Source organism: Pseudochaenichthys georgianus, chromosome 5 (assembly GCF_902827115.2).
Source record: "Pseudochaenichthys georgianus chromosome 5, fPseGeo1.2, whole genome shotgun sequence".
Lineage (NCBI taxonomy): Eukaryota > Metazoa > Chordata > Actinopteri > Perciformes > Channichthyidae > Pseudochaenichthys > Pseudochaenichthys georgianus.
In genome coordinates, this window is record NC_047507.1 from 25,472,304 (window position 1) to 25,610,845 (window position 138,542).

Here is a 138,542-nt window from a genome sequence, read left to right on the forward strand (position 1 = left end):
TGATGTTTATAAAAAACCAAACCGTTTGAAAATTGGTTGAAAATTGAGCAAGCTATGGTTATTTAAATAGTAAACCATAATGTTATGAATGAGAGAACTCCCTGTAGCAAGATGGCGGCCAAGTGGCAACGTTGGTCTCCATTGGCCAGCAGCGCGGGTGAGTCATCTAGTGTTTATATATATCTATGGTGACAACGGAAGTCCAAAAACGGTTATCGTCACGTGGTTCATGTAGACGAGGATCGTTCCCCGGAAGTTCATGGCGGGCAATGTGAATGCATTGATAACAGGAGATAGAACTACTATTTTTGCTAATTATTAGTGAATAAAGGTTTTGATTTGCAATATTTATACAACAAATCGATATATGTATGTATTTACATCAATATGTTTTAAAAAATAAAATCGAATTTGCTAATATTAAGTGATAATATTAGGATTAGTGTGAACAACTAGTTTACATGTTAGGCTAACAGTGCCTTGGTTAAAGAGCCTGTTGCTGTTTATTTATAGCTTTTAATTATTTCAAACCAATATTATCTTCTTAAACTTGTATGGTAGTCAGGAGCATCTCTTTTTTCACCATATGTGTGTTTGCATCCCTGAATATAAGTAGGCCTATAATGTTAAACAGAACATGCTGTGATGTCGCTCTGTTCAGAGTGACACCAGTCTTTCCAAACAACTCCATCTCTGTTGGTCTCTGCACGCTTACATTAACCTGCAGTGTCAGATTTTTTTTAAAAAACAGGGAGAGCAGATTCTCCAAACTGTTCCATTTAAAGGCTGCTGAGACATGAGGATGCCAGGCTAAAACTTGGCAATATTGATGCGTTATAAATTAGAAACGGGGCAATGTCGATATAGCGTTAAATCCACATTGTGGATCGTCTTATCAGTTATCATTATTAAACATGATTGGATAAAAGTAGAGCTGATTGCCCAAACCTAACTTCTGTATTTAAAGGTACACACCCCAAACACAATAACTAACATGTAAACATTACTTTGAGCAAAGCTACACAACTAGTAATACCTTTACACTACACCAATTCATTACACAATTTTGTATGTAAGGATTACACTACCACTATATAACACTAGTACAACAATATTATCAATAAATAAACCCATATCCAAACTGATTTCTGCACTACAGACATCATTAGGATAGGCAACAACAAAGTACTGTTGTTAAATAGTTAAATATTTGTCTTTTTTTCTGTTTCAGTCCTGACCCCAGAAGACGCTACAAGCGTGTTCTTGAGGCGGTAAACAAGGGGAATAACAAAACGGCGGCTTACAGAGCGGTAGGCGTGGACCGCAAAACCATTGCCGACACTGCAGGAATTGCAGAACTGCATGCCGTGAACCCGGGCATCTACCAAGATATCCGTGGAACACTGAAGAAGGGGGAAACCCTTCTCCGTTTCTCGGAGATGTGTAAAGCTGCCATAAAGGACCAACATTTAGAGGGGAAGGTCCAGGACTTGAAGACCAATGGAGGACTATTATCCATTAATCCAAAGGGGAAGTGAGGAAGGAATGGATGTTTTTTTGGTTTGCAGTTGTTTTTAGTTTTTTTTTTATAAAAAGTATTTTTTATTTCCATTTTTTTATGTTCATCGTTGTTGTTTGAATACAAATGTAAAACTTCAGTGGCTGTAGATCCGTCATTGTCATCAACAGTGTTTGTTTGTTTGTTTGTTTGTTAAACTGCTTAACTAATGGTAAGATAATGGTGAGGTAATCATTAGTTAATGGGTAACTACTGTTTTTGATGCATTACTTTACTTGAGGGGACACACAATGCTTAACGAATGGTTAAGTAAGCATTAGGTAATGGGTAACTACTGTTTTTCATGCATTACTTTACTTGAGGGGACACACACTGTTTAACGAATGGTAAGGTAAGCATTACTTAATGGGTAACTACTGTTTTAGTAACGGTAAGGTAATCATTAGGTAATGGGTAACTACAGTTTTTGTTTGCGTTCCTTGAGTTTACCGTACCAAAACGGCCTAAGTAATGGTAAGGTAAATCGGATCCACCTCCACCAGTTGATCCAGAGTGGGACCCAAGCCAGCCGAAGATGGCAGGTTTAAAAGTGCCCTGCTGCAGCGGACCATTGCTTCAATCAAAGTCTCCCAGGAACTCCTCGTTAAGTAACCATTAACGAATGATTCATTAATACAGTACCCCCCCAGTCTGTTTACCAGTAACTAACCATTAGTTCACTCAGGAACTTCTCATAAAGTAACCATTAACGAATGATTCATTAATACAGTACCCCAGTCTGTTTACCAGTAACTAACCATTAGTTCACTCAGGAACTCCTCATTAAGTAACCATTAACGAATGATTCATTAATTCAGTACCCCCCAGTCTGTTTACCAGTAACTAACTAACCATCCATCGCAGTCACTGAGGAACTACTCATTAAGTAACCATTAACGAATGATTCGTTAATACAGTACCCCCCCCAGTCTGTTTACCAGTAACTAACCATAAGTTCACTGAGGAACTACTCATTAACTAACCATTAACGAATGATTCATTAATACAGTACCCCAGTCTGTTTACCAGTAACTAACCATCAGAAAAAGGCACTTCAGTGATAGTCAACTCATAGTTCATTTGAATATTATAAGCACCAAAATAATGCAATATTACTGCCACTACACATTTTCCCTCACATATTTGCATTTAGTTTTAGCATGACCATACTGACTGTATTGATGGTCTCAGGACAAAACTTAGTTGCACCCCTCCAATAAACCCCTATCCTCCCACTCTCTGAAATGTGTTTTGCCAAACTAAAACACCGTAATAATGAGAATATAAGAGGACCCTAATTATATAAAGACTGTTCCTTTGCAAAAAGACACATGTTTTTTTGGTCATATTTTTGGGGTTATATCAGATTCAAGTGTGAACTGATCACAGTCCTGAACTGACCCACACACACAAAGGAACATCATGTACTGGAAGCCATGAAATGTGCCATGTAACTGACTGTGATGCTCTGCTTTGCTTGATTAAAATGATGAATTACTCAAAGAAAGCCCTGTAGCTTCATCATCAGAAAGGTAGACGCAACTAGCCCACAGGCTCTCCTTCCTATCGCACACTTCAATCCCAGGCAGCATGGTCTGTAGGGACTTCAGGGGACGCTACCTCTGGATGAGGAGGGTCTTTGAATGGGTGGCCTTGTGTGGTGTGGTTGTTGGAGGAGAGAGAGGCAAAGTGAAAGTAAAAAAAGGGAGAGAAAGAGGGAGACTGTGACTGTGCCTGTGTGTGAAGACAGAAAGGCTATTGATGGACTTCAGTACATTCAGATGTTCAGATGAAGTTCTAGTAATATATTCATGAATTCACTCTTTGAACTTTTTGCAAGTTCCAGGGACAAAGACACTTGCTTTTGTTTCATCTGCGGTCTCTCAGCGCTGTGGAATCTAAGAATGAAAATATTTTTTAGGATTGTTTTTCTCCCCCTATAAAGCCTTGTTTTCTATGTAGTATGTTTTTTCAGTGAGCACAGTGATGAGTAGACCCACTGACACTATGTCATTAAAGAAGAAATCTGAAGAATTCTCAATGCCTTACCTGCGTACAGAATTAAAAGCGTGCAGTCCTCACAGTGTCATTTAAAATACCTTTAAATGAACACTGAGGATTATTTTTTTTGCCATTTTCAACGGCAGATTCACTCTCTTTATGTGTGTGTTTAACGTTTAACCTTAGCTGCAGGTACAATACAGTTTTTGGCTACGGATCATTGTTTTCCACTCTCAAATGTGACATGTGCAAACCTCTGGGGTAGGCAAGGCAAGGCAAGGCAAGTTTATTTATATAGCTCCTTTCAACACAAGGCAATTCAAAGTGCTTTACAAAAAATGAAAGACATTAAGAAAATGGCATTTAAAATCAGTCATTAAAAAGAAAAGATAATAAAATAAACATTAAAAGAAAAAATACATGGATAAAAGTTACAGTGCAGTTTACGATGTGAATAGTTCAATTAAAAGCAGCGACAAAAAGAAAAGTCTTCAGTCTGGATTTAAAAGTAGTAAGAGTTGCAGCGGACCTGCAGGTTTCTGGGAGCTTGTTCCAGATATTTGGAGCATAATAACTGAACGCTGCTTCTCCATGTTTAGTTCTGACTATGTGGACAAAAAGCTGACCGGTCCCTGAAGACCTGAGAGATCTGGATGGTTCATAATTTAGCAGGAGGTCAGAAATGTATTTTGGGCCTAAACCATTCAAAGCTTTATAAACCAGCAGCAGTATTTTGAAATCTATTCTTTGACACACAGGAAGCCAGTGTAAAGACTTCAGAACAGGAGTGATGTGATGTGGGGTAGCACTTAACACAGGCATTTTCTCAGTAATTTGCATGAGATGGTAACAGTAGTCACTTTTAAATATTAAAAAAAGAAGGATCTCTTAAGGGAGGATAATTATGTATTCAAACCTTTGTTTTTATGTCTGTTAAGGTAATGATATTGTGTTTCTTGCAAACTTTATCTCAAGCTTTATTTCTCAACTGCTCATTATCAACAAAAAAGTAGTGTGAACAGATATTTTGCACATGTGAGACCTGTTAAGCTCAAATAAAAACGTCAAGCAAATAGTTTTAAGCTATATCATAAATCATCCAAATATGCACGGATAAGACAACATGTAATATTTGCAGGGCATTTAGGAATTAAGGTATAATCAATCACTGTTTATCATGTATTTAAATCTTACACAGCAATTGGTATAATTTCTGTAGTTCATCATCATATTTCCGTGAGCATGGCTAAAGCACCAGCTGAGATTTTAAGTTGTTTTTCATCTGGCTGTCCTGCACCTGGGGTCACTGCATGCTGATTGGATGAAAGCCACATTTTATGAATTACAGCCCCCTTAGAGACCAACTCCACAGCAGTACTGAACCTGATACAGACTCCATATGCTGCCATTTATGTGAGTCGTTTCTCATTCTGACGCGAGCATTTAAATAAGATGTCTACAATAACATCTTTTTATCTAGAAGAAAGCAATTATTTCATAGTTATTTTGTTTTGTTCATCCTCTTATCCTTCATGTTTTTCTTTGTCATGAGCAAAACATTTTTCTCAGCACTTGAGTTGTGGCATTCAGTCCACAGGGAAAACACTCTGCAAAGACTTTAGAACATAAAGAGATGAATATACATGAATAAGATCACCTTGAATTCACAAAATGACACCTTTATTCCAATTCAGATTCAGAATAAACCTCAAGTGAATATTTATAAAGATATCCACTTGGACTCAAATATTGCCTTTAGTGTATTCGTGTGAGTAGCTGACACTGACAATGTTATTAACAACATATATATATATATATTTATTACATCTGCTAAATTGCTTAAATTTAGAGATAGAAAAAGGATTGAATTACTAGAGGAACGTTTAATGTCACTTGAGTCAGCATCGGTGGGGGCTGAAGACTATTGGATAATGAAACAAAAACATGTCAAAAAGGTTTTGAGGTTTTTGTGACCTAAGATTTTCATCGTCATAACTACACTGTGGCTATGTTCGTAGGACCAATACAAGCCCTGAACCTTAGAATGCTTAGAATAAAAAAACAATATACTGGTTCATTCTTTTTTAACCACACTTTTGTGCTTGCAACCAATGATGCATGAACACAATGCTAACTGAAGGTTGTGCTCTCATAAAGCCTTGGATCTTCTCTCTTGCAGTTGTGAAGCTAATTTTAACATAACAGAGTACGTCATTGAACGTTTAATAGCAGCCTAATTGTAGCCTGAGCAGTAGTGAGTGTGCTTGAGAGATTCAAAATGTAGTTGCAAAATCAGGGGCAATAACATACCCATTCCCTTAGGAATTACTGCCTGAGTAGATCAGGAGAGCCACATCTTTGTCCTATATTAAATCTTTCAAAAAAAGTAGAGTAATATATTATAGCAGTAAAACCCTATGTTCTTCAATAAAGTGTTGCATCTTGGGTTATTTCATTCCCCATTTTAGGTTGAGAACCCAACGTTCTTTCTGAAATACCTTGCACTCGCATAACTTGTAAATGTAGAACAGCCCTCACTATATGACCCATGATGATTGCAAATGCTTTCGTATCCTGTAATCTTTCTGCCAAGCTCTGGTTCATTGAACATTTATCATGTGTAGGAATGTTTTTAATGAAAAGGGTATGAAGTCCTTATCTGTGAAGAATCAGTATACAGGCATTATCCATTTCCCCATTCATCATTGAATCATGCTTTACTGAAATTCAAGATAGTTACAGGGGATATTTTACTGGGAATGAAAGCAGCTGTCACTTATGTAAATCATAGAGTGGCATGCATCACATTTTAACAACCACAATGAAGACTTGGTGGTCAAAAAAGGAAGTGAAGGTAATAAGGGGGACATGACCAACAGGTGTCCTCTGACAATTACACAGCATGGGCAGCTTGAGAAGCAGTGGGCCGGAAAGGATACAAGAAGAACAAGAAAGAAAATTGATAGAAATATAGAAAGACGGTAGTGTCTGAATCGTTGTATGAAAGTATGAAAAATCCCAAATCTGAAAAAGGGACTCAGCCCATCAGTCTGACAGTATAGATCCAGAGAGATAGTGTGGGTGTGGATGAATGCGTTCAGATAAAAGCCGGTAGCATCGATTGTGTTTGAGCAGTCATCTTATGAGTCACTTACAGAAAGCCCGGGCTTCATTATACAAACCACAACACGGCCCAACATGCATGAATCCTGTTCTGTTGTGGCAATGCAGGGAAAATGCGAAAATAAAAAAGAAATGTGGGTTGGCTTCAGTGTTGACCAGCACCATCAGGGTGGTTGTGTTAAGCAGCTGCTAAAAGAGGCCCGCCGCTTAGAGATAATTCACTTTGACTCTGGGAAGTTCTAAAGCTTTGAACTGTAGAGCAAATAAACACCATGCAAAATCGTATGTGAAATTCACAAGATAACAGTCAAGTCAGTTGGGAGTGAATTGAGAAATTAGCATATATACATGGCCATAAGTCTCACTGAGATGATGAATAGAAAGCTTTGTGGCAGCGTTTGAACTCATTTGTCAACAGAAAATGGATTCACAAAATGCAGGTGTGATATGCTAACCAATTATACATTAAAGCTATGATGTGAATGCACTTTCATGTACATTAATCTTCCTGAAAGTAGTTTTTAAGGCATTCTTTGTACATGTGCTGGTGCATTACAACTTGCTTTAAGATTAATATGCCTTTGAAGTACATAGGCACAGAAATGTAAATGAATGATCTAAATGTTCACCACAGTGTCTGAATAAAAATACATTTAATGTGAGACCAAGGCTCTAAATGATTCATTTACATCAAGGACAAAGTCAAAATAGCAATCTGAAAAATGGAGGTTTAAATGTCTGAGGATGTACACAACAGAGTGATGTGAACATGATGATTTAGACCTTACATGTTGATTTCACTTTGTTGTCAACAATTTTTAAAAGACGTATAACCTTTCCCGTTATCTTCCATTGCCCTTCAGAAAATAGCACCGTTATCGTAGCTTAGTGTTTTAATTAAAACTCTAATGAGTGCAGTGAATGGTCCAAGGCTGATATATGACAAAGTAATAAATTACATACAGTAATGAATATTTTTCAATTATAGAGGTCCTGGCTGACAAAACCGTCCACCTCAATGAGTTAAAATATGACAAGCATCCCGCAACAGCTAAGATTGGATCTGATGCGGGAGACGGAAGTATCTACTTTTTTTTCCTTTTTTGTAATACTTACATTATTTACAGTTGCATGTATGCCATTACAAATGAATGACAGACGCCTCCATGCACATTAAAACAATGCCTATAAATGTCAATGTAGCAACAGAAGGATATAGAAGCCCATGTGGGTCTCTCCTGTCTTGGACTAGTTAATGTATAATTGTTTGCATGATTATCTGCAACAGTTATTTAGAGACATCAAAGCAGTAAACAGATGGTTGACAGTCGCTAGATTGTGGGAGGGAGGGAGGCAGGATGAACACATTTGAGAAAATCAACAATATCATCTTAATCAATTCTACTGTGCTGAAATGGGTTTATTAATTGATTAGACAAATGACAGGAATGGGATTTTAAACTATTCTAAAAATCAAAAATGCTATGAGAAACAAGACTGAGAACCTACAGCAGGCTAGCAGCTCTGTGAGTTGTACTGAGAGAAATTGATGCTAACATCAACATGCTAACATACTCCAAAATGCTGATCAGATATAAGGTTTATGATGTTCACAATCTAAATGTAGCTTCTGCTAAGAGTTGCTAATTACCACAAAACACTAGCACTAAAGTTCAACTGTGGCTGATGGGAATGTCATTAGTTTTTATTTGCTCATAAACCAAAGTAGCAGAAAAATTAAATGTTGACCCGATTGTGGCGCTAGAGGAAAAGTCAGGGGATCACCAAAGTAATTAGTATTCCACCTCTGGGCACCATACATATCATAATAATATAATATCATTTCATGACAATCCATCCATAACGGCTATACCTCCAGTTATATCTTGTGTTTCCCTGTCCCCTGAGTATCCTCCTGGGCTTTGTCTCTGCATGTGTGTGTGTGTGTGTGTGTGTGTGTGTGTGTGTGTGTGTGTGTGTGTGTGTGTGTGTGTGTGTGTGTGTGTGTGTGTGTGTGTGTGTGTGTGTGTGTGTGTGTATCACACCTTCAATACACCTACCCATCTACTCTGCAGTATACCTACCTCAATTCCTCATCACCAGATCATTATTTCAGCCATGGTGGGTATACCGTCTCAAGCCCCTTGAGTTCTGTGTTTAACTTTATATATTGCATCGTATTTTTGGCTTGTCTCTAACTTTGTCTCCCTTGCCGCAGGGTTAATTTCATGCCTGCCTGTTAATCTCCCTGCCTTCCATTCAGCAATCCTACCTGCAGCCTGGTCAGTAGCTTCCGAGCTAGCTTCATCAGCTACGCTCACATCCAGCTCTGTTCTGCCATGCTTCACCGGCCAACAATTTCTCTTTTCCCGTCTGCCTTTGCCCGCTGGACTTTCTTCCTCATATGAACTCGTTGCCTAGGAACTCTGACAATACAGTATCCATTCTCATTCTCAAAGTCTATGTTTTCATTTGGGCCTCCCCAAGTTGATTGAAACAGCCTGCTGAACAAAATTGAAATGTACAAATAGGATGTTAAGGAAAGTTTCCAAAGGATTTGTTTTACCCCTCTGTTTTCAGACATATCATTGACTAGGCAATTTATTTATTCATTAAATAAACAACTTATATTACTCTGTGTGTGTGGAGGGGAATGAAGGGATACAAAAAAGTGAGTGAAAATACAAATCAAAGCAAGCGGTACAGTAGGTACCTGGGTGTGAACGCTGAGGCAGATCAGCCACAGGTCAGTGACCATGTGGAGTTTTAAGGTGCAATGTTGTGATGACATTTAGATGATATTTTCATGGGCAAAGGTAATTTGAACTTGAAAGCTACATACATGCTCTGAACCTGGTAGTCACAAAAACAATTTCAATCTTCTACTTTGATTAAGACAGCATGGGTTTTTGCTTCCTCCATGTAGCTTCAGTTACATTTTGGTCATGAATTTATTCAATGTATTATGAAAACGTCAACTAAAGACTCACAGTGTAAACGATAAAGAAGGCAGTCTGACATTTCTATGCAGTTATTCTTTAAAGGACTACATTTTTTCAAATATGGAGGGAATGTATATGCACATATGGATCTCACACACTGAGTTGTTATAGTGCAGCTGTTATATGATTGACATTTTTCCACAAAAACAATTACACACACTTTTCATTCCTCGGTCCATGGGTATTTTACCTTCCATACAACTTGGTAATCCTAAAATTGACTTGATATCATTACATCCAATTTTCTTTGGCTATTATTATACCTCATTTATAAAAGCTCTGTCCCCAACCCTTTTCTGAGGATTTAATTTCCAACCCAATTAGATTAGAGTGAAGTATGACTGAGTACTTTTTTTTTGGACAGCAGAATTCAGACATTTTTGTCCGTGTCCAATTTCCTCCTTGGCGTTGTATGTGTGATGGGGGAAATACTACCTACATCCGTTTGGCATTTTTGCTTACGATATAGTTTTTTTCAAGCCTCAGCTTATTCCTTCTCCGCCATGATGCTTGAATTCTTTAAACTCAGTTCAAATCCGTCCCAAAACGTTTTGCTACTCTTTTAGGTTTCTCTTGCACATTGCAATTTGTCTAGGTTTCCAATGTTCATCCTTTAAGTGATGTGAATTGCAGAATTTAGGCTTTATTCTCAGGTTCTTTGCCACAGTGAGAAATGGTGGCCTTTCTTCTTTAAACCCAAAGAGTGCATTGCACGAAGAATGGTCATAGAGCAAGAGAGAGGGAGCCAGCGAGACGTAAACAAACAATCCACTTCAACTGGTCTGATTGGGCCTTTGAATCAATCTGTCTGGCGAGAGATGATGGCAAAGCTGGAGGTAAACACTGCACTATATGAGCAGTCACAGCCTGTGATTTCACATCGCAGAGAGAATTACTTTACTCACCTGAAAAGTCAAATGGTGTTTATCCGGGGCCAGCTGCAGATCAGCTTGATTGTGTCTAACACATGGACTTTGATGAGTTCTAAAGAAGAGTAACACATTTACTTTATCTGGACATGAAGACATTGTTCTATCTCAGTAAACCCTTTTTTTCTATTCAGGGAGTGTTTGCTATACGTCTGCTGCTTGTCTTTCTCTAAACAGCGACTGACAGAAATGGTTTCACATCAGTCATTGATATTTTGGGATTACTTGCTCAGATTTTTGTTTTCTTTCAGGAAACAGCCGCAAATCCCCTCACACAGTTCTTTGATACGGAGGGGGAAGAGCTACGCTTTGAAAGCCCTCAGCGTGCGTGTCTTCTGAATCGATATTGTCACCATTTCAACATAAAAGCGAAAAGTGGCTGGCTTTCAGCTGAGAAACACCCTACCACGCTCCGTACTGTGGGACATCTCCACCAGCGCAAAAAGCAATCTTTTCTTTGACTATTGATTAGTCACAGACAAAATTGGTGAATGGGAAACCAAAAATAAATGTTCTTGTTCACTGGGGTGATATACATACGGAAGAGAACATCTTATTTAAAAAGTGACTGATCAAAAACCTCACGAAACAGTCTGTGAAAATCAATACTTCCTAATATAAACAAGATAAAACACACTAACTATAATATAGAAAGAGCTTAGGAATAAGGCATACTAAACGTTTATTTCCTAAGCAGGAAAGTATATTTCAGTAAACCCCGACGCTGCACAATTAATCAGATGTTAATCATAATCATCATTTGGGCTACCCACATTAAATAAAGATGATCAACTTTTAAACATGCATGCTCGCTTATACAGAACAACTGCATTTCAAATGTGAGCTAACTAAACTAATGGCCAGCTACCAGGAGAGGATTGAGATGCTTACAGTCAAAAGCTGTTATGCCGTCGCGTGGCAAAAGCAGTGTCTGTGAAAAATGTTGTTGAACGTTGTGGATGGAGTTCAACAGGAGGAATAGGGAGGTCACATGAACCAATACTTTGGTAACAAATAGAGGCCAACATTCTGAAAATGTGACAGTACTTATTTTACAGCACCTCAGGTACCGGGGTCTCGAGACAAAGGGCGTCCATCATCCACGGGACGATAGAATGTGTTTGGGACGATCATAGTTCCCCCCGACCAACACATGTTGCAGGTTTGGATTTTATTAAAAAACTAAATAAATCACAATTACCACATGGACTGTGTTGTTTCTTCCCACTCTGTAGAAGGTCAACCCTTTAACCTCCTAAGACCCGAGCTGTTTTTTTATATGCATTTTTTATTTCTCTTTGCTATTTGGGCTTATTGGAACCTGATAAGTATAAAAACTAAGTATCATCTTTTGACATGATGTACTTTTAGAGAAAAATTATGTCCACATATGTGGACACTCGTTCTGAATTTCCAAAAAAGTCATTAAAGTCACCTTTTTGTAATAGAGTGAAAAACTCTTTTATTTCCACCTTGAACACAGCAGTTTTTCCTGGCTGCTTTTGCTTGTATTAATAACTTATACACACATCATTTTGCATGTTTTGCAACATGTTTTGAACATCTGAGAGTAAAAACAACATGAAAACACTGCATTTTTGCTCCTTTTGGACTGTCACAACTACAGTACGGCTCATTTAAAATGCTACAAACAGTTGCAGGAAGACATCATATGCCTGTAACAAAATATGAAACATTAAAAGCATTTTGCATTGTCGCTGTTGCATCTAATAATACCACAGGCTACTATTGTATGTGTTATGAACATCATTGTGAAAAAACAAAATGAAAAAAAACTAACATTTTTGCCCCCTTTGGACAGTCATAGTTACAGTATGGCTTATGTGAAATGTTGCATTGGTCATGTAAAAAAATAAATAGGACATGTACACACCTATGTGTGAAAGGCTGTGTAACAGTTGCGATCGCCTTGCAAGCACAAGAACACTTTGCAGGTCACACAACGCACTCGGGTTCTTCCAGTGCAGCCTGCTACCCTGCAGCACGCCGCGTTCTTTAGGCTGATCATCTCTGGGAGATGGGCATTCGCCCTCCTGCGGACCGAGACATGGGGCACTGCCGTCACAGGACGTTTCTTCCCTTGATTTGAGTTGTCTTCTTCCTCTGACTGTTCAGAGAGGTCTGCATCGCTTCCTTGACCGTGATGCTGGGCCAAGAGGGTCGTAGCTATTTCCGTACAGAACTCAAGGAACTGCATGATGCTCTTCTTTGGTGCAGCACATATTGCGAGGTCTTTGCGGTATAGTAGCCAGCTGTTGGCTAAAGCCAGATCCGTGAAGTGCATTAGCATCCGCATCGTTCACTTCTTAGTACGGGCGCTCATGCGATAGTTGCTAATCATTCTATCGATCAAATCAACTACACCCATCTTGAGGTTGTACTCACGGACAATGCTTGGTCGCGAGACAGTCACATATTGTTTCAATTTCTTGTCCCAGCACTGGCAGGTGTCTTCAGGCTCTGTGCCATGAACAACAGACATCATCAATACTGGTTTGTTGTCGTACCACTTCACTACACACAACTTTCCGTCTTCAGTGGAAAGTTCTGATGAGGTACCTCTTCCTGTGTTTTTCATGGTTTTGTCAGAGGGTAGCTTCTCCTTCGCGCCAGCGAGTCGGTTCTTCATTATTGTACCAGTAATGTACATCTCCTTCTTCATCATTTGTTCCACACATCGGATGCTTGTGAAGAACCGGTCACAATATACTTTCGTGCCACGATGCAGAGTTTGACACCGACGAGCCAAGACTAAGCCTCCCAACCCCAGGCCCACCTCTTCTTCTTCAACCTGCTCAAGCAGTGCACCTTTACCTTGATACAGATCAAAGTCCAGCACAGTGCCATCTGCTGTAGCACAAACGAAGTTCTTGATGCCAACTGGGTTTGGCTTCATTGGCAGATATTGTCAGTATGGACAGGCTCCTGCGAAAGGAATCATCTGCTTATCAATAGATGCGCATTCAGGTCGATTCTGAGACTTGCAGCCTTGCAGAATCCGATCCAGAAAAGGCCTCACCTTCCAGAATTTGTCCCTCTTCCTCAGATCTTCTGGCACATCATCATCAATTAGCACTTTTATTGATCCCCTCAGTCTGAAGAATCTGTCGTGCGTGAATCTGTCAGTGATGGCAGTGATTCTCAAGGCTTTGGACCAGTACATCCTGATTGTTGGGTATCGGATGCAGGACATCAAAATACAGGCACCAAAAAAGTGGTAAACCTCATCTACAGAGGTGTTGAGTGGGTCCCCACTCCTAGACAGTGACATAGCATTAGAGCAATCTGAAATCATTTTCATCAAATCTCTATCTATATACTGTTCAAAATAGTTTAGTGGGGTCCAGCCATTTCTGTCAAGCTCAGTTTCGTCCTCATGCTCAAACTGGGCAAGGTCTGGCATCAATGAAGTAGCCCTCCAGCGCAACCCACGTCCTGCACAACCAGAATCAGAATAAAAATAGTACTTATTGCAAAGTAAGTTACATATTTTTACCCATGCAAGCAATTCACTGAGGTTTATTGGTGCATAACGTAGTTGAATCTGAGTGGACGTTTATATAAGATTTGAAAATGTACCCTCAAGGCATGCTAAAATAATAACAATTACCTTTATTGGGCTGTCCCTGAGTGCTTGGTCCTGGTGTTGGCTCTTCCGAGTCATCATCGGAGAGATCAGCCTCGATCTGCTGAGTTTGACGGCGCCGTCTGGGAGTGCGGGATGAACCTGTATCTGTCCCTGTCCCTGAACCTGTCAACAAGTGTTGTAAATAAGCATTTTGCTTCCTATCCTTCACCTAGCCCTGAGGCCCTGCCTAAAATAAACAAATATCCACTGGGTCTTGGCTAACCATTATTTTCACCACGGAGACGTTTACGTCCTCTGCTGTGCTCAGTGGGCTGAGGAATGGGGTCCTCATCATCACTACTGTCATCCTCATCCTCACTGCTGCTTTGCTCCTGTGGTGGGGGTTGATAATTGGCATCCAGGATGGGATCATCGTTGTCAGACAAGTCTTCCAAATCTGAGTTGTCTCCATCAATTAACCCAAGTAGCTCCAATGCTCTTTGCACAGAAAAACGCTCTGGAAATAAAAACATGAAAAAATCAAATACAAACCAATGTCATTTATATATGTATGTATTTATGTATTTCTTTGTTATTTATTTCACTGGGACAATGTACAGCTTTTCAACTGCACCAGAGTTAGCTATAAACAACTCTAGCTATTAGCTATAGCAAGGCACATTTGTACTAGCATATTAACATTTTCAGCCTAACTAATTTATGTATGTATGTATGTATTTAGTTATTTAATTGTTATTTATTTCATCGGGACAATGTACAGCTTTTTAGCTGCACCAGAGTTAGCTATAAGCTATTTTACTTATGCACATTTTTACTAACATATTAGCATTTTCGACCAACCTAAGTCACGATGTACACATACATGTACATCATGTTTAGCAGCATACCAAATTGTTATTTTTACACATTTTTTGTCAAATGTGCATGTCATGACAAACGTACAATGCTTTGATAAATATCTAAATCAGAAAAAGCCTTGAAATAGGATAGGACTTCTTACCTTGTCGAGGTTTGTATTTGGAGCTGCCACTTGAATTATCCCTTGTGTTTGCCGCCATTTTGAATTTTTACGGTAGTGTGTTGTACTCTTCTGACACCACCAGATGGCAGTGTAAGTGCCCACATACGTGGCCACGAGGCCCCAGTTCAGCAGAATAGGCTACATGCACAGTCACTTCCGCATTCTACTCAGAGCTGCTGATGCATTTCCTGTTGATGAAAAATGACGACCTTCTACACCCGCTGCCTACAAGAGCTTCCGAAATTAAAAATGTCGGATGTTCATCGGATTTGCCGGACGACTAAAGCCCCAGCCAGCAAACTCGATAAAGGCTTCAAATTATATGCTGCGTCATATATACACAACTATGAAGGTAAGAAGGTAACAGGTACTAACCAGCTAGCTTATGCTCCGGGTTATGCTAACGTTAGCTGTCAAAAGCTAGGTAACGCCAGAGCCCTATAGTATAACTACTATTATTATTATTATACTATTACTATAGTAGACTACTATAGGGCTCTGGGTAACGCTATGTACTGTTTCTGGTGTTAATTCTTTAAAACATTAGCCATTTTGCTAACAAATACTATCGTTTAATAGCCTTATAGCCTAGCCAAGGTTGTCTTGTTGTTAGCCACACTGCATAATGGTATCGGCTTTTGTAAAGCAATGTTGCCATAGATGTTTTGACGTGAGTATAGATCTAACGCTGTTGCTCTGTTTTTTTTTCATTCAGTGTCCAATAAAGACAGGCTGACAGGGCAGGTCAGCGTGAGAGCCTTGTGCTACAGGTCAATGAGGAAGAGCGAGACAGCACACAGTTTGAGTGTAGGCAGGCAACATTGCCACTGTGTTCCCCCCTGTTTATTGAGTTTCAGTTCAGTTAAACATTAGTTTACCTTAAGGGAATCTCAACAGTGTCCTACTTGTCCTACAGTGTCCTACTGCTTTATCACAGCTGATTGGTCAGATATTATTACATTGATTATGGATGTGTAAGTATGGGGGTTCAAATATATAGTCAAAACTGCTTTAATACAATTTTCAAGGCATCTTAGTTTCCAAAGAAAGTTCATTGTGGTATTGTAGGGTAAGAGGGTAACACTAAGCATTCAGGAATACATGCTTCTTCTAGGATAATGGGTCAGTAAAAATAACCAATAATTCTACTCATAACCTCCTGGCTCATTTACCACAAGTGAGGTTACTAATCACTAGTATTTCTTCTCTCTTTTTTAGATAACGCTTCGTGACTCATCACCAGTGGTGCTCACGCACAACCAGTGCTCCTGTGTTGCAGGAACTGTTTTGTGCAATCACACAGTAGCATTGCTGTTCCAAACAGCACATTACACTGAACTGAACATGTCAGTTGTGCCACCTGTGCATAGCTGTACTGAATCGGAACAGCAATGGCACAAGCCGCGAACAATGGTAATTTCAATGAGGTTCAAATACTTGTAATCTTTCACAGAGTTTTTGTTTTAAAGTGACTCAACGAACAGTACTTGTCTTTTCCTTAAGGGTGTGAAGCCAGGGCCCATCAACTCCATGGTCTTCACCAAGCCTGTACCAAATAGGATGGTGCAGACTGGAGTAAGGTCAGTTTAGCTGGAAAATTGTGTTTCCTGTGTTTTTTAAATTCATAATTCTGGTGCTGTATTTCTAACCTTTGTCACATTAATGTGCTATATTGTCTTTGCCATTCTTTGTAGGAGTGGATTCTACAGAGGCATGGTGGGGCCATTACCAGATCCCTGCCTGTTCAGAGTTACGGAGGCATACTCAGCGTTCAGCATTGAAGACAGACCGCTTGTGACCACAATGAACATGAGACCTGACAAGCCCCTTGTGGAAAGTGCCTTCGGGATTGTGCAGGAGGGCAGTGTTCGGTCCTATCAGATGCCTGCTTTGACGTCTCGGTACACCACACTTCACACCACCAACACCCCACTTGCCCATAGAGGGGTATGTGATCTTGCCATGTGATTTACCGCTGGTGTGCTCAGAAGAGGAGCAACTGCATATTAACAGCTTATCTGTTGATTTAGAAATGTCTCACAAAATTGAGGAGGCTACCCGTGAGCAAAGCTCTAGCTCAGAGTGGCATCTGCTCCGCAAACCCAGGGTTACTGCGTCTAGGTTTAGAGAGATTTGTCACGTCAGAGGTGAGAGCTCTGCTAACTCTCTTGCAGAGCGAATACTCAAAGGTACAAGGCAGACTGCAGAAATGAGAGGTGCAGAGATGGAGCCCACAGTAGCAGCTGAATACAGTAGACTGGCAAACGTGAACTACTCCCCTTGTGGCCTTGTCATTCACCCCTCTACGCCCTGGCTTGGTGCCTCCCCTGATGTTGTTGAATTCAAATGTCCCAAATTATGTCGACTGGAATGGAATGGAATGTGGCTCCCCTAAGCTCAAGAAAAGCCATGCCTATTACTGGCAAGTACAGGGTCAACTTCTTGTGTCTGGGATGCAGTGGTGTGACTTTGTAGTGTGGGCACAGGAGGACTACCTGGTGCAAAGAATATACACAGATCCAGAAGTGCAAAGAGCAATCAGAGAAAAAGTAGACTTATTTTTTTTTTACACATACATGCCGAAGTACCTGTCATTACAAAAGTAGTGGGCACTGCAGCCATTGATAACTCTGAGCAGTTAGCTGCTAGACCCTGGCTCAGCCGCCATTGTTTTTAGGAGGCAATCCCTCAATCATGTGTTCTGAATGACAACAAAATGTGAATTTAATATTTTGTTTTTGATATATATTGTTTATATTGTTTATATTGTTTGTTCACATTTCATATATGTAAATAAATATACAATTGTATTTAAAAAGACAATAAAGTGAAGTGATTTTTTTGTAATGAATAGTAAATCATTGCATTTGTAAGAAATCATCAACGCATTGTAATTTGCTATTTACCATTTATTCAAACAAAACACTAGCGTGTGTCAGGCAAAACGGTGTGCTCACCCAGCTTAATCACAGCTACCTGCACAGGTGTCATCATCTTGTCTTATTTCACCCATTTCTTGACCAGTGCTTTGTTCTGATAGTTTGACAGCATACATGCTACTGCAAACAGCTGGGTGATGTTGTAGGCATGGGACAGGAGGATGACGCCATCAAAAAGTTTGTTCTCTTTTATCCTCCTGATGACACGCTCCACATGAACCCTCAGTCTGGCAATGGCCTGTGTCTCCCTCACCTGATAGGCCGGCATTTGCTTCTGCTTCGACAGAAAAGGTGGGCAGTACACTTTGCATTTGCAGCAATCGCTGATCAGTAGGGTTGGGTACCGAGAACCGGTTCCGGTTCGGAACCGGTTCCAACATTTCGATTCCAACGGTATCATTTAGAAATGTGAATTTCGGTTCCGCTTTTCGATTCCTGAGGAAATGTTTCTCGCCGCTCTCCGTAGCCTACTGCATGACTGCAGCGGGGCGGGAAATGTAGCGTTGTATCTACATTTCCTACAGTGTAACCTGAAACCAGGGCCGGCCCGTCGCACTGGCATTATAAATGTTCGCCTCGGGCGCCAGATCTGTGGAGGCGCTGCGCTGACAGCTCTGGGAGAAAAAAATAAATGTTTTGACTGTTGGTGCTCATCCTAATTTTCGGCCTTGATGTAACAACATTCATAATTAAGTAAATGTAACACCCTTTTCACCCCGGTTACACTTTTCATTTGCCCTGTACGATGGGCGCTGCAAGTGATGAAAATGGGGGATGTTGGCTTATCTGGCAACCGCAGCTCACAGCCAAAGTGCGCGTGAGCGAGGGAGAAAGGGAGGGTGCACTGGAACCGGCGCTGTTGTTATTAGCATCTGGTGCTAGCTGCTCTAGAAAGAAGAAGATGTTTCTACAATGATGTGGAGGGAGAGTCCTAATAACTTCAGCTCAGTGAGGTAAAGGACTCTGAGTGTTTAGATAGTTCACTTTAGTCTAAGTTATCTCAGTGGGTCTCAAACGGTTTGGTCACAATTTATGTAAACACATATTTCCAAGGCACTCTTTTATAATTGGGATAAAACAGGTTTGAAATCATTCCAATGTATACTATAGGACAGTAAACCAGACATATCGTTTTAAACTGGAGATAAAAAAATATGCATAAATAAAATAGTAAAATAAGATATGAATGAACAACAAAAATAAAATGCATTACATGTAGGCTATTTGTTATTTAATTATTAAAATGTAAACCGATCTTTTTCATATGGGTGTTTAGAGTTGTACCCCCTAGATCTAGTCTCGTAATTCTGCTTAAAGTGCACCAGATTGAAGCATTTTACTTCAAAATGTTCAAACATTTCTTCCCGGTATGCCTGAGAGGCAGATATGCTTGTTTTTCTCAACAAGAACTGTTTTTAAAAGTTGGACTGTTGCACTGTTGTAGCTTCAGTGGTTCTCAGGTTAAAGTTACATAGCAGTGAATATAAACAGACTGATTAATGTGAATATTACTTTAAACTAACCTGTGTAAAAGTTTCTCGAATAAATGTAATTTTTTTGGTGGAAGAAGCATGTATCATTTTTTTACCCTGCCCCTCTAAGAATCGGAATCGAGAACCGTTAAGAACCGGAATCGAAAAGTTGAATCGGAATCGGAATCGGAATCGTGGAAATTCAAACGATACCCAACCCTACTGATCAGGAAGCCCTTATCTACCATCACTGCCATGTTTTCAGTCAACAACGCAGCTATTCCAGACTGTTTGAAAATCTCCTTGTCGCTGACAGAACCACCATACAGACTGGAAACAAATGTCACTGCGCCATGTGGGGCTATGCCAACCAGGGCTTTCATGGTGCAGTGAGATTTGTATGTAGAATACATTTCACTTTGGAGGAGGAGTGAGGATGGTGTTTGACACCTCAGCTCTGTGCAATCCAGGATCACCTGTGTGTCTGGGAAATCTTTGAAGGCCTCTGGGAGGTGGGCTTGAACTTCTGCAGGTGTAAGCCAGATGCACTGTGACCCCAATAAAGTTGTAAGAAAACTTGTCCATGTTGCAATGATGCGGCTCACAGTGGACTGGTGTATGTTGAAGCGGTTTGCAAGGTCCCTTTCTTTCAAACCCACCGACAGGAAGCAGAGAAAAAGGAAGAACTCGTCAATTGGCTGAAGCAGCTGTCTCTGGAAGATAAAAACAAAAAAAGGGTACTATATTAATGTTATGAGAGTAGCACACGATGGGAAAAACATTAAGTTGTTTTAGTTCTCTGATGTATTCAAAAATGATTGAGTACTATAGCCTTTTAGCCTACACGAAAGCAATGAAATGTCAGAGAAACATTTCCCCTTCAGTTTGTGTTTAGAGTGTGTGTTAAAAGAAACGTAGTTTACCGTTGATGGACGTGCGTGTGTAACCACTTCTTCATTCCTCTTGGCAGCTGATATCGCTCTTGTGACATGAACCATTTTATAAATGGAAGGCTCAGAAGGCCATCAGGTGGTTATAGCTCGGGAATCTGTACACAAAAGACACATGTCAGTCATTAATGACTCGTTAACTGACACACATGGGCTAATGCTTTCCTCTTGTTTGCTGTAATCCATTACAATTCAAATAGACTGATTAAGAAGGCACTTGGTGCAGGTATAGTAATATACAGCAGTAACATGTAACAACTACATTAAAGCAGCAGTAATAATCTAAAACATAAAGGGAACATTTTACACAGAATGACTACTTTTACTCTTCATTCTTAAGTGTGCAACTGGGAGAAACGCAGTGGATATTGACATGTACTTTTACTTTGGTAAGGTTTTGAAGATTTCCACTTGTAGTAAAGTATTATCAGTATGTTGTTAGTATTAGTATGTTTTACTCCACCACATTTAGTTAACCTTCATAGTTTCTAGTTACTTATAAAAACACATGATTTATGATTCTACATGTTCAGTTCAGGAGTATTTTCAAACCATAGTATTTGTACTTATACTTCAGTTAAGTTGAGTAGCCTACTTATTCCAACACTGCATGCATATAGTCAGCAGTCAAACGGCAGGTAAACAGGATTCTTTATAAGCTAACCCATCTCAAAAACTTGGATAGAATTTAGCCAAAACATTACCTGGTATAGAATCGGATGTTGTCGTCGGAGCCAGCAAACCGCTGTAAGCAAAACTCTCGCTGGACTCTTAACTCCTGCAGTTGCTTCTGCAGATCCTCCACTGTTTTGGAGTTGTCTTCTGTAGCTTGAGAGGACATGTCCAGTGAAGCTGGTTCAGGGGCTGAGCAGTAATCATGGTCACGGACATCCATGTGCTCTTCCTGCTCCTCCCGAGAGACTGGTTCAGTGGGCCGCTCCCTTCTCTCCCAAACACTACCCCGCGGTGTTTGAGCAGTGAAGTGATTCCACTCAAACAAAGTTGGTACAGCACCTTTCACAAGCCTCCTACGGCCATCAAGGGTTTTTGGCTCTATTAGTTGATCCGTAGCGAAGTGACGACTGCAGACCTTGGAGTGAGAGGAGATTGTGAAGTTATCGCGTCGTATTTTAACCAGCCACTGTCTTCGCAGCTCGAGTTCGGTCGGAAAGCCATGGAAACTTAGGACCCCGTTAAATTTAGCTGATGCCGTACAAAGTGGGACACAGCAGTGCTCGGAGTAGTTCTTTACTTGTCTTTGCAAATGCTCCGTTTTGAAAATCTTCCGTCGACTCATATTTAAACCATAGATTTAAACAGTAAAACATTTGTGGACGCTCAGCTACGCAGACCGGAAGCAAACCGGAAGCTCCCAAGCAGTATTACGGCTAAGGCGGAAGTACGTCTCAGACCCTAGTGCATGTAGCCTATTGACTGTGGTGAAGTCATGTGACCAAAAATGTGATGTCCACGCATGTGTACGCCAGGCCCTAGGAGCTATTAAGGATGCATTAGCAGCTCAACCCCTTATTTGATGATTTGGCTTTTTACTCCAGAAAACGCAGTCAGTGTAACCAGATATTTGCCAGACACATCTGTTTTTCCTTCTTCTAAAAGCCTTGACTCTGTTAAGATAAAAATAAGAACGTACAAGTATGTAAACTGAGTAGCAAATAAGGGATAATGTTTGAACAGACTAACAGTTTGATCTCACATTAGTATTTATCATGCTAGCGCTACTGCAATACAAGAACATTGCCGTTTCTTTATTCAAATGAGCTCCATGTTGATTATCAAATATCTGTCTTCAAGCACAAAACCATGCATGTAACCCCTAACTAACAGCCTTTTCAAACAGCTCATTAATTAGATAACTATCTAGCTTTGACATTTCGGCCAAAATGCTTCAGTATTGAAGTAATGATAGTCACAAGCAAGAAATGGCAATCGGAACAGTCAAGTACTGTGCCCAGAGGCTAGGCTGAGAAGGTTGGAGGTATGGGTGTGGAGGTCTTTGTGAGAGAAAGGAATGAAACACGACAGACATTATGCAGGGGACCAGACCTCCTGTCATAGACGTGAAGTTAACATTGTTTATTTTTAATAATATGTAACAAATGTTTTTCTGTACCCTTAACCACTTGGTAGTTGCTATTCGCACATATTCATTAGAATTTAAAAAGACTGACATTAGACTTTCTCGTTATTGTATGTGTACACCAGTATGTTGAATAATTGTCCAATAATATTATTTCTCATCTGAATAAAGGGTTAAATATGAAAGTTATTTGCAGTTATGTGCAGACAGCTGCTGAATGAGGAGTGACACATGGACTGAATTTACAATGAAAACTGAATGGTGTCATCTAACCCCCACCTCTAATAACATCATTTATCAAAACACATCATACAATCTTATCAACTGTCTCTTTGAATACTCTCTTGCACCTTAGATCAATATGTAAGTGTATATTGTAAAGCAGGAGAATAAATGACAAAGGCACTCTTAACGTTTTTTATAGCTTTGATATTTCTTATGAAGTAGATAATCTAATTCAGTTTTACAAAGTTTATATCAGGTATGCAAAGCAATGCGCTCCCCTTCCAGTTACTTTATAAAATCAGTTGGAGATCATTTCCCATCAGTCACGACTAGAGTTGTCTAAAATGGAATAAAACAATCGTCCTCCATACCCGTCATTACAATTCACACTGCATACTTGCTACTGAGGAGCAGACACAAGGAATTAGACTTTTGGTGTATCCATTATGTGATTAAATTACCATTCATAATTTTGCTATCTGGTGCTTTAAGCTTGGATGGTTGCCTGGTTAAACAGGCCGCCTCTTCCCACAGAGATATCCATGTTATGTATTGTGCCATTATTTATTCAAATAGCTGTTTTTAGACAGTACTTTGAGTATCATTTGGAAGCAGGAGAGAGACATGATATCTCATTGCCCTTTTATTTTAATAACTTTGAGGATTTTGCTAGTTGTCTGCATCTGTGGTATGGATCATGTTATATTGCAGCTACAGAGAATAAACCTTCAAACCTTTCTTTGAGTCGGGCAGATTGGGTCAAGTATTAAAGGGAAATATTGAGTCCAGTAAACTTGTTTTAGCTTGATTGTTTTTATGAGAGAAAGCAATGATCCTTTTCATTTCTTCGTCGACATCATAAAGGACTCAATAAGTCACCTTTCAAGGTTTTGGCATTTGAGTTTTAGATGTCAATTTTTCTCGCAGTAAATGACATATTAAATCAAACGGTACCTCTGCGCCATCAAACTCAGCTGATGTATTTCTCACTGCATGGTTTACAAAAACAAGTCACCTTCAGGGAAATGAGCTGAGGTGTATTCATCTCCGACACGGTCATTAAACTCTCCCAGCCCCATGCTGATCAACAAACTCTTGCTTTATAACTCACAAGTCTTGGAACAGAATTGCTATAGACACCCAAATTGGGTGGAGTTAGTTTTCTAGTTTGAGAGAAAATAACTTTGTCAAAAAAGTTGATTTAAATATCACCCAGGGGGCCATAAATCACTTATACCCCAAACCTCCATTTGTCTCGATTCTCTTGTAAGCCAGTGAGTTGTAGTGGGCTCCGTTTTTGTCAGCTCTTGAGGGCTATAGTTTGTCTAAGCTCGGAGACTTCATGTTGTCGCAATTATAAATTAGATTGGTTCTATTTTATTATTTTATTTAATCCATACAGAGATCATCTTTATCTTTTGGTGATTGAGGTGAAACCACACTTGAATAAGTGGGGTAACAGGGGGCACAGTTTATTTGTTCACAGTTTCTAGGGTTCCATCTATGCTCTCCATTAAAGCATTGTAAGTAAGCAACGTGCAGAGAATACTCAAATGAGTTGTACGATATTAAATTCCACCTACAGCTGCTGCCATCTGATTAGAAAACAAATATATTGGGAACAGTGACACCATCTGCTTGATGACACATTTCATCTCTGGAGATATGCAAATAACTAATCAGGACTGCTTCAAGGTCAAGCACTCTGGCAATTTACGTTTAACATGGCAACTGGCAAAACAAATCCATTTCTCAACCTTAACCTTTCTCACAGCCTCCCATGCAATGGGAGTGGAGTAGCCATGTGTGTTTTACTGACAGACTGACTCACTGGGGGGTATTGAGAGGTTACATCCTCCCACACTCTTGAATGCATCCTCTGTACAGGGAATCAGATGCAAATAAAGAAGTGACAGATATGGAGCACTTGATGCATAACTAAAACCCGCACAGAACCGGGTGCCAGGCAACAGATGCTGATAACTGCCTCAGATTACGTCCTAGATTGTTGTCAGCTCAAGCCAAGACTGGGATGCTATATTTACCGCTCTCTCCATCCCTCCTCTGATCGTGTCTGTGCCACTGCGGTGTGTCAATTCCACATTATGTCTGGCCGGGAGATCCAGGTGTGAAACTGAGATAAAATATTCATTCTGAATGCCAAAATACTTTAACTGAAGCAGAAAATGATTCGGCACAAGAGGGAGAGATTGAAGTTTTGTAGTATTAATTATATTATTGATGCCCCAGATGTTTGGGGGTTGGTGTTTACAGTTTTTAAGGGAACTTTTGAAACATTTTATTTTAGTGGAACCTGAAACATTTTTAAGACAGCTGAGGGGACCCAATCTGAGGTGAACATTATACTTAAGGGTATACTTAATCTTAATCGTTTCAAGCAGCTATTTTAAAATCAAAGCCTTTGATGAGGCTCCATTACTGTGAGCTAAATGGGATTCTTCTGTTTGGACATGGATTTAGAAACTCATTGAAAGCCAGGACACCTTTGGCAAAATCTAGCTATGGACTTCTCAAAAACAGCCCAGTCAGCGATTATGTCAGCAGAGATGAGAAGAGAGCGTGGGGGAAGATTGGTGTGAAAAATTACAAAAGAACAAAAATTAAGTTTTGCTGACACAACATTTTGACTTGAGAGTCGTTCTTTCAAACAGGATTTTTAGGACTGCAGGGTTTCAGCATCACATCTTTTTTTAACAATATTAGCAATGGCAATTGTTATACAAAATATACAAAACTGTGTTGGAGAAAGTATTATTAAAAAAATAAAAAACACGTTTGGCAAAGGAAGGACACAGGACAAAGACTGTGAGGACAGAGATCTCCACAGCAGTCAGTCTGAGCAGAGCAGCTTAATGAAGAGCCTGAAATAGAGACTCTCTATTAGGGCTAAGGAGGCTCCCTGCACCATCAGCCTATCAGGAGCGACAATTGCCTGACTTGGCTCTTTGTATACCCTCAAGATAGATAGGAGGCTCTAGTGCCGAAACAGAAGTAACTTCAAGTAATATTGCAGTCCAACAGATAACATGTACCCATCTTTTTTGCTCTTAAATTGCAGTATTACGATCTAAATCACTGTATGAGTATTTGGCTGCCGATTACATGCATATCTGACAGGACATGGAGCACATTGCCAACATTACATGCAACCAGTAACAGTAAAAGTACTGGACTGTCCATTATGCTTATCCATGGTGAAAAGACTGGATCTTATGAACTAATCTCTGCATGTTTATTTGGTGCCAACAATACCACTTTGGTTACTTTAATTTGAGTTGTGGAAGCATTGCACTCTACTGGTGGCTCTAATGTATTACAATCCTTAACAGACTTTTATATTCAGATCCATTCAAGATGAATGCCTCTTATGAGTTTTGTCACATGGCATCTGGAGCTCTTTGTCGAACAGCTGACAAAACCACAGAAACAACAACATAGCTTTGATCCCCCTCCCCCCACCCACTATAAAGTTAGATCTCCAAAGCCAACTTTATGTTTTCTGTGCTACTAATAAGAGACAGGAGTTGTGGGAAGTTTGTTTCTGTGATTTATAAATAAATGTAACCGTAAAACATGTTGGTCTGAGAGTTGTCAGTACCTTTTGTTTGAGCTGGCTGCTATATTAGCTCTTAGCGTCTACTGTCTGTAAAGCTTGTGATTTCCCAGGTGAACTCAGAAACCCATTGACTTTTATCCAACAGCACACAGCCTTCCTGTAGCTCTGCAGACTATAGGCTTCTCTATTTCTTGCTGTGAATATGCCACCAGATGGCAGTCAATAATACTGTAATCCCACAAATCCAAAATTCAATTCAAGGGATGCTTCCAATTGAATAATTAATAATGTTGGGATAGTTCTAACACATGGTCAATATAGTTTATATGGTGACATTTTCTCTGCAAGATGAAATGAACTGTGGATTTAGTTTTTATGATGTCATGATTATTTTCTCTGCCTACCATCTGGTTTTTTGTTACATGCTGCTGTATTTATAATATATTTGTTCTTGTCTGTGCATGGCCTTCATACCTGTATTAAACATGGATTGAAATGCTGCTTACAATGTGTATCAATAACTTTCCTATAATTCACAAAATAGTTAATTACTGTTCAAATAATGTTAATCCTTTAAGAATATATAACTACAAATATTTAGTTTAAAACATTAAAAGGTATCCTTCCACCACTGCTTATGCTTCATTTAGAAAATATATTATAGAAGTTTGTGTTCAATCCTAAAACATATTAATGTATCAAGTTATAAATAAGTTTTACAGAGATATGGAAATCATCATAACAAATGACAACAACACCAGTAACGTGTATACACGTGACAGTCACTAGACACCATCAAATATAATTGTGTCCGGAGAAATTACATGCTGACAACTTCTTAAGAAGATGCAGGCACTCGACAAATACTAAACAAAGAAATCCAACCAAAATCCAAGAGGTAGGACGTCATTGGCCCTGCCCCTTTTCCCAGAAGCTCGCCTCTCATTGATCAGGGGCCCGAGCTCCGCCTCGCCTATTGGTTAGCTGAGCTTTCAGTTAGAACAGTGTTTGGCCGCTAACTGTTCCGTTGCATCGGGATCAGAGGACGCAAATCAAGTGAAACAAATCTCCTGACAGGAGAAAAGTTCATGCTGGAGTTTTTAAAGACCTCAGAGGGCCTCATGAAGGTAAGAATATCCGCAGAAAACGTTTTTGTGTCGGCGGTTTTAAACCGGAGACGATAATATGTAGTGTTTCACCGTCTTGTAGTCACTTTCTGCTCCTAAAGAAAAGAAAAACAGAAAAGTAGTCAACGCTACAGGCCGAACCTTTTGCACCGCATCTTCTTAAGATTACATGTCACAGGTGTGTTTTGTTTGTGCTATAAACTACAGTTCAAATACATTAAAGATGTATCATTACAAACATATTTTCAGCGAAGAAGAAAGGCGGTAGCGGCATGTCAACACACCAGTAAGGTTGCTGAGGATCACTGATCTTAAAGAAAGTGCTGGTTATATTCATGTACTGTAGTTGAAGTTGTTAAATAACATGTATTTACTCAGTAGTGGCAACATACTAGTTTAATGCATTCGTTTTAATACGTGTTTAAAGGCTGCATTAAAAGCCAATTGGCAGCAAACTGTGAGTAGCCTAAGTAACTTACAAAAGAAATAGGTTTGTTGCCAAATCCAATTTAGCTGGCAGACATGCTGAATCTGGTCAGCCATCCTGATGACCAGAACATGGAAACTGAGAGACCTCTGCTGCTGTACTTCCCCTCAGTTGACCCTCATCTTGTGGCCAAGTCTGTGACCGGAATTCATGCACACAGTGTATCCCCCCCCCCCCCTCCCTGACCAGTGGGCTACAGCCAGCTGAAAGATGACTGGAAAAGTCTTCCACAGATTTAAAGACAAGGGAATGTGTGGCACTGTATGTTTGTATTCAAGATCATTCTGTTTCAATGCTATATGACATATTGTGCCTATTGCTAACTTTAGATTCAAATTGAGCAACATGAGCAGACTAAGAGAAGTTGATTTTTAATGACAAGGACTTTGATATGATTTGAGTGAAGGAGGTTCATTTTCCACTTATACTGTTCACAGAAGACTCTCAAGCAGCTACTTACAAACCTCTTTGTACCAGGGCAAAGCACATGTTTTTGCAACAGGAGCCTCTATGTGTTTTTAATGAGTTTACAGTGTTGCAGACTAGGCACATGGCTGACCAGGCTTAAAACAAACACGGATCAAAAGGATTATGGACACAAGGCTTTCGTCATCGGAACTAGAGCCACTGTGTGGGAAAATGTGTATTTCCCATCATCGCTTAGTGTTTGTGTACCCTCATGATTACTAACTCTAACCCTAGGGGATTAGGTGAAATAATATTAAATAATGATAAGGATCTAAACAAGCGTGAAGACACATGAAGGCTCCAACTGGGCCAGACATTTCTCATAACAGCACACACACTTTCGCACAGTGATTACAGCAGACTGTGAAATTAGCGAGCAAGCCAGTAAAAGCAAAACCAAGGGAGGTGTGTATGCTGTAGTTTAATTAGCATTTTATCCCTGTGGTTAAGCCAGAGAGCGTGAGTGCTGGTGAAGGCAGAGCTGAAACACTGTATGCCTTCTTTGTGAGATGACGCCGCTGTAGGGATTAGGCTGTAGGTGCAGTTCACCAGGGTCACCGCTCAATCACCCTCTTTCTACATGCTCCTCTAAATAAGTGGCACAGTATGTTTAAGAAATATGCTCTCCAGGTTTGTCTATTTTGTTAAAGATGTAGGGAAATATTGTAGCTACTAGCTGATATTTGAAAAGGGTACTGTCTGTCATTATGCAACCAGTGCCCAAAGAGATGAGACCACCCGCTCTTCATGATGCGGAAAGTTGTGGTGACCACAGAGTGCTCTGAGAGAAGCTCGGACATACTGTTGAATGAATACTAGGTGTGGATCAATGTCTAGTAAAAGCAATGAGATCTTTTCTGCCTTTTTTCTAATTAGGCTGAGAGCATACTTCTTTTAGTAAGTAGTCAGCCAGTGCAGCGAATATCAATCTACACATCAAGCATAATGATCTGAAAAGGATGCTTAGTGTAATAACGCCAGCTTTGATCTCATTTCAAAGAGGGGCCCGCATACGTTCTTCTGGCCAGAGTGCGGTTGCATGTTTGGGGTGAGGACACCACAGGGCTTGTCAGCAGTAGCAACACAGCTGTGAGATTACAGCGCAGAGACACTACAAAGAGACCACATCATGTTTCCAACACAAAACAACCAACTGTCACGAGAGCCATTATGAATGAACGTGCAATGGGAAAAACAAAACAAAGTGATATTAGTTTCAACCATGAACTTAAAAGTCAAGTTCCTCTACCTTTAACTCATTAAAAAGGTCTGTTATGTAGCGCGCACCTCTTGCCCTACACCCTAAATCAGCTACCTGGTTTCTTTTCATTCCTGAGAAAATGTTTTACAACATATGTATTACAATGGTTGTGTCCTGCAAAATGACCCCCTCCTAAAAGATAATATCCACATTAAGCTCATAAATCAGGGGGCCAGATCATATAGATTAGATGTCTGTCTGGATGTCTGATTTTGCAAAATTGGAAAATGCATGGCTTTGTTTAAGATGTAATAACTGAGAATCTTTGGTGGTAAAACTGTTTGTTTTCCTAGTAAAGCATTTGGTTTCTCAGTGTTTCCTTTCAGAGTGTGTTTCTTTTACTTTTTGGAGTGTGTAAGGAAATCTAAATTAGTAAATCCGTTATGTTGTATCTTTTGCCCTCACAGTCCAAGCTGAACATGGAGAGCTTGACCAAGCCAGAGTTGCTAATGCTTTTCAGCATCCTGGAGGGAGAGCTGGAGGCCCGGGACCTGGTCATTGATGCCCTCAAGGTACCTTTCATAGAGCTGGTAACAATAGAACATAACATATCAGTGAATCTCTGCACACAATCTTTCTTCTCAAAGTACACCCATATAGAATTGAAAAGTGCCTTTTTTCACAGCAGGAAAAAAACCATGAAAGTGTCGGAGAAACTTCTCAAACCATTGCAGTAGAATGTTGCCATAATGCTGCATGTGCTTTTTTAAATTAGCAAGGAAACAATTTGCAAAGGGCATCATGGGTTGCGGTCGGATAATCCAAAAATCAGCTCCTAAGTGCTAACCCTATCGTCTATTCCTTGACCTCTGAGTGAAACGTCACGGGGTTAAGGGATAGTGGATAGGAGAATTCAAAAGGACTTAGGAGAAGAGACTGCGGTACTTTAGAGAATCCGAATGCACTTTCACTATCCGACGTGTTTATGATGCGCCAGCGGACGTCATTTTGTACGTCTGCTGCTGTGGGGAAACTATGGAAACTACAGTTTTCTATACAGCGGACTACAACATGGATGTTTAATAAGAACGAGGGACTCATCTAGAGACTCTGCACCGTGCTCTGATGCTGTTGCTTTATGAACGTGGACAACAGAGAAACATATTCTTCATGACCAAAGTTGGAAGTAAAATAAAAAAGGAAAGTGAAACCTTTGCTCGTCACCCTCTCCCTCCGGTCCACATTAATACAAATGATCCCTATACGTATGATTTTATGAAAAGATCTTAAAATCAATACAAATGTATTTATTATAAACGTTAGTCCTTAACATCTATCACTGTGTATATCACCATTCAAACATCTTTTTAAAAGTTGAACAAACCCCACACAGCTCAGTAAAGACTGTGAGATGTTGACTTTATTTGATAATTTCAGGAAAAACTAACGTTTATATTTCTCTTTTTGATTATAATACTGATGAACGCTCTTTGATGAACGTTCAAAACAAAGCACTTTGGCAACTTACCACATACGTTTTAAAATGCTTAATAAGCACCGTAACTTTCATGATATAATTTCTCGGTCATAATCGTTTGTTTCCGTGAACTATTATGTGACGGCAAATGCTGCGGCTGCAAGGCATTGTGGGGCAGCATTTTCTCCTCTCCTTTCGGTGAGGGATGTCCAGTGGTTCCTAAGCTAAAGGAAGTTTGAAACCTCCTTTCCTATCATGTAGAGAATTCGAATGGCACTTATCATGGCTGCCACTAAGGGACTTCCGGGTCATTTCACTCGGTTAGGAAGGTTCCTAAGCTAAATGGACTATTCGACTGCAGCCCTGGTATATGTGATTTACAAAAATGGTGGACAGCAGTGTAACAGATTATACTGCTGCCTCGCAGCCACTTTTTAAGCCTACAGACAGAGGTCTTGCACAAACCTACATGGGAAAGGTTATTGATACCTGATAATATACAGTGGGGCAAAAAAGTATTTAGTCAGCCACCAATTGTGCAAGTTCTCCCACTTAAAAAGATGAGAGAGGCCTGTATTTTTAATCCTAGGTATACCTCAACTATTAGAGACAAAATAAGAAAAAGAATCCAGAAAATCACATTGTCTGATTTTTAAAGAATGTATTTGCAAATTATGGTGGAAAATAAGTATTTGGTCAATAACAAAAGTTAATCTCAATACTTTGTTATATACCCTTTGTTGGCAATGACAGAGGTCAAACGTTTTCTTTAAGTCTTCACAAGGTTTTCACACACTGTTGCTGGTATTTTGGCCCATTCCTCCATGCAGATCTCCTCTAGAGCAGTGATGTTTTGAGGCTGTCGCTGGGCAACACGGACTTTCAACTCCCTCCAAAGATTTTCTATGGGGTTGAAATCTGGAGACTGGCTAGGCCACTCCAGGACCTTGAAATGCTTCTTACGAAGCCACTCCTTCATTGCCCGGGCGGTGTGTTTGGGATCATTGTCATGCTGAAAGACCCAGCCACGTTTCATCTTCAATGCCCTTGCTGATGGAAGGAGGTTGTCACTCAAAATCTAACGATACATGGCCCCATTCATTCTTTCCTTTACACGGATCAGTCGTCCTGGTCCCTTTGCAGGAAAACAGCCCCAAAGCATGATGTTTACACCCCCATGTTTCACAGTAGGTATGGTGTTCTTTGGATGCAACTCAGCATTCTTTCTCCTCCAAACACGTCTAGTTGAGTTTTGACCAAAAAGTTCTATTTTGGTTTCATCTGACCATATGACATTCTCCCAATCCTCTTCTGGATCATCTAAATGCTCTCTAGCAAACTTCAGACGGGCCTGGACATGTACTGGCTTAAGCAGGGGGACACGTCTGGCACTGCAGGATTTGAGTCCCTGGCGGCGTAGTGTGTTACTGATGGTAGCCTTTGTTACTTTGGTCCCAGCTCTCTGCAGGTCATTGACTAGGTCCCCCCGTGTGGTTCTGGGATTTTTGCTCACCGTTCTTGTGATCATTTTGACCCCACGGGGTGAGATCTTGCGTGGAGCCCCAGATCGAGGGAGATTATCAGTGGTCTTGTATGTCTTCCATTTTCTAATAATTGCTCCCTCAGTTGATTTCTTCACACCAAGCTGCTTACCTATTGCAGATTCAGCCTTCCCAGCCTGGTGCAGGTCTACAATTTTGTTTCTGGTGTCCTTTGACAGCTCTTTGGTCTTGGCCATAGTGGAGTTTGGAGTGTGACTGTTTGAGGTTGTGGACAGGTGTCTTTTATACTGATAACGAGTTCAAACGGGTGCCATTAATACAGTTAACGAGTGGAGGACAGAGGAGGCTCTTAAAGAAGAAGTTACAGGTCTGTGAGAGCCTGAAATCTTGTTTGTTTGTAGGTGACCAAATACTTATTTTACCGAGGAATTGACCAATTAATTCATTAAAAATCCTACAATGTGATTTCCTGGATTCTTTCCCCCCATTCTGTCTCTGATAGTTGAAGTGTACCTAGGATGAAAATTACAGGCCTCTCTCATATTTTTAAGTGGGAGAACTTGCACAATTGGTGGCTGACTAAATACTTTTTTGCCCCACTGTATATATGTTAGGTCAATTTAGAGTTATGAAAAACAGTAAAACACATCAGTCATGCATGTGGTTTTGGTGTTACGGGACCCAAAGTAAATAGAGATTTGGCAACACAACGAGGAGGAAAAACCCAGCTAAAACAATTCAGATTTTACTCAAGTAATGCTGTTAATGGCAGTCATTTCCTGCGAAAAAGCTAAGTGTATGGAAACGACAAAGCCATGCGTCTGTGACGCTAATATTCCTATGCCCAATTTGCTTGCAGCAAACTAGAGTCTATGCCTCTAGAGAATTGAGTCTTTTGGGGCAATGTCTAACGTTTAAATGAATAGACGTACCCCAGGGAGATTGAATATGTACACACACACACACACACACACACACACACACACACACACACACACACACACACACACACACACACACACACACACACACAGCTCAGGTTGTTTTACTTTTGCAGGATTAATGCTGCATTTTCAATTAAAGCTATTTTCTGCTTCTGTGTCCTTTGACGTGCTGTGCTCTGCAGGCCCACATACTCAGGCTTTCAGTGACTATCTGCATGGCGTTAGGATGTGTTGTCAATACAAACAGTTGTAAACTTGCTTCAGTGTCATGCTGCTGCTAAGGCCCTATTTTCTGAGACATTTATATGACACTCCAGAGTAACTATTAACTATTAATATTTGAGCTATACGCCAGTTGCACTCTTGGAATTCCATTAATTTTCCTGTAGTAAAACACAGCATTAAAAGCAACAAATGAAAAGCTAGCAAAGTGGAGAGAGCAGCCGTCCAAAGAGCGCTCTGCTAAATGTTCATGTGTTGTGTCTAGACCGCATTCCTCCATTTCTCCTGGGATCTGGCCATCTAAGGCAAGAAGAGATGCAGCCCACTGGGTGCCTGATGACTCAATGTGCGCAAGAGTAGGAGTGAACAAATAAACATTGACCTTAACTGGAGCTTGGGGGGAATATGGCTTTCATGGCTCCACAGGCACAAACTGTTAACCCATTCAGGTCTGGGATTGGATCACTGATGCAGTGTTAACCGTTACAGAGCTTTGATTAAGGGTGTAATCTCTGAACTGGAGGAAATGCAGGGTGTAAGTGAAAAAGGATATCTTGAGGTAAACTGATGTATTTTCTGCAGCACAGCGTTTTCCATATGAAAAGCTGAACTGCATACCGTTCTGGTGTTCTATTGTTAAGGGATTGGAGATGGGGAATCCTGGGTCTTGCCCTCAAAACAGATTGGTATCAGTAAAACATCACCCGATAATGTTTTTGTTTTTAGCCACTCTACAGGCATTGGTTTTATGGATGGCAGTGTTTGTCTGTATTCCCACCATTCTCCAGACTGAAATGTCTTAACAACTATCAGATAGATTGACATGCACTTTTGTACAGCCATTCATGGTCCCCAGAGGATGCTATCCTGTGGTTTTCATTTAATTTCAAACCTTTATTTAATCAGATTGGTCCCATTGAGATCATAGATCTCTTTTCAAGGGAGACCTACAACCGGTTATCCCTTGATTTTGCATATAGCACTAACGGCAACTAATACCTATCCTGTGGAGTATCTCAGCAACCACTGTCTAGATTGGCACAATAGTTTGTACAAAAAGTCATAGTCCCCAGAGGAAGAACCCAAATGACTTAAGTCAAAATACCACTATCAGGTAACACTTGTTGTTTTGAGTGAATGAATGGATTGCCAGAAACATTAATGTTGCCCTTTGGATAAAGACATTTAGTGATCTTTTACATTTTTAGATAGTCGTCTTCAGGTAAACTTTTTAATGTAAGCAAAAGTTCATTCCCAAATATCTGAAAAGAAGAATGACATTACCATCAGCATGGATAGCATTTCCTGCATGTTAGCATGCTGATGTTTAGCATTTTGCAGGAGGTAATGCCCCGTCTACATGCAGGTGCACCACTAGAGTCCGAGTCTTGTTCCAACAATAAGATTGCACATGGGCCTGCAGTAATAAGAGAAGTACATGTAGTCATGTTGCTCATGACTGACGTGTCACTGCCACACCAAATGTCATGTGAGAAATGTTTGGCTCAATGACAAATCACCACGGTCATACCAACCCTCTTAAACTCTTTGCTTTTTTATGCCATTGCTTTATAGTTAAAAGAAAGGGAACTGGACAGTTTGTCATTTCCATTCTCTGTGTTTTAAAAATCTACTATTCTTATCAGTGTTTTCTACAGAATGTAGTATAAGTACAGGATGTGTGGTTAATGATGTTGTTTTTCTGAGGTCCTCTATATTAAATGATGCAGAGCTATCAATGGTATTCTAGCTATCCACTACATTTTTCAATTTGTGACTCACTTCAGCAGCTGCTCAAGCTGCGGCTTTCAAAAGGAAGTTAAGTCTCTGGCAATGCTCATATTTGGCATACAAAGCTCTGCAGTGATCCAGTCTTCCCTTTGCTTAGGGACAGGAATATGAGTCTTTACTTACTTAAGTTCAAAGGTAACTAAAATATGGAAATTAGCCTTTTAATTAACCGTCAAGTTCAGATGGTGTGGTTGACAAGAGCTTCCAAATGGACGTACTTTAAACAGTTAACTATGCGTGTTATGTGGTAATGCGGCACACATAAGGAAGAATAGCCTTTTTGTAGCTTCTAGATGCATCAGCTGATTGGATTAGTGTAAGTTACTGTACCATCCAAAATCATGTGCTTATGAATAGTATTCTCCAGACATCCATTTCCATTCACACGCCTGAGCATTTCAGGGTATTTAGAAATCTGCCTTATCAGCTCTGAAATATATAGGACTCGTGGGTGAGAATTTCATATATCACCGTCTCTTAGTATTATACAAATCTTGTCACCAACCTCGTTCAACTTAAAACAAATCCAGGCATGTGTCAGCAAAAGATAAGCTGGATTGGAACCAGTGCAGCCATGGCACATCCCAAAGCACACTAGTTGCAAAGAACTGTAGCCAACAAGAAAAAGCATGAATAATGGAGGTAGATTGTATGTGTAGCAGCCATGCAGTGAATGTTTATGGGCATTGAGCACTGAGCAATGGAAGAGTTGGGTGTTAGGTATTAAATAATGTTTGGAATGTCTTTCCCGTTATCCCTCTTTTCCCTTCTTCCAGCCTCTCTGCAGAAGTGGAGGATTGAATCAGAGGAAAACAGCCTCCCTTTGTGGAAGTCTGTGCATTGATGGGCTGGGAAGTGAGCAGAGGGACACTGAGTCTGTGTTCATGGGTGAACCTTTGTGTAAAGAGGACTTTTGAATAAGAAGAGAATAGTACTTAAAGGTAAACTATCCAGCTTTCGTTATGTGTGCAGACTGAACAGAAAACAAGAAAAACCAATGAACTGATCTGAAAAAAATCTACGTTAGACATGTTTGTTTCACAAAGGTTTCATCTTGTTTCTGAAGTGGATTGCAAAGTGTTTTTCTCACTCTTATTATTGCTTACAACTGCAGCAATGAAAGTCAGACCAAGTGTTTATCCTGAGGCAACGTAGGTGTCTCGAATGTAAACCTGATCCAAGCAGCTCCAATCTTTGACCGGAAAATGACACATCAGAGCAGACAGTCATTGACGGGAATAGGGTCGGGCTGTCGGCCAAATCTGTCGTCAGATTCCTCTTTGAAGATTTCTCTTCAAAACTAGATACCTTTTTGAGGAAGAGAGAAAAAATACCCATCAAAGAAATGGTACTGTTTATATAAATCACAAGTATGCCTTCAAAAGAGATCTTTGGCAGGCAAATGTCATGTTTTCTAAGTCAGTTGGATGTGAAACCTGTATTGTATGAACATAGTGAGGCCACTTTCATAACATAATCTACATTGCATTAGATTAAGGGCTTCAGATAGCTTTAAACGTGCATGTTTTAATCCTCCGGGGCATCCTGTGTTTTCCTTGTTTGATCCACCTTCACACAGTCCTCAGTGGACTGGATCAAATAACAGCAGCAAAGCCCGGCAGCCTTGCCCTCCTCTCTTATGTCAGATGAGCTAATATTGTTGAAGATGACGATCTCAAAGCCTCGGATCTCTTGGGGAATATTGCTTGAACTTTTCTGTCTGCAGCCATCAAATGGCACTCCCTGTATTTTTAACACTTTGTTAACTAACTCCAGGTGCTGAACTCTCTTTGTACGTAAACATATCAGTCATATGACAATGTCTGGACTTAAGAATCAATCAATTATATATGCAATCTGATGAAATAAGTTATATATCAGCCATTAAGTGTCCAATCCACATTACATCCAGTTTCTTGGTCAATGTCTTTCTGGAGTCCAGTGTTTGCTGTATCACATGCATCGAGTCACAGTGGGTCCACACATGAAGCTACAAAAAATGTTTATGGGAAAAATAAATTGCTGCTATCAGATCATAAGCAATCAACATTGTTGTTGAAAAGATATGGATATCCCTAGTTATAAAAGTTGTTGTTTTACTCCAATATAGTGTCGTTTGTAATGTGCTCAGCTGTACTATCTTCAAACAATCTGCAGCTCAATGCTCTGTAAGAAAAGTGAATAGGACTGAGTGTTGTCTTCAGGCACAACCAGGCTCTCGGCTACACACTAAACTTCTCAAGTAATCTCTGTATCAGTCATCAGGAGCTATGTCCTCACCTTGCTGAAGAGGATACTGTTCTCTCTAATCTTTTGATCCTCTTTTGTTGAAACCTCACAAAGACAACCTAGAGCTTTCTCCCCCTCTTTCCCTTTATCTCCCCCTCTCTCTTACTTTACCCTCTTTTCCTGGTATGGCCCAAAGGCATCTGCTGAACCTGAACTGTCTTGCTTCTATTATTCCTCCTTTGTCTCAAGTTAAACATAGACCAGGTCTGCTTTGGCCCAGGTCCAGCACAGAGCAGCTGTCCTGCTAAAGATAGACACACACCATATGTTGCTTCTTCCTTCTGCTTGCACTCTTTCTCTGGCATTTTTCTGCACTTCCTCTCCCTCTCTTCCCCTTCCTTCCCATCTACACATAATTTCCATTCAAGTATTAGAGAAGCTGATAATGTGTGTGGAACAAAGTATTTCCTTTTAAATATAAGTGAAGTGACAGCAGTGTGTGTTAACTTAAATTACAACTGTCAGGGATTATAATCTTCAAATCATTTCATAACACCAAAGTTCAGTAATGTGGATGTCAGTTGTTGGAGTAAAATATAGTGACTGCTATGAATGATTACAGCTAGGGTACAATTGGCACTTAACACACAGTTCAACTGAGGCGGGTAGGAATGTCATTAGTTTTGCAGGTATTTAGGTAAGTGTTGGACAAAAGTCAAACTTGCACTGGTGCCAGACCCGGTGTCATGGGCGGGCCCGGGCCCCATGGGGCCCGGGCCCGCCCATCCAGGATTTGGGCCCGCTGTTTTAATCAGGGCTGAATACAACATTTTAATTGTTGTTATTTGTAGGGCTTTGTCCTAATATTTATTTTTGTTTGAAACTATGTTGAAAGATTAGTTTAATATCATTTTCTTTATTTTTGCTATGAAGTTCTGACTGACTGGTTTTTCGCTGGGTTGAGTCGTGTGGGTTTTTGAGTGAGATGCGGCACAGCAGCATGTCAGTTTACTCTTGCTAGGTTAGTTTGGCTATTATCATTTATTTTTATCAGGAAGTGGTTCATGAAAGGAATATGGCAACTCAGCGCCAGATGCAGGCACATTAGAAGACATCAGTTACGTTACCAACGAGCTAGCAAGCCAGCCAGGGACAAGGGAGGCTGGCAATCAATTATATTTTGAAGAGAAATTGACTCTCAAGCCGGCTCTCTCACAAACTCCGGCTCTGTGCGCAAGCAGACCGCTGCACACGCTCACTGCCTCGCTCAATCTCTGCACACGCTCACTGCCTCGCTCAATCTCTCTCCACCCTGTGTGCGCTCCTCAAGTGTGCCTGCGTGCTTGGCACAGCGTTACAAATGTGCCACAAAACCAACCAATGGATGTAGCCTTTAATAAGACCGTCAACAGCCTTATGGCAACCCCCCCCCCTGTTGGTGGGCCCGCCCTGGTAAATCAAATGCCCGCCCAGAGACGTATGTCTGCCGCCGGATCTGACTGGTGCTAGATGAAAAGTTAGATCAACAGAAATGTATTCTGATAAGTTTATTAATGTATGTGTTGCAATGCTCATGGAAATCCGTCGACATCATACATATTTAATTGAATGAAAACTTTAGAAAACTTTAGAAAGAGCAACGGTCAGGGATCACTAGATTCATTATGGCATTGCATCCAATAGTTACGATATGTCTGGATCAAAGCGCTGAACAACCTACCAACTGTTTTTTTTTTTATCCGTAAAATCCTGCCTCTTGAAATGTATAACACAAGATGCTTTATCCAGTAACATCTGAGATTCAAACAAGCCTGAGGAGCAAGAAAAGTGATTCAAGAGAAAATGCACATGCTAAAACCAAGTAGCCTTCTTTCTGTAAACAAGGCCATTTATACCAAAGCAATTCCACTCGTGAATATTTCCTACCACGTAACCTTCAGACCACAAACATACTGTAACTAAATTACTGTCACTCTCCCCCTCCTCTCCTCCCTTCAGAGCCAGGGTAAAGAGCTGTTCATCCAGGAGCGCTATGGAAAGTACAACCTGAGCGACCCCTTCCAGGCCCTGCAGAGAGACAGTGAGGCAGTCGGGGACCAACTCAAAGAGCCAGGCTGTCCCTCCACTACCTCCAACCCTCTGGTGGTTCTCAAGCTGGTGGTGGGCCACTGCAGGAGGATGCAGGAGAAGATGCTGGCCCAGCTGGCTGCAGCAGAGAGCAGGCACAGAAGGGTGGGTGTGGAGGTGTGGTTCTAATTACGGGGGGCAGGAATGAGCTGGTTTCTCATGAAGATGTAAACAAATTAAAATAATTAGGAAACATGAAAGATAAAAGCTGCTAGCCTTCAGTGGTGGAAAATAGTTTAAATGGAGATTGCAATCAGCAATTTGCATTACGGATTCTTTTTCTGAAAGTATACTCTGGAATGAACAAAGGGAAAAAAAGAGAAATATCTGCATCTGATTTCATGTTTTCTTTTGTTTAATGTAACACTGGAGGCGTGTCTAATATTAAAGCCATGTCATGGCCAATGGTCATTTCTACAGATCATAATTCCATTGTTGAGGTCTACTAAAATAGATTTATACTGTGCAATTTTCCAAACTCACATTGGTTTCTCATACAGCATCTCTGTAAAGTACGTGTATTCACCAGGTATTCACTCTCTGTCCTAAACGGCTGGTTGGAGCTCCTGCCCCCCTCCATTTGAGCCGCCCAGTGTGCTCTGATTGGTCGCGAAGCTGACAGGTTCGTTGCTGCTCGCAGCTGTGTGAGCTGCTGCAGGAGCAGAAAGGCTTTCCGTGTTGGCGATACAGGAGAACAAGCGAAACTCATCCTGAGCACACAAACACTCACAGCCGAAGTAAAAACAATAAGTGTGTCTTGATATTGAGTAAGAAAAATGTTTATAACGCTGTGAGCATGGGTCTGCAGAGAGCATTTCTCCGCGATCCCAACGTAGTAGCCCGAAAAACGTTTACCCATTTAAACAGTCGTGGTAGATACCTTGTTTTATTTTTAAACATCATAAATACACAAACAACAATGAATACTTAAAGGTTGTGTACCCGAATCTCCCGCTGGTCCAAACAAAGTAGGAACAGCATCGTCCTTCAGTGCCGAAAGGTTTGAGAAGCTTTGTTTCGTAAAAGGCTGGCAGAGGGTGCGGCCATAGCTCTGGGCGTGGCTACTGGGTATCCCTACGTAGCGATACCCAGGAAGAAAACAATGGAAAATGAGAAATCTCCAACGAGGCGTTTTGGGGAGGTATTTTGTGTGTACAGGGTGTATTTTGAGGGTTTTTGACTGCAGACCGTTTACATGTAGAAAAACGTTCATAACACACAAGGGGACGGGTAATAACCGGAAAAGCATGACATGGGACCTTTAAGACAGTGATTGAACAATTTTTTTATTTAGTGTTAAATCATATAGACAAAGGCTATTATGTGTTATGGAAATCTAGGACCCAACACGGCTGGAGAGTACAAGTCAAAGTGATCAAAACAAGTAAATGGTGAATCAGACCATATCTGTGTTTTTTGTTTTGGTGTATACTTAAATGACTGTTGTAAATAATGATTCCAATGGCATGTTTTGGAACTGTACAAAACAACTCAATCATCTTAGGCTTTGTTAAACCGCAGAGTGATGACTATACTTTTCTCTGCAGGCAGGCTGAACATTTAAATAAGCTTAACTATGCAACTATTTACCTTGACTGTCAACAGCGTTTTCACTCACAAATGTAGTAATCATTTTTGCTTCAAAATAACTATTATTGACGTCATTTTAAGCAGACCATGCAGGATGGTTTCCCTCCTGACTCTCTGTCTCCCCGCTGTGTTTGCTTCAGGTCATTGCAGACCTGGAGGAGGAGAAGAGGAGGCATGCTGAGGACACAGCCGAGGGAGATGATGTCACCTACATCCTGGAGAAGGAGAGGGAGCGCCTACAACAACAGGTGCCCTCTAATTAAAAGTGACATGGGTTGCACTGTAAATATTTGTACTGTGGGAAAGCTTTATAAGAACTGTCAAGGGTTGAGTAGTGCAGGTGGGTTGTTTTGTAAAGCACAAGTCAACACTTCCCTGCTTATGTTGAGACATCTTATTCTCCAAATGTATCTTTTTTTTTTGTTAAAATGTTCTGAAATGTATACATACAGTTGTTGTGTTGCACATATACTAATAGACTTTGAGACTGACAATAAAATGGATGATGGCTAAAGCAAAACAATGTTTCCCTCCTCTGACAGCTTTGTTCTTTGTTGGTCTCGCCTCTTTCTCTGTAGCTGGAGTTTGAGCGGAGCCAGGTCCGGAGGTTAGAGAAGGAGCAGCGGCGGATGACTGAGCAGATCGAAGAAGAACGGGCTCAACACAAACAGCTCTCCTGCGCTCTGGCCAAAGAGTGCAAGTGGGCAAGTTCCCGGGCTCTGGAGGAGGGACACCGGCTTAGCGAGGTGAACCGCAAGCTCGACAAGGTATTAACATTTTGTAAAAAATCGGAAAAAAATCTGCTCAAAGATTGTTGGTCAACCCCGTCAGAGACTTTATGAATCTGCATCTCCAACAACATCATCTCGGACCCAAACCACGTTCTGAGCAGAGTATATGAACTGCTACCATTTAATCGGAGATACAGGGTCCCACGATTCAATCAAATCAGACTGAAGCAATCAGTCAATCCTCACATTAAATACAGAGCTAAATCCCAGATCAAATGTCTCTGAGCATGTTTTCTCTCTGTGATTGTGCGGTTGTGTTAAATGTTTGTTTTTCATGTATTGTATCTTGATATTTGTCTATGTTGATGTTACACATGGAGCTGCTGTGATGCAAGTCAAATTTGAGACTTGATCTGACCATTAAAGTATTATCGTATCGTTTCGTATACAAATGTTGGGCTGTGTTATATTTTATATATACTTTTTTTTTTACTTTCGCAGGAGAAGGAGTCTTGTCAGGCCCTGAGAAACGAGCTGGAGGATGAGAGGTGGCGAGCTCTGAGGATGGAGGCGAGGGTGGAGGAGCAGCTGGCCGAGTTCGACACAGAGCGAGAGCAGCTCCGCTCACGTTTGAAGAAGGAGGAAGCTCACTGCTGTCAGCTGCAACAACAGGTGTGAACACTTGAAAGCATTCATCATGCAGGTGGCAGTAGATAGCACATTTTGCATACTATATTCGCCTCATGCGAGAAGAACATTTGCTTGCATTGTTCAGCCAAATTTGTACTTGAAATTAATCTCTTTCACCATTTTTGTGATCAGGTACAGGAGCTGAAGAGGAAGCTGGAGGAGAGAGGTGTTGCTGAGGAAGTTGGAGCTCCAGTACAGGTAGAAAGAAAGGAGTGGGCCACAAGACCCCCTGCTAGACAGATAGCAGTGGACATGGTTACATTCGAGGACCTTGAAGAAGACACACAGCAACATGAGCAGCCAAACGTTCCCGACTGTACTGAGCAGACCGACGGGCACCCCGACCCAGACAGCGCCCTCTCAGACGACATCTGTCTACACAACGGGGATGAAGATTCTCCAGTTCATCAGAGCCAGGCTTCCTCCTCCAATCTCCCTCCCTCCTCCCCCTGCTCCTCACCCGTCCTTGCCAAGCGCCCCCCAGGCAGCCCGAGCCCTGGCAGCTACCAGTCTCCCTACCAGGCCGGGATCAACCAGCGCTTCCACGCTGCTCGACATAAGTTCCAAGGAACCATAGACCCAGAGCCTCAGACCCAGGCCGCACAACCGGCCCTTCCCCCCTCGCCAAAGGACGCCCCCCCAGTTACAAGCAGTCCCCCCCTAGAAGCCAGCCCGGTGAAGCAGATGGCTCGGAGCACCGTCACACAGGTCCTGTCTCGCTTCACCACCGGACAGCAGAACGCCGCACCGAAGAGCGTGTCGCCCAACAACTCACCCTTTGGGACGGACTACCGGAGCCTGGCTGCGCCCCTGTCTCCGGTCATCGCGAGGGCCGCAGGAGCCCTGCAGCAGGGGATCAGATCACCCACCATCCCCAGGGCCGACAGGGGCAACCCTCCACCCATCCCCCCCAAGAAGCCCAGTCTGGCTCAGGCCCCCCCCTCCCCGGCCGCAGTGCCCCGGTCTGCCGGACACTTCCCTGACTCCGCCCTCTCAGGCAGCTGCGGCCTCACTTCCAGCCAGGAGGGAGTCAAAGAACTGGACATGGTGGTGTCTTCCAACTAACGGATCATTTGATTCGTCAGTAAACCAGTCCGCTGCTGCTTTGCTCGTGACATGATGGTTTGATCCACATCTCATCATTATGAAAGTTGATATATTGTTTTGTACATGACAGGATTTACATCCTATGCTTATTGAACAGAGGTCCCTTCAAACACTGTTGTCTTTGTATTTATTAGATTCTTTATGCGCTCTACTTTAGGTAGTGGTTAAGGGGTAGTACTAATGAAGAGTTACAACTCCTAGTTTTAGTTTAAATTGTGCCAATACTTTATGTCGGGCACACCGTACTATGAAAGTATTTAATATTTGTATCAGGGTTTCCGTTAGCCGGTAATTACCGGTTTTTAGCTGGTAAAATGTAATAAAAACCGGTAAATTCAAAACCTGGCGGTCAAAGTGTCCGATGCTCCGATCGATTGGCCGCCGATCATTATCGGCCGATATTCACTCTTAATAGTTTGATCTGTGCTCTCTATAAAGGCCGATCAGAAGAGCTGTATCTGATCGATATGGACATAAACGGACAGGAGAGAGAGAGAGAGATCAGATCAGCTGCTGCATAATCACCTGAAGCCCCGCCCACTGTTTAGTGCGCTGCATGAGAAACTGACGGGCTGTCAGGAGAGAGAGGGAGGGAGAGAGGATCCGTTAATTTTTTACTGATTTTGAATAATGTACTTCATCTACTACAAGTAGTTGCTTTGAATGTAATAATTACGTTGTTTGTTGTTTGTGGAATCATTTATTGAAAAATGAATCTGAATTTTTCGATCTGTTATGATTATAAACTGTAGCAATATAAAAATGACTCATTAACTGAGTTTTAAACATCAGCATATCCGGTCATAGTCCGGTAATTACCTGCTAACGGAAACTGCCACACAATTCTTATTATTATTATTGAAACATGACCGGAAAGTTTCAAATTTGTCCGGTAAAATAAATTCTGTCCGGACATATGACCAGCGAGAAAAAATCTTAGCGGAAACCCTGATTTGTATGTGTCATATTTCCAAAGAATGCTAATCAGTGTACCATCTAAAGAGGCATTATTTTCCATCGTGTGTTGCTTGTTCATACAACAAATACTCCAATCTTCAGACCAAATGTAAGAAATAGTCCTTGGACCAATTTTGTTACAATATATGCCTATTTTCTGTGTGCACTCTTTTGTACTTAGCTGCCGTTTTTATAAAATGTATTTTATAAATGTTCCTTAGTTATTACTGTATGATGTTTCAGCACAAAAGATAATCTATTCAGTGTCATACCAAGCTTAATTCATGTATTACTTTATGTTTCAGTTATCTCAGATTATAAACATACACCAGAGAACAATGAGATCAGTGTTGCTGATATGTCGTGTTTTTGTCATCTATAAGAAATCATGATAAAGGTTTTAGCAGTCAATCATGGCTCTGATTATTATCATATCGTCACCTTCTTAAACTAATGGCCTAAGTCATATTTTGGAGAAAATGTTTTTTTGCCTAAATCATCTCTTCTTGATGCTGGCCACCTCTGGTACAATTGCCTACATCCTTATTGAAAAGAAAGTGCTGTTCCTACCCTGATAGTATAATGGCCGATGTCAAGAGTGTGACTTAGGCAATATATTTAAAAAATGTTGCTTAAGTCACATTGTCTTGTGACTTAGGCCATTTGACAAGCTTTACAAAATGGCTGCTTCAAGAAGAAAGAAAAACTAACTAAATTAAGTTATTTTCATGGGTCAGGGCTTGTCCCCTGTTGGTAAGTGATGTTTACTATACTATAGGCTAGGCTATAAATGTTGTGTAGTTATTTAGTCTTTTAATTTCACAATTACTGTAGCTAATGTAGCTACTGTAGGTACTATAGTTACTGAAGCTAATGTAGCTACTGTAGCTCCATGAAGCTTGCACACATTTCCCTCTGGGACAATAAAGACTCATCTAAAAATGAATCTAATCTTTAAAAACTAACGGTTACAATTACAGCATAATTATAAATAAGGAAAACTACATTTAGCCTTTGTCTGTTTTAATTCTTAATATTGTCCTTTTTCCACATTACATTTCCATCTTATTAGGAAAGATTAAATGTTTTTTTAACTGAATTTGGCCAAATAATATTCATTAAATAGCTTTAATGTATTAATGCATAGGACCACAGTGCAATTACAAAAATGTTTTTCACAATGATCACACAGTTGTGACCGTACGCCTACTCCTTTTTGGTAGGAGATGCACTTGACTTTTCAGACACCGATCAGGAATCATCCAATGAAAATGAGACTGTCGTTAAAGAGGTGGAGCAGCATGTACCAGGCCAAGACACTGTGGGTGTTTCTCAATGTCGAGGACGCTTCCTTGTCCTCCGAGTCAGGTCCATCAGAGGCTAGGCAAGAATCATTCCTGGCTTTCGGAGAGCGAAGAATGGAACAGGCTAGCAAGTGTGCAGGTGTGCGTCATATGAGTGGCCCCGCCTTACATTTTCCGACAAAGATTTGGGGAATTGGTCCGTGCGCAAAGCATTGTGCGGATTTTAAGACCGCGGAGGATACACATGTGCAGCCTCGAAATTTCCAGCAACGAATTACGCCGGCCTCGGTAGAATTCCAACGATCCTGGACATTGGAACAGTCCTTCGGCGGGACTCGATGAAGTAGTATCCTTGAAATAGTGGCTCTGGGGCAGCGTTACTCGACATTGAGAAACACCCTGAGTCAGATGGAGCAGACAATAAACTAAACACTTTCATTGAAGAAGAGAGTGTTGCTGAAGATGCCTTAGCAGACCCATCCACACCATGAAGAAGACATAGATGATGATGATGTTATCATTGACCCAAACTACAATCCATCCTCTGATGAGTCCTCTGTCCCTGAAAATGAAGACAGTCTGGCAGCAACCTCAGAACATTATGGTCCTCATCTAAAGGATGTGTATGAAAACAATACGATCAAAAGGAAACAACATAAATACCTCAGCCCAGAAACATGGAAGCAAAATTAATCCAAGAAGAAACATCTCAAAGGATACAAGGCCAAAGGTGGCAAAGAAATAGCTGCAAAGGCTATGGGCCTTCCCTGCAATTCGAAGTTCTGTCAGCGAGTCACAACTCGAGACTGTCAATCCATTACAGAAGAGTAGAGGCAGTGGATATTTGAGAAAGTGTGGTCAATGGACAACTGGGAAGAACATCGGTTTTACGTCACCACTTTGGTCACAAAGGTTGCAATGAAGCAAAAGAAAGTTGGTGAGTGATCCAGGCGCAGTTCATCATTTTCCTACCAACTGAAACAACTTCAGGATAGAACAAATCTTAAAGTGTGCAAAGCTTTTTTTCTTCTACACTTGGTATCCCTGAAAGAACCATTACACTGGCTGAACAAAGACACCATCGACCATGACGAACAAGTGGCAGACCCGTCAACTACATCTGGCCCTAAGAGTGGCAAAAATGCAAAGCTGGAAACTGCTGTGACAGATTTCCTTCAAGAAGTTCCTTCACCCAGGCACAACCATCTCCCAACTACATCGGGAATCTCAACAGGCAGCTGTAACTGCTGAAGTTGACGCTCTGCCAATCAAGGCGAGGAGGTTTCAGGACCTTCCGTCCATGAAACATGTCATGCCCTTCGAGTGTCATCAGCTTTTTGACAATTTGCCACATAATTAGACACACACACACACACACACACACACACACACACACACACACACACACACACACACACACACACACACACACCAAGATGACGGAGAAAGATTCAGAGGAGAAACTGATTTAAATGGAAAAGGGTTAGCTACAATTAAAAACACAGCAAAGAAGAGCTGGAGGGAGTAGTGAGGAGAGGCACATGCCTCCTCAGGGTTTGATTTACTTGCCTTTTGTTTTATTTAGCTAAGAGTGATTTAAGTTGTACCTTTTGAGTTTGCTATATTGAATTAAAGGGCCAAACTGCCCTCTGTTTCCTGAGTCTCTGTATGCTCTTCTAGCATTTTAAACTGTTAGTGGCTGACCCAGCCCCATGGTCTGTCACAGTAATGCGGGAAAGAGAAGTGCACTGTTTTGCCTAAGTCACTTACTCCAGAAGTAATAAGGCCTAAGTCAGGTTTCAAATTGCCTAAGTCACAACAACATGTTCGTAAATTGGCCTAAGTCATCTAAATCTCTTATTTTACACAATTGACAGACAGTGTTATATGTATGTCAATAGTCATATATTGTCATAACCTTTTTGTGTGAAATAATTAATATATATCATATATTCTATATTTGGTTAAGTTTTTTCTGTTTTTTGAAAAACCTTCAAATATGACTTAGGCCATTAGTTTAAGAAGGTGACGATATCACAACTGATGTGTTGGTTATCTCTACTCTCATCAGATCCTTTACAGTACTTTAAATTCTGGAAAGTGACAGATTGAATCAATTTATCCCAGATATCGTCACCTACCTGTATTTATGTCTTATTTTCTTTGATCTCATAAGAGTTATATGTTGCTTATTTTACAAGTGTTAATCCCATAAAGGAAAGCTTGCTTCCATAATTGTTATCAATTAATCTGAAAATTGATTTCCAGATTCATTAATGAAAGTGTATTCTTTAGAATGTTTAATACTATAATTTCTATTTCCAAAAATAAAACATACCATATAGATATTGTTGATGATAGTATCAGAAAAAAGCATCAACTCCCCCCATTGCATTTCACACTTATACTTAACCACTTCACATAAGATTAATAGCATAAATAAATGTTATTGATAACCTTAAGTAGTATCATATTTTACCTTGCCTTATAACATCTGATATGTATATTCAATGAGAAAGTTAATTAATTATATCATTTAATTAACTAGAAACTAGTATCTAGCATCCTCAGATAATGATGTACATATTAAGGACACCAATTTGCAATTTTCTGACTTCCCATGAATATAATTCTGCTCATGTTCTGTATTCTGAGGATATACAGTTGTATACTGTACAGTCAGGGCGAGTCCTCTAGAGGTCAGTATTTGATAAATCCCCCACAGCTTGCAGGAAACGCATGAATAATTGCTCCGCTGATATTTGGCATGTACTAATACCCATTCTACCTTCTGTGATTTCATATTTAGTATATAATATCAATATGCACTGAATCTGTGAGCACTATGATATAAAGTAATATTGCAGCATTATTAAACCATGCCTATACTATACTATATTATGGCAGATTTGTGTCAGAAAAATACAGATATCTTATTTTTATGCAGAATTTACATTATTATCTTGTTAAATAGTAACAGTTACAATAGAAAGAAAAACTGATTTCAGTGGAGGTGCTAAGAAGATTGCAAAGACTGCATATACTGTAGGTACGGAGTTAGTACTGCATTGGTGGCTTTATTCACACTCATATACACTGTGTACTATATTTCGGTATGTTTTATATTTCTTTTTTGTGTGAATGTGGTCTCTGACTAGATTTTGATGCTGAAAGAAATATATCAATCTTGCTGGTGCTTGGTTGTGAAGATAAGTTGTGAAACCCTTAAGTGTACTGAACTGTTTGTTATGTTGCACCCTGGTTTACTTCAACTATAAACAGTGTTCTAGTGGTATGTTGTTAAAGTGATGCAACTTAGGAGAGAAATTGGGCAGTGGTGTTACAGTAAGTTTGGAATTGGGAAAGTGCATAAAAGAAAAACAGAAATACATGTCTTACTCGAGAAATATATTTTCTGTGTTCTATAATGTCCCCGATATAGTGACTTTGTCCCCCTCTCTCACACACAGATGTTCAATCAGTCAAGGTGGCCTGACATCATGCTATACCAGATACATGCAGGGCACACAGTGACTGGGACTTCCGACACACTAAATCCCCTCTTGGTTGTTGGGGAAGGGTTGGCTGGTTAGCGGGACGGGTCACCTCTTCTCAGCTCGGCTCACCTAATTAACATTCCAGTGTAGGACAGCAGGGCCGCATCCCAAATCCAGCACAGGCACGCCTGGTTCTCCAGCTGAGCCCCATCCTTCCCGGTCACCATAAACACAGCTCAGGTCGCTGAGCTGTGAGGGCCACATCCTCGCTGCTGTCACTGCCAGCATAGATGTTCACTGTACTCTCTCGGGAGACAATCCACAACGCTGAGCAGACAACATGATGGTCTGGATTTTGAAAAGCTTGTATGATTGTTGTGTTGAGAAAACCTAATAGTAAATGGGAGCTTGTACAGTACACATTCTGGTTTTTGCTCTCCTTTTTTTCCTTTGTTTGAGTAGTGTTTATGCCTCGTTCAAAATGTGGATCCCTTAATTCCAACACTGGCTTCATTCAAGCTCTTGATTTTAGAGGATTAAGGTTGCATGACTACAAAATGTTGCCTTTTTCAAACAAGCTACGGTTTTGACCCAAACTGAAACTTGCCTCTCCTTCTGTTAGGATTCCACATGACGAGCGGTAATAATTAACTTTTCCCCTAAGATAAATCTCAGAACAGTGGATTACAAATCTTTTTAAGTGGCCGACCTCAGAACGTTGGATCTGTTTTTTCCTTTTCCTGGAAAGGAAAATTCAGATTTTTTTTATGTTATTGCAATTTGTTCTGATGTGGATTTGTTAGATATTTTCTCTGTAAGGTTGCGTGAGACATGCTTGTGATAAAGCACTATACGTATAAATAAACTTGAACTTGAGAATGATAGCTGCAGCCGCCATATGTCCTTCCTGGGCAGATCTGGTAAGTGTTGTACTTTATGACTGTGGTGCGCAAAAGCAGACACATAATAAGACACATGGTGACATAGCTGCAGTGTCATGTTGTGAGAATGAGATGACAAAACCGAGGTCAAGGAGGGAGCACGTAGCCTGTCATGAGTTTAACCACACATTTACGACCTTCTCGTTTCAGACATGTTGAACAAAAGCAAACTGCAGCACGTCAACTCGTCAATTTTCTTGTCAGAATAAGTGACGGCTGCCGTCTCTGCACTGGTCCCACATCACTGTCATCTGAGCGCTCCTCTGTGTGTGTGCCTCGTAATGGTTCGATCTCTTTCTTATCCTCTTGCGCTCCTGTTGTCCCCTCTTTTCCATCCAAAATTAGCCCAGGCCATGAGACGGGTCTAGAATAGGATCTCGGGCCCCCACACTGAGCCTCTTAAAGACCACAGCTGGAGCTGGCTCAAAGCGAGACAGAAGGAGAGGGAGGGCCGGATGACGAGTGTTATCGCTACCATCACCTGCTCCATGTAAAGCAATTTGTTATAGAGTTGTCACTGTAAAATCCATAGCTTGTCCTGCGGTAAAGAAAGACAGGGTCACACGTAATGAGGATCTGAGTGTTGCTCCAAATCCAGATATGACATAACTGAAGGACAAACAGCTGGGCTGTGTGTGTGTGTGTGTGTGTGTGTGTGTGTGTGTGTGTGTGTGTGTGTGTGTGTGTGTGTGTGTGTGTGTGTGTGTGTGTGTGTGTGTGTGTGTGTGTGTGTGTGTGTGTGTGTGTGTGTGTGTGTGTGTGTGTGTGTGTGTGTGTGTGTGTGTGTGTGTGTGTGTGTGTGTGTGTGTGTGTGTGTGTGTGTGTGTGTGTGTGGAATAAAAAGGGGAGAAGTTCCAGTAACAGAAATGACACAGGTATGAAGCTTATGTTGATTGCAAACTACACAGATGTATATGTTATTATTTATTTTCAAATAAAAAACCTATTCTTTGTAAGAAAATGTGTGATTGGGCAATCCTAAAAATGACTATTACATTCTTTGTCTGTGCCACGGTATTTTTAGCCAGCTACATTGTTAATGACCTTTACATTAGGTCTAACACCCCTGAATGTCACTGATTAAATGACCTTACTTACACACACACACACACACACACACACACACACACACACACACACACACACACACACACACACACACACACACACACACACACACACACACACACACACACACACACACACACACACACACACACACACACACACACACACACACACACACACACACACACACACACACACACACGCTGTATGCACATAGTGTCTTGTCAGCGTCTCCCTGTACCTGCTGGAAAGCCAAAGCACCAAGTGTCTCACTGAAGTCGCAGGGATGAAAGCCAGACGTGTCCTTGAGGTGGGTCAAATGTTTCCACATTGGCTGAATGAGACAAACCTGTTTCTGGATCGGGACTGTTGATGTGAGCTGAACTACAAACATGCACTCCGCTGGCATTACATGAGAGGTTCAAGTGCTTGGAGATGGGGGTGGGGGGAGATATTTACTCTCCTAACCTCAGTCGTATGGCATGAAGGCATCATTTTAGAACATATAAATCATTTTCAGAAAAGGACTATATCGGGCCCCATACCAAACTTGGAAAAACCAAAGAGTAAAACACATGCTGTGAACTGTAAGCCATTTCAAAAGACCCCTATGCAAAGGTAGGGGGCCACTTATGTGGTGTGGTCTCCTCAATAAAGTGACCAAAGCACGGGATAGGACACAAATGCATTACAAGGCCAAAATATGTTCTCATTCCTTGACTACCCTCAATAATAACATGAGGATATTTAAATGACATACTATGTTGTCTCCATTTTGACATCTTCTGTATGTGCCTCTCAGCTTTCAGGACTTGGGGCCTCAGTCCAGACATGTTTGATCTGGACTTTGCTTCAGCCTAAACTCTTGTATCTTATCTTCTGTGTGAATGGGATCTTTGAGATGTTTTCCTCTTGTGTGTTTGTGCTTTTTTCAGGCCTTTGTTTTAGAAAGGTGGTTTTGTGGTTCCTGGAAGTTGCTTGAAGTTTTCCTAGATACACATTTTTCATCCTGCAAAGGGCTCATTGCATCGGTGGAATGTGGTTTAGAAGACATGTAAAATGTAAGTCTCATTCAACAATTATGCAATAGGGTCTGTGCACAATTAAAATGTCCTTTTTGTTGTATGGCAATAAGTACTTCAAAAATACAAATATGTCACTCATGACTGACGCATGTCTCCATCGTCAGCAGTAACTTTTTCCCTATGTTTCCAGTTTCCTTGGCAGTTTTTCTGTCCTAAACAAAAGGGTCTAAGGATGGGTGCTGTCAAATTTCATGAAACAAATTGAATTCTCTGATCGAAACCTCTCCACATTTGCAATTAAATTGTCGAAGTGCCTTGAATGTGTTTCTTGAACCAGTCCAAATCTTAGACATCTCTGGTTAAGAGATTCCAAACAACAGTAAAGATCCTTTCATGCGTTCAAATCTGCAAGAGCATTGCATTACACTGAACCAGCAGGCATATGAAACAATGTCTAAAATGCCCCCTGGGAAGGATTACCCATCTCTATGGAGACACCAAGTTCCTGTTTAATGATGTGTCAAAGTAGGAAAGCTTGACCCCTCATAGCTGCGGGTTCCCAAGCAAAACCTTCTCCTCTGAGCCAAACGCATCAGGAAAGACTTCCCTTATTATTATTATTATTATTATTATTATTATTATTATTATTATTATTATTATTAATTGAAAACACAATCATTTGGTTCCAATACGTAAATCAAAACCAATAATAAGAATCTCTGCAAATATGTTACTTAACATGGCATGTCATAGGAGGCTTTTTGGTTGAGTTGCACAGCATTGTGTTTGGTGTTACAACACTTTTCTTTATGATACTGAAAAATAAAATAAGGTTGACTTTGTAGAAAACAGCCAGTGAACTGTACAAAATGCCAAGGTTTAATCCATGGAAAACAAGTCCCTAGGGAAATATTGCATCATTTAATAAAATAATAGGTGTGTGCTGGCATACTGTATATTATGGTCCATCGTGCTGTTGTTCTAAAGTGGCAACAAGTTGGATGTCTTGGTTTTTAACCCTCGACATTACAGTCAGGGATATTTTTCCATCAAACTAAATATAAACATCTCCCATACTGCTGTCTGTTGGTCTACATACCGCTACTTGTAATTTTCAGACAAAGGGGTGGGGGTGGGGGTTGGGGGGAGGTAGCGGGTCGCAGACAGCTTACGCACTGGAGCGGAGCGCTGCGTGTTTCGGTGCGCATCTTCATTCCGGACTACAGGAGGGAAGGTGCGCACAATGTTTGTGGCATCCTCAGAAATTGGTCTTTCAATCGACTTGTATCTAATTTTAAGCGACTTTTACGGATTTTGCTTCTGTGTTACAGCATCGGATTCTGTACTTGTCTGAAGATTTGGGGCATTAAATTCGGTACGACTGAGGCAAAAAGATGAATGTATGACTTTTAGAGACATGTGAAACGAAGGATTATTCTGCTCGTTTATTAATTAGAATTCCCAACGCCAATGAAGATTATGGATGTACTGACAGAAAATATATTTGGCATTATTAAATAGTAATTGGTGGAGTATAAAACACTGTCCCTCCTTGTGACGGGTTTTTTATTTTCCCGATGATGGACGGCAAACAATCAAGGACTTTCACACCTGGTTGTGCAGCGATTGCCAACAAATGAAAGGAAGAAACATGTTTTGTCTGACGAATTCTCGGAGTTTATCAGACAGCAGCAGGACTATGAGGATCAGACATGGGACAAAAGTCCAACATCACTCCAAACCTATTTCTAAAATACACTTCATATTTATTTTCCTGCTGCTCATATTCACACCGAGGGTGGATTCATCGTGGTGGTGAGTGCGATTTCTGACTTTTATATTGCTGATACTGAGATGAGTTTAATAACAACCATGTGTTAGATTACATACACTTATCTGATAAAAGTATGTAAAACTAATAACCTGAGAAACGTTATAGATACAAAAAGGTCATAATGTCCAACCAAATTCATAAATATAGGCTACTTTCAAGTTTATCCATTATTTTTTTTGTCAGTTAAATGAAAAAAAACATTGAAAGACAAAAAGGGGGTGTGTACCTAACTTTTTTAGATTATTTTAAAACAGTGTTTTTATTTCTGTCATTAAAAAGGATTCAGTTGTTTTTTTCTTGCAAACAAAAAATACTTGTGTAGTCCAATAAAAGGATAAAATGCAACGCTTTCATCTGCAAGGGGATTTTTTTGTTGCTGATGTCATTTAATTATTTCTTTTAAATATCATGCAAAGTGAAATCTTCAGTGCAGCAAAGTGTGTGTGTGTGTGTGTGTGTGTGTGTGTGTTTATGAAGATTAATGGTATTGGGGGGAATCTCCCCTATCCATCAATCTTGCCCAGAGCAAGTGGCAGGTGCAGGCGCTGGCGCATAAATAAATGCCCCTTGATGATTGCTCTTGAGGTTTTAAAGTCTCAGAGGAGGAAAAAAAAAAGTAGCCCCCCCCCCCCCCCCCCCTTATCCCACCCACCTGAAATAGTTGTTCTCACGTCTCAGGACACACTTTTCAAATTATATTTGATGTGTACTTTATATCAAACCAACCACATTGAAGCAGTACACATTTGTACATGTTCTTCCTTTATGTTTGAATTATGGCCCTGCACCACATACCAATCAGCTTCTGATTTACAGACAGATTTAGATTAAACATGCACCCTTTGTAAATAGAGTTATTAAATGGTAATTTCCCAAGAGAGCGGAAAGCATATGTTATCTTATTTTCCATTGTGTAATTCTGTCTTATGCAAATACATTGTGAAAACAACTACGATTAAATAACTTCATTCCAGAGAGAGAGAAAGACGAAGAAACGCTTTGAACGAAAATAAACTTTGTCTTTAATACTTATTTAATCCAGCTTCTCATTGTTGGGTCCTATTTTTAACCATTGAGATAATTTAGATGAGAACCATGTGTCTTGCTGTACAGGACCCACTTCCCTCTTCCCTTCTATGTGTGTGTCCTCTTGGAGACATTCAGGGGTCTTTTGGCACAGCCGATGTGTACAACACACAATAAACACAAGTAGTGCTTCTGCTCTGCTTTACTGCTCAGGCAGATAGTCGTAGTGAAACGGGCCTGGGACAGCCATAACAGGAGTGGAAACTGCCTGCTACGTCCGTTTCTGTCTCGGTGGCCAGGCGACACAAATGTGGCTGCGATTAAGGACTATAATGATATCCGGATGGAGAGTGGAGCGTGCAGGCTTAGAGAGGGAGGTTGGGGGCGGGTGGGGGCGTCTGCATATGGTTCATCTGTGTGGTTGGGAGGGAAAGGCCTGAGCGGTCACTTGCACTGTTGATGACTGTCCTCATGTCCTGTTGATAAGAGTCCCCCCCCCAGTGTCACAGTATCACCAGCATGTGATCCAACCTTTTAAGAGTTGCTACAAAAGTAAGGGATTATGTCTGAATAGAGCAGGAAGCTAAAGCCTGTCACAGGGAGAGAGGTTTTCATTGAACGGGAGGAATTTAATAATCTCTTCTGTCTTGAATATCTGAGTCTCAAGTATAGAGAGGGGTATGTGAAAAAATACGCATGCTAGTAGGAGTTCAATGCTAATGCTAATCTCGTTTGAAAGAGTTGGACATTTTGAGAGATACCGTTATTCGCTTCTTGCTAAGAGTTTGATTTGAAGATTGATATGGCTCTCTTTTCTGTACACTAAATATAAACCTATAAACAGCTGAAGGCTAAACTAGCTTAGCATAAAGATTGGGAACAATTTACAATCTCTGTTCAAAAATAACAAAATCCGCCTACCATGACTGCCGATCTCCCCAACACATTGTATTTTCCTTGGTAACTACAGAAACCAAAGTTAGAAAAGTCAGCAAGTGCCACTTAGTGCAACTAGTCCCAACCAAGAAGTTGTAGATATCAGGAATATCTAGCAGATTCAAATGGTCTAAAGATCTACAGAAAAGTCAACAAACCGTTGAGAAATGGCTGAAATAACATAATCTCTGACTGTAACACTTACATTAAATCATATTATTATTCAAATAAATGACATTTATTTAGCTATTTAAAATGAGGAAAACTATTTGTATTTGGATTTACTTAACGTTAATGTACCACTTCAACACATACATGTAGCTTATTAAGACTATCTATAGAGTGGTGCAGTGACGAGTCCTAAAACCCAGAAGTGAGTTAGCATTTTACCACTACCGGTTCCCTCGTCTCAGAGTCAATGGGATTTCTCCATAGGATTTCTGAAAATAGCTGGAAATAAGGTCTATGATTGACACACATTTAAGAGACAGATCACGTTTTGTTCTACGACATTAAATACATCAGCAGTGACCCGCACTGGGATTTTTTAAGAGTTTACATGTCTGAAAAACGATAGTTGTTAACAAGTGGCTGAATAGGACTACAGAAGTTGTCGAGGACATTGTACGTCATTATGCCGAACAGTCAGTGGCGACTGGTCATTAGGGGCAGGTGGCACAGCCCCACCTAGTGTCAGCAGAAAGTATTAAAAAAAATTATTACAAAAAAATGCAAAAAAAAAATTAAAAAATATATTAAATATATTTTAAGATCATGTTTAATCATCTGATTCGTCTGTACATTGCTGTTTTAGTCTGTGTTCTTCTAATTAGTGTCTACAGTGTGTGCCTATTGAGCTGTTTAGAGCCATGTGGGACAAAACCCAATCCTGCCCCTCCCTCTTACTGTCTAAGTCAGTGGTGCTCAAAATGGGGGGCGCGCCCCCCCCAGGGGGGCACAGAGGCATGACAGGAGGGGCGCGAGAGACCAGGAGGAAAAATGCTTATTAAAAAATATATATATTAAAAGAAAACGTTTTGGTCACCATTAATGTAAACAAATATTTCCGAGGCACACGTTTATATGATCATTATAGTTATAAAAAAATAAGAGAATAAATTAAAACAGGTATGAAATTATATGACAGTAAAAAAAGAATAAAGTTTAAAAGGGTGATTTGTAAAATATCCATAAAGAAATAGTAAATCTGTTTACAGTTCTTTTTCAAATGGATGTGTTGAGAGATGTATCCATAGATCTCTTCATTTTGCTCTCAAAGTGCACCAGATTGATGCTTTTAACTTCCATATTTAAAAATCTTCCCGGGGGAGCTTGCCCCTGGACCCCCCTATGTGAGGTCCACACACCACCTATAAAAATAGCACTTTACCCCTGCTTACACCTATATGCCGTGAGCTGATTATTGAGCTGATTATCGAGCCTTCATTGTAACAGTTCCGGGTACGTTGTGTGGAGGAGTGTTGCAGTAGAAAATTCCACTGTAGCGCCCGGTACATTAATGGGAAACCCTAAATGTTTGAGCACCCTCTATGAAACGTCAAGCTACCCCACAGCACCCCCAAAATAAATCTCTGGCGCCGCCACTGAGCCTGACTATTTGTGTTGGGGGGGGCCCGACTTTTTTTTTTTCAAAGGGGGAGCCTGACAGAAAAAGTTTGAGAACCACTGGTCTAAGTCAATGGTGACTGTAAAAACTACTGCGCATGCTCAGAATATTTTCCTATTTAATGTGTGTGGCAAAAAAATAATGACCATAGGGGCATAGTGCTGCCATCCCCACCATACGTCATCTCACATAATTCAGAGCTGATTGGCTGTAAGTATGTGTGCCACGAAAAGTGTGGTGTGTGAAGAGGAGACGAGAGACGAGTCCTAAAACCCGGAAGTAAGCTGCGCATGGGTTCCCTCGACAAAAAAGCAATGAGATTTCTCCATAGGATTTTAGAAAATAGCTCCAAATAAGATAAAAAAACAAAACAAAAAAAGCTTTGAAAATAATATTATATTTTGATTTAGGTCAAAATATAATATTTGTAAACCTGAAGAGTCAGTGCCAGTTGCTCACCAGCCATGACCTCATGCAGAAGCTTATAGACATCTAAGTTTTTTGTGCCCCACCACTTTTGTACATATAAAAACGCCACTGCGAACAGTAAACACTCCCGCTAAGTTTTCCCTGTTCTGCTTGAAAGCAGGCACCTGCGCTCTTGCAAACTGTTAAAACAAACACTTCAACTTGTACCATTTTGAGTCTGTATTTTTGAATATCGATCTTAAGTTGGCGTGACGTTGAAGTCGTGCTACCCTGCTGTACTCGGCTGTAGTTCGTTTATAGCATAACGTTAGCTTTTTGCTGTTGGCGATTAGATTTATGATTCGAAAATTATAAAAGTAGCGTAGACATGTGGAGATGATCCGGCTGAACAAAACGTGCATTTATCGAACAGGTTTGTTTTCCACAGACCTTGTTTCGAGCTATTTTTAAAAATCCTATGGAGAAATCCCATTGCTTTTTTGTCGAGGGAACCCATCAAGCCCCCAGAAAGTGCGCCGGATTCTGAGGAAAATATTCGTTGTGGCCAAACGGCGGTATTACACTTCCGTATCGTCGCTGGGCCGAAAAGAGTTTTTCCCCCACTTGACTACATTGCGAAAGAGACGTACTGTAAATCGTTTAGATTTTTTTTAAACTACCCAGTATGACACTTGTATTAGCCCTTATTAAAAAACTGTGGTCCTCAAGTTGTACCATGTGGCTAATAACGTTAGTCTGAGTTATTTTTCCTCTGTATTATGAACGCGGATCTAACCCACAGGGACCGCGCCGCCCGCCCCGCAGGCGGTTCATGTGACGTGTGCAATACTACATGAGTTCCTACCTTTACCCATGGATGCACCATAAGAACGGATATATGATTACTTCGTTGACCTTTCGCTCTCTCAAAATTCTGGGCCATTTTGTCTTGCATAGCCAATGAGTCAACTCTCATAGGAATGAACAAGGCCCCGCCTTCCACGCTGTATCCAGTTCTTATTATATATCCATGGGAACCCATGCGCAGTTTATTTCCGGGTAAATACGTCATCCCTGCACCACTCTATTGACAGCAGGGGTATACGTCATAAAACCCATCTGAGAAAACAATGAAAACATTATTTTTATGTCTTAATGTATTTTTCTAAAACTTGAGACAGAAGATAAGACTATACCATTAGTACAGGCTAATATGACAAACAAACATTTTGTGTGACTCTAACCCTACCCCTTGAACTCATTGTGAACTATATGTGTCTGCAGGTACATTGGGGCGCTAGGTGCTCGAGTGATCTGCGACAACATTCCCGGCCTGGTGAACAAGCAGCGGCAGCTCTGCCAGCGGCACCCAGACCTGATGCAGTCCATCGGAGAGGGAGCCAAAGAGTGGATCAAAGAGTGCCAGCACCAGTTCAGGAATCACCGCTGGAACTGCAGCACGCTAGACCGAGACCACACGGTGTTTGGCAGGGTGATGCTGCGAAGTGAGTCTGCAAATGTTTGAATGGGATTTCTATCTGTGTGGTTCTTTGTACGTGCGTGACAGTGTTTGTTTATGTCAGTGACACTACAGTTAATCATCCTCGTAAATGTGTCCGCTGTTACAAGATAAGCAGAGAATTAATAGGGATCTTATTAATTCAACTTTTCCCTATAATACAAACAGAAATAGAAATTGCTGTGCGTGTTTTACCTTCCCTGGAATGAGAGAAGATTGGGAAAGTGAACGGTTTCCCGAAAAACAAGTAGCAGATCGAGAGATCCACATGGGGATGTATAAACAGTAATAGGAGATGTAAATATTTGGGTAGATGTTTCTGGCAGCCAGACAAAGCTTTACTCCCTGACATATCGCCTGTGTTCTGCTTCATTGCGTGAGTAGGAATGAGAGCAGGAGGTGGGTGGGAAAGCCAGACCAAATAACCCCCAAAAATCTCCTCTTGTCTGAAATGAAAACACAGCCCAGTGACTGAGAAAGATGCCATCTGTGCAAAATAAAAGGTGAAAGTAGAGTCGACTGGACTGTGATGTTATAGTTGACATGCTGCTGATCCATCCACCATAAATGGACTAGTTTCTGAGCTCCTGCTGTCTGGAATATATTAGACCAAGGCTAATGTACTCATCAGTACCACCTTGAACCTGGGCACAAAAAGAATAGCTTGAATCTTACCAAAGAGAGAGAGACGAAACCAGTCATGGCGTTTCCGAGAAGTTTTGAACACACATCAAATAGAGAGTATAGCATTACAAAAATCTGCAAACAATCTTCCATTAAACATATTAAACTATTTTCTAAAGCTTTTAACTTCACGATGTCTCTTTTTTGCTCACCCAGGCAGCCGTGAGGCAGCGTTTGTGTACGCAATCTCTTCGGCGGGAGTGGTCTACGCCATTACCAGGGCCTGCAGCCAGGGGGAGCTAAAGATCTGCAACTGCGACGGCCAGAAGCGGGGGCAAGCCAGCGATGACAGGGGCAACTTCGACTGGGGTGGATGCAGCGACAACATCAACTACGGCATCAAATTTGCCAAGGCTTTCGTAGATGCTCGAGAGAGGATGGTGAAAGACGCTCGTGCGCTGATGAACCTGCACAACAACCGCTGCGGTCGTATGGTGAGCAGCAGCTTTAATACTTGAGCTTAGCCACTGTTTTGAAGTTGAGAGATGTATTTCTAGACTTTAAACATGTGTTTGACTATAAGTTACAATAGGCACTTTCACACCGCAGTACTTTTCCCACAAAGGTTCATCAGAACTTAGTTCATGAGAAGTCTTTAGTTCTCATTAACTAAGTACAGATCGCGTTCACACCGGAATAAGTCCCTAGGGGAGGATTATGCAAATGAAGCCGCTGTCACGTCACTTCTTCATCTGCTTTGAGTTTACTGGCAGGCCGCAAACAACTTCACGGCATATACTGCCACCCGAAGTCCCCGGCCGGAAGTCCCCGGAGTTGGGGACTGGCCTTCCGAGTAAATTGGCAGAACGCCGACACCTCCTCATCTCCACCGCTCCCATGTTTTCTTTTGTGTTGCCACAAGTCTCTCTGCGTTTCTGCGCTGGGCTAATGCTATTGCTAATAATGCGAGGATAATAAAATGGCGGCTTCACAACACTTTTTGGGAGTTTTACGGGGCGTGGTTTGCATTCCGCCCAGCCAATCAGACATAGGAACCTTTTTCTCCCACGAAAGTACCTGCAGGAAAACGCTCAAATAGGCATGGGTAATGTAAGTGGTTTAAATTGTATCTATCAAGTATCCCATTAGACATCCCTTTAATACTTAAGTTAGGTAAACCATTGTAATCAGTCTTGCAAATCAAACTTCAGCATGAAAATCCATTTTTGATATCTTCAATATTCTATTATTTTCTTAGCTTATTCAAGAGTTTCCAGAAGAGTTACATATGAAAGCTATATGTTCTTGATTTTTGCATTAATATGATAACACATTTATTTGCCAGACATTTATTTAACTGGATAGGGAAAAGATAGGCTTTCCCAACAGGTGATTTTACATAAAGTCAATCAATCAATCAATGTTTATTTATATAGCCCAATATCACAAATGTTACATTTGTCTCAGTGGTCTTCACAGTGTGTACAGAATATCAGTATGACAATACGACACACTCTGTCCTTAGACCCTCACATCGTACAAGGAAAAACTTCTGGAGAAACCCACAGTTTAAAGGGAAAATGGGAGAAACCTCAGGGAGAGCAACAGAGGAGGGATCCCTCTCCCAGGACGGACAGACGTGCAATAGATGCCGTGTGTAAATCGAAGAGATAATTCATTTTACAGCATCGGTAGACCAAATGTTTGGAAATGCATGTGTCTATAATAATTACTGCCATTTATTTCATTATTCATTCATCATTTCATTGATTTATCTTTGTCTCTAAAACCATGATGTACATATTGTCTCTTTATTTGTTTTTGTCCAATAAGCCTTAAAGAAAGAAAGCTTTATCTGTATTGCAAATGCCGAAGGATATCATTTAATTTAGCTTGAATATGGGCAGTAACGTTAATTAAAAATATTGCTGCTTAGATTTCTGTTGAATGAGCATTTCAGCTAGAAGATCCAATCTTAAACACATTTCTAGTAAATTCCCTTTCACAACATATATTACAATCATGAATATCGCACTATAAACAAATAAACACCATTAGGGAACTTTTAATTTACGTAGTCCTACAAAGATTTTGAGTGTAATCTTAAAGTTAAAGATCTGACATTTAATAGAACAAGAGTATAATGATCTGGGGTTTTGTACAGGCAATGGCAAGGGCAACAAAGTGAGATCAAATATCCCAACAGCATAAAGTGTGAATAGCTTTATCAGAAGTTTTAGTTAAACCCAGACAAGACAGGTATTTCATCAGATCTCTGAAGGAACTTCATTTAAATTAAACTCCAGTCACAGTGACGCAGGACTGATCACACCTTCATCAGGCCACCGGCAGCATTTTAGGATTAACACCCTGTCACCTCTGACCTCTGCTCCAGGCAGTGAAGCGCTTTATGAAGCTGGAGTGCAAGTGTCACGGGGTCAGTGGCTCCTGTTCTCTGAGGACCTGCTGGCTGGCCATGGCTGACTTCAGGCGAACTGGGGACTACCTGCGCAAGAAGTACAACACAGCCATCGAGGTGACCATGAACCAGGACGGGACGGGCTTCATGGTGGCTGACAAGGACTTCAAGGGAAGCACCAAGAATGAGTTGGTTTACGTCGAGAACTCACCAGATTACTGTCTCACGGACCGCCCCGCAGGTGAGTGAAGAAGTGAATGAAGAAGTAGGTTGAGACTATGGTTGTTTAGGTGAAAAGGGGGGACTAATGAGGAGCTCTTTGCAAAGTGATACTTGCAGATAGAGGGTCAAAAATAATATATGATGTAGTCTGTAAATGTATATAGACACATTTATAGCTCAGTCTCACTTTTTAAATCAACATTACTTTTAAAGAGTCAGACATATCTTCCCCTGCATTCCTTCATTTGTAACCATGCTTAAAGGTGGGGTAGGTAAGTTTGAGAAACCGGCTCGAGATACACTTTTTGTTATATTCCATGGAATGCTCTTAACATCCCGATAGCAATGAATATCTTAAGTGCTTTGACAAAAAATCCATAAAACATGTCATCTGTGGAAGCCGTAGCACTGTAAAAAGCACAACCAATCATCTGAGCCGGCCCGGCTAAAATAACTGGATGGCCTACCTGCCTGTCAGCCTTCCATCTGTGCACAAACTTATCTCGTGCCCTCATTGGTCATGTGTGTGTTCCTGTGTGTTGGAGGAGGGGCTCTGTAAAGAAGTGGCAGATTTTTTCCGGCTGTGTATTTTCAAATTCTATCGCACTCGAGCTGGTTTCTCCAAAATTACCTACCCCACTTTTAAGTAAAAAAAAAAAACTTGTCAGTGCTCTCTGGAGGAAAAACTGTTATTTCACCATTTCTAAAATGATTGATTTTTCCCTTTTTCCGCAAATATATACATGCCAATACGAATGTGCAATAAGCCAATATCACCAAATTCCACCTAAGGATCATACCTAAGGGGGATCCTGGCATATTTAAATGAATCGGTATCAGCTAAAACAAACTTCTCAGCTTAACGTTCAATGATTTGACCTTTAACATCTCCTTTAATTCTCAGAGTTTGCTTTACCTTGTTAAGCACTGTGTCTCTCCTCCACTCCCCTTCAACAGAGCGTGAAGGAGTTCACTAGCTTACTGTTAATAGGTTAGGTAAGATAGCGTTGTGCATATGGTACTTCCAGATTCTCCCGCTCCTCCCTGCTGTTGGTTTGTTTGCAGCTTGACAACCAAAGAGTAATGTAGGTGTGTTCACTCAAAGGAAGTGCCCTCTTTCCTTGTTAAAAGGTGATCTTAAAAGAAGCTTATGACCCTCCTTCTTACTAATCTCCATTGTATAGGAATTCATAGCCTTAGGATACATGCAGGGTTATTTTTCAAATCCTTCTTTTGGTCAGTATTAGGCTCCACTCCCCAGAGCCTGAGGGGAATATCTCCTCTTATCTTTTTTCCTTTACTTCAGGGAGACTCTGTTATTAGATTTGGCATCTGATCCTAGGCTTACATTTTACACCCGAGTACATGGACACCTTTGTGTTTGTGAGACTATTCTGTCAGCGTGTCTGCCTGTAAGCCAATACTTTGCAGAACAGTGTGGGAATCATAATGTTTTGTTTAGGACAAATAGAGTGTTGAGAGGTGGTCACCTGCCAACATTAGCAACTCAAAGTTGATCTGATAATAACCCATGAAAGAGAAGAAGAGTGACTAGAATTACTGTATGTGCAATATAAAAGATACATATTGTTTACACTTCAAAAAGAGGTTTCTAATGCCTTTAAAGCTGCACACATTTGTATCATTGGCTCAAATTGTAATTGTAACTAAAGATTATTTTCCTTATTGATGAATCTGCATAATATTTTACACACATCAATTAATAGTTTGGTCTATAAAATGAAAGATGAGCATATATTTGTATAAAATAGAAATGCGTGTGATTTTAAACTGACTGAATTCAGGCTGATATGTTAACCTCAAAACCTGCAACACTTGAAAGTGTTATTTAAAATCTTCAATGTTCAAGGTTCTTTATTTGTCAAACGAACATAGCGTAGTTATGTCGATGAAAATCTTGTGACAAGGCTTCTCCAACAGTGCAACACAAAACACAGATAAACAGAAAAATATAGTGCAAGTAATAAATAGTAAATACAAGAAGAAACATAGTTTCACTGTTGGATCAAAGTGTTGTCTCATGACTACAATACTAAAGATATACAATTATATAAAGGATAACCACACATTCATAAACCTTATTTCCAACTTTATTATGGCAGTGCCATCAATCAGTATTCAGCAAAAAGCTCACATAATCAAACTGTTAAGAATGTCACGAGGCTCAGGACCCAAACGCACAACACCAGAAACAGATCAGAATTAACAAGGTCTTTTAATTAAGGTCAAACACAAAACGCTCACTTGGAGGATCAAAAACTCTAAACCAAAAAACATCTACATGGACTATCAAAAATATACTTCACACGATCAAGGGATGACTGGCAGGCTTGACGAGACAAGACGAACTGACACAAGACAAAGGGAGACGCAGACTATATATACACACTAGGTAATGGGACACAGGTGGCAACAATTAAGGGAGGGGCTGACAATCACACTGGCGGGAAAAACACACCAGGGCAGGAATGTTCTGAAACGAGAGGGAAAGGTTACTACAAAATAAAACAGGAAATCACAAGACAAGGCAAAAGACAAAAAGGACTGAACTAAATAAATTAACTTAACACAACTGTCTAGACACCACAGTACCCCCTCCTTTACGGACGGCTCCGGACGGCCCAGCGAGTTCAGGATGGCTTTTGTAAAAATCCTTTATCAGGTTTTGGTCCACTATGAAGCTAGATGGGATCCATTCCCGCTCTTCCGGTCCATAACCCTCCCAGTCCACTAAAAACTGCTGACCCCTTCCTCGTTTTCTGACCTTCAGCAGACGCTTGACAGTGTAGACCAGACCTCCATCAATGATCCTGGGAGGAGGGGGGGGCTTGGAAGCGAGAACCATTTTGCTTTCCTTGACCGGCTTGAGTTTGCTTACGTGGAATGTTGGATGGACTCTGAGTGATCTAGGCAGGCGCAAACGAACAGACACAGGGTTAATACACTTTGCCACAGTGAATGGGCCTACAAATCTTGGTGCCAGCTTCCTAGAGACTACGTTCAGGGGCAAGTCTCTGGTGGATAGCCACACTTTCTGACCCGGTCTGTACACAGGTGCAGGACGGCGATGCCGATCTGCCGCTTTTTTCATGCGGGCCGAAGTCCTAAGGAGGACCCGACGTGCTGAAGCCCAAATGCCATGACAGCGCCTGACCAATGCGTGTGCCGAGGGAACCATGATTTCTTTCTCTGTCTCGGAGAACATGGGAGGTTGGTAACCGTAGACGCACTGGAACGGGGTCAATCCGGTGGCAGAGGTAGGCAATGAGTTGTGGGCGTATTCTACCCACGTGAGGTGTTTACTCCAAGAAGCTGGGTTTTGGGACACCAGGCACCGGAGGCAGGTTTCCAGTTCTTGATTCAGTCTCTCCGTTTGTCCATTTGATTGGGGATGGTAGCCGGAAGAGAGGCTGACAGAGGCCCCGATGAGGCTGCAAAACTCCCTCCAGAAACGGGAGACAAACTGAGGACCCCGGTCCGACACAATGTCCCTGGGAAAACCGTGGAGACGACAAACATGGTGCAACAACACTTCAGCCGTTTCTTTGGCTGATGGCAGTTTAGGCAAAGCAATAAAATGTGTCATTTTAGAGAATCTATCCACCACCGTGAGGACGGTGGTGTTACCTTTGGATTCTGGCAGTCCGGTGACAAAATCCACTGAGATGTCGGACCAGGGCCGACTGGGGATAGGCAACGGCCTGAGCAGACCCATCTGGGGCCTGGAAGAGGTCTTATTCCTGGCGCAGATGGTGCAGGCGGCCACATACTCCTTGACATCCTTCTCCATAGATGTCCACCAGAACCGTTGCTTGATGACGTACATGTTTTTTTTTTACCCCAGGATGGCAGGTGAGCAGCGAGGTGTGAGCCCATTGAATGACCTTAGGATGCACAGTTTGAGGAACAAACAACCTATTTGGGGGGCAACCCCTAGGTGTCGGGCTCTCACCGTTGGCTCGTTTCACCTCTGTTTCTATTGGCCAAGTTACCGCTCCAACCACACAGTTTAGTGGAAGGATGAGCTTTGGTTCCTTTGCCGAGGGTTCAGGATCAAAAACACGAGAAAGTGCATCTGGCTTGACATTTTGTGAACCGGGTCTAAATGACAAGGAAAAGTTAAAACGAGTGAAGAACAAAGCCCATCTTGCCTGACGTGAGTTCAGTCTCTTAGCTTTTCGGAGGTACTCAAGATTTTTATGATCCGTCCAGACTATGAATGGTTGCTCTGACCCCTCCAGAAAGTGTCTCCATTCCTCAAGCGCTGTTTTGACTGCCAAAAGTTCTCTGTTGCCTACATCATAGTTGCGTTCAGCAGGTGTTAACTTACGTGACAGAAATGCACATGGGTGAAGTTTGCTGTCCTTGGCTGAACGTTGTGACAACACAGCCCCAACTCCATCATTGGAAGCATCCACCTCTACCACAAACTGCCGTAGTGAATCAGGAGTGATGAGAACAGGAGCAGAGGTAAACCGTCTTTTCAATTCCTGGAAAGCTTTGTCGGCCTGTAGAGTCCACAACAACTGAACATGGGTTGAGGTGAGTGAGTGGAGAGGTGCAGCTATGGAGCTAAAATGTCTTATGAAACGTCTGTAGAAGTTAGCAAAACCGAGAAATTGCTGTACCTTCTTCCTGTTGGTGGGTGTGGGCCAATTTGCGACAGCACTGACCTTGCTTGGATCCATCTTGACCTGGTCCGGAGCAATGATGAAGCCCAGGAATGAGACAGAGGTCTTGTGAAATTCACATTTCTCAGCCCTCACGAATAGTTGGTTTTCCAGAAGGCCTTGGAGGACCTGGCGGACATGCTGAACATGGGACTCTTCATCAGGAGAGAATATCAATATATCATCCAGGTAGACAAACACAAAATGATTCAAATATTGTCTGAGCACGTCATTCACAAGAGCCTGAAATACAGCAGGAGCATTAGTTGGCCCAAATGGCATTACTAAGTATTCATAGTGGCCACTGGGGGTATTGAATCCAGTCTTCCATTCGTCCCCCTACCTTATCCTGACCAAGTGATAGGCATTCCTCAAGTCAAGTTTAGTGAAGATCTTAGCTCCTTTTAACAGTTCAAAAGCAGTGGAAATGAGGGGGAGAGGGTACCTGTTTTTTACCGTTATATCATTCAGGGGAGAGTAGTCTATGCAGGGTCGGAGGGATCCGTCTTTTTTACCCACGAAGAAAAATCCGGCGCCAGCAGGAGATGGCGATGGACGAATGAGGCCCGCCTTCAGAGATGAGTCAATGTAATCCGTCATAGATTGTCTTTCAGGACCAGAAATTGAGTATAGACGTCCCTTGGGAATGGGGGCACCCGGTAGTAAGTCAATTGCACAGTCATAAGGTCGATGAGGAGGCAACGTAGAGGCCCGAGTCTTACTGAAAACCTCCCTCAGGTTGTGGTAACAGGAGGGAACATTGGGCAGGTCTGGTAAGTCAGAGGCATGGTCATGAGTTACTTCCTTCGTCTCCACCTCACTACCTGAAGTAACCCTTACTACAGACAACTCTTCAACTTCTCCTGGTGAATCCAAACATGTATGATTACATTCTCTTCCCCACCCTTTCACCCTACCAGAACGCCAGTCAATGTGAGGGTTATGTCTTTTCAACCATGGGAAGCCTAAAATCATAGGGTGTTGTGCGGAGTCGAATAAATGGAATGTCATGAATTCTGTGTGGTTGTGATTTATGATAACCTGGACGGGTTCTGTGTGGTGAGTGACTTGAAACAATAATCTTCCATCAAGGGCGCTGGCATTTAAAGGTTGAGCTAAGGGCATGGTGACAATGTTCAAGCTTTTGGCAAAATTCCAGTCCATAAAACTTTCGTCTGCTCCTGAATCAATGAGAACATTCTGTGTTAAGGTTTGCTTACCTAATTTTACTTGGATAGGAGTCAGCGTACGAGGAGAGTAGTCAGAAGTTAGTCGGCTCACCAGCGCCCTCCTCTTGCCTGGGGAGCCCCGTCTTTTAGTGAGCAAGCGGCCATCAGATGTCCACGATGCCCGCAGTAGAAACACAGGCCCTGGCGGAGGCGCCGTTCCCGCTCCTCCAGTGAAAGTCTTGCTCGGCCAAGTTACATGGGTTCCTCTAATGTGGTGGATGGCGTTGTCAAAGGAGGCTTGATCCAGACCCCTGGAAACGAATCCTCCCCCATCCGGATGCCACGAGGAGGCCCCCTGGAGCTTGGTGAACGAACTGCAGGATGTTCTCTTTCTTTTTGTCTATCCCAGAGCCTATTATCTATTCGTATAGCCAGAGCAATCACAGAGTCTAAATCTTCTGGAAGATCTAATGGAACTAAGTGATCTTTGACAAGGCCTGAAAGTCCATTTACAAAGGCGTCCAGCAAGGCCAGATCATTCCAGCCACTGTCTGCTGCTATTGTCCTAAACTCTATGGCATAATCAGACACTCTTTAATTTCTTTGCTTGAGTTGAACTAGAGCTTTAGCCGCTTCTCTCCCTGGTGCTGTACGATCAAAAATCTTTTTAATGGAATCAGTAAACAGTCCAAGTGATCTGCAAAGGGGAGAGTCTCTAGCCCATTCTGCTGTAGCCCACGCTGCTGCTCTACCAGTCAAGTGTGTTATCATGAAAGCTATCATAGACTGGTCTGTTGGAAAAGCAGAAGGCTGATGTTGATAATGCAGGTCGCATTGGACTAAAAAAGGACGACAGTCACCGGAGAATTTCTCTGGAGATGCGAGACGAGAGCATGAAGAAGGAGTAGGTCCTTGGATCACAGGATTCACAGCCTCAGGCAGGGGTGCAGCTGCGGAAACAGTTTGAGATCCAGCTTCCAGGTGGGCAAGGACACGTACAAGCTGATCTGCCAGGTGGTTTACTTGGCTGTTCACAGATGTTTGGAAGCTTTCTTGACGACCACTCAATTCTCTCACTCCCTGGTCAATTGATTTCAGCTGATCGTCATGCTGAGACAAAAGCGTGCCTTGTGAGCGCAGAGCTGCTCTGAACCTGTCTGGGTCGGCTGGGTCCATTCTTTGGTCAGTTCGTACTGTTAAGAATGTCACGAGGCTCAGAATCCAAACGCACAACACCAGAAACAGATCAGAATTAACAAGGTATTTTAATTAAGGTCAAACACAAAACGCTCATTTGGAGGATCAAAAACTCTAAACCAAAAAACATCTACATGGACTATCAAAAATATACTTCACACGATCAAGGGATGACTGGCAGGCTTGACAAGACAAACTGACACAAGACAAAGGGAGACGCAGACTATATATACACACTAGGTAAGGGGACACAGGTGGAAACAATTAAGGGAAGGGCTGACAATCACACTGGCGGGAAAAACACACCAGGGCAGGAATGCTCTGAAACGAGAGGGAAAGGTTACTACAAAATAAAACAGGAAATCACAAGACAAGGCAAAAGACAAAAAGGACTGAACTAAATAAATTAACTTAACACAACTGTCTAGACACCACACAAACCGTAGTACTGAACCTAGCAGCACACGGTTATTAACGGTAGGGTAGGTAATTCACTTCAGAAACACTTTTTGTTATATCCCATGGAATGCTCTTAACATCCCGATAGCATTAAATGCTTTGACAATAAATACATTAAAAAAATTCATCCGGTCCGGCTAAAATAACTGGATGGCCTACCTGCCTGTCAGCCTTCCATCTGTGCACAAACTTATCTCGTGCCCTCATTGGTCATGTGCGCGTTCGTGTGTGTTGGAGGAGGGGCAGATTTGTTCCGGTTGTGTATTTTCAAATTCTAGCGCGCTCGAGCTGGTTTCTCCAAAATTACCTACCCTACTTTTAAGCAGTTTTTTAAGCACTAAATAAGCATGTCTTTTTTAAAAACATTTTTTTTTTAAATGTACTCATTTTTAAATTGATATATGCAACCTGATCTCACCAGAATGCGTGACTCCACCACGACTCCTTAACACCACAATGCGTGGTGGAGTCACGAACTTTGTTACATTTGCGTGTCGGCACCACGCAAACAACCCCAATGTAAAGTGAATGAGGCTCCTTTGTCGTGGTGCACACACGCATTTCTACAACGTCCCGCAGTGAGCTTTTATTCTATACAACGTTTTTTAAATCTACTTTATAGCGTGTAGTAACTCACGGGAGGCTTCTTTTATTTTATTTGTATTCATAATTATTTTTATTTTTCGTCAGAATGTAAAAATTACATTAGTTACAAATTTGTGTTCTCAAAAAACAGTGCATTGTGTGTAATGCAACTGTGATTTTTATTAAATTAGTTTGTTTTTAAGGAAGGCCAAAGCTTCAGCTGTGTCAAATAGATTGTTCCCTTTAGTTAACGTTATTTAAAAGATAATTATCATGTCTTGTATTACGAGCGTCCATTCCCATTGGATAACGGAGAATTTTACACCCGGAAGTAAGTATTCTCCTTACTGTCGATTGATTTTACAGTGATATCTGCACTACTCATCGACTAAAAAACACCAAATTGTCCTTGTTAATTACACAACATTGATTGGTTTGAATTGTGTACAATGCTTTTGTATTTTCCCCCTTCGATTCGGAGAAACAAATATTTTTTCGGAGTTTTTGGACGGCAGAAGACACTACACTACCCAGAATCCTCAGCTATCGTTTGGGACTACACCATGAACCCCGTGATCAGCCCTCAAGCTCTTTGATTGGTTGACCTCCAACTGCATTCCATATGAAAAAAAACGTTTCGTAAAAGAGAAAATCATACTTTATTCAGCAGTGCTTGCTTTACTCTTTGATAGTCATCACATGAATGCATTGTAATAAATGGTTTGGTTGCATTAAATATTACACATCTGTCTTAGTTCTTTATTTATCTACAGAGATCGGGCATCAGCATAGACCGGAAACTATTCTTTTACCGTTCCGTTTTAATTTCACAATAAAGTTAGTAGTAATATTTTGTTTTGATATTATTGTTTTTTATTAACTACTAGACGACTGGGTCATGTTAAGACCATCTTTTTTTGGTTGCTATGGATTTTTTCCATCGCTTTTGTGTTACAAATATCAAAACAATAACAAAATAATATTCGTCGTAAACTAAACCGGAAACAGCAGTATATTTTATTTTGTTAACACTGTAAACTTGACAGCCTTTTAACCTATGCTTTTAACCCAAACCACCTACTGGTTAAAGCACGTTATTACACGTTTAGAGTAATTGCAATGCAGGAAGATTGTGTTGCTTTTTAATGACTGTTTAAAATGCCTTTTTCTTAATGTCTTTCATTTTTGTAACGCACTTTTGAATGTGTTATATTTTATGAAAACATTCAAATATTAAGAGTACATACAAAATAGTGGGAAAGTAGAAGGTCAATTATATAAATATAGAATAGAAAATATCAAGAAGATACTCAAATGATATCTAGAGTAAAACAGTTTAGTGCCTGATAGGAGGATGTGCAAACTAATAAGGCTTTATTTAAAGAAATGTGCAGAATACGACAGTGTAATGGTGGAGGTACACACATTGATAGATGTCTTGTAATGCACTGTTGATGAACCTGTGACCTAAGTTTGTCATTCATTGCATAATTACGCTATTGTGTATATGATATGTCAATAAACCTTAGAAAATCTTTAAATCTTGAAAGGGATGTGCAAAATAGCAATTATATACAGTCTTTAATGAACTATTAGAGAATAACGAGTAATGAATATGCTTTAAACGGATCTGCAGATAAATATTTAGTCTTCTCAAGCACCAACTATCAAATATCTCTCCTGATTGTTGGCACTTGACAATCACCTTCACTGAATTTCATTCAGGTGTAACTAAAGTCTGATTTAAGGCTTGTTTATATTTCACATCATTAATCCAAATCTGTAAAGTAACTAAAATAAATGTAGTGGAGTAAAAATACCAGGTTAACCTTAAAGAAAGCCCTCAGGATTATAAAAGACCACCATCACCCCAGCCACAAACGGTTCTGTCTGCTGCAGTCTGGCAGGCGGTACCACAGCATCCGGACTAAAACCACCAGACACAGAGACAGCTTCATCCCACAGGCCAGAAGACTATTAAACACCTGAACTTAGAAATAACATTCATCTGGCTGCTACTTAGAAATTATTTATCTAATATATCATATTCCAATCACTTTATAGACTCTTATTGCACTATTTTTTCTGTGTATCTGTTTTATTGCTTAGCACTGTTGGAGGAGCCTGTGACCTAAGGGGGGGGGGGGGGGGGGGGGGTAGGACACGTTCGATTCCTGTTTTGAATAGTGTGCCGTCGATGGGTTTCATTCCATTTCAAAGTCCTTTTGGACGCTCTGTGTGTAAGAGTCGCGCATCCAATCACAGAGGTTGAGGACTGATCACGGGGTTTGTCAAGCTAAGCACATGGTGTAGTTCCAAACGATAGCTGAGGATTCTGGGTAGTGTAGTGTCTTCGGCTATCCTAAAACGCCGCAAAAATATTTGTTTCTCCGAATCGAAGGGGGAAAATACAAAAGCATTGCACACAATTCAAACCAATCAATGTTGTATAATTAACAAGGACAATTTGGTGTTTTTTAGTCGATGAGTAGTGCAGATATCACTGTAAAATCAATCGACAGTAAGGAGAATAGGCTACTTACTTCCGGGTGTAAAATTCTCCGTTATCCAATGGGAATGGACGCTCGTAATACAATACAGAGGACATGATCATTATCTTTTAAATAACGTTAACTGAAGGGAACAATCTATTTGACACAGCTGAAGCTCTGGCCTTCCTTAAAAACAACTAATGTAATAAAAATCACAGTTGCATTACACACAATGCACTGTTTTTTGAGAACACAAATTCGTAACTAATGTAATTTTACATTCTGACGAAAAATAAAAATTATTATGAATACAAATAAAATAAAAGAAGCCTCCCGTGAGTTACTACACGCTATAAAGTAGATTTAAAAAACGTTGTATAGAATAAAAGCTCACTGCAGGATGTGGTAGAAATGCATGTGTGCACCACGACAAAGGAGCCTCATTCACTTTACATTGGGGTTGTTTGCGTGGTGCCGACACGCAAATGTAACAAAGTTCGTGACTCCACCACGCATTGTGGTGTTAAGGAGTCGTGGTGGAGTCACGCATTCTGGTGAGATCAGGTTGGATATATGATATGGTATAAAATAAAATAAAAATGTCAGCCCCGAAAAAGGTTTTTACAATGTATGGTGGGCTAATAAGGGGCATAATCTATACTGACCAACATTGTTCTGAACCACATTTGTGGTTTGCAAGCATTTAAAAAAGTATATGCATTTTCTTACAGGGTCCTTGGGCACAGCAGGCAGAGTGTGTAACAAGTCCTCGAGAGGCACAGACGGCTGTGAGGTCATGTGCTGTGGGCGGGGCTACGACACCATGCGAGTCAAACGGGTCACCAAGTGCGAGTGTAAGTTCAAGTGGTGCTGCGCTGTGGAGTGCCAAGACTGCGAGGACTTGGTGGACGTTCACACCTGCAAACCCCACAAGCGACCCGATTGGCTGGACATAACCTAACGAGTAGGCTTGGCCAATCACAAGCCGCCACTGACTCAACCTGCGCGCTAATGACTGCAATTTATTATAGGATATATAATTGGGATTTCCTGACTGTAATTCCTCCTGCTTTTGATCTTCTGACACTCCCTAGAACAGAGACTTCACAGACCTTGATGCTAAACTGGAAATTAGGCCCAGTTCCTGATTGTCTGCTGCTTTAATAGTGTTTCTGAGAATTTGTTGAGCTTTTTTAACACAAACTTTGAATCTTTGATACAAAATGGCAGAACATCATATTATTCTGTTGTAAATGCACCCTAGTTTAAAGAAGTGATATGAACAATACTGTCTGCTTGTTTTACAATGTGTAAAATGTGTGAGAACTTGACATACTGCTATACTGATGATCATAACAACTATTTCACCTGAAGAGAAAAATATACAGAACGAAAGATGGGGGAATGTTTTAAGATATTGTAAAAACACTGTCTTTGTATCATTTAAATGATATTGGAATGGTTCTGCTACAAATCATTTAAAATACAAAAGACAGTTGCTGCTAATGAGTGGAGAGGGCGCTGGTGAAGAAGTTAACTAAAGGAACAAGATCAGACAATCACACTGTGAACCGAAAGGAACGACAAACAAGAGACAACTTCAGTCCATCAGTTAAAGTGGTCGTATAGTTGCTGCAGAGATGTATTTAGCTCGTTTTGGGGAGAAAAAGGACAGGAAAAATTAAGCTTCATTTGGACTGTTTTCTAAAAGGGTTCAATGTTTGCATGTTTGACAGTCTGAAATTGGTCTAACACATTCTGGCTGTTTTGCCTTAATGTGAACTTTATTATTTCTACCTCTGGTTCTTTGTCTTTGTTTTCAGGTTTTGTTTCATTGTTCCATTTAATTAGGTCAATCCGGCAAAAAATGTATTCTCTGTCTGTAAAGACATTACTACAACACAAGGGCCTATGTAGATCATATACTGTAGGTGCAAGTTCACATTGGATTTTACCGGAAATTCAACTGTTTACCTGATCATCAGAGAACAAAAAAACAAAACGAATTTGACCTGATTACTTCCAAAAGGTGTGAAATGCAGTTCCACACAAACTGCTGTGTATTGATTTTGTCTCTGGTCAGTCTTAAAACTCGGATTTATTATTAAGAAACGGCCCCTCCTGGATCTTATATAATGTAAACCTTAAACAACATGCATGCAGCTGTTTTCAATCTGAACCCCCAGTCAGGCATACCCTCAGTCCTCTTTACCGACTTACATTTTCTCTTGGTCAATTTTTGTATTCAACCCTCATGCCTCTTGTTTGACGACAGTAATCTCCAGAAAGCTGTGGAAATGTTCTTTGGCATCTTCCTTAATGCTTGATGAGATGCAGCTTCTTTATTTTGTTTCTGTATAAAAATAACCTCTTTACATTTTGTATTGATGCTGTCCTAAGTTCAAGACGGCTTTTAAAGCAATGGATTATGGTGACACATGTCAGATTTAAAGATGATGAACTTATTCATGATGTCAGTTAATTATGGTGGTATAGAGCTCATTTTGTATTAGCATCACTGTGATTACCATCTTCCACAGACACCGCCGCTGTTTATGCTGCCGATAACATTATGCCCTCAAATAAGAAGGCCTTACAAAATACATTTAAAGTTCATTTATATGCTGCTAAATTGTAATAGATCCTTAATAAAACTGAACAGCAAGATACATACTGTAAAGCTGAATATCCTAATTATAAAGCATCAAAACACAACGTTTCTGTTTATGCTTATATCTGTATGAGGTCTTGTTTCAAACCGATTCAGCTTTTCTCATCATCACTTGCTCTTCGTTGCAGTTGCAAGCAGACAGTAGCATGTTTTTTTCTGTCAACCACTTTTGTTGTGACAGAAAAAGTTCACAATGCAAAACGTATGCAACAGTGCCTTCAATCCTTTGTGAACACATTCACTGGCTCAGGCTAGTTTGTGAGAAGTGAAGTATTTAATGAAAGCGGGCCAAGAAGTTGCAGAAAGAGAGGAGAGGTAGCGGCAGGCCCCAAATTTGACTTTTCAACATCTGGTAACGCAGCCAGACATCATGCTAGGCCATTGGAGACACAACCCTCAGAGGGGTTTATAGATCTAAATGAATCTGACAACAAGCTGTGGATTCTGAGAGTCAACAAATGTTTTCAAGTCCACGTAATGAGGAGGGGAGCCAAAGCTAAGTGCTTTGAACAAGGCCAAATGACACACTGTGTCAAACGTTCACAAGTCAAAAGTTAATTGCAAACAAAGGAGTCTGTTTTGAATGTAAATGAAGAGCCTGTTGGCTGTGTTTTTCTTGAAGATTAGAAAGGTGAGAGCTGTTCACATACAGTGGGGGCCAACCTCCAAAGTTCATATTTCTATTCCCCAGTTCTTCTGACTGTGATAGAGCACAACACTGACGATATCAGTATATTTCACATTTGATTCCTATAAAACACATGGGGAAACCCCTGGGCCTTCACTGATCCGTTTATAGATTTGGATTGTAGAACTGATAAGTCAAGAAATTCCCAATGGCCAATCATTTGGATAATGGATTCATTATTTTTTTTCAGTATTTTTTAAATGCCAATTTCAGTCCGTTAAATAGATATTTCCTGTATGTATTCAACTAAATATCTTTTGTTTTCTTACTGAAAAAAGACATCAGAAACTGGATTTTAAGAAAAACTGAGAAACTTGGATGGATATTTTTCAATATTTTATGACATTTCAAAACCAAACAATTAATTGATTAAAAAAAAGAAAATCTGCCGATAATAAAATAATTCCTTTTGAGAGGTCTATTCCTAATGGCATTGCTTTGATGGATTTAAGTATTCAGAGGTTTATTTGTTACATTTCAAAAATTATTATTTTACTGATCATCCTATGAATGTTTAACTGTCAATTTCAACCGGATGCTACATTTTTAACTCCATGTCTTTTCTTAAATCATTGTTTTAGAGCAATGGTGTCCTAGTTTATAATAGTGTCTAGGGAGGTATTTTTACCTTTGAAATGCAGGTCCCAAAATAGCTTACTGGCTCTATAGTAAACCTTGTTGATCCTCCCTCTGCAACTCCTATTAGAGGTCTTCCGTTCTCTCACAGCTTTCATTTTCCTTTTTGTTTTAGCCCTGATTCAGTGTATGGCAGGGAGAGGAGAAAAATTATTAAACCAACCATGTTGGTGTTTGAAAGTTCAGTCAATTTTCCAGAAATGTAAAAGGGACTGGCAGATGGTGGGCTTAGATAGCAACATAATTATCATAACAAACACCTCTACAGTTGAAATATTAGACAGCTTAAAATCAGGGGACTTAATATTGAAAAGAAATGTCAAGCAATTAGCTAAACTGTATACAGAGAGTAGATTAATAATACTTTACCACCGTTTAAAAATCTGACAAAATATCTGTGCTGCTTTGTTCCCCACAATGTGTGATCCAGTTGAACTCTGTAAAAATAACAGGAGTGGCATTGCAAGCATTCCTTGTCATCATAGTGATATCAAATGGGCATCTCAATTTGACAACATTGCAGAGCTAAAATTGGCCCGAGGGAGAGACTTACCGTGTGGTCCACACGGATGTTTCACATTCAGGCCAGAAGAGAGAAATGTTGTAATCCCACATTACAATTCGTAACACGTCAAAAACTATTCAGAGTTGTGTCAGTGTTACACTAAACAAGTTGAATATTATCATTAAACTTGTCTGACTGGTTCAAAACACTGTAATCCTATGATTAATATCTATGATGTACAGCAAGATGGGAAACATGTTGATATGTATATATTGGGAAATTATTGCTCTGGACTATTTAGGAAAAGTTTTGAAAATCTGTCCATAGTTTCAATGTTTTTCTTGGAAGAGAGGATGCCCCTTATGACCCTATCAGCAGTAATTAAGAGCTCCTTGTGGACAGGGAATAGACCTGACTAAAGCTGCTAAACGTATAGTGGATTTATTATACTTGCCAAGTGACATCATTACCATTTGTTACTTGGAGACTCCAGCTATAAATCTCACATACAGTATGTTTCAATATGGCTTAGACAAAGGAAAAGACTCCCATAAACTAAAGACTATACAATGTAAATTATCTTTTTCACAGCAATACCCAAGACCATTACAGTCTGGGCATCAAGCTGACACTTTAGTCCCCAGTGAAATAAAATAAATTAGCATATCAGTGTCTGTTTTTCAGCATATCACACAGCTATTGTATAGAGTTATAAGATACTAGGAAAATATGCGATAACATTGTTGAATATTGCAGCATGAGATGATAATAAATAAACAGATATTGAAGTGTCAGTTCTACCTTTTTGACCACACACAGGCCTTAAAAAAACAAGACATTGCGCAACCCTTGCGCAATTAATGACACAAATGTTTAAGGAAATGCGAATTCATTCAGCAAACACACGTTCAGCAAATGGATCATGTTCAAACTAAGTTTTACAGAACTGCTATTTGGCATCTTGATGCTGCTTTACTTCACAACCATAGACCAGCAGAGCAGAGACAAATATTTCCCTAACACCTGCCATTATGTGAAGTTTATTTAAATGTAGCCACAAGCACCTGCTGCTCTGTGCTAATTTCCCAATGGGCACAATAGACCATGAAGGGAAAGTACTTTCTAGTGAACCAAAATGAGTTAATCTACTAACAATCCTGATGTACAGCAGCAGCAGCGGCAGCAGCAGCAGCAGCAGCAGCAGCAGCAGCAGATTAAGACAGGCAGTGCATTATAAATTTGCAAAAAAAATGAATGGCATGATTATAGAATGTCAGTTTATGAAATAAAAACAATACATGGATAAGAGGGAGTGATGCATAAACCACAGCACAGGAGGTTAGCCGTAATAGTATGAAACCCTAAAGAAAGCGGTCATTTTAACCTATTGACTAGAAGTACTGCAGTTTACTATGGAGAAAATGTAGACGAGATTACCTTTTAAGTGAGATTACCATGAGGATTTAGTAAGAATAAACATGTTTGACTTTCTTGAGCCAATACACAATATCATGCTCAACTAAAGATCTAAAAAGCATTGTAATTGACTGTGCCAAACAAAAAGAAAAACTACAACCCGAGCATCAAATGTAGGCCCAGAGGTATATCAAAGTAGCATGCTGCTCACACACTTGCAGGGTAACAACACAAAACCCAGCAGTTTCATAACTCATAAATCAACCAAGCAGAGAAACAGCAGCAAAGACTTCACTGAGCATGTTAACAAAGGCAGGGCTTACTTTGGTAACGTGAAGCAGCAGTACAACATCTTTGGGAGTAGTTTCCATTGTCCCACAGGCAGCTGACGGAAAACTGCTTCCGGTGTTAAATGGCGTTTAGGACCACAGCTAAAGAAGGACATTGCAGTGGAGATGTTCATTTCAGGCAGCAAACAGCACAAATGATGGAATTATTGTCTAATGACTGCTGCACCAAAGTCAAACAGGACGTCAGTGTATACATGTAGCATCTAGTTGAAACCCAACATTAGCAACAAGTTGATTTAGAAGTGTTGTTAGCAATCGAGCAATGTTAGCAGCATCAAGCCAGTGGGCACTGGGCAGGGCACTGGCATTTTAAATAGCCCGCCCTGACACAAAGGGTGTGTTCCATTTGTATTCCAGCCGTAACAACATGTCACATGTAAAATAACAAGGACAATATATATTTACTGTCTATTTTTTGTTTCTTTGCAAAAGGCAGACAGTAGTCTTTAGTTGCATGTATAACATCTGCAATTAAAAAGGCTAAATAACCATCATTAGATATTTATACAAGACTGATATATTAAAAAAAACGATAAAAGTACATTTCATTCACCTCATTCTCAGAAGGATCATATAATGGAAAGACATAAACCTCAGGGACACATTTGGCAAAGATCTCAAACCACAACTAGTTCATTAATTCATCGTGCTGGTAAACTTACCCCTAATTTCCAACAGGTCCGTCTGCAGCGCAGCACAGCAGGGCATTTACACATAAAAACTCTTTTAGTGAGACTTTTTTTTGTGAGTCAACTGTCAGGGCCAGAGCCGGCCCGATCCATTAAGTGACATATGCGGCCGCTTAGGGCCCCGCAGCCACTAAGGGGCCCCTAGCAAAAAAAAAATGGAAAAGCTCCAACGATCCATCACACACACATCGTTGGAGCTATGTGCAACTCAAGGCATATGCTCGAACGGGAGCTGCCTGGACGCTGTGATCATGTTGCGCGCACTACCCGTGCTGAGTGTGCTGACTTTTCGTACAATGTCCCATTGTCTGGGTACCTACATAAAGTCAAGTGCTTGGCGCAGTTGTCGGCGAAATGTCGCTCCTCTGTTTTCATTGAAACAGCTCCTTATATCCGTTAGTGCAGCTAGCTAGCAGCAGATGCTAACAACAACAATACACATAAGGTCTCTCGTTCGCTCGCGCCACACATACACACACCCTCCCGGTCCTCCCTATGGCCAGTCGGTGCCTGCCGGTGAGCGTGGAAGTGTGGTCTACCGCAAGCGGACGGCAGGAGCGGGGCTGTCACCATCAGCACGTGTATTTTAAACTCGATGCACTCTGAAACTACGGGGCGGCCGAGGACAAAAAATACACGTGCGTTAATCGCGTTAAAATAATTAGTGGCGTTATTTTTTTTTTAACTTGACAGCCCTAATAAATAACCATGTAAACACCGTGGACCTAACCTCCTCTAGGGGGGTCCGGGGGCATGTTCCCCCGGGAAGATTTTTTTTTTTTAAATATTGAAGTTAAAAGCATCAATCTGGTGCACTTTGAGAGCAAAATGAAGAGATCTATGGATACATCTCTCAACACCCATATGAAACAGAACTGTGAACAGATTTTTCTTTATGGATATTTTACAAATCACTTAAACTGTATTCTTGTTTTCTATCCATCCATCTTCTCCCGCTTATCCGTGGTCGGGTCGCGGGGGTAGCAGTTCCAGCAGAGAGCCCCAAACTTTCTTTTCCCTGGCCACATCAACCAGATCCCAAGGCGCTCCCAACCAGCGAAGAGATATAATCCCTCCAACTGGTCCTAGGTCTACCCCTTGGTCTCTTCCCAGCTGGACATGCCTGGAACACCTCCCTCGGGAGGCGCCCAGGTGGCATCCTTACTAGGTGCCCGAACCACCTCAACTGGCTTCTTTCGACGCGAAGGAGGAGCGGCTCAACTCCGAGTCCCTCCCTGATGACCGAACTTCTCACCTTATCTCTAAGGGAGACACCAGCCACCCTGCGGAGAAAACCCATCTCGGCCGCTTATATCCGCAATCTTGTTATTTCGGTCATGACCCATCCTTCATGACCATAGGTGAGGGTAGGAACGAAAATGGCCCGGTAGACAGAGAGCTTTGCCTTCTGGCTCAGCTCTCTTTTCGTCACAACAGTGTGGTAAAGCGACTGCAGTACCGCTCCCGCTGCTCCGATTCTCCGGCCCATCTCACGCTCCATTGTTCCCTCACTTGAGAACAAGACCCCAAGATACTTGAACTCCTTCACTTGGGATAAGGACTAATTCCCTACTTGGAGTGGACAGTCCATCGGTTTCCTGCTGAGAACCATGGCCTCAGATTTGGAGGTGCTGATCCTCATCCCAGCCACTTCACACTCAGTTGCAAACCGATCCAGTGAGTGCTGAAGGTCGCAGACCGATGAAGCCATTAAAACCACATCATCTGCAAAAAGCAGTGGTGCAATCCTTAGTCCACCGAACTGCAGACCCCCTCCCCCACGACTACGCCTCGAAATTCGATCCATGTATATTACAAACAGGATTGGTGACAAAGCGCAGCCCTGGCGGAGGCCAACACTCACCGGAAATGGGTCCGACTTACTGCCGAGGACCCGGACACAGCTCTCGCTTTGGGAGTACAGAGATTGGATGGCCCTGAGTAGAGACCCCCTCACCCCATACTCCCGCAGCACCTCCCACAGTAACTCCCTGGGAACTCGGTCATACGCCTTCTCCAAGTCTACAAAACACATGTAGACCGGATAAGCGTACTCCCAGGCCCCCTCCAGGATCCTTGCGAGAGTAAAAAGCTGATCCGTCGTTCCACGACCAGGACGGAATCCGCATTGTTTCTCCTCAATCTGAGGTTCAACAATCGGCCTGACCCTCCTTTCGAGTACCTTAGAGTAAACTTTCCCGGGGAGGCTGAGTAGAGTGATGCCTCTGTAATTGGCACACACCCTCTAATCCCCCTTTTTGAAAAGGGGAACCACCACCCCGGTCTGCCTATCCTTCGGTACTGTTTCCGACTTCTACGCAACGATGATGAGACGTGTCAACCATGACAGTCCCTCAACACCCAGAGCCTTCAGCATTTCTGGGCGGAACTCATCCACCCCCGGGGCTTTGCCACTGTGGAGTTGTTTGACGACCTCAGTGACCTCCCCCCGGGAGATTGGTGTTGATCCCCCGTCATATTCCAGCTCTGCCTCTAACATAGAGGGCGGAGTTGTCGGGTTCAGGAGTTCCTCAAAGTGTTCCTTCCAACGCCCTAACACTCCATCAGTTGAGGTCAACAACGTCCCATCCTTACTGTACACAGCTTGGATGGTTCCCTGCTTCCCCCTTCTGAGGTGTCGGACAGTTTTCCAGAATAACTTTGGTGCCGCCCGAAAGTCCTTTTCCATGTCTTCTCCGAACTTCTCCCACACCCGCTGCTTTGCCTCTGCCATGGCTGAGGCTGCTGCCCTTCGTGCCTGTCGGTACCTTGCAGCTGCCTCGGGAGTCCTCCGGGATAACAAATCCCTGAAGGCCTCCTTCTTCAGTCGGACGGCTTCCCTGACCACCGGTGTCCATCCACCAGGAGGTTCGAGGTTTACCGCCCCTTGAGGAACCTCGGACCTTGAGACCACAGCTCCCCGCAGCGGCTTTGGCAATAGAGGCTTTGAACACCGACCACTCTGGTTCAATGTCCACAACCTCCACAGGAATACCCGAAAAGCTCCCCCGGAGATGTGAGTTGAAGGCCTCCTGAACTTGGGCCTCCTCCAGACGTTCCCAGTTCACCCGAACTACACGTTTGGGCTTACCAGGTCTATCCAGAGGCTTCCCCCGCCACTCGATCCAACTCACCACCAGATGGTGATAAGTTGACATCTCCGCCCCTCTCTTTACCCGAGTGTCCAAAACATACGGCCTCAGGTCCGATGATACGATAATGAAATCGATCATGGACCTTCTGCCTAGGGTGCTCTGTTACCACGTACACTTATGAGCATCCTTATGTTCGAACATGGTGTTTGACAGAAGTCCAGTAACAAACCACCACTCCGGTTCAGATCAGAGGGGGCCGTTCCTCCCAATCACTCCCCTCCAAGTGTCTCCATCATTGCCCACATGTGCGTTGAAGTCTCCCAGCAAGATTAAAGAGTCCCCTTCAGGAGCCCCATACAGGACTCTTTCCAGGGTCTCCAAGAAGGCTGTATACTATGAACTGCTGTTTGGTGCACACACAACAGTCAGAGTTTTCCCCCCAATAACCCGCAGGCGTAGGGAGGCGACCCTCTCGTCCACTGGGGTAAACTCCAACAACGAAGCACCCAACCGGGGACTTGTGAGTATCCCCACACACGCCCGACGCCTCACACCTTGAGCAACTCCGGAGAAGAATAGAGTCCAACCCCTATCCAGAAGTAAGGTTCCAGAGCCGACGCTGTGCGTTGAGGTGAGCCCAACCAGATCCAACTGGTAACGTTCCACCTCCCGCACAAGTTCCGGCTCCTTCCCCCCCAGAGAGGTGACGTTCCACGTCCCCAAAGCTAGCTTCTGTCGCTCGGGTCTGGTCCGTCAAGACCCTCACCTTTCTGGCAGCGCACCCGACCCCATCGCTGTTTCCCGTAGGTGGTGGGCCCGCGGAACGGAGGAACGGAGGTGTTGGTATTATCGCTGGTCACAGTTAGGCCTCTCATGGCATTACTCAATTCTGTTGATTGCAGTACAGATACAGAATGTTATTCGTTCGTTTGTTAGTCAACTTCTCTATTCCCCAAACAATAATGAGAGGCAAACATTGCAGTACTCGTACAGAGAATGTACCAGCACAGGAAATGTAATTATATCTGTAACAAATTAGATTACTGTTTAAAGTATACGATAAGCCCTTAAAGGAGAGCTATCTTGTCTCACCCTAGTCTTCATGCATGCCACGACAGGTGTTTTAAACACACCCAATGACCCAGTAAAGCCCCAGCGAAGCTGTTACTCACCAAGACAGCCACGGACGTGTACCCATGACAAAAATGTCGAATCATGTTTATGCACAAAAATAACAAACCAACAAGCTCCCCTAAAGGAGATGTTGCTTATGCCTATCAGGAAAGGTAATTCCAAAGCTACTCCTTAATGCCCTACACCAGGAACAAACTGTCTACACAATCAAGGCAAACAAATCAAGTAAACAACTATCACCTGGTTCTTGGATCTGACGAGCCCCCATATGTTACAAGCTGGCTCTGCTTGTAACAAAAGGACAACAGTTCCACACAGGAGTTGCCCAAAACAATCATTTATTTATCCCAACGCAGTGGTTACAACCAACAATAAAACAAACACAGGAGCGGTGTCCTGGTGCACCGAGCAGGGCAGCTGAGAGAGAACGAGAGCCTGTTCTGCAGCCCTCTTAAATAGTGGAACCAGGTGCCACAGGTGGGTCTCATCACTGCTGATTACAAGGAAAACCCAGGTTACAACAGCACCACATGGTGGACAACCACAGGGTTGTCACACTTTGCTTACATGTTTGCATAGCTTGGAAGTTTACTGACATTTACATACCTTATTTACCTGGCTCAGGTGGTGTCTCTGGGGTTGTTGTGTGAGCCACCACTTGAGAATTGTTGTCTTTTTTAAGAAAATATTTTCTTATGTCCATCTTCAAAAACTCTGAGTCTGACTGACAGTTTATTTTAAACATTGTCACAGCTCACAGGATAGGTACCTGTCTGTCAGCTAATAAGACAGATGTTTATTTCCATTCAACTCTCTGGTTGGTCTGGTGTCTTGCCTCTGTTGCATTCACTGAACACGGGAAATTACAATCCTGCCATCCACTCTAGTGTCATGATGAGGTTCAGGTAAAGCACGGTTAATGTATTATATTATTGACTCAATAATATAATACATGACTTTGAGAGTAGGCAATCTATGCATATTAACACAATTAATTAAACATACATATCACGGCGACGGTGTACTGAGATTTTTTTGCTAGGGGGCCCCTTAGTGGCTGCGGGGCCCTAAGCGGCCGCTTATGTTGCTTCATGGGTCGGACAGGCTCTGCAAACACACACACACACACACACACACACACACACACACACACACACACACACACACACACACACACACACACACACACACACACACACACACACACACACACACACACACACACACACACACACACACACACACACACACACACACACACACACACACACACACACACACACACACACACACACACACACACAGTATTGTATTATTGAATGAGAGAGGTTCCAGGTTGAATTGAGGTGAATATTTGTAATGTTCAGAGGTTGTTGTGTTTAATATTCGTGAGAATATTTGTCATTGTTCAAATGATAATAACATTTGCATAAAGCACATTTGTCCACACATATGTTAATAAGAGTATTAAAAACTTGAAAAATATTCCTCTAGGGTACATTTAGAACAGATAGAAAATGTGCGATTAATTTGCGATTAACTATGGACAATCATGCGATTAATCGCGATTCAATATTTTAATCGACTGACAGCCCTATTATTTATACAATATGTGTGCTTATGCTAACATCATAAGACAAAAGTTGGTTCCGTGTTGTGTGTAGTGGGAATGCGCAGGGGGAGGCCCCCAAGCCAAAGCTCGCTTAGGGCCCCCATAAGTCTAGGGCCGGCCCTGGTCAGGGCTGCATCTTTCCACTGTAATGTTTAAGTGTTGGTACATAATTTACCAACTGCATGGCTTTCCCACACAAGTAGTATTCTCAGAATCATAATTTAGTTTTTTTATTTTCCTACTAACCCTACTGGCAGTGGCCGTAAATGTAAAGGTTGTAAATGTTTCAAACATATCTTATATTCTTTTTTAAATTAAGAGCATGAGAGGGGTATACAATACACTGCCGTATCTCTAATTTTACCATAATGGTCATGTTTACCCTCTAATTTCTGTATTTTTGTCTCTTACCATGACTTTGAGGTCAGTCGGAGGTCAGTGAACAATTCATGTTTCAACTTGCAGAATGAATCTGGCTCTGGCACTGAGAGCAAACACCCATCAACAGTCCTTAACAGTGATTTTTCATTACAGCTGCTCAGTACTTGAGCTTGAGTGTATGGAGTATGATTATGTTACCAGTGGTTCACTGGGAACATGCCACATAAACGCATCTGCTGATGGTGGTGGAGTGGTATAATCATAATGATGGCACTTGGCTTTATATAATCCAGGAGCCACAGCAGGGTGGCAGACTGAGGCAGCAGTTTGCCCTTGAACAAGATAGGAACTTCCTATCAATACAGAAGTTATCTTAAAATATGTAGGGCAATTGCAAACACCATTAAAAGGGAAATTATTTAGATATTGCCCCCACATTACTCAGAAAGTCGTTCAATTACGAGTTGACCTGTTTGGCATTCTTGTAGTCATTTTGGATCACACATGTTTTTTTACACCACTTTTTGTTTAAATGGAGTTACTTGCAACTAAAGTAAATTATTCAGTGTGTAGAAAATCATAAAACAATTCCAATGTAGCATTTCAAGAAGAATAAAATAAAAAGATCTCCACAACATAGCAAAAAAGTCACAGACGGAGATTACACTGAAAGAGGAATTTATTGTGAGTTTTGCTTCCAAACTCATCCAAGGGGAGTCTCCTGTCTTCAGCATGTACTCTTATACATTTCGGCTGCACATTACAATATTTCACATTTCAAATGTCAAAAATGTAAACAGGCACTACAGGATGCAAAACAGAATTGTTGTAATTTATAGTAGATCATATTAAAAATATAATCAAAATTTGCAACATACTGTAGTAACACCATTTTCTTTAAACGTCATTACATAATTACCAGCTGGACCTTTTCTACTTTTTCACAAATGTGTTTGCCATTGTTACCTGGCTGCTGCATCTAATTATGCTAACCATTGAACAATCAACACAAAAGTTAAATCACAGTTTGTGAATGCTCTATCAAATTGAATCCATCCAATGTTGAGCAGAGTTGCCACTAAACAGATACCAGTATTGTTGCTGCAGTAAGTAGTAAGTATTGGGATGTACTACAAGGCACTTTTTTACAAGTTCTACAAAATTAAATAAGGTGTGGAGACTTAAGTACATTTCCGTACTCTATATTGTATTGTATCTATATAATGTAATAAACATCAGGTAACCTAACTTGACAAAGTAAAAGTAAACAAGTCTGCCTTAAAGGGTTTAAAATGTAATAAACCTGTTAATGTAATATAAATTTAGGAGGATGCAGCATTATTTTACATAAGTTAATGTATGTTTTTACCTTTTTTCATAACTTCAATCATTACATTTCACATAGAGTATAGGATTATATTACATTACAGGCTTTAAGATGTCAAACCGGGCAGAGTCAGTTTTTACATTTGAATTTAAAACAAGGGGATGCTGGCATCTTTAGTCCGATAGAATAATTATCACATGGTACATTAATTTTCTTTAACATTTCATGTGGCCACCCATCTCTCCTTTAAGGGCTTATCGTATACTTTAAACGGTAATCTAATTTGTTACAGATATAATTACATTTCCTGTGCTGGTATATTCTCTGTACGAGTACTGCAATGTTTGCCTCTCATTATTGTTTGGGGAATAGAGAAGTTGACTAACAAACGAACGAATAACATTCTGTATCTGTACTGCAATCAACAGAATTGCGTAATGCCATGAGAGGCCTGTGACCAGCGATAATACCATTTAAAATGTGATGTTGAGGGGGCGTCAGTTGCCCCAGTGATATAGTGCTGAGGTGTCATGGCATGGTAACAACTGTTAAACTGCAGAGGCGTTGTATACACTGCAGGCCTTTCAGGGCTGTGAATCACAGCTCTGTTTTTAGGAGGTCTTACAGAAGTTTAAATCTGCCACATTGGATGTCTGCGGGGCTCCGAATTTCACCCAAAAGCACTCATTCCAAATACACGGAGGGATCTTTTGTGATACACAGACATGATTGAGCCGGGAATTAGTATCATATTGGGCAAAATTGTCTACATTTGACATTTTAATGTACATAATATGTTTGTTTCCTGTTGTCAGTAAGACACTTGTTTAAACTAACTTATCTGATTAGACAGTAGTCTTAGAAGTATTAAAAACATCCAATTTAAGCTTTTTCATGATTTAATAATTTATTGTGATGGAACAATCTCTGACAACTTTTATTTTTGGACTAAGTAATCTACAGCCAGGTTTTGAAGGGAACTCAAAAACTTCCATTTGCCCAGTGCTGACATAATGACAGGTGAACGGCCCTGTGAAATTGTTTAATATAGTGTTCAGTTAATGTGCTTTTGGAAAACTGTGGCTGCTGGAACAGTGTGGGAGAGGATCTGAACAGCGTATTGCCGTGTTGATACAACCTCTGCCAACATCATCAGTAACAATGCAGCAAGTGGACAGTAATGCTGAAGACAGGAGAGCAAACACTTTATGTCTGAGGGTTTGGAGTGGTATTGGTGTGTGTATGTGTGTCTCTGTGTGCTGTGTGTGTGTTTGTGTGTGTGTTGGGGTCAGATTCGAGTCAGCTGGTGCCAAAAACTGGACGGCATGAAGCTTTCCATCTTGTCTGCGAAGAAGCCCAGGGGTGCAAAGAGTGTGCTGAAGAACTGAAAGAGAGAAAAAGCAGAATGAGCCTTCAGTTGGACGTCAGTAAAAACTCTTCCCATCCATTCTTAGATAATGTTAAAGTAAAACACTTCAAATAAATCCCTGCCCACAAGTTCACTAGATCATTGTTATGGAACTTATATGTTCTGTCCTGAAGTAAAACATTTACAAAAATAGTGATTCAAACAGAAACACAATGGCAGGTAAAGTGCTTGGAAAACATTGTGTTTGGTGTGTTTTACTATTAAGCCTATTGGTCTGTAAACAAGACGAGTGTGACAATACAAAAACTGACCTTGTTCAATTTTTTAAAACAAGGAGGCAGTAAGAAGGCATGAACATTAGTTGCTGAGAGCGCATTTGATTTGTAGCGGTGCAGACAGGGAATACAAACACAGTCATCAAGTATTATCATTTTTCTTTAAATGTTTGTAGTAACAGCTTGACATATATAGTCTGATAGAGGAATACACTTTATATTATCCATGATTGAAATATCAACACTTTTATACATCAAATCAATCGTGTTGACTTTCAGTTTCTCTTTCATTTTATAAATAGTGAAAATGGAATAAATATGGGATTTGTTTACAACATGTGCAAAAGGACATTCTTAGATCCTTAAAGGATCCTTAAATCTGATATACGAGTATGGTTCTCGGACGGACACTATTAAGAGTAAAGAGCCTTATAATCATGACAGATATACAGTATGTTGCTACAGTACGATACAACATTTTGCTTTGATAAGGGTCACCTATGACAATGTATACATACGTAATACAATTGCATAAACTCTATACTTTAACTCAACGTTGTGGCATTTACACAAATCAATTATCATAACTTTTTATTATTTTCTGCTGTAGGTAAAACAAAACATATACATCTTATGCTAGGAAACTAAAAGGATCAACTCAAACACCCATTTTATGATTTCCAGCAGGGCATATACCGCTAACATCTAAGATTTAGATCTAAGATATTAGGTCAAATAGAGCATACACATGTTAGTGATTTAAGTTAGCTAGTAATATCGAAATGTCCTCTAAAATATTACAATATGGCTTCTCTCTGAAACCACTTGAGGTGCGCTTGATACACTTGACACTTTAATAGTCTCATAAGTGGACGCATCAGCCCGGCCAGACCAGTGCTCCTCAAACCCGGACTATATATGAAACATATTCAACTACTATGCTTGCATGTCTGGTTTCCATAAACAAGGGAACGGCAGGCTGCCACCCCTCCACTGTCTTGTGTAACTTGCATCTTCTGTTGAAGAGCAGCAGATTCACAGAAATCTGTTTTCCCTCAGAAGGCAGTGAGGATCGCTGTGTTCCTTCCTCAATGGTTTTCAGGGACTCCATCTGAACATTACACAAACCAGGCTCGCTGGGGCTGCTGTAAAAATCCTATCTCCCCTCAATCTTTCCCATAACAAAAGGAAGAGCACTAGATGTTCTCTGTGGCCTTGTTTTGCTACAAGTCTATGTTAAGGCAGGACGCACCAGCAGGGTCATAAACAAAGGATTAGCCGAAGTAAGGAGTTTGCCAAACTCGCAAAAACAGATAACACAACACTTCTATCATAAATAAACAGTAAGAGCAAGTCATTCAAAGTTCCTAAACCTTTGAGGCTGTAAGATACACTGTTATGTTTGCGTTATTCAGCTGCAGACACTGATAGCTTTAGTTGGGTAACAGCTTGTTTTGGCGGTAAACATGGACTTTACAAGCCTACGACTCTCATGAGCCTCCAGTGTTTCAGACAGTGATAGAAGGCAGCAATTACTACATGGGTTAAAAGGTTCATTTCAGATTTCAGACAATTACCCTATTAAGATCATACAATGTGTTGTTGTGTAATGACTAAAAGTAGATTATCTTAATCAGCTTTTATACAACTGTATGACAACAGCAACTTTGGATATACATTTGATGTGTAATTAAAGTACTCACTGCTTTGGCAAAGACACCCATGAGCTCAGGGAACTGATGTGTGAGCATGGCCAGCATGGCAGTGAAGGAGCAAAGGCCTGCTGTGAAGAGGATGAAGAAGGGAAGCTCTTTCTTTGGGTACACAGACACCTCGTGGAACGCTGGAGAGAAAGCAAGCATTGTCCGAAAAAGAAAGTGACAAAGTCATAAGCAGTGCAGATGAACAAGAAAAACTGAAGCAAATCAATTGCAACTTTGTACAGCTATGCGTAGCTATAACACTTACAGGGCAGCAGTTCTCTATCTGCTGTTTCTGTGCATCCTGGGTAGGGGTAAAACAGGTGACCCTTCTCCAGTGGGTAGGGAATTATCCGGAAGGCTGGAAAAGCAAAAATGGGAAATTGAATTAAGATGACAAACACAACAAGTATGTTATTGTGAATTTTGACAATACATATAATTATGTGTTTTGGTATTCAATGATACCAAAGAAAAAAGTATGATTTCAAAACTATTAACAAAACAAAATGTAATATTCAAAGCAGTGGGATTGAATAGAGAAGGTGGTAGTGGTACGTACTGCCCTCCCAGGTGCAGTGTAGTAGGTTTAAGGCTCCTTCTGCCCTCTTCCAGTGCTGCAGGTGGAAGAAAGCATATGCCACTGCCTCGCTGTCACCCCTCTTCAAGATGTGCTCAGGAGGAAGGATCAGGCTCTTCATCTCTAATAAGTACTGCAGACAGAAAGAGGAAGGAATAGGACGTCAGTGCCATATTGCTTTTTGGCTTCTGAACTTGAAAAGAATGACAGATAAGTATGTTATTGCAGCACTTTATGCTGCAGTCAAAAATGAGTCTGATCTCTTGGCTAAAAAACTCAAACTACAGTTGATTTAAATTATTTAAAGAAATAGTGGCAAACAATTGCAACGTCCATCGTGTGCAAACATTTGCTGTCACCATACTCGTTCTCTATATAGTGCATAAATGCAAAGTGCCGGCGAAAAATGACCATAAAGCAAAGGAGACCAAATATTTTATTTTTTTGTGAAAAAAAAGACTACTGAAATGGGATGTTTCTGAATGAGGAATAAGCAACTGTCAGCATAAAACCTTCAGATGAAGGTTTGGTTTTCCGCCGATGGTTAAAAGCCAATTGAATCCACTCTAATAGTTTCATTCACATCTTCTCCCTGTATCTCAGTCAGCACTTCACTTATTTCATTGAGCAATTCCCTCTAGCCATCTCCCTGCAGACTAAAACATATTTTCTTCATGTGAAGTATTTGTTGTCGGCGTTATTTTGCAATTGATCGAGGTGGGAAGGAGAAGCTTTCCAAAGCTCTGCGAGTGTGTGTTATTGTTACAGTACAGTACACTCATTCCATGAATGCTCACCCCCCCCCCTCTCCTCCCCTACTGTGTAAGTTTGTCCCAGTGAGTCAGTCGGTTCACTCTGCTGACCAAGGCCCACATCCCAGAGTTAAAACATGTAGAACAGGTATGCTTTCTGATATTACAGTAAACAAACATCTAGAAATTAAAAAACAGAATTAAGTGTACTGCATTTCTTCAATATCTATTTTAAGTTCAGGCCTACCTCTGTCCAAACACGAGTCAATAATGGGTGTGCGTTGACTTTGCTGAACATGCCACTCTACGAAATATATGTCTGTGGTGCCAAGTGTGGCAGGAGTGTATGTGTGTGTGTGTGTGTGTGTGTGTGTGTGTGTGTGTGTGCGTGTGTGTCCCCTGGGCTGGATTCCCAGGCGGCCAGCTTCACAGCACTCTGGATCTCAGACTGACACTTTGGGAAGGTTACCCCACAGCTAATCCTGTCTAATCCCTTCCATGGTCACATGCTCAGCCAGCCATCCATCCATCTGGCCGGCCAGACCGTGATGCTTCACCCATCTCCCCCTGCCTTACCCTTCTTCTCCACTCTCACCCCTCAGGATCACAGCTACAGCAACTACGGCCTGGCTCATCCCCGTCTTCCTCCTCATGCTCGCTTTCCTGCTCCTGCCAATATCATCATTGTTGTATTCTAGCCATATTTCTGTGTATTATGCTCTCTGCAGACAGCCCACCCTACCCATCTGTCTCCCGCTGGCCACCTCCTGAATCTCTCACCCTCATGGGTGACAGCTCGCCACTTCCAAACAGGTGTGAACACTCCTCACTTATCTTCTAGCCTCTTCTCTTTCCATCTTGACATCCTCTGTAGACGTTACAAGGATCGGCAGCTAAGGACGACGAGAAGCTGCTGGTTTGACCTTATAGCTTATCCTCTGTCTGACTGACTTAACTCAGCTCTCTCTGCTCCAGCCAAGACACTTGACTGCCAGGTTTCATCCTCCTCACCATTTTGGTCTCCTTTCTTTCGATCACAAACCATTTGCCATCCTCGACTCCCCCGGCACCAGAGTCAAGGCAGTCAGCCAGCTCTAGAAGCAAAACTACCACTGTTTCTGACAAATAATATACATTTTGTTTTACATACACACTTTAAGAGAACCCAGGATGAGTAGGAAGCTGGCTTTAATTGAGCGCATAGGATATGGACAATCCGTTGGCAAGCAAATGTGTCATTTTGGTTAAAATTAGATGTATGCATGCTTCTTAGTAAACATTAAGCTGTCTTTGGCTCTTTTCTGCTTTAACAAATGTAAATGTCCCCTCTGTGGGAGAAATAAAGGTATTCTGATTGAACAGTGTTACACATATCTTTGCCTCAGTTTGAGTCTGTTTGCTATATTGAATAACCAGTAAATGGCACCCTTGTAGGTGTGGGTCCCCTGTGTTTTAAGATTAACCATTTAGAGGGGCTGGCTGCTCAGCTGTCCTTCCTCACATGCCACAGTATTAGACCTGGTGACACCTCAGTCCTCGGTGCCGACCCCCCCCACCACCCTCTCGTTCTTCGGCCTGCTTCTCCACTCCCTGTCGCCTCTTTGATGAAGGGATTGGGTTTCATGTGTTCTCCTTTTATCCCCGGGCAGTCATAAGCCCAGAGCATAACTCATAAGCTGCCTTCCGATTCGAATCTGCGGCACTTTGCTGCTCACAATGGGACACACAGGCAACAATGACATCAGCCTTGGAGTGGCTCTATAAGGGTCGGACAAACATACACGTGTTCAGCGAAGGAACATAAAGTCAAACAGGTGTGGCAGATTAAGAATCTCAACTGCAGTGAGTAAAAGGCTCAGCCAGCTACTCCAACCTCGACTGAGGACAGTGGCAGACAGCTCACAGCGTTTATTCTAAAGTGGGCCATTCCTTTCTACTCCCTCCCTTTGCCTTGTCTGAATCAAACCTCATCCATCTTAATACAGAACAAACCCACGACTGCTGCTCTGTATCAATTTACAAACCAAAAAGGCAATTTCAGAGGTAAACTAAGAAAAGGTCCGCATGTTTAAGGCTTGCCATGTGATCTAGAGGAGAACATGTCAACCAGAATTGGGTGAGATGAGAAACCGCCTTCCAAAGTGGAGTAAACTAGCAAAGTAGATGGGATCAGGTCACCCAAACTGCTTCAAAATAACCGTGCATGGACCTAAGTGGTGGCACATTTCAATGTACAACAGATTTAGATAGCAGGAACAATTGATCAGCTGTCCAAGCATCCAGAAAACTGTCAGTTTTTAAACCGCTGGCTGCTTGAGAGGCTGATTGGAACAGACAGACAGATGGAAGAAACTAAATGTGGAGGAGGGGGATAAATAGAGAAGGACAAGAAGATGAGGAGTGGAGGCAAATAGAAGGTTGGGGGAAGTAAATCGGGGCAAGATGGAGAGCTTGCGAGGGAAAGGGTAGTTTGGGAGGAGGGCGGTGTGCACTGAACCAGACTGAAGCATGTGTGTGCGGATGTGGGTTTAGTGTGTGTATAGCTACAGCAGTTTGGATAAGCTCATGTGATACAGCCTAGTATGAAATTCATATATAATCTCCTTGGCATGCTTGATAACACACCCACACACTTAATACTTGACCCGCCATTGTTCCCTCATTACTCCACTTGTCCATTCAGCTTTTCAACCTTAACTTGATGTTAAAACATGCTGTGCTTACACTCACACAGGTACGCTTCTTGAAACCAATGGCTAACTGGTACATTGATGATGATGATGATGATGATGATGATGATGGTTAAAAATACACTATATTCCCATGGATTCAGATTTGTCAATGCTACAGTACTAGACTCTGTACTCCAGCTCAGTGTAGCAGGTATAAGCATCAGAATATACTTAAATTACTCAAAGTAAAAGTACTCGCTATGCAGATTGGCCCATTTAAGAATGATATATATCATATGTATTCATTATAATCATTAATGCATTCATGTGTTATCAAAGCTGGTACAGGTGCAGCTAGCTTTAATGACTTTGTATGCGGTAAATATTACTACAGGTGTAACTAAAGTCTTATTTAAGTGTTGATTATATTTCACATTAGTCATCACAATCTGTTAAGTAATTTAAGCTACTAATATAATTTAGTGTATTAAAAGTACATCATTTACCTCTGAATTGTAGTGGAGTAGAAGTACCATACAATGGAAACACTCAAGTGAAGTACAAGTATCTCAAAATTGTACTTAAGTATAGTGCTTGAGTAACTGTACTTAGTTACTTATCACCTCAGATAATTGCTTAAAGGTGACATGTCATGCTTTTCCGGTTATTGCCCGTCCCCTTGTGTGTTATGAAGGTTTTTATGCATGTAAACGGTGTGCAGAGTCAAAACCCTCAAAGTACACCATGTAGGGAGTAAAACTCTAAAACAGAAAATACCTCCCCAAAACGCCTCGTTGGAGATACGTCACTGTCCATTTGATTCTTCCGGGTACATCATGATGTCATGTGGTCCCTGGAACGAAATGGACCAATACGTGGAGCCGTTACGTTACGTCACGTCCGCGGAGCCGTTACGTTAAGCCCCCGCTGATTGGTCCAAATTGACCAATCCACGGACTTCCTCACACACACACTCAGTGCAGGCAGCTCTGCTGATTTCTCCTCCCTGGCTGCAGGCTGATAACAGACAGTTGGGATCGCGGAGAAATTCTCTCTGCAGACCCATTCTCACAGCGTTTATCAACCTTTTTCTTACTCCATATCAAGCCACACTTATTGTTTTTACTTCGGCTGTGACTTTGTGTGCTCAGGGTGAGTTTGGCTGTGTTTCGCTGTGTATCGCTAAACAAGGAAATCACAGCTCCACGGAGCTTAGCGCGATTCACAACGTCCCGACTGGTCCCGACCAATCAGAGCACACTGGGCTCACAGGGAGGGGGGGGGGGGGGGGAGAGCTGCAACGAGCCGTTTAGTGGAGAGAGTGAATACTGCTGAATACAAATACTTTACAGAGATGCTGCTGTATGTGAAACCAATGTGAGTTTGGAAAATTGCACAGTATAAATCTATTCTAGTAGACCTCAACAATGGAATTATGATCAGTGGAAATGGCCATGACATGTGACCTTTAACTATAACTTCTCATCTATAAGGAAAATTCATTCCTCTAACGCCATATGAAATTAAGCTGTTATAAAACTAGTTATTTGATTATGCTGTACAGAAAAGAATAATAGATGATTTAATATCGGAAGTATCCATTAGATGAAGCCCTATATGATCGGCTGATAACTTTCTAACCTAAGACTGACCTTTTGCTTAAGTATGCCCACATTTGTACACTATTTAGGCAGCTAGAATTAAATCTACAAAGACTACAGAATTAGTGAACTTTTGGACGAAAGCCCTTTGCAAATCCTACTTAAGGGGGCGACAGGCCAGCCTGTGTTTAAAAGGCAGAAGTCACAGGTGCACTCATCATAGCAGACAACTAGGGATGCTCCGATCGATCGGTCACCGATCGAGATCGGCCGACACTCACTCTCTACCGATCGATCGGTCACCGATCGAGATCGGCCGACACTCACTCTCTACCGATCGATCGGTCACCGATCGAGATCGGCCGACACTCACTCTCTACCGATCGATCGGTCACCGATCGAGATCGGCCGACACTCACTCTCTACCGATCGATCGGTCACCGATCGAGATCGGCCGACACTCACTCTCTACCGATCGATCGGTGCTCTCTAAACATGCCGATCGCGAGAGCCGATTGCATGACGTAAAATACGTGACACTTTTCTCTGTGCACGGCAAAAACAAGCTCGCCAAAATGGCTTCACCGGTCTGGCATTATTTTAAGGTGTCCGAAAAAGACAGTAAAATAGCGGAATACAATGTGTGTGTGAAGCTGAAATCCTGCAGCTCCGCCCGCCAGACCGGTAAGCGGAGCGAAACACACAAGAGTTAGACCTAACACACTTAGCTATTTTATCTACCTCTGGAACAAGCTAAACTAGTTATAATAAATATATTTATTCTTCACTGTCGGGTCACTCATTACTAGATCAGTGAGCTGCATGAAATACTGACAGGCTGTCAGGAGAGGGAGAGGGGGAGAGAGGAAAAGAGAGCGCTTCCGCTCATTTCTCCCGTGTTATTCTCCAAAGTGAATGTAAACTTGAATAATGTACATCATTTGAATGTAATAATTAAGTTGATTGTTGTTTGTGGAAGCTCCAGTGAATGAGCATTAACTCAGTTTTAAACATCACTTTAAATGGAAGATTTAAAGAGATGTTTAAATCTTCCATTTAGGCCCACCCACTCGATCGGATCGGCCGATACTGATTCCGGCCCCAAAATTGACGATCGGAGCATCCCTACAGACAACACAAAGCAACAACCCCCCTTCTTCCCAACTGGCACATTTACATTCAGCAAGTCAAAACACAACTGGTTGAGGCCTGATTAAGCACCAGATGCCAGTCAAAGGCTGAAAGATGAGCCTAGCAATAATTCCCTGTGAAAGGGTGCTACAAATGTCCTAAGGTTGGCCAACATCAGACTCTCTGTTTGGCTCGAACGGGGGATGAGGGAACATGAGAGGATAAGAAACAGGATGAGGGTACGTGATGAGAGGAGAGAGGATGGCTGCCTCTGGGCACAGTGGGGGAGGGAGCCGCTGGAAAGACAGTGGAAATGAGGGCCCTCACTTTAAAATCAAAGGCTGGCCACACACACACACACACACACACACACACACACACACACACACACACACACACACACACACACACACACACACACACACACACACACACACACACACACACACACACACACACACACACACACACACACACACACACACACACACACACACACACACACACACACACACACACACACACACACACACACACACACACACACACACACACAGCGAGATGAAACAACACCACCCTACAAAGGCCAAACTGAGACACAACTCGGCAGCAAGACTTGTGTATAACTCGGTGTGTGCACGTGTGACATCTAATCCTGTGGGAACTGATGTGAGAGGCCAGAAGGATATCCAGTGATATGTTCTCCGTGGTTCAGTTGTTTAACGAGCTCATTTCTTATTACGCAACTGAAACCAATGAATCCGTCATACCTTTACAGTATTCCTAGGGACCTACATGTGGAATCCAAACTATACTACCTGTCAAAACACACAATGCTGTATGATGCCAAACATATTGTGTTGTCTTGTAAGTGTAGTTGATAAAAAGGTGGAATGCAGCCATTTCACATTTTAAAAAGTGTTGGATTTTATTTTGACTGATTAATACTAATTACAATAATCACCCAAATCATATATAAGCTTTATTGTCTAATTCTGAGAATTCAGGTGTGATAAAAGGAATTAAGAGCTCCCGTTTAAAAGACCCACACCGCCACCTGCTGGTGAGCCAGTGCATAGCATGTCTGGAATAATGAGAGCGCTCTATTTGTATGTTACAGCACCTGTTACTGCTGACATAAATCACCTATACCTTTTAGGACTGATAGTTTATCCGTCTGCCAGTTATTCATGATTATTTCTGTGTGGCAGTTATGCATGGCAGGGGAAATGGTGCTATTAGACTAAATATAGAAATTCTACCCAAATCTATCCAATCCATTTCCAGCATAGCAGCTGCATGGATGAAAACAAACTTGAACGCATATGTTTCACTATGTGTGTGTAACTGAAACAGGATGCACGCAGGCCACACAGAGGTCTAGTCCTGAAATGAGGAACAGGCACAACAAGGTCTGTCCCGATAATGACTTTATCCACTTATCGTACATGCCAGCATGTTGCCAGAATAAACAACAGGGTTTTCCCAATGAAAATAAGACTTGGGAATTGTGTGTGGACCTTACACATTGTAGTCAACGGAGAGATTAATGTTATTGATTTTCTTTGGTTGTGTGATTTTATTATTTTACGCTTTATTTAAGAGGTTAAGGATATCAAATTCAGATTTCAATATTTGAATAGTCTTAAGAATTAAAAGTTCATTGCTGATAAAAAGGGTATGCAAATATTATCATTATAACAGTAGCATAAAATGGCAAAACTATCATTTATCACAAGGTTATTATCCTATAGCACAACAAAAAGTCATGATTGGTTGTTCGTGACCCGCAGCAACCATCAGATTCAGTGTCAGGTGTATTCGTGTGGTGACTGACCTTTGGCACGTGTGGATTGAACTCAACAGCTCTGTGTATGGCCTCCACAGCATTCATCTCTGCCGTGCTGAGCCCTCGCCGTGACGCGGCCTCTGGAGAGAACCTGAGACAAATCACCTCAGATGACACACTGTAGCAGCTCACATCGTTATTAAAGCTGCTCTTAGTGCTGACATACAAAACAGGTTTTAAAAGATACTGAGTGCTATGCAAGATTCAAAGGATATTTCAAACCAAAAGGACACATACTTATCTGATACAGCCCGTGCTTTCAATAGTGCTGATGTGTAGCATATAGTGGCTGATTTTGGCAAGCTGATGTCTACAGTGGCAGAGGAAATTGGGAGTCATGTGACATATCTCATATTTTGTCAAGCAATGAGAACATTTCAGTGCAAACATAGTATAATTTCTTCAGATTTCTTGCGTTTTACCGTCATATTTGGCGAGGACTGCTTGGACATCAGCATATGCCTGAAGCTCTAGAAGCGCCTCCAAGAGGTTTTCGTGTATATTTAACATTCCCAACAGTGGGAACTCCTTCATTAACTGTGAACATTGAAAATATCACACAATAAATATGGATTTTGTTTTGTACTTCTTTAAGACCAATGTTTTAATAATAGTACATGTTGCCCCAGATGCATGCTTATACAAAAAAAATAACACTCACATCTCTCATCATTTTAACTGCTTCTTTAATCCGGCCCAGCTTGCGTGCACACATTGCCATTCTACGTTTAATGTACACCAGTAAGTTGATATCTTTTCCAGCTGTGGATGGCAAACAGAAAATGTGAGACGATTAATCAACACTCATCAGTCAATCGATTTTAAAACAAGAATATCATGGATACAGCTTGTGGTCTTGCGTAGAGGAAAAGCAATGATGCATTGATGGCATATTGCACCTGTGACTACATCACAAGAGGTTGTGGACAGATGTGGCCTGATCTATTTATAGCCGTTCTGCGCTGCTGGCACTGCACAGGGTGTGGCATGGCATGTTGCATTACTATTTATAAAAGTGGGTGTAGTTATTCCTAAACTAGTTAGCTATCATTCAGCTATTGAGCCTTGTGGTTTAATATGCATTATTCTATAACACATAGGTGAACAAGCTCTCTGATTGGTCAATAGGCGTGTTTGATTCCACGATCAAACAACGGTCAAATAGAACGTGCCTTTTCACAACAAGTCAGTATCCCTCCGCGTCTGAGAAAAACGGTATACCGTTGGGCCTAAAAGCAAACTGCCTGCAGTTTTCTTTTCGAACTGGAACAAGAAAGCAGCAGAGAAGTAGTGGTTTCCATAGCGACACACAGCCGTTACACTGTTACATTGTCTCTCGTTGGAAAATCGTTAGCTACAAAATGTCAGATTTTATAGTTAATTTTGATTTTTTGGGGGGCCTCAGTATTGTTCTTATTATTTCATCATTGTTATTATCTTTGTTGTTGCTTCAAAAAGGTCAAACTTGCCTAACATTCGTTTTTTTTTTTTTTAAATTATCCTTAAGGCACCAAATATGTGACGATGGCATTTAACGAGGAAACTAAAAATCATAAATGCCACAACGACAGGGAGCGCCAGAACAGGAGAGGAGCAATGTTTGAGGAGCCGGGCAATGCCCTTTGCCCAGTAGCTTCGTTCGAGGCCTACCTATCAACACTGCCCGAATCAGCAAAGGCTTTCTAGTTTCTACCACCATCCAAGGAAGTCGGTGAAGCCTGGGGATGCGGTGTGGTATAGCATGGAGCCCTTGGGGGTGAACAGCCTGGGGTCCATGATGACCCGCATTAGTGAAGAGGCTGGCACTGCTAAGCGTTACACAAACCATTGCAGAAGCACCTGCATACAGCGGCTGGCGGAGGCAGGGTTGGAGGCCAGAGAAATCATGTCCGTTAGCGGGCATAAAAATGAGTCATCGCTTCGCAGCTACTGGGCTCCATCTCTGGACAACAGAAAGATGTGGAGCAATGCGCTTTTTGCCGGTCCGGGACACGCCATGAAACGGCCACTGGAGGAAAGCTCTTCCGATAACCTACCCGTGAACACCACAGCACCACCTGCAAAAAAGTCTGGCATGGAGTTCATGGAGAGCGGTTTCAAAAATTGCACTTTTAATGGCAGCATGAACATCCACCTTCATTCGGAAGCCAAAATGTTAAATATGTAAATAAATAAATAAATAAATAGCCTAATTCAAGAATTGTTGTCAATAAATTGTTTTCAATAAATTGGTTAATAATATATTATTTACTATAATTATATCAATAACTGTAAGCGGGGAAGCAGGAGTGTTCGATTGATCGGCTAGCGTTACCAAAGGAACTACTTTATAGGAACTACTTTCTGACGGAGATTAACTCAAGCAAAGTGTAGGTTTGGGAGCAAATTAGCCCACATTATGAAATTATTTTACGATATTGTTGATTACAATGATAGTTTGTGTTATAGAATCGCAATCATACACTCCAGTACACTCCTGCCGCAGTACTGTCGTACCAATAATGACGTTCAAGAACGGCCTCAAGTAATGACGTTCAAGACGTTCAAGAACGGCCTCTCGTGTATGATTGCTTAACTTAATGTTTATGTTAATCGATTCTTACCAATAATTAATGCTTTTTTGAAGAGGCGTTCAGCTTCTGTGATAGTTGTTGCTTCTTCCTCTGCTAGGAGCACATAGGCTGCAGCACATCTGCACACAAATAAAAGACACAAAGAGACAGATTTCAACAGCCCGTCCTGTTTGCATGCACTTCAAAAATGTAGAGCATTAAGGAAATCATTTGAACACGAAAGCCCAAATTAAAAGGCCATAATATTATTAAATGTATTTGTTTATTTATGTAATTAAAGCAAGCATAATTACAAAAAACGTTTGCGTACTAAATGCATTACAACAGTACAGTAAATAATATTTAGAAGATACAGAGTTATACTTATTAATACAATATTTAAAGAGACAGTAGAAAACTGAGTAAGAGGAGGACTCACTCCTGGTTCATTTCGATGGCCTGGTAGGCTGCTCTGATCCTGGCTTGAGGATTTCTCTCTCTCCAGGCTTTCTGCATAACTGTAATGAGATGAAACTCTAGGTTAATATCCATGTTGACTCGCAATCAATTCACTTTTCCAAGTCAAAAACTCAAAGAAAAGAACAAAGAAACATTTCTGTTTGAACATTTACAAGGAACCAGAGATATCTCTTCCAAGGAGCAGTCTTTTGCTTGAACATTCTTAAAAACAAAAAAAGATGACATCTTTGTTTGATTGCTAGTCACGGAGTAAAACTTACCAGCATCTTCTGGCCGTAATTGTGGAGTGTCTCCTGTGAAGAAGGTCTGATGGTCTTGAGCAGACAGGTTCATATCGTAGTAGGTTAAGGGTTCCTTCCCTGTCACCCAGGTGTACCTGTAGTGTAAAATATAAAATAATAACAGTTCAGCTACAGTTTTATGATCCGCAATGTGTGAACAGAAATAAAGCAATTTTCTTGGACAAAGACACACTATGAGATGCACTCCATACTGCTAAATCTGAATTACACATACCTGTTGTATTCTGCTCCTCTGAACAGATTTAAAGGGTTCCTCCAGACCTTACACTCTATCGAAAGAAAGACAGTCTCTATTAGTGCTAGTAGTATTATGAGTCGCATTGCTGTGATAGTTTGTATTATATGCATATTTACCAGAAACACTGGGCCTGGGCTCTGCCTCTCCATTAACTGAAGCAAACAGACCAGTGGTGGAGCTGCTCTCCACTCCCCCCAGCAGCGGACGCAGGTGGCTCACTGACACTTGTTCAATGAACGAGGTCCCATATTTACGAAAATACCACCACTCAAATATCTGCGGAAGAAAAAACATGTTTTTATAAAGTATGCAATAAGAAAATAAAAGCTAGGTAAGTGATCCTTTCGTGGCAATTGCTTTCTAATCACTACACCGTGGATCCTTCTTACAATATTTTGCCATGCCCATGGAAGCGTCCAAAAACTAATTTAATGCAATAATGGAGTTTAATCTCTGCCCAAAATACCATTTAAAAGAGAAGATAAGGCTCTTTCGCTATACTGACGATAAACGTGAGCTGGTATTTTTGGAAATCAAAATCTTTTTATTTTCTCCCCTGCGAAAAATCTGTTCATCTACATTACATCAGTGCGAGAGCACAACATTAAATGGTAAATTAACTACTTATAAAGCGCTTCGTCAGGTCTTTTCCACCCCTCAAAGCGCTTTACATACTATGAGTCATTCGCCCGTTCACACTCATTCATACAGAGCAGTGTCACTTGCTCTAGGGAACCGACATCCACACACACAAATCACACACTTTTGGCAAATCAGGAGCAATTGAAGGTTAAGTATCTTTCCCAAAGATACATCGACATATTGACTGCACGGAATGGGATCGAACCCACAACCTTATGGTTTAAAGATGACTGCACACTTGCCAAGAAAACGTATACAATGGTAATTTATTGAGTGGCTGGACAAATGCTAACCTTAACTTGCCATTTGGCAAAAGATCATTTTGCTCCCTGCATGCCATTATTCTCAGTACATACATCTTGATATCTTTATTCTACATAGCCTTGCCAACATAAGATAACTCTTGTTTGTTTATTGCTTCTAAATTATTCTGATTTATTCAACCTTTGTTCTGCTCCACTCTCGCAAAGTGTTTTCACCCCCTCAGTTTAAAATCAAATGCACCGAGTGTACTAGAATTTATTTTTCATTAGAGCATTTAATTTAATAGTGTCACTCCTTACTTAAACTAGGCTTTGACCACTGTGTTTAATCTTGTATTTTTGAAAAAGAACACAGAATTTGGGACGATTTGATTGTATTGAAGTAAGTGGCTTAGCATCAAATATATTTGTACAAATGGTTAATATTAAACAGAGGTGTTACGGTGCAAGGAATAACTTACAAGGATGAGTCCAGAGATGAGAGATGAGGTTCCAGTGAGAGCCACATAGAACTTGGGGGTCAGTGTATTCAGAAACACTGAGGCTGAAAGAAGAAGGGGAGACAGTTAGTATTCTGCCATAATGCTACCACGTGTCCTATGTTGGGACCGTGCAATTAAAAAAAACATGCACCAAACCACATTTCAACAGAAAAGCATGGCAATAAGATTAGTAAAGCCGGTGGCATGTAGCCTTATACCTTTTCCCGGTTACATTGTGCAAAAATTAGCACACAACAATAAACTACCCAATCGTGAATACATCCGATACACGCTGCTGTTTGAAATAAAACAACGCAGAGGTGACATACGTATGTAAAGGGTCGACTACGAACTAACCAAAACATTTCTTTATGTGTGCATGAATGAGTCAGAAACCGGACTGTCAAACGAACAGCTCCCGCTTGCTGTCAGCTAAAGCCAGCTAGCCGATGCTAACAATAGCTAGCTAGCACTTGCTTTCATTCACCTGAGGTAAGAGTTTCCTGCAGTTTCAGCGGGCTCCAGAGGACGTATATCATGATCAGAACCATGCCGAACCAAATGAAGCACACGTAGGTCCATGACCAGGAGAGCCAAGACTTTAATTTCTCTGTAAATCCGAGAGATTGGGGATTACTGCCAGCGGTGTCCTCCATGTTTCTCCGGATGCCTGTAAACAGAGGAGTCACGTGATCACCAAGTAAAATGAGTTCTATTTTGAAATCTCCACAACAACCCATTTCCGGGAACTACAGAACAACTTTATTTATATTTTTGAAAAATGTACTCATTGTCTAAACTCAAAGATATGTTAATGAATATGTAAATAGTCCATATCTTTTTTTATTTTTTATTCTTTATTTATTTGGGGTCACATTATATTAAAAGTACAGTTTTTCAAATCATATATTTTTAGAGACCCGAAAATGACAAATGAAATAGCAAACAAAATTAGTCAAAATAAAATAAAAACGAAAAAGTACACAGGGATTGTTTGAAATGGAAAATGTCTACACATGTACATATGCACACACATGTGTCCATACATACCTACAGTATACATATACATTCAATCGGTGTATAGAAACACAGTCAAACAAGGGATGGTCGTCTTTGGGATATGTAAATTCTCCACTTTTTCCATATTAAATAGTCCATATCATAGCATAAACATAAGCTTACATGGAATAGAGACTGAGTAAATTATGAAATATGCCCCAAATATGATTGGGGTACATTATCAATTAGATTGGGACCAATTATAAATTATTCACTTACATTGTAGTGTTGTGTTATAAAAAGCTATTTTACTCAGTGACAGCACTGTTGCAGCCCACCATAGGCTACCTTAGCTTTGCTTTTATCTATTTGGTTCTACTTTTAATGCGTAGGGAAAAAAAGAAAAACTAGTACTATGATGCATTTTTGTGTCATACATTAAATTACCCAACAGTTTAAAATAAGTTGCCTAATCTTACTCCTCTGCCAGTCAGCTGTTAATATAAGTCAACAATGATCTAGCTGTTGTAATAATATTGTATTGCACCAAGAAGCATTTCGTTTTTAACATTTGAGAAAACACTTGGCAATCCTAGAAGATGATCGTTATTTGTTTTGCATAACCAACAGTTGAAATCCAAAAGAAAATCCATTAATTACACTATCATTCAGAGAGAATGGCCACATCATCAGATTTGTGAAGCTGGGGCCAATGTTGTTGGCATTTTTGTTCACCAACTAATTAACTGACTCCTAATTGATTATTTAATTCAACTAATTCATTTCATTAACATAACTATTTGTAATATAGGCCTTATATTAATGATGGATAACCTCCACAAGCTAATTTCAGATGGTAATACTATTCATGACCAGTAGGTGGGGCCATTACCACATTGAAACTTTTACTCTGTTGCCATCAACTGACTGCAGGTGGAGACAACATTACATTTGGTATTCTCCCTCTTAGTATTGAGATTCATTACAATATTGAAGAAATGCCCTCTTTCTTCGGCCCGTTTTTCACTACTAATTAATTTGTGCAGGCCTAATCTAAAAAGTAAAAGTTTGAATCAAAGGGTGGGATTTTGTTGAATTGCCAATGATTGTACATTCAGAATACTCTCTATTCCTATGATTTACATAACAACAAAAATGTACTTTGTCAAAAATAAACAGTTCACTAAGATCGTTGCTATCAGGTAGAGATATATTTTTGGATGCGTACAACCCGTAGCACTTCTCACCTTGTGCGATTGACTCACATCCCACCATGTGCATGTGATTTGTTGGAGTGCATTCTAGTTGGAGGTTACAGCCATTGAACGACAGAGAGCCAGATTTGGTCCTGCTCACACATGCCCTTGGGTGTTTTCTGCCTGATGCTGATGGACAAGCACACACGGGGTTAAAGGCCTGTCATATAAATCAGGTACAATCACTTTAGAGGTGAAAACATGCATGATGCCACTGACAGGGAGGAAGAGTGAGGAAAAGAAAGGAGGAATAAAAGCAACAGAGGTCTGTGGAAGTTATCGGAGTTGTAAAGCATGACCTGCATGTCTGAATGTATTTCCTGCTGAAATCATATTTCCAAATGACCTCTGCTCAGTGACTCATTCTTTGATAAAACATACATGTAGCTCCAAGAATATACTGGGTAAACACTGTTATCTCCTCTTGTATTAACACACCACCACTTCTATCGGTTGGATCTCAACAGCAGTCAAATAAGATAAATATTTAGATGAATGCAAGGACATTTGCAGAATGTCTTTATGTATCTGAAACACATGTTATTATAAAACATTTTATATTATAAATACAAATTATATACAATACATTTCAAATATAAAACATTGATACACAAATTGCAAGCAATGGACCTCAGTAAGTGGGACATGACCTGTACACAACCGGTCAGCCGGTGTCCAGTAATGCAGAAGCAATATCTCTCATCATTCTGCAGTCACCTGTATACTTAAGGTTCATTTACAATTTCACGTCTCTTATCCTTTCTGCCATTCTGGACTTCATGTTCTGTTTATGTAGTTTCTTTCTTTTCTCTCCTCAAAGCTTTTAAGAGTCCTCTAATCATACATAATTAATCAGGGTTTTCACTCAAATGCACTGCATTTCTCACTCTCATTATTACTTAAGAGGCTGCTCTTTAAGGCTCGAAAATACCCGGTGTTCTGTTGATCGTATTTTTTTACAAAGCCAGCTGTTTCAATACATGAGGATGTTTAAGACAAAGAATATACAAAACATTTATTAATATCTTAGAGCGTTTCCAGCAAATGCTGTAATTTCATTACTTCACATAACAATTCTAATTAAATCTGCTTGCTGTTAGGGAAACATTTTAGTCAAACTTGAGCAGAGATTTATATACAATACAATTTTAATGAGTAATAAAGGTTGGTCGTTTGTCAGCTCTGAAATACAGAGGTGGTCCCTGCTGATGGAAAACTTTATGAAACTGGTTCTTGTCTCCCACACAGCTTTCTCTCTGTGAGTTTATATTACTCGTCTCCATGAAGGGACTCTCCCCCCACAAGTCATTTCTCTCAAAACACTTCATTTTAAAAAATGTGTGTTCTTTTTTGCATTAGGAGAACGTGCCGTTTGACCACATCTGAAAGCGATGGTGCCGCAGAAAAATGATTTCCTCCATGACAGGCTCACGGACCATGCAGCAACATTTCAACCTTTTTCTCTGTAAATCTGTGAAGAAGAGTGGACAAGCTCTGCTGCTGTTTCATAACTACAATGATGACTAATTTACACCACATTATGCGTCAGCAGAGAGGATACTCACCGTTGAAACAGCAGCCAAGAAGATACATTTAATGCATACATTCACCTATGTTATGATTGCTAAGTCCTCATTTTGATAGAATGGAATATAATGTATTTGTGGGAATGTAAAAATGCAAAACATGCAATAACAGCATAAGAGTGCAGCAAGCAGCCTCTCATCCAGTGTGTACACTAGCTGTTTCATTGTATACAACTGCAGCCAACTGTAAGTATAAATGGAAGAGGCAGAGATGAATAATACATATGAATTACCTTCATGCAGTCAGGGTCTTTCTTTCCACTCCCCTCTGCTGCAAGAACATCATTTTTTAGAAACAATAAGATAAAAGGCAAGGTGCTCATATAAAAAAACGCAGATATCGTTCACGAACATGTTGCTTCAATGGTTGCAGGAGCTTAAAAGGTGTTACAGTACTTTCTGAAAGGTGTTAAATAGCTTTTGTACTGCACACAACAACATGTAATGAAAGTCTTTATGCAGTTTAAATGAAAGCTGCAAAGATAGAGCAAAACCTGCTTTCCTAAAGTTAATAAGGCTGCCTTTGTTTGTGCTGAGACGACATGACTGACGTCATTGGCAAGTTGAGGAACTGTGTCCACATTCTTTATTTTCTTTGACACCGTTTTTTTAAACACATTCTCTTAACTCAATAGGTCAGTTGTTGTGCTACACACGGTTGAGCAAGCGGATATGGGCACATGGTGAATGTTTAAATCCAAAATCCCAACATATACATACATTTTTAAAAACACTAATACAAAAATACATAGTGCAAAACAAGTTACAGAGATTATGTACTTCTTATTATTGGTTGTTGTATCACTTTGGTTGTTATTCCCACTGCAACCACTGTAGTCACTATAAAAGTAACACAGCCATTAAAATGGCTATACTTAAGCATGTGGATTTTCCAGCGAATGCTATTGACAGCATGGTTAGCATGGTAGGTACGCAGTTCAGTGTTTTGGAATACTGAAGTGCCATTTTCTTTTCAGTACTGAACACAACATACAACTGAGGCTGTGAATGTTTGTATTTGTAAGTTAAAGTTACAAAACCACAGATGTCACATGGCATCAGGTGAACAGTTAGAGGAATACTGAAGTTGGTAGGGATTATTTTATGGGAACAATGAATGTCTTTACAAAATTCCATGGCAATCCATTTCCAAAATGTTGAAATATCAAAACCTGAAACAACCAAACAACAGTCATTTGCCATGCTTAGAGTATTGTCATCAACAAGGTTAAAACAGGTTGTGCTACAGAATTAGCACAACCCGTTTATAGCACATCACAACAATACCATCAGGTGATAGATACAACTATTCAGAGACTCACAAACCTTCACTTTAAGCCATAATTAGGTAACTGACTCCTTTCACAGACCCTGATGAGGTTTGACTGAGAGCATGTGAAAGAACACGACAGCACTTGGGTCTCTGTGGTTTAAGTCCCCATCTCATTCAACGGACCCTGATTGCAGTTGCTGCCGTTGAGAATCATGTAACCTTTATGGGATGGTTTCATAGATGACTCACAGACTAGCTAATTTTAGAGGGCTTTGTGCTTTAGATTGGCCTTGAAGTATACAATTATAAAACATGAAACACAGTGACACAGACAAAGAAAGAGGCACACTCAGCTGCCTTACACAATAATAGTCGCATGTTCAGCCTCAATGGAAAAAGGAAGAGAAAACAGCCTTGAATTTAAGAAGCATCTTTGAATATTTAAATGTGATTGACATGATTCACACTACTGCCTGCTCAGTGATTTTACTACATCTTTAGGTAGACCTAACACCCATATGTAGTATCTGAAATGTGATGATTCGGATAGAGGGGCTGTGTGGCCTTTACTGACAGTAATTTAAGACAGATGTAACAAGACCAACCCCCACTCCAAGTGCACATGGCGAGTAGAAGAGAGGTGAAAAGAAACGGCCACAATGCACTATGAATAATTGAAGTCAAATAAAAAGTCTATTTGCACAGGACAAGATGTGTTTATCACGAGATACCACATGCTACAGGTTTGTCTAATGCTACCGACTGTTGCTACCTGTGTCTGTACAATACATATCTAGCCATACGTTTATCTGTTGCTGTGGCTCTGTCGTGAAGTACCATTTTATTATAGAAGCTGCAGAAACGTACAGACTGACACTTACAACAGGCAGCTGTTCCAAATGATGCAGCAACTATTAGTTTTCTTAGTGATTAATTTATTGGGAATGCATATTGTTGTTTTACTAAATATCAATTTTCTTTTCAAATGTATTAATTTAATAAAATAAACACAGACAAATCTATTCACTGGATTTCCTGTTTTAGGCACGTTGTCTAAATAAAAACACATTAAATAAAGTAAATGTTTTGCAATGTCAAGCTGTTTGTGTGTGTGCACAAGAAGCAAAGATGAAGTGCACACGTCACATACACAGCTGTGCTTTGGAATAATTAACAACTTGACTGCTCTTACTTATAAACTATTGGAGCTGTGACTTACACATTATTTCAGTGATGACCAATACTTTCAGTACAAGCAAATAACTGTGGGGTGATGTTGGGAATTAGAATTTGGGAATTTCATTTTGAGATACAACCCACATGTGTCCTTATTTTCCTGTTTGCAAAATGAATTTGCAGACTCTGGATGGTTACATTACATTACATTACATTACATTACATTACATTACATTGCATTTAGCTGACGCTTTTATCCAAAGCGACTTACAATAAGTGCGTTCGACCAACAAAATACAAACTTGAAGAAAACAGAATCATATAAGTACATCAGGTTTCATAGAGCAAAAACATTTCAAGTGCTACTCAACTGGCTTTATATAAGCCAGTCCTTTATTAGTATATAAGTGCTTTGTTAATAGTTCTATCGCTCGAAGTGGAGTCGAAAGAGATGAGTTTTCAGTCCGCGCCGGAAGGTGTGTAAGCTATCTGCTGTCCTGATGTCAATGGGGAGCTCATTCCACCATTTTGGAGCTAGGATAGCAAACCCACGTGTTTTTGCAGATGGGAACTTGGGTCCCCTTCGCAGCGAGGGTGCAGCGAGCCGTTTTGTTGATGCAGAGCGGAGTGCACGTGCTGGGGTGTACTGTTTAACCATGTCCTGGATGTAGGAAGGGCCAGATCCATTCGCAGCATGGTACGCATGTACCATTGTCTTGAAGTGGATTCTAGCAGTTACCGGAAGCCAGTGAAGGGAGCGGAGGAGCGGCGTGGTGTGGGAGAATTTAGGAAGGTTGAAGACCAGACGAGCCGCTGCATTCTGGATGAGCTGCAGAGGTCGGATGGCACATGCAGGTAGACCAGCCAGGAGCGAGTTGCAGTAGTCTAGGCGTGAGGTGACGAGAGCCTGGACCAGAACCTGGGTCGCTTTCTGGATCAGCTGGGGACGTATCCTCCTGAATTTGTAAAGCGTGTATCTGCAGCAGCGGGTTGTAGCAGCGATGTTTGCAGTGAAGGACAGGTTGTTATCTAGGATCACACCCAGATTCCTTGCAGTCTGAGTCGGGGAAACAACAGAGGTGCCGATGTTGATTGTAGGTCAAGAGTGGGACAACCTTTTCCCGGAAGGAAAAGCAGTTCAGTTTTGTCAAGGTTGAGCTTGAGGTGATGAGCGGACATCCACTGAGAGATTTCAGCTAGACAAGCAGAGATTCGTGCGACGACCTGGGTCTCTGAGCGGGGAAAGGAGAGAATTAATTGGGTGTCGTCAGCGTAGCAGTGGTATGAAAAACCATGCGGGCTAATGACAGATCCGAGCGAGTTTGTGTACCAGGAGAAGAGGAGGGGACCAAGAACAGAGCCCTGAGGGACCCCTGTAGTTAATTGACAAGGGTCGGACTCCGACCCTCTCCAAGTAACCCTGTAGGTGCGGTCTTTGAGGTATGAGGTGAGGAGGGAAAGTGCAGAGCCTGAAACTCCAAGTTCTTGGAGAGTGCAAAGGAGGATCTGATGATTCACCGTGTCGAATGCAGCAGACAGGTCCAAAAGGATGATGACAGAGGAGAGGGAGGCTGCTTTAGCAGTGTGCAGTTCCTCAGTGACAGCAAGGAGGACAGTTTCTGTGGAGTGACCTGCCTTGAAACCAGACTGGTGCGTATCCAGAAGGTTGTTCTGATGGAGATAACAGGAGAGTTGTTTAAAGACAGCGCGTTCAAGTGTTTTAGACAGGAACGGGAGGAGAGAGACAGGCTTGTAGTTTATAACATCAGACGGGTTGAGAGTGGGTTTCTTTAGGAGAGGGTTTACTCTTGCCTCCTTGAGACTGTTTGGAAAGTGACCAGAACTTGAGATATTGGATATTTTTGATCATTCAATGTCAAAGCATCCCAAAGTCACAATTCCACTTTTGAGGATAAAAGAAACCCCGAAAACTCGCTAATATCATATGAATCAAATACGAAACATTTAACCACAAACTTTTTTTTAATCATTGAAGTAATTTGTATCCACCATCTCCGATTATAATGACCAATGGTCACACCTCAAAAGTCCAAGACTCCAAGACTCAAATTCCAGGAAAAAGCAACAAAACAAAGAGAGAGGAACAGTGGAAATTCACTTTAGGTTATCAATTATATTTTGATACATTTCTATAAATATTAGGACTTTCAGTTAGACACTGCAGTTCTATTAAAACACAGCCATCTCTGACACTCTCTTGCCAGCACTGCAGACAGTTTAAGAAAGGGCTGTTGGATACTGACAGAAAACCAAACAACAAATTGAACCACAGCTAGTTCCACCGCTACGTGTCTGACCTTTTACAGCGAAACGAGAGACGTTAGTGTCACCTGGAGAAAACACTGCCGATTAACAGGGCTAATCCCCTGTCCCTGAGGTCACTACAAATCAACGTTACCTGGCCAATGGTATTTGAGTTTGAACACAGAGTCAGACGTTAAGAATAACCAGATTCAAACTGACAGCATGTGGGAGAGGTTACCTTTCATATGCGTGGGATTCTTTTCTTTTTTTAATACGTGAAACTAAAATCTGGGGCAAAGTAAAGATCATGCTCTTCAAACCCAGCAACAAAATCTATCTGAAGTGTCGGTGAGTTAATTGCGACCGTTTTTTTTCCAGTGGCAGTGTTATACCATTTCTTAATGGGGGGTCAGGCTGGAAAGCATGCATTTGAAGGGTTACTAAATAAATTAAGCACAACTGTTACATACCAAACACATATTGGCTCTCCATGAGATTATCAATATACATATATCAATAAACACAAGAATATTAAATTCAGTAAATGTTATTTATAACTGCCCATGAATGGTCACCATTTCTGCTCTCTTGGAATATATGTTGGGCAAAACATTTCAGAAAAACATTTACCATATGTAGAGGGAGATACAGGCTTATATTTACAAGAATGTCCCTTCCCCAATCCCCTTAGATAACCCATTGTTGGAGAGATACAAAATAAATAAATCCACAATAAAGTTGAACTTTAGCAGGAACAGCATGGAAGCAAAACAATACAATTATGTAATTTGAAGTATAGAAAGTAGGAATACAATTAAATACATTTGAACATTTTACCACGGATAAGTATATATAAAAAAAGGGTTTCAAACAATAAACCCCCACTATTTTTGTAACATGCATATTAATGCCCGCTGTCATCAGAGTACAGTTGGATGGTTGTAGATAGGCAGGGTGAAGCCAGTCGACCGTGCAGTGTACTGACCTCCAGAATAATCTAGTTTTAGACATGATTGTCCTGGTAGGGTCTCTAGAATCGCTCTTGAAACACATTGTGATACTGTGACCGGTAAAAACAACTAACAACATTGATCAGCTCCACCTGAGCTTCAGAGAGCTGCAGCCAATTAAATAAAAATACAGAACGTTAAAAAAAAGAAACACCACATTTTCTTTAGGAGGGGGTAAAAAGCAGTATAGATTTTGTCTTTGAAGTGATTTTTTTTCTCCATCCTGTGCACATTTTGTGTTTCACAGAAGCTGTGCATTTCCAAGTTCCTTGCCATCTGTGTAAATGTGATACCTCTCCTTAGTACAATGAACTGGAAATGGAAGCTGTGTTTCATATAATCCCCAAATCCATCCAACTCTCACATCCTATCATGCAAATTTGGTGCAGTTTGAAGAGAATCCGGTCTTCCAACCATATGCCTGAGCCGTGTAAAAGATACAACAATTTATTATGCATGCATTGCACTAGGCTTATGGTAATAAGGTATTAAATTAGTGCTGGACATTATTGCTCTCCTATATCACTTCTGCTCAAAAGATTTTCATATAAGTCACATAAAACAGAAAAATGGATGAGATATAGGAACTGATTTGCTGGCAATCTTTACTAGTGACTTCATTGTGTAAAATAACATTTGACCGTTTAGATCCACTCTGCTGAAAACTGTGTTAAATTATGACACTGTTGGCACTGTTGTCATAAGTGCTGTACTTAAGTACAATTCTGAGGTGCTCATACTTAACTTGAGTATCTTAATTTTAGGCTACCTTATACTTCTACTCCACAACATTACATTGTATATAATTATTTTTTTAAAGGTAAAATCCTAAATATTGATAGAATGGCCCAGAACTTTTTTTGGCTTGTGACCTCTTATAAAAATATCCTTGTGTTCTTGTACAGTATCTCCTTGCCACTGCCTTGTTTCGGATGTGCATGAGTTGTCAGTTTCACTTGAAATTTGTTTAATAAAATTAACAGTTTAACGCCCAAAGAGGGCAAAACCTTTGAGAAACAATAAAAAAGAATAATAACTTTGTGTTTCAGAACTTATTTTCTCTATTCTTATTCTTTCCTCACACTAATCATCTTGCAATCCTTCAAATTCATCCATTGATCCTTTGGAGGAGACCAATCTATAGGTTGGTACTGTATCAACTGGACGAAGCTACTTGACTTAAAATATAAAATAGCTCTACCTCAACCAACTATCAGCAAATTGCTGCATACACATTGATGCAAAGGTTAATTCAGGTCTTTCCCTTGTAACACAGTGCTTTGTAGAATGTGTTTTTAGTACTTTGACTTGTTTGTTAAATTCTTGCAACACCAAGTTATTGATGTAAAGAAAAAGCAATTCACCCAGAGGACTAAATTATTCTTGTTTTTAAAATATATTCTCAAACTGTCTGTTCAGAGAATTCACTGTAGCTTTCATCATGTTATATATATATATATATATATATATATATATATATATATTATATATATACTACAAGATGTGTAGAGCTAAACTAATTAATTCAAGAACATCTTATGCAGGCTGTATGAAAACGTGCCTATTGCTTTGAAAAAGTGTCTTTTGAAGGATCACCACACTGCAGCTGGTCTTTGCAAGTCTTTGCAAAACAAACTGAAGTTCACTGAACTTGAACTCAACTGAAAGATCCCCTCTGGGCATGCTTTACGACATAATAATCAATAATCTGCTTTGAACTATAATGTATGTTTAATATTGTTCTTTCAACAAACATTTGAGAATCAAGATGAAAATGCAGACACTTTGATGAACTCTGAGCAGTTCATTCAATTATTATTTTTGTAAGTTGACTTGATAAAACACTTACATAAAGGTAATGAGTGCACACCCCTTCTTGTTTAACTGGTGCATTTAGACCACATGGAAACCACATAGAAACGTTAGTGTTCTCATTTGAGACATATTCATTGCTCACTTAGTTGTAGATACATTTGTCCATATATACTGTACAGCACATACATAACAGTGTGGGACGGTTTTGCCCTTGTATAGTTTTTGTGCAAAAATAACATAACCCCACACATTCTGATGCTAAACGTATTTCATCAGTAACTGAAGCAGTTGGTTTTTTAGATTGTATTGGATGTCTGGATGTATTATTTGTACATTCAAGTATGATTTATTTGGGTTTCATATGTTTCCTCTGACTCTCAGTTTTTCATTAGGCCACATACATGGGTGTTTCCCCTGAAATGAAGCAAAGAGACAAAGTAAATAACAAAACGACATCTGCAGTCAATTTCTAAAACACTTAATATGCAACCATGTTTCATAGTGCAGTGATCACAACACACCAACCATTTATATCCAAAGTGTGTGTCTGCAGAGTAGCTGTTATTTTAATAGGCCAATGTTTAGTTCAGTGTGAAGCCACTCCCTGTATTTTATTGCATGCATGTTCAAACTGTGAAAAACACCCACATACTCCTCACTTCCCATACCTGCTTGTTGTTTTTTTACCATGGTGAACAGCTGCCCTGCGGCTACAGACACAGTGTGTAAACTAGTGTATAGAACGTTGTTATTACTAATGCCATGCCATACCATTATAAATGCTGCCACAGCTAAATCACCATTAGCTGATGGTGCTGCTGCCACTGCTATTGTTGTTGATTTTGTTATTGCAAATTTGTAATGCACCGCCTGCAGGCCATAAATCTTGTATGGGATTACTGTGTATAAGTCGTTTGTATGGTCTTGACTCATCAATCAGAGCTGGAATGTTTGTGTTACAACTGCCACTTTGTATGATGGATGAAGATGGGTGTTTTCTAACAGTACAGTAACACTGGTAGGGGATGGAGGCTGTGTGTGTGTGTGTGTGTGTGTGTGTGTGTGTGTGTGTGTGTGTGTGTGTGTGTGTGTGTGTGTGTGTGTGTGAGATGGAGCACAATGCCAGCAGTGACACTCATTATTCCATCTGCAGCCGAGAGTGATTGAACACGCCACATATTAACTGTCTTTTCCTCTTAATCCCATTGTGTTCTGTGAGATTAAATTCGAACACTAATAAACGTTTTTTATGACTAATTAATGTTTCGCACCTTGCCAAGAATCATTCTCTTCCTCTACTAATTCTAATTGGTCCAATTAATCGTGCAAAAGGTAATTAGCATAGTTTGATGTGCAGTAAAGCCACTCCGGAGCCCACGGGGGGATTTGGAGAGCTTTTGTTTCTTGATACAAACAGAAAATTAGTCAAGGGTGGTAGGCGCTTGATGCTGAAGCACAGTGCAACACAATACTAATGAGCGTGTTCTATTGTGATGGTCTTTAAAGGACTGACAGCCATATTCATACCAAAGGCAGATGTACATTGCAAATGAATGAAGATGACTGGCTTCGGCAGCCTCAGAGATCTGTGCACTGTCCTGGAGATTTACTGTAAGAAAGGCCGTTCTCTAAAACAAACTGAGACAGGAGCCTATTCCCTGGTTAACATATAGATTTTCAAAGGTCTCCTGTAATATATAATATATGTATATAGTTCTGTTCACTCAGGTCTCCCTCCTTTCAAATCAATAGTGAACATTTTACAGGAATTCAGAGACATTTTTGGACTGACGTTAATAGCAAAACATATTTTTTCAGAGTTATTTTTTTAATAATCAAGTTCAGTGAAACATTCTTTAAATGTATATATTCACATGTCATAATAGTGTAAAAGACCTTGGACTTGTGAACAAAATCTCTCCATCTTTAAGCTTATTTCTTAGGCCAATTTAAGAAAACAGGGTCTGATTCAGGGTCTGTATGAATCAAATTCCAGGACTTCTTGGTTGGCAAACAACAGCACAACACCTGATGTGGGGATTAAGATGTTGCTAAGATCTGAATAATTCATTGGTATGCAATTTATTATACACTCACAGCTTCATTTCTGAACCAAGGCTGCTTGTGCTTTAACCTTAAGTGTTTAAGTGTTTAAGATGAAATATGTGCATCAACAAGGCCAGATGCATGTGTAAGCTTCAATGAGGAGAAACCACCACTAAAAGTAAAAGGTCAATTTTGTCCTCCCTTATAAGCGATTGAATACATGGTGAAAAAAGGTTGATACGTTTCTCAAAGGTGTAATATGTAATACAAATGTAAACAAATGTGTCGTCCCACTAATGAAATCTAAAACTTGTGTATGGAACCGGCTGTCACTAATAATAATAGAGAAATACAATAATACTTTTCATTGATTTTGTTTAGGATGTGTTTATAGTGGTATCTGGTAACACAAAATATACCATGTTTATCAGTTGAAAAAAACTTAAATATATATATATTTATTTTTATTTGAACCTGGGCAGGTACAGTGGGACGAACAAATAAGCAACTACATTGTAATTAATGAATAGCAATCCTTAATAACTCTTATTCTTTTTCTTGAGAATACACTGCTGGACATTATGTTAATAAACCATTGTCTAACGTTCATTTCCTGAATATATTTGAACCTGCATACTAAGCAATCTCACCAAATCTATCCTGATTAATCTGCATAAGGTGTTATTGGCACAAAAACAATAACTCATTACTTACTGCTTGCTCTGTCTCTAGGTGAATTACTGAAGCATACTGTAGGGAACATTATTACCTCTCCATTACCTTATGTTTCTCTGAAGTTTTGATAAAAAAAACAATACATATTTGAATGACTTTTTTACCATTTATAATCACATCCATGAGTCAACACACATAACCAGTCTCTTATTTAATATCAGGACCAGAAACATCAGGTGCAGCTTGAGGCGTTTGTAGGTACTTCCCCAGTTGTGTCTTGTTTCAATTCTCTGAGATTCAGAGAAGTCAATCAAAAACAATATCAAACATGGGAAAAGATAACTTGTGCTTAACCCAGCTGTGGTTCAAAATGAACCTCAAACCTACATGAACACTGTAATAGAAAAACAAACCACTTGCAAGGTACTTTTCAAGATATGGAGATTCCGTTAGAGACCTCACATTAATTTTTCCAGGAACTATTTATTTTTTAACAATGCAACAATGTCTCATAAAAATAATTTATTGTCATGTGGACTTATGTTTGCCACATGTTCATATGTTTTTTGTTAGTCCCAGTATATGTGATGTCAATAAACCTGAATATATTGATATACGTATTGTATATGGTTAGATAACATTAAATAAGATATGTCTTCAGTATATTTGAGTCAGATTGCAAAGAATTTCAAAATGTTTTACAGGTTTTGACAACATTTTGATCGATAACAATTGAGATTTAAAATGGTGATGATTGATAGACACAGCCAATTGTCAAACTTTTGTCTCTGCACTTTTTTCACAGTGTCAGCATCTACGGATGGCATAAATATGTGAAAACCAAGCTTCAATCTCATACCACTATTGTACAAATTTAAACAAGAACATTAAAGATCAGATTAACAAAAAATCGGCACTTTTCCTTTTTTTCTTTTTTACAATTCAGCCCCCACACTATTTCTTATCTGCCCTCTTATCTTCTGCACCAGAAAAATCTATGCACAGTTAAAGTGTCAGCGAAAATAGTTGGCCCCATAATATCGCTCTACGAGCTGAGGTTGATTATGATAGTGAAATTGGCAGTGGAGCGTGGAATATCCCCCTGGTGATTCTCCAACTCCAACTCATTTCACGGGGCATCTCTGGGTCCCGATCTCTGGGACTGGGTTCACTCGGCCCTGGCCCCCGTGTTACTGATGTCTTGATTGCTGTTTCATAGACTTTCACGTGTCAATGCAGCAGCGCAGAAGGGAACTGTGAGAAGGAAGTGATGCAACCACAAAGACATGTAAGGGTGGCTTATAAACACTAACACTGTGGTTCCCTTACCTCAAAGGAAGGAAAGAGACAAAGACACACACACACACACACACACACACACACACACACACACACACACACACACACACACACACACACACACACACACACACACACACACAACACACACACACACACACACACACACACACACACACACACACACACACACACACACACACACACACACACACACACACACACACACACACACACACACACACACACACACACACACACACACACACACACACACACACACACACACACACACACACACACACACACACACACACACACACACACACACACACACACATAGGTGGTCAGACGGTCTAAATGTCAGGTGGTGACAGTTTGGAGCATGAATGTCAAACTAGTGTTGAGAAAGGTTTCTGCATATATGCGGTTTCATTTCTCATGCATCTGTCCGACCCATTGGCATTACAATGTGCACAATACAGTACGGTGTTACAAATAGATAAATATGGTAAAACACATTCATCAGGTTAATAGGAGGTGAAACATCTTAACTAAAACCCGACAATCTAATTGCGGCTGCCAAAATGTTTTGATTATAAGCAAATTAGATCAGTAGCTGAGAAAAAAGTAGTCTTGGTAAATGGAGCTTTATCTGTAAAGTCAAGGCCATTAGCAGCCCTAGTCTGACTTGCCTTGGGCTCTGTAATTAACTCCGCTCAAGCACAGCTAAACATTTTTGACATTTTTCCTAGTCCAGAATTAACTGTCACAGCAGAGGAAGAAAGTAACCATCTTGTCACATGGAGTTTATCTGCGGATTATGAAACGCTGTCCTCTTCTGTGTCTCTCTCTCTCTTTCACTCAGTGACACACACACACACACACACACACACACACACACACACACACACACACACACACACACACACACACACACACACACACACACACACACACACACACACACACACACACACACACACACACACACACACACACGCACGCACGCACGCACGCACACACACACACACACACACACACACACACACACACACACCATCATGAAGCTGGATCTCATTTCAGTAATGTTTCATGATGAGAGAGATGATGGAAAGTGTGACTCGGCCTAATGTTTTGATCGTTTGGGTGGCGCCGTCATCAGGTTACATTACACTGCTAATTGTTAGGCAACATGCATTCCTCGTCCCTGTGTATGTGAAGCAGAGGTCTGGAGCTCATCTAGATGAGGTCACATGACACAAATAAAAACCTCTTAGACATGGGGAGGAAAAAAACTATAAAACTCCACTCTGTCATGTTGAGTTTTCTATCCTTGTTACATAAAATGTGCTGTATACTTAATGGTTGAAATTATGCTTGTACTCACACACACACACACACACACACACACACACACACGCACGCACACACGCACGCACGCACGCACGCACGCACGCACGCACGCACGCACGCACAGCACGCACACACACACACACACACACACACACACACACACACACACACACACACACACACACACACACACACACACACACAGAGAGAGAAGCTGTACAGGGGCTTTGTGGAACAGCAGATTCACCTGATTGGTTTAGCTGCGAAACAGAAAAATGAGTTGGCTGATGCGAATGGAAAGGCCCATGGTACCGTAAACATGTAGCATGCACCGTGACAACTCCCAAGCCAAAGAGGAAATGCCTGGTTTCCAGTAAAGAATTATTTCTCTGTCACCACAAATGCAGTTATTGTTTGATGTACGATTTGTCAGGAACAAGGAGTTAGGTGTCGCAGCGGTTTGGGGGTAGACCACACACTGATAAGGATCAGCCAAATATTGATTGATTTTTTGGTGAAATAGTGACTTGGTGCTACTTACAGTAAGTTAGTACCAACACACATGAGTAAGCACTTGTATCTTTATTCATATTTGTTATATATCTTTATACTCATATTTTTTGATTTTGTCAAAATACACACACACAATATGCGCCTTTTCATACACACTGTTATTATTTGGGAGATTTGAACAAATTGCCGATCTATAATGAACTCACTTCATGGTATGGATTAACACAAAATGCACTGATGACATTATGTGTTCCTCCTTCACATATGTTATGATGTCATTCCTCCTGCAAGTGGTAGGACAAAAATGCAAAAATAATCTGCTGTCACAAAAATGTCACTGATGGTATAATTAAATGAGCTAACAAGGCATGAAGTGGACAGAAATGTCTATTCAAACAGCACTGTTGTATAAGAAGGCTTTCAGACTATTCAAGAGCTTTAAATGATGGTAGAGTTGACCTTAGATGTCGCCCACACACATGACTCATTTGGCACATAAAAGAGCATTTGTGCTAAGTTTCATTTATTGAGAAGACAACGTTTTCAATCACTTTATCATCCTAAACGGTCACAATGAGTAGTCGGGAGGTTAGAAAAGCCACACATTAATGTCTGACAAGCCTTAACGAAACACCACCAAAGAAGTCTCAAGTCAATAAGGTGCAAATTCCCCCTGTGAACACATTAAACCAATCACTGCGCGTTAGCATTTCAGTCGTCCACAGACCATTACCAGGCGCTGTAATTATACCACATATTCCATATATTACTTTGAATGAAAGAAGTCCAATTACAATCCTTTTACTCTGTCTCTCAGTCTGCTGGCTGATGCCTCCATAAAAGTCTGTGATTAAATTACTCAGGGGAAAGCACTCACATTTTATATGACAACCCCTGACGCATCGTTCAGCCACAAATTCCCCAACCAGCAGCAAATCTTCTGAGAGGCTCTGACTGCGGACAGGTGGGTCCAGATGACGGAGAGAGACAGAGAGACAAGTCCTTCCAGCTTTACGCCTTATGCTATTACTCCTTGTCCCTGGGTATTGATATAGAGCTAACTTACCTGCCATACAAATTGTAGCATCTGACAGGAACATTAGGAGGAATGTTCTTCATTTTTTTCCTCCAGCTTTCTGTTTTCTCTCTACTAAGCTTTCAACATGTTAGGAAACACAATGCTTATCATTTTGTATAAATGAAGTATGAGTGCTGTACATGTGAATGCAGGGGCTCTCCAGACAAAATCATAACCAAACAGGTCACTCAAAACTTGTTGTGATTCTCCGTTTGAAGTACATACCTACCGCAAACTGCTTGTCTTTCAGTTTAAAAACCGTCAAAGGCTTAAAATGAATTTACAGTAAGTACCTACTCCCACATGTTGCTCTGAGGCTGACAATTCCCTCATCTCAGACGAGTGCAGACGGTAGGTATTGCTGCACTGATGAACACTGGACAAGGCACGCAAAACGATAAAGTAAGAACTTTAAATAGCACTCAAATGCTAGTTTAATCAAGAATTGTATTCCCCCTCTGTCGATGTACAGGAGTCATTTTAGACTATAGTGTGAAAAGCAGGGCTCCAAAAATGTCCCTCGTATTTCATGGCAGAGAAACTCAAAAGTTGTTCAAGTTGCGCTGGAATGTGAAATGTGAGTTCTGGGAAGACTTGTGCCAGACAGACACAGCGGCCCGTCTGACAAGGAAGGAAACCTTAACTTGTCAATCACGTCACTCCTCTGTCAATAGCTGTTTAATCCTCTGCTGAAAGCTGGTCGGTGCTGGATCTAGATGCAGACAGGAGGTTAAAGGTGAAGTGAATGACAACCCCCCCCCCACACACCTCCTACTGAAAGAGCATTTTCCATCGCTGGAGCGTAGTTGGCTAAAGGTAAGGATGCATTGTTTTTTTTGTGTGAAACCAGACATCTCAGTTTTTAATATCAAGGCTGAAGCTCTGCTTGTGACAGTGATACCGATGGAAGTGATACAGAAGGGGAAATGCAAAATCCCTGTTATCAACTTTTGCAGATGGTATAAAAGATGTCTCTGCCTGGCAGCAGATCCTTCATGCCTTAGCCATCCAACAAAAAAGAAAAATATGTTAAAGTGTATTGCTTTATTCACTGTCTGTCTCACAGACAGCTGAATCAACTGCGGTTATACGTGTGTGTACAAACATATCATAATTAAATGAGCACAGTGAAGACAATAGAGTCGTTTTGAGCAAAAATACATTTCAGCTTATATAAGCCTCATCATCTCCATGACAACGGCTTTACTGGTAACATGAAAACGTATTTGTGTATAACCACAGCAACGTCTTCAAATTGAATTAAGCTGCACCTGTGCACATTATGGAAGGACATAATAGATTAAAGGCTGTTACGGTGAGCCTGTTGCTGTCTAGATATGAGAATAAAACATTGTGTGGTTTTGAACTAAGAATATATATTTATCAGATGAAAGAAATTAATCATTACAACATAACAGCGCAATATTAGTTACAGTAGCTGATAAACAAAATTGATGGCTAAAGAATCTTTCATTTTTGCTATATTATTGAAGTAAGTCCTTACTACAAGATATTATTTTAAAATTCTAAATAAACCACTGGTCATTATTATCTTGTACAATCCATTTGTCATGTTTGGAATTGCTTTGTTATTCTGCTATCATATTACTGATGGTAAAATGTAAGCTTGTATTCTTCCTAAAACACCATAACAAGACAAACAAAACAAATACATTCTCAAACCAGAATGAGAAAGTTCATTAGTACAAACTACTGGATATGTGGTGCAAATGGAAGAAGCCAGCATACAAATAGATTGCGTAGTTGTGAACTTTTTCCCATTTTGTTTACTGCTGGGATATAAACTAAACACCTGATTTGTGGAAAGGGCACCAGAGCTGAGATGCATACAGAGAATGTATTAGATCTGAACCAATAGTAAGACGTGTAAGATAAATAAGACGTGCTGTGGACAGGCTCCTCTCTGGTAGACTGGCTGCTCCGTCCAATAATTGGAGAATGTTATGCCCGCTCTGTCAATACATTTTCTCAGAGGAATACCGTCCAGTGCCAATGAATATTTATGGTTAATACAGCTATTTGTAATAAATATTTGATGTTACTTTTTTCGCCAAGCTGCTTAGAAAGAATAAGGCTTTCAGGGATTGAGATGTGTTTTTAGTTTTGGTTAAAAAACCATAGCTTAAATTAGTTTTGTTAGCAAACATCCAGTCGGGAGACCATTCTTCTTCATTCCAATTAGGAGAAACATCTGAATACGGCAAAACCTTTATTGTGTCTTCTAAATCGATGAATGATAACACCATTGATCATGTTGCAAGTAGATATGTTGACTGGTAATGAACATACAGCCATTATAGAGGCTCATTTAGTACAGGTAATAACAATAGAGTATATATATATCATTTAGAGGCAGGATGTATCCAAAATGTAACCTTGAATCTGTTGCGAATGTTTCATATACGGGGACGGCAGTGAATTAAGTGGAAAGAAGCAGGAGAAGAAATAATAGGGGATTTTTCAGCATCTTTTATGTGAGACATTTATATATAGTCGGGCTTCATACTGATTATTTCATTATTATGTGAGTTTCCTACAGTCTTAATGGCCTTGTAACAGTTTCCTGTATTAAAAAACTAATAATTGAGAAGTTGACACGCAAAAATGTTTGTAATTTTTGTTTAGCAAATGACTGCTAAAATGTATTTTTAATTGCCACTTATCATATCAACGAATCAGGTCAACTCTAAAACGTGAAAGTGTGCAATAGTGGCTCATATTTGTTGAAAAAGCTCAACATCCCTTTATACAGGTCGGGGTCCAGTACAGTACAGTCTGTGATCTACAGTATCCATTATATGTATAGGGCAGTGACACACCACAGTAAACAGAACAGGTTGTTTACATTCTCTAGCAACACAAGGAAAATCCTGTAAAGCTGTTATTGCATCTGTTTTCAATACCACCCCCATGCCCATTGAGTATGAGCAGGAATACAATACAGTAATTAATGATGCAGCTGTTTGAAATCATGGAGGTACGCCTGTAGATGTTTTGATAAAGGAGGTAAAGGAAACCTTTATGATTGAGGAGGAGGAGGCTGACCGAGGCAGATGGAATCAAAGTTCAAAGAGAAAGACTAAATGCTTTGTCTTTTAACGCAAGCAGACATTTTAATTCAAGACCTCAGAGGGGGAGAATGGGATGCAAAGAGGTGTCTGACTGATTCAGTAATAGAACCAAGTGAGATAAAAGTAAAAGCCTGTAATGCACGGTGACACAAGGCTCACATCAAGAGAAGAGAAAAGAAATGGTGCAAATGTTCGTCTGATAAAAAAGCCATGTTTTATTTCAAATATTAATGACTCCATGAAAGGCTTTACTCATAACAGCAGCCTTTCTGAATTTATAAGAGGGTACAGTTACACAGAATAGTGATAAATAACTTCTTCCAGCTTCTTCCAACCACACCCCTTTTCCTTTTATTAGAAGGATACAAAACTCAGGCAGCCGCATCCCTCTGTGTTTCTGTCACACACGCAGTTTCTCTGTGCATGTGTGAATGCACGTGCATGCTCAGTGTTTGTGCAGCTCTGACTTATTTTTCGCTTCTCCCTTTAACTTCCTGTGAGTCACCAGCGGTGGAGGAAATACTTTACAGCTGTACCTTTATTTTTATGCGAAAACACGGCTTAATGCACACAGAGAACAAAGGCAGGAATCTGGTACAATGTTTTGCTTTACTTGTAAATTCCTATGCACCTACTTAATTTGCTTTGCGACTCGCTGGTAAAGTGCAGTTATACAGCTGTTACGTAACCTTTGCTTATTTAAGTATGTCATGAGCTCGGAGTGGCTTATGTAACTTTACAAGATGGTATAAGTCTGTAGATCCTCTCTTCTTTTCACTTATCTCAAATCCAAGATATATCTTTTATGTTGCTGGAAATAGCTTGCGGAAAGTCTGCGATAAAGGGTCCTTGATTATCATGCATTAGATTAGTTTCTCTTAAGTGGATGTTTGTCTCCCGAAATCTGTCTTTTGTTCAAATGTTATAACCACAATTATCACGATATGATGCATGCAGTGCATATGCAGGGGAGAACATTAAGATGTTCCTTATTTCAGATATTCCAAATTCATGGTTTCTTATTCATCACACAAAGAATGAAAGTTATTTGATGAAAGTAGAGCTTGATGGCTTCTTGTTCATTGGTAATTCACAACAACACAGGGAGAAATTATCATGTTGCTGGATAATTTGTACAAAATGTGGCTTCCGCAAATAACTCAGCACCATCCCTGGGAGACAAGATAAACCTGTCACTGTGAATGTTTCTGCATGAGTTATTGGAATGTTGCCCTCAATATTACATTAGCCAAAGGCATTTAATCGATGCATAGACCTAGGAGTGTGGTGGACTGTTTACCTCTCCTTAGTGTGTTTTAATAATTAGCTGGGACATGTATTGCCATTTCAATCAGGAGAGACTTCTTTTTCTGATTAAAGAATCATTTCTGACATACATGTGAATAGTTTTTTGACGATTAGATCCCAGTAATCCTGTACCTCAATAAAGAGATGCAGCTGTATAGGTAGCAAACCCCAGAAGTGTCATTGCAACTGTTGCCACATATTGAACCCAAAAAAACAGTTTGTGGTTCCATTTGTAAATGAACTGCTCCTGCTATTTAATAATGCAAAAGTAGCTAATCTAAGCTAATTCAATAATGTGGCTATGGCTTGCAGCAGTAGGGTATTCTGCCAGAGTTGCATAGATGGTGAACATATCAAAGGTGTCATAATGTTGATTGTCAGTTTATTTTAAAGGGAGTTCAGCTTGAGAAGAACAGTCTATTATATGTTATTAATAATGGTTTCACCATTTATACAATGTTTTTCGTACTTCCCAGTGTGATTGATGTGCCAAACAGGAAGTTAACGTTGGCCAACTTAACACTTGTTGCAAACCTTATAAATAAATCATTTTGTGCAATTTAATTAAATGTTCTCTTTACAATCATATCCAATTTTGTTCCTCTTATTTCAGCCTCCCTTCCCTGGCACTCTAGCTGTCAGACCCGGCTACAGTCGGGAACGTTACAAATCTTTTTACATTGTTTGGCTCGCTGCCTGCCCCACAGGTCGGCTAGCCACCGGTACAAATGCAGGCTCTCCAGATGGCCAGTCCAGTTATAAAAACAACTTAAAAAGTGTTTTTCAACAGCGGTACATGCTTAAACGCACATTTTATTTCAGTAATATTGGCATATCAAATTCAATGTTGCACCATGCAGAGAGTTATTGTTGTCAATAATGATGAGGTTTGTTTAGTGTTGGATAAGTTGACCATTGTGTGTTTCATTTTCTTATGTAATATGTCTGCTTTTACATTTGTAGTTCAAAAAGAGGTATAATAATAAAATGTTTTCGCGGTCGATCGCTCGAACATGTCACTTCCGGTTTAGTGACTTCCGGTTTGGCGACATCCTGTTACCTGCAATAAAATAGTATAAACTGGGTTTAAACTATAATATAATAATATAATAATATAATAATAATAGTATAAACTGGGTAACCCACCTCAAAGTAATCTGCCTTCACCCACTAGGAGACATCTTAAGGCCCTGACACACCAAACTGACACCAAAGAACACGTCCCGACGGACCCGATTGTTGTGTCGCCTCACGTCTCCCCCGACAAAAAGTCGCACTGGAATACACCGCAAAGACTAAGTAGCACGTATATGCACTGCGGATGCGTGAGTGGCAATAACTCTCCTTACCAGCAAGCGGCGGTAGTGTGTATTCTTAATTCAAAAGAGGCAACCGGAAGACAGACTGCGTGATATATACAAACAACAAATAGCGTGCGTTCCATTTTCACTCTCGTCCATCACAGACTGTTTCACAGACTGATTCACATAGCGACTTATAATCGAAAACATGTTTAGTGCGGTACTGGAAAATGAAAAAGAATAGCCGTCTGTGTGTGCCTCATTCACTTCCGTTTCACTTCTCATGCACTGATTCGCTAAGCTGAACAGCCAATCAGAGTGATTTATTTTGCCGACAGCCTCCCGATTCAAGGTGGAAGCGGAAGGTGTCGGCACGGCCGAAAAGACACGATGGTGCTGGACACACCAATCTGAGTTGGGCGACAGGACGCTCATCCACGGCTAGACATCTATTGACGGCCGAAATCGGTCCGGTGTTTCCGGGCCTTTAGAGGCACTGCCCTAAGTCCATTTATTTAACTCATGTTGGAGATCATATGTCACTTAAGATTTAGTGAAATATAATGTTTCATTAGCCTTTTTACTGTTTTATTTGCAGAATAGAATCAGAATGCATATATTAGCTATATAGCTATGCTAGTAGCCATGCTAACTATACCAAGAGAGCAATAACATCATGTTTATTTAGGAACACATACTGAAGATTCCTCTTTATTAACAGTTCAAACCACATGTTGATGAGGAAGTGTGACAGGAAATGGTCAAACTATGTCTGTCGACATTGGTTTAACTCAATGTTTAATCTGAGTTTTATCACACTGCATGAAAACCCTACAACCATCAAGACAAACACCATATAGTCATTCATTGGTCAATACTTTACTTACTCTGAACTACTGAACAAATCAATGACTGGATGTGTCAGAACTTTCTCCAATTAAACAAAGACAAAACTGAGGTAATGGTTTTTGGAGCCAAGGCAGAACGTATAAAAGTTAGCGCTGAGCTTCAGTCTGCACTTGGTCTGGAGGTTTAAAGTGCTTTATAAATAAAGTTGTATTGTATTGTATTGCAATGTTCAAAACAACAGATAAAGACAGAAATCTAGGTGTAGTCATGGACTCTGACCTGAGTTTCAACAGTCACATTAAAACAGTTACTAAATCAGCCTACTATCACCTAAAGAATATATCTAGGATTAAAAGACTAATGTCACAGCAGGATTTGGAAAAACTTGTCCATGCCTTTATCTTCAGTAGACTGGACTACTGCAATGGTGTCTTCACAGGTCTCACTAAAAAATCTATTAGAAAGCTGCAGCTGATTCAGAACGCCGCTGCTCGAGTCCTCACTAACACTAAGAAAGTGGATCACATCACTCCTGCTCTGAAGTCTTCACACTGGCTTCCTGTGTGTCAAAGAATAGATTTCAAAATACTGCTGCTGGTTTATAAAGCACTGAATGGTTTAGGCCCAAAATACATTTCTGACCTCCTGCTAAATTATGAACCATCCAGATCTCTCAGGTCTTCAGGGACTGGTCAGCTTTCTGTCCCCAGAGTCAGAACTAAACATGGTAAAGCAGCGTTCAGTTATTATGCTCCAAATATCTGGAACAAACTCTCAGAAACCTGCAGGTCCGCTGCAACTCTGACTACTTTTAAATCCAGGCTGAAGACTTTTCTCTTTGTCGCTGCTTTTAATTGAAACTGAGCCGTTGTGTTCATCAGTAAAGTGGAACTTCATATCTTAAACTGCACTGTAACTTTTTATTCATGTACTTTTTATTCATGTATTTTTTCTTTTAATGCTTCTTTTATTATCTTTTACTGTTTTGAAATGCCTTTGTCTGAATGTCTTTCATTTTTGTAAAGCACCTTGAATTGCCTTGTGTTGAAAGGTGCTATATAAATAAACTTGCCTTGCCTTACTCATACCTTATCACTTCTATTATTCATATCTTTAAAATCATACACTCAACAACAAGTTGTAAATATGGGCACGAGAGACTGGGCAGGAAGTCACTGAGTTATTTTTGTCCTCCTGTCATTTGTTGTTGTGGAAATTAGGAAACAATAACTAAATGTGAACTAAATAAAAAAAGTATGTACCAACTTCAGAGCTAGATCATCTCCAGTCGGCAATTCTACATAAGATTTGTTATAAAGGCAACAGGGCTGGCTTTTAAAGCTCCAAACAACAACAACAACAACAACAACAACAACAACAACAACAACAACAACAACAACTGTCTTTTGCTCAAATTTGGAAGACGCAACTGGTGTATTTTCAGCACAATCATCCCACATAATTAATTGTTGACCAGTTCATTTTTTTTATTGGCTTATTAAGGTGATACTTATCATATGACAATGGTGAATTTACAAGGTACGTTCAGATGGTTATCATACATCACATTAACTGGGCTAATGAAAGCACTGGACCCAGGCATGCACACTGTTGTTTTTAAAAAGGAAGCTTGGACATGATGTTCAGCACAAAACATTAGTATTTGTAATAATCTATATTTTATATAGCTCATATTGGGTTTAATTGGTGCACTATTTGATAGTTCTCTATGATATTATTGTGAACAATCTCAACTTTTACTTATATATCATATCATATATCATACTTGAAAACTTCCCTACCATTATCATGACTCATGCCAAAGTCTGCTTTAACACTGGTGTTTACACTATTTACACTTTAACACTCTGTTATTGTTTTGAAAGCCACTTTCTTGTGATAAACTTACACATTTTAGAGTTTAAAAGTTGAACCACCTGAATTCATTTGTATTTTAAATCTCTGTGATGCTAACCATCTTATTAAGGGATGTGCAGATGAATGCTGACCTTCAGGTAGAGGTGTTGTGATATACCAGCAGTGACAATAAAAACTGATGAAACATTTGTATAATGTAAACAATATACAGTACATCTGATGATATTGTGTATAATCCAGAATCCCCAAATCTTTTCTATTTCTTTCCTTTTTTTTTTGTTACTCTTTTGACCCAATAACAATGCAGACTTGTTTGTCTTTGAGTCATTTATTTACCAAAAATAAAAGCAAAAAACAATCAGATACATTTTACATTACATACATTTGACTGATTTGTTTTGTTTTTGTTCAAAATGTCTAGCAATTGCTATAAAATGCATATTGTCAATTATTTTAGCCATGATAATTGTGTGGCAATGTGAAAAACCTATCTTGAGGTCTTCTCTGAGATGCTGCTATGAAAGTGGATCCACATCCTGAACTGCGACGCAGCTCATGAGTAACTCTGGGAGACCGGCCTCCTTTGATCTCAGCTTTAGCTCTAAGTGTTCAGTGCAGAGCTGTGATAGTTTGAGATCATCATCGTTAGGATTCTTGTGCCCATATAATTCAAAACACTTCTCACAATGGCTGCACAACCACAGAGAGGAAATTCATATTAAATGTAAGTCACACCAAAGACATTTCTTACCAAGGTCATTAGTATTTTAAAAAGAGTGTCAATAAGATATTAATGATTCAGTAAATGATGAAAGCCACTCGATAAATGTACTCTACAGTTGTATGACGGCAAGTCATGGGTAACACTAGAGATTTTTCAATAGCATATTCATATAAAATGACTGATCCAAGCCGTTTGTGTCATTTCAGAATAGTATGCATGTGTCAACTCAATCCAAGCTGGTAGGCAATGTTTTTTTATCCAAAAGACATAAATATCCTGCCTCTGTTGCATGTTATAAGAAAGTGCTGCATATGGGACTAAAGCCACAGCGGTTGATTTTCACCTAAAGATACTGTATGGTATTATCAAGTCCAATTTTAAGAAAGATGCAAATTACATTTCAAACTACAGTACAGTTATTAATTCTGCAAGATAAACTAAATTCATGGGAGGTAATTATTTTTGTTTGTGAATGTTTCCTGTAATGGGGAGAGTGATTGGCATCCGAGTATCTGTCTCCCGTTTCAGCAGAAATGTGAAATATAAAACAAAGCCCTAATTATATTGAATAAAAAATGCATGGCTGTTTTCTAGGAGATTCCTAATTTTGAGTTAAAAAATGACCAATCATGTAAGTATTGGAGTATACAGACAGAATTTTTACGACCAGCTTTACGAGCTGCAATATTAATAAGGTTTAGAAAAACAGCAATATGCTGCAGAGCAGCGCGTCTCAAATTCAAGAAGAGCAGAAGGATGCTGAGGAGAGATTGAACTATGTATCTTTTATTCCCTCTTGCCTCGACACTTCACATTCAAATGACCTCCAAAGGCAACATGGGGATCTGCCTGATAGATATTACAGTATTTTGTCTGTTGCTGCTATACTAGACATCAGGGCCAGCCTCCCCCACCATGCAAGCTGACCTTTCATATTTAGAATACCATGTCGGGTAAAGGTCACTACTGTTTTGGCTTCTCTCCACTGGTTTTGTTGTGAGATTAAAAATGCCCACAGACTATTCGATATATAAATATTGTCGCTTTCAAAAACATGCAAAGGGCAGGTAATCATGGTGCGTTTTCCATAAGTGATTTTGGAGATTTCTAATCACGCAAGGCTGATTAGCTTGCACCTGAGCATGCAGAGCTATAATGTTGTTACTTTCTCCTCTCATTAATTCCCATTACTTCTATCCAGCCATGATCAGCTTTGTGTTCTCGGGACTTGACGTCCGAGGCATGCTAAGCTTGAAATTAGCGTAAGACCTTATGTATCGTGTGTCATGAATTGGAAAATAAAATACTTTGTTATCTGGGAAAGCGTCACATGTTCAAAGCACTAAATAATCCAGTCTTAGATATATATTTTCCCTTTTGACTACAGATTTAATGTCACTAGCGTGTTTTTCTTTCTCCTTAGACTTCACTTTCATTGGAACGCCAATGGATTTTCTTACATTAGATTTGCCAATCACATAAAGTGCATGCTGCCGGCTCCCCGTGTGACAGGTGCAGAAACCTAAACAGCCTCTTTGAAAACGGAATACCTCATTGCTAAACCATGTACATTACTTCATTACAGGAAGATATTTTCTAGTGGCTAAGACACATCTCTATTCCTCTATGTTCAGTATATTATTGAAACGATTTCGACCTTCAACATATTTCACTCATCTACTGGAATTTTAGACTTTTGTTTCATCACTCTGTCTTTCATTCTGTCATCATCTCTCTCTGTGGTGGTTCTGTTTTAAGACTTGGGAATGTGAAAGGCTCCAGTTAAGCTTCAAATGGTCTCCCTCCTCTTCTCAATGAGATGGAAACATTAATCAATTAGGTTGGCCCTTAAAGGATCTGAAGGAGATGAAGCTCCCCTCTCTCTGAAAATGAAATGCCACAGACTTTTAAATCCAGTCAAAGGGCATTTTCCCCAATCTTGCTCTCTTCTTCTTTTCCCCCTCCCTCTCATTCCCCACTCCCTGTTTCATTCATCTCCACTCCCATCCCCCTCTCATTTCTCATGTGCAACATAAGTAGAAGGTCGGGGAATGAGAGGATGATGAAGAGGAGGGTTTATTCAGGAGTGGAATGGGAGGATGAGGGGATGATGGCACTGTGAAAACATAACTAGAAATTACATTATTTAGGAACAAATATTAAGGCTAAAAATATGCATTTTCTAATTGTTCTTCAACAATCAGAGGCAGATTTCCACAGTTTGCGTCCCTCATCTGTTAGCATTTTATCCAATAGTCAACATTGTCAAAATAATTAGATTTAGATAATTTTCGTTTTTGATGCCCCAGTTGTCCTTGTACTTGTCATAGAAATGGTACAAGAATCATTATATCATTTAATACAAATGTCACATCTGTATATGAATAGTTAATATTGTATGTAGTTGGTTTGCATCTGGTGGAAATGCAACAGCAGCTAATTACTAGTATGGAAAAGGGTCACGCAGAGGGTGGAGCGGACTCCATGAATGGCAGTTGTTTCAATGGCCGATTGTCCAAAGGAACAAGAGACAACATAGTCTCATTATTGAAGGTCAGCGGCTAGAAAAGGTTAGCAAAGGTTCAACGTTGAACAGCCCTTTGTGCAGAGCCTGCCACGGCCTCACACAGAATTTATTCACACAAGCTTTGATACAAAACTCAACTGTGCTTGGGCAAAGAAAAGTGCAAATTCTGCAAAGCATTATTCACCATGTAATTGTTGTTATTCTGGAACTGTCACACAATTTAGTTTATTTGCATAAATATAGAAATGTGGTTGATGCCACCGGAGAAAATATTTCAGTCCTGCATTTTGTCATTTGAAATGTTATTTTCAGGTTTTTGTAGAGTATGTCTTTGCTTACCATAGGCAGTTGTGTGCTCTGAAAGGACGTGCAGAAATATGATCTCATAGGGGAGCAAATAAAAACTTACTGGGGGTCAGTGGGTCTCAGCATTAAAATGTCCCCAGACAAGAATGGGGTCTTCTGTAAGGCCAGGTGGGACAGTTGAGGCTATATGAAGTCTGTCTGGATGTTGCGTCTGGAGAGATGATTTGCCTTGTTAACCCAGAACTGTGTTCCAACAAGATCCTGCCATCATTTTCATTGTCTGTCCTCACAGAACTTCCACGTAGTCCAATTGAGATTCATATTCTTGTCTTTCGTTTTGAACAAAGTAATAGAAATCATTTTACGTGCATGGTTGAAGAGAAAAAGCAAACCTACTGAGCTGAATGGTTTTTCATTCAATATTGTTAGGAAGCAGGAGACAAGCGGAAATGTGAAAGTGAAAAATTAAGCACCTGAGTACCGGTCTGATTTAGGTTAAATTGACATAAAGTAACATTCGTTGTATGAGAACCAAAGTCAAAGACATTTATAGAGACATTTACAAAAAAATGCATGAGCTGCTCAGTCACAAAGTGCTCAACATAATACAAATGACAGAAATTAAAGCAAAGGTGAATCTTTTCAGCATAATCAGTTCCCCTGGGTTATATTCTTTTCCAGAAATGTGCTGCGTTTTTGCAGTACTGCGAAAACAGTGTGTTTTCAGGTCATTAATGAATCATCTCTGCTTAATGGACCTATTGAAGTATTTCCTGTTTACCATTACTTTGCTGTTTGCTTTTCTCAGAACAACCGTATATGGAGTTGCTATCGGTGGAGGGAAGCAATGCTGTTATAACATTTACATTAGTGCTAAATTAAATCAAAAGTAGAGGCAACATTTACTGTAGGTCTTTCAATTTGGATTCAAAGGAAAAGAACATCCATGTTACAAATAACCTCATGCTGCTCTGATGTTAGCAAAGAAACAACATGACCTCGTAAACGCCTGACAGTAATTATTGAACATGAAAGCTTTGACCTGTTTTACAACAGAATTAGCATTAATATTTTACACAAAATGACCAACAATGAAAGTCCTGCTGTGTCTGACGAAACTGCACCTCGACAGCTTCACTTCCCATAACTAGCGCTGAACTGAAGATCTTATTATAGTGACATAAAAATAACACTTGCATAACTGCTTCTTTTTTACAGATGAGAGAGTAGGCTAATGTGTATTCTCTCGTGTGGAGTAGAAGGATTCCACTTAAGACATGTTGAATAAGTGTACCTCTGAAGTACAGTGCATTGCAGTATCTGTTGATACCTCTCTTCCACTTCCTATGCTTTTAATTGTATTTCTTGAGTATTTTTACATACATGCAATGTAGTTAAAGTGAAGTGAACACACTTCATTTATGAACAAAGTTAACTCTTAACATTTTACACATGTGGGTTTTTAATTTTTATGAAACTGTTCTTGCAAGAGAACCGAGTCTGCCTTTTAAGTCTTCACTATCTTTCCTTGAACTCAAAATGTCAACTTTATAATTAAAATGTACCTGCTAAACATCAGCATGTTGACATTAGCTCAAAGCTCCACAATGCCACAGTTTAATAAAGCTATAAAGTTGAATCTATTATTTTCAGAAAAAAACACAGATTACATTTCAATTAGGATTTTCTTGTTATGAATAATTAATTTCGGTTTGAAGTAAGTGCTCGTCTCCTTCTTTCTGTGATAAAAGACTTCTTGTCTTTATCACAGCCAATTTAATATACATTATTTAACACTGGTGCTCTGTTCTTTGTAACACATATTGCTTAACATTTAAAAACAAAACTGAGACAAGGAAAGGGAAGCAAATATCTCAAAGTGTGATAAGAGCACTCGTTAATGATATACACTGATGTAAAACAAACAAGCGAAGACAGAACATTTGCACAAAGAAAAAACAGTCACACTTAAGGTAGAGGGAAGAGTGATTTATTTGGTGTTTATCGCTGGTTGGAGGTAATCATATAGCACATTTACAAGTGTAAGAAAAATGAACAGCTCACTTAAGTGCAAGAGGAAAAATGTAAGGTGCTAAGTAGAAACGGAAGAAAACCTTTTTGAAATGTTGCACTGATATAAATTGTACACCAATTTAACAAAAAGTGAAATGTTTCTCTCCAAAGCCAATTTCTCCTGTGAAAGCAAAACGCATTACTGAGTATTACTGAGTTCTTTTAACTTGAGAATAATTTTTGAGGGCTCAGGGTCACCTCGTCTAGAAGTCTCAAAGACAAATACTTATACATTTCTGAAAAGTAACATCACTTAAGCTCAGAAGAAGTCATAAAAGCAGTACGGCTGACATCATCCAAGTACCGGCTGGGTCGTAACCCTTAATGGAAGATATTGTTTTATATTTTCTCTCGTTTCCTGGTGCTAGCTGGAGCTCTTACCAAGGCTATAAAAAGTGTTTGTTCTTGCTAATTGCTCTTAGTGGATAAATGATTTTCAAGATGGCAAGGAAGACTACATGATTTGCATCCCACGTTGGAAATGAGTTGTTCTTTTTTACACATCTTTAAAATTTGTGTGACTTTATATTTCTGTTACTGTGTCATC

General features: G+C 40.5%; 4 protein-coding genes and 1 long non-coding RNA gene across 5 annotated transcripts; 3 read left to right on the top strand and 2 right to left on the bottom strand.

The window, feature by feature from the left end:
- The first annotated feature begins 15,404 nt into the window (after window positions 1-15,404).
- On the top strand, window positions 15,405-18,828 carry LOC117446871 (uncharacterized). The gene is made up of 4 exons (XM_034083349.2): window positions 15,405-15,596; window positions 16,463-16,657; window positions 16,748-16,824; window positions 16,939-18,828. The coding sequence occupies exons 1-4, from the start codon at window positions 15,501-15,503 to the stop codon at window positions 17,210-17,212; spliced, it is 642 nt and encodes a 213-aa protein (XP_033939240.1). The 5' UTR covers window positions 15,405-15,500; the 3' UTR covers window positions 17,213-18,828.
- Window positions 18,829-19,859: 1,031 nt separating this feature from the next.
- LOC117447096 (uncharacterized) lies at window positions 19,860-22,007 on the bottom strand. Its single transcript, XR_011643275.1, has 3 exons — window positions 21,310-22,007; window positions 20,579-20,703; window positions 19,860-20,368 (listed from the first exon to the last, which is right to left on the bottom strand). It is a non-coding gene; the product is annotated as an uncharacterized lncRNA (long non-coding RNA).
- Window positions 22,008-27,523: 5,516 nt separating this feature from the next.
- On the top strand, window positions 27,524-45,566 carry LOC117446844 (CTTNBP2 N-terminal-like protein). The gene is made up of 7 exons (XM_034083306.2): window positions 27,524-27,632; window positions 30,256-30,360; window positions 39,952-40,185; window positions 41,811-41,918; window positions 42,249-42,437; window positions 42,903-43,073; window positions 43,224-45,566. Exons 1-7 carry the CDS (start codon window positions 27,594-27,596, stop codon window positions 44,154-44,156), a joined length of 1,779 nt encoding a protein of 592 aa, XP_033939197.1. The 5' UTR covers window positions 27,524-27,593; the 3' UTR covers window positions 44,157-45,566.
- Window positions 45,567-54,219: 8,653 nt separating this feature from the next.
- Window positions 54,220-76,913, top strand: LOC117447353 (protein Wnt-2b-A-like). The gene is made up of 5 exons (XM_034084061.1): window positions 54,220-54,805; window positions 60,106-60,326; window positions 61,181-61,458; window positions 63,360-63,624; window positions 74,930-76,913. Exons 1-5 carry the CDS (start codon window positions 54,627-54,629, stop codon window positions 75,157-75,159), a joined length of 1,173 nt encoding a protein of 390 aa, XP_033939952.1. The 5' UTR covers window positions 54,220-54,626; the 3' UTR covers window positions 75,160-76,913.
- Window positions 76,914-88,045: 11,132 nt separating this feature from the next.
- On the bottom strand, window positions 88,046-109,805 carry st7l (suppression of tumorigenicity 7 like). Its single transcript, XM_034083262.2, has 17 exons — window positions 109,665-109,805; window positions 107,837-107,974; window positions 106,078-106,260; window positions 105,570-105,652; window positions 104,320-104,479; window positions 104,180-104,234; window positions 103,924-104,039; window positions 103,623-103,701; window positions 103,235-103,323; window positions 101,293-101,393; window positions 101,054-101,168; window positions 100,869-100,941; window positions 100,620-100,722; window positions 92,609-92,759; window positions 92,315-92,407; window positions 92,050-92,189; window positions 88,046-90,086 (listed from the first exon to the last, which is right to left on the bottom strand). The coding sequence occupies exons 2-17, from the start codon at window positions 107,868-107,870 to the stop codon at window positions 89,991-89,993; spliced, it is 1,671 nt and encodes a 556-aa protein (XP_033939153.1). The 5' UTR covers window positions 107,871-107,974; window positions 109,665-109,805; the 3' UTR covers window positions 88,046-89,990.
- Window positions 109,806-138,542: the final 28,737 nt, after the last annotated feature.

Excerpts from the sequence above, each read along its gene's own strand:
- st7l (XM_034083262.2), bottom strand. The coding sequence starts at position 107,870 with ATGCACATGGTGGGATGTGAGTCAATCGCACAAG. Across the intron at positions 104,040-104,179 it reads AGAGGAGCAGAATACAACAG|GTACACCTGGGTGACAGGGA; the intron begins GTATGTGTAATT and ends TTTACACTACAG. Across the intron at positions 100,723-100,868 it reads GCACGGGCTGTATCAGATAA|GTTCTCTCCAGAGGCCGCGT; the intron begins GTATGTGTCCTT and ends GATTTGTCTCAG.
- LOC117446871 (XM_034083349.2), top strand. The coding sequence starts at position 15,501 with ATGTTCATCGGATTTGCCGGACGACTAAAGCCCCAGCCAGCAAACTCG. Across the intron at positions 15,597-16,462 it reads ATATATACACAACTATGAAG|ATAACGCTTCGTGACTCATC; the intron begins GTAAGAAGGTAA and ends TCTCTTTTTTAG. Across the intron at positions 16,825-16,938 it reads ATGGTGCAGACTGGAGTAAG|GAGTGGATTCTACAGAGGCA; the intron begins GTCAGTTTAGCT and ends CATTCTTTGTAG.
- LOC117447353 (XM_034084061.1), top strand. The coding sequence starts at position 54,627 with ATGAAAGGAAGAAACATGTTTTGTCTGACGAATTCTCGGAGTTTATCA. Across the intron at positions 54,806-60,105 it reads AGGGTGGATTCATCGTGGTG|GTACATTGGGGCGCTAGGTG; the intron begins GTGAGTGCGATT and ends ATGTGTCTGCAG. Across the intron at positions 63,625-74,929 it reads TCTCACGGACCGCCCCGCAG|GGTCCTTGGGCACAGCAGGC; the intron begins GTGAGTGAAGAA and ends ATTTTCTTACAG.
- LOC117446844 (XM_034083306.2), top strand. The coding sequence starts at position 27,594 with ATGCTGGAGTTTTTAAAGACCTCAGAGGGCCTCATGAAG. Across the intron at positions 30,361-39,951 it reads TGGTCATTGATGCCCTCAAG|AGCCAGGGTAAAGAGCTGTT; the intron begins GTACCTTTCATA and ends TCCTCCCTTCAG. Across the intron at positions 41,919-42,248 it reads GGGAGCGCCTACAACAACAG|CTGGAGTTTGAGCGGAGCCA; the intron begins GTGCCCTCTAAT and ends CTTTCTCTGTAG.